Source organism: Eublepharis macularius, chromosome 4, assembly GCF_028583425.1.
Source record: "Eublepharis macularius isolate TG4126 chromosome 4, MPM_Emac_v1.0, whole genome shotgun sequence".
In the NCBI taxonomy this organism is placed as follows: Eukaryota; Metazoa; Chordata; class Lepidosauria; order Squamata; family Eublepharidae; genus Eublepharis; species Eublepharis macularius.
Window position 1 is genome coordinate 68,945,247 of NC_072793.1, and position 144,179 is coordinate 69,089,425.

Genomic DNA, 144,179 nt, shown 5'->3' on the forward strand with positions numbered 1-144,179 from the left:
GTAAGTCCATCTGGCCCTGGCGCCTTTCCTAGGTTTGCGGATTGTATTGCCTTACTTATTTCCTCATCAGTTACTTCACTGTTCAACTTATTTCTCCAAGCTTCCGAGATCTCTGGAAGTTTGGTTTTCTCCAAATATGATGCTATTGATTCTTTGGTTACTTCTTTTTTATTATACAGCTTAGCATAAAATTTATAAAAGGCTCTACTAATGGTAGTCTGCTCCAGGTACGTTTTATTTTCTTCACAGATTTTATTTATTATTTTCTTTTCCCTTTTCTTCTTCAATTGCCATGCCAAATATTTCCCAGGTTTATTAGCACCCTCAAAAGCTTTTTGATTCAGTCTTTTAAGGTTCCACTCCAATTCTTTATTACTCATTGCTGTTAACTGTTCTTGAAGAATTTTGATTTCCTGATGTATTTTCTTTTTCCCTGGTCTCTTTTTTAACTGTGCTTCTTTGGCCTTTATTTTCTCCTCAATCTCTTGTCTTTTCTCCTCTTTCTTTTTCCTTGCTCTGCCATTTAAGTCCATTAGTATGCCCCTTACAACCGCCTTGTACGCGTCCCAAACTTTACTGGTTGGTACTTCTTTATTCACGTTGTATTGTATAAAAAACTTTGTCTCTCTTCTCAATATTTCCATACTCTCACTTTCCTGTAACAAGTCCTCATTTATTCTCCAGGCTTTCCTTTTTCTCCTTTTTCCAAATTTCCACATAATTGGATTGTGATCTGAGCCTACCATCGGCATTATTTCTACCTCCTTAGTCCATAACGCTAAGTCCTTTGAGGCCCAGATCATATCAATTCTTGATAATGTAAGATGCCTTGCAGAATAAAAAGTAAACTGTTTGGTTTTAGGATATTCTCTCCTCCATACGTCTTCGAGAGTCTCTTGTTGAATCAACTCAAAAAAAAGCTTTGGCAATAGTCCTCTTTTCTTTTGTGCTGTTGTAGTCTTTTTGTCTAGTTCCAAATCTGTCACTCCATTGAAGTCTCCAGCAAGAATTATCTGGTCATATACAAGATCGTCTAAATGCTTCCTTAAATCCTCAAAGAAGCTTTCCTTTGCACCGTTAGGTGCATAAAGTCCGACTACCAACACTCTCTTTAAATTCCAATTACATTCCACTGCTACAAATCTAGCTTCAACATCTCTCATAACAAATTTTGGCTGCAGCTCCTCTTTTATGTACAACACCACTCCTCTTTTTTTCGTGTTTGAGGCCGCTACAAATTCTTTGCCCAATTTTCCAGATTTTAAATATTTTACATCCTGTTTTCTAATATGGGTCTCCTGCAAACAAACAATATCACATTTTTGTTTTAGTAGCCAATGAAAAATATTTTTCCTCTTATTCGGTGAGTTTAGTCCATTTACATTCCAAGATAATACTTTACACTCCATATTCATGGTTTTGTTGGTAAGTCTTTTTCATTGTCCTTGATAAATCTCTCCATCTCCCGCTCAGATCTGATGCGTTTTTTTGCCCCTCCAAACTCAAAGGACACTCCTTCCGGTAACTCCCATCTGTATCTAATATTCATGTCCTTCAAAGTCTGAATTAGCACTCTATATTTTTTCCTGTCCAGTAACACTGATCTGGGCAGTTCCTTCATTATGATAATCGTCTTGCCATCAATCTCCAATGGATCTTGAAATTGTTTTGTCACAATCCTCTCTTTCATGTTTCTAGTTGTAAACTGCACAATCACATCCCTTGGCAGTTTCCTCTGGGTTGCAATTCTCGAGTTCACACGGTACGCCACGTCTAGGATAGCCACAATTTCCTCCTCCTCCTTCCCCAGGTAATCAGCCAACACCTCAGTCATCTGTTCTTGCGCTGACTTCCCTTCCACCTCTGGCAGACCACGAAAACGAAGCTGCTTCTCCATGTGTTTAGTTTCTGCAACTGACATCCTCCCCTTCACCAGTCTCATCTCTGTTTGTTGCGTGTCTATTAAATTCTCCATCGCGTCTTCTACTGTTTTAACTCTCTGCTGCGTTCCTTGTAATTCAGTACTAATCGTTTCCACGCCTTTTTTCACTTCTGACAGCTCCGACTTTACTGTCTGTGTAACTTCTTTGACCTCTTTAATAAGCTCCAATTTCGTGTCCTTAAGTTCTTTCATCATGTCTATAAGTTTTTTGTCCAAATTTTCTATTGCCAATTGCCACTCTTTTTTCGACATCGTGGGGCTTGCTTTAGCTCGCTCCCACGAATCTGCTCTCTTCCTTAACTCCGTGGCGTATATTTAAACGTTTTCCTTTTTTTCAAATGTCCCAATCTTTGCCAAAATTAATTTTTTTGTATCCAAAATGTCGGGCGTCTTTTCTCTATGGTTTCTCTATGTTATTGTAATCCAAGATGGCCTACTTCCTCTTCCGCTGAAGCCGCGACCCTTCCCCTTTCAAAAATGGCGATTCCCTACTTCCTGTCCGTCGGCAAGGGCCGCTTCCCTCCAGCCACTCTATTGTTGTTACGCACTTCCTGTCTCCCGTCTTCCCACAGCAGGTCTCGCGATGGTGTCTTTTTCCCACAGCTCCAAAACCACAGGTATTCAAAACAATAGTTCGATTCTTGCAATAACTTCTTTAAATTTAGTCTCTTTTAAAATACAACTCCTGCCGAGTCTTCACCTCCTTTTCACTAGTCTGTTGCAGTTTAAAAATCTACTTTCTTTCCTCTCTGTTTTTATCAATCTGTCCCGTTTCAAGAGATAGCGATCTTTACCTTCTCTTCAACTTTCTCGGGTTGTAATCGCTGTTTCGATCTTAAATTCTCCTCTCGACTTCCCTCCCCGATCGAAGCTTGGGTATGTAGGTCTTATGCCAGCCGAATTGGCCCCAAAACTGCCGCAGAGATTATAGCCGACCCGTCGCAAGGTGGGACCTCAAGGATCGGGGGGGAGACTCCTTGAGTAGAGCCCCCCCTCGTCCGAGATCTAACTCACCCTAGGGTCTTGAGCGTTCTTTGCCTGCTCCCCGCCTGAGAGCAGTCGGCCGCGGGTTATTTTCACCCCTCCGGCCGGTTAAAACGGCAGTCCGGTCAGCTCCGCAAATGGAGCTGCGTTAGACCTCCATGAATCCCAAACCGGAAGTCTACCTATTAAATGACTTTCTGAAATGCATTTTTAGAAAAGAGCCTTTTGATAACTTAGGCTAACATTTTATGGCATAGTTTTAAATAATTTGAGGTACATCTCTCTTCTGGTTCTAATTCTTCCTTTTTTAGCCTGGGAATCAACTTTTATGTAAATAATTCATTGAAACTAAGATATCAAGGGGAAAGAAAACACCCATAACTTGATGTACTTTTCTCTGACCATCAAAGCCACTTAATGTCCTAACCTCTGGCATCTGAAAGAAGCCCATGGTGTGCAGAGTCCAATACCAACACAGCAGTGTTCCATTAATTCTTTAAGTTTTTATTTGGCTTTTCGATCAGAAATACGTGGTTCTTTTCATCTGAGCACACTGTAAACTACTTTATCACCATTATCCAGCCAGAGCTTGTAACTATGTAACAATTGAGCACACTAATCCTTACCAGCAGTTAAGAAAAAAGCAAAATTTAAAAACTGATAGGATATGGTATTTATGCCCCAAAGGTATTCAAAGAACGTTACATAAGCTTGTTGGTTCAATCTTTGCAATAGCTCTGAAAGGTTAGTGATATCTCTCTTCTGCATGATGAGGAAGAAAGGATGGTAAGCCTAAAACCACCTAATGAGATGATAGCAAAGATGAGCTGTTAACTTCCTGATTTGTACTTCCATCTTTTGCTTCTGGATGCCTCCTTGTCAATGGAGGTCCAGGTAATGGCAGTTGCCAGATCTGCATTCTTCTATCTTCATTAGGCCAGGCAACTTGCCCCTTACCTTTCAACCTGCCACCTAACAACAGTGATCCATGCAATGGACATCTCCAGGAGAGATTACTGTAACTCACTCCACACTGGGCTGCCCTTGTATCTGCTCCGGGAGTTATAACTGGTCCAGAATGTGGTGGCATGGGTCTTGACTGGAACTTCTTTCCAGTCACATATTACACCTGCGCCAGCTGCACTGGCTTCCAGTGATGTTCTGGGTCAGGTTCAAGGTTTTAGTACACTTTTAAGGCCCTTAGCAGGCAGGGACCGACATACCTACTGGAACACCTCTCGCCCTATATTCCCTGGAGGCCAGTTCGATCAGCAGACAAACAATTACTGGTGATCCCTGGCGCCAAGGTGGTTCACCTTGCCTCAACCAGGGCCAGGGGCTTTTTCATTCCTGGAACCTACCTGGTGGAACTCTGTCTGTGGAAGCCCGGTCTCAAAAAGATCTATTATTTCACCAGGCCTGTAAGACGGAGATGATCCGCCAGGCTTATGGGGGTTGAGGCAGATGAACCACCCAACTAGTCCCTCTCAGTGAGGGGGAATATATGCCGAACCCTCCACCGATTACATTTTAACCATTCTTCCCTGTGGGCTCACGGTGTTTGAGATGTAGGGTGCAATATGAGTTGCCTTTTATGTCTCTTGTGAGAAGATAGGAGCCCCAATTCATCTGGGCCAGAATCCATAGTGTTTCCAACTGTGGCCAACAGGAGGTGCCTTCACCCAAAGGTGAGGTAGGGTAGGTAGGTAGCCATGTTGGTATGCAGTAGAACAGTAGGATGTGAGTCCACTGGCACCTTAGAGAACAAGATTGTCAGGGTATAAGCTTTTGAGAGTCGAAGCTCCCTTGAAGATGGACAAGCTCATATCCTGAATATCTTGTTGATCTCTAAGGTGTCAGTGAACTCCATTTCTGCTGTACCGCTCACCAGGTTATTCTCATCTACTCTCAGCAGTATAGTAATTCTGCTCATCGAAGTTTCACCTAATTATCACGGCTGCTTGTCCATAGATATCCTGCATTAATGAGACGAATGCGCCTGCTTTCTCCAGTAGCCATTGACCTGTGGCTGGGTGTCCATTCTATTACTTATGCGTGGAATGAAATATTATTTCCTCTTTTCTGTTGTAGTCCTACTCATCTTTGGGGTCTTAGTAGACGTCCCCTCCTTCCAGCAGGGAGCTCTTGTAGAAGTCTGGGCAGCTACCGACTGAGGTCATTAACTGTCACCCGCGCTTCAATAACTTTTGCTGTGCGATTTTGTCTTGAAAAGTCCTATGGTCGTACCTTTAAGATCAACTCATTCACAGTTTGCCAGCGTTCGTCTTTAGAAGGCCGGGGACACACGGGGCGAAAGGTGGGAAGCTGCGTTGCCGGCGCCGCTCTCCAGGGTCTCCGAGCTAAACGCCAAGGCTTTGCTCTTTCACCATTCCCCTCTAGGGGGCGCCGGAGAGCACAGCTTCCCCTCAAGGTGGACGGACCCGTCTCACGTGCCGTGTCCACGCCGCTCGGCGCTTCCTCTCCCGGCGGGAGGGGCGGGGCTAGCCCTCTTCTCGTCCGGCAGGAGGAGGTCACGTGGCGGGGCCTCAGGCCCCTCCTCCCTGCCGCAGGAGCAGGGCGGCGGGGCCGTGTTTGGCGCGGGGGCTTGTGGGTAATCCGACTCCAGCGAGAAGGGAGGCGAAGGTGGCGGAGGCGACACCGCCGCCCACCCTGTCCAGGAGCCCGGCCGGGGCTCAGCTCAGCCACCGCCAGACATGGAGTCGCGGCGGAGCCGGCGGTCAGTCGCCGCGCCTGTCCCTTGGCGGTGATCCGCCGTGGCCTGCCCGGCCGCCCCTCCCCTCCTCCGCCCGCGGGGCCTTCGCGGCCCTCCTTCCACCCGCCCGGCGGCGGACATCGGGAAATGGTCGGGCTGTAGCGGAACATCAAGCGGAGGTGAGTGACGGGGGAGCTGGGCTGGAAACCCCGCCTGGATGGCTTGGAGGCTAGGGCGGGGCAGGAGCAGGCCGCGCGTCCCGGGGGGGGGGGGGGGGAGCCGTCCTCGTCCTCTGGGCTGGGGGCGATGAGACGTCGCCCTCCCCCATCGCGGGCAGCCAGCCGGCCTCCGCTCGTCCGTGCCCCGGAGGGCGGCCTAGGGGAGGGGAAGGTGTTTTCCTGCTCCTGCTCGCGTCTCCCTCTCTCGCTTGGCATCCGCTTCCTTTCTTTCCTTTGACCGCCGCCCAGAGTCCGCCTTGCATTTCTCTTTCAAAACTGGGGACGTCGCCTTCTCTCCCCGCCCGCTGCTCCTTGAGACGTTCTTCCCCAGGCATCAGCTGTAACCCCCGCACCTACCGCCCTGCCAGGCCAGGGCCCCATCCTGCAGGGGCGCTTCCTGCCCTGGCTGCCTTTCTCTGTCTCCTCGTGTGTAGCTAAGAACGGGAGGAGGCGCCTCCTGCTCCTGGAAATGGCCCTGGATGAAGGCACCTCTGGGTTGCTCTTCGCGCGGCCCCCTTCTCTTTCTCTCTTCGCAGGACTTGGGATTAATCTTTCAGTGATTGACGTCAGTGCTTTGTTCCTTCCACTTTCCTGAGTCTGTGTAATAGATCTACATATGTAATTAAAGCAGCTCTTGAGATTGATAAGAAAAGCTATAGGGAGGCCTAGTCGAAATTTGTCCTATCTGGTCTTTGTGTTTTGGTGTGCCTTGGAAAAGGGCATTGTGGCAGAGGGTGAAGTAAGTGGCGTCTTCCTGGCATGTGAGGTTGGATCCTGTGACTCCCTTTTAAAATATATAAGCTTTTTTCCTGGTTGGCATTTTAAAACCTGTTATAGAACAGAAGATGCTTAAGATCCTCTGATCATGATTTGGTATTTAATAGGTGTAGTAATCTCCCGTGTGCCCTCATACAAAATTTGAATGTGAAGTGTACTCCAAGTAAAACAAAAAGGATTCTGTTGAATAGCTATGTTCACTTAGTTGCAGAACTCAGAACTGGTTTGTGCAATATGCCTGTATGCATGAGATGCCTCAACTGTCCTTAGGTTCCACGTGACTTGCGTAATGATGGACCTTTTCCTCAAGCTATGTGATCACTGGAATTGATGCTAGTATGGTTCACATGTTGCTTGCCTATACTTGTGTAAACAGGTAGAGACTGATAATGTTTTGTTGCATCTGAAAATAAATTTGGTCCTGAGAAATTAAGATGAGGTCTACATTGGTAAAGGAATGGGTTTTCTGTTTCATGGGACTCTTTAGGTAGGAATAAACTGTGAATGACTCAAAATGGCTTAAATGACAATAGACTTGGTTCAGTGGAAGACATTTTAAATACAAATATAACACTTCTAGATCAATAAGATGAATTATGGTTTTTTCCTGATTTTTTTTTAAAGATTAGAATTTTATGCAATTGTTCTGGCATGTGTTCAGAGGGGTTTATAATAGGGAAAGGAAATATATAAAATCAATAAAATAATTTGAAAATGTCCTAGTTTTTCAAAATGGTCACTCTAAGGAGACCCAATAAAATAGGAAGGTTTTACAGCCTATGTGGAGTGCAAATAAAGGAAAACAGTTAGAGAGAGGTCATTTCTTGACTTTGGACCCGTGACAGTAAAGGCCCTGGATCTAGCAGCTGGTTATATTTCAGAAATGAATGGTGGCTTGCATCTCCTGATATTTAACAGAAATCAGTCTGCAGTATTTTGCATCTACCTCTGAATTGTTTTCAAGGGTAGCATTACAACAGTTAAGCTTGGAAATTACAGAAGTATGGATCAATGTGGCAAGGTCTTTACCTCCCAAAAGAGGCAGTCTGTGCAGAAGATGTAATCGACAGCCATGCTGCATACCACAGCAACCTGCTTATCAAAACAAAGCTGTTCCAGCATGATGCCAAAGTAGTGAGCCTGTGACTGTTGAGTAACACCCCATCAGCTGACATTTTTAACTCATCCAAGACTCAAGGATTTCCTACCAGGATCATCTTTGTTTTCTCTGGGTGTAGTTTGTCAGCTCAGAATGCTGGGTAAAAGATGTAAATGGTACTTCCTAAATGCTCAGACACTCCTAAATGCCAAAGGACTCAGCGTGCTTCTCCTAGCACTGTGATTTGAAGTGAGAGTTTCAGGCTAACCTATGATTTGAAGTGTTTTTGTTTCATGCATACCTTTTCCTTTCATTTCTGTGTTTTTTATCATCATCAGTATTTTATATGAGGCTGACAAATCAACTGGAACAGTTGAGATTAAGCTAGTTGACTCCATCAAAAACAATACTAACTAGGTAGCTTAAATCTTGAAACACTGTTTTAACTAGTCATGGCTAGTTCCAATTTTGTTGAACTTAAGTTCTGAAAGATCATAGGATAGCTATTGTAAACTGATAGTCACATGGTTTAGTTTAGAGTAAACAGAGCAGTACTCTGTCATCTTCCAGAACTGAAGTTCAGGCAAGATTGGAACAGAAGTTACAAGCTTATACACAGAGTTGTAGCTTTATTCTCATTCTCAGTTATCTACTAACTATACTCCCTTTCCAGCCTTCCTTTTCTATTATTGAAATTTCAGTTTAGTAATTGTAATGCAGTTCCTGTCAGGAATTTATTATTGAATAGCTTGTAGGATAATGATTGGAAGGACTGCTTATTGTATTGCTTTTGTCTTCAGTTTTCCACTTTAGTGACAGAAATTTGAACACAACTAAATGCCATTGTGAGTACTATCTCCGGTTGCCAGTGAGAGGAACAGTAAACTGCAAGCTCAATGTCAGCTTCCTACATTACTATCAGTGGTGAGATCTATGGTGATCTGTGCAGACATTTTGAACTTGCAGCTTCAGAGAGAAGCATGCTGATTAAAAGTTGCACTCAGCGCTGGCATTTTTTTAAAAAAAATCATGATGATATTTGTTTCTGCACATTGTTTCAGAAATTTTAATGTGAATATAAAAGCTGTATATAGAGCTACTTTTATACGAGTTGGCTCATCTACCACAGTGCTATTTATACCGGCAGCTTCTTTCCAAAATCTCAAATCTTTTACCTGATATCTTTAAACAGATGCGTACCTATCTGCAAGATCCAGTGTGAGCTTTTCTGCCGCAAGGTGAGCCCTGCTTCTTATCATCAGCTCCTCTTCTGATATACTTGACTCCAATATATCTTTCCCTCACACATACCTGCCATGCACTCTTGCCACACACACTCACCAAATGCTTTGGGTAGGCTTAGGCATTTAAAAAAATTTAAAAAATTTTCAAGAACTCTGGCAAGTTTTTCACTGTTTTAATTTTTTGCTTGAAACATTGCTTTGGATGGGTGGAGTGGTTTGGTGATTGCCACAAGGGCCAGACAGTTATTACTGTTGAAAACAGGATGAACTGGTTGTTCCTGAACTTAAGAAGGTTGTAAATCTGGCCAAAAAAAAGATGAGTAAAGCATGCTTATTAATGAAGATACATGGAGTTCTACACACAACCTTGGTAGAGATATTGTAGATTAGATCTGGCTTATTATTCATGTAAAGTGTCATCTTTATCATAAAGCTGTTGCTTGTCCTGCAAATATTTCACTTTTTCAGGCTAGCTTTTATCAGACAGTGTATTGAACTGGAAATCCAGCAATCTATTCTTTTGAGCTTTTGTAGTTCAGTTACATTTCCTGTTTGTCTAAAATATTTCCTTTTTCTTAGTGAAGACCAGCACAATAACAAGGGATCGTGCTTATTTCACTGTGCCATTCAGTGAAAAAGTAACTCTCTTCTTCTTGTGACTGATACCATCAGGGAGCTTTTGAAATCATTCTTTGTGCGTTCAAAAGTTCCTCAGTACTTTGAAAGATCTGAATCTTTTTGTAGGCTATTGAAATTTGCTAGTTCACCTGTTGGATCACTCTGTCTGGTGATAGATTCCCTCACACAGAGTGTGCATAAGAATGTGCTAGAGCTAGTGAAAGAATGGGCTGTACCAGGGGGAAAGATTTCAACCTTGAGGCAGCTAGTAATGTTGGTCCAATTGAAACAGAACTTGGAAGGAGTGCAATCTCTTTGGAGCTTCTTATTTTTGTCTTCTGTCATAATGCTTTCTATGGACTTAACATAAATGTGTATCAGTATGGAAGATTTAGATAAGAATTATAAAGAAACTATCTGGTCAGGCTTGGATGTTAACTGCGGTAACTCCTTGGACTACGCATAGATCCTGATTGTAATGATTTAAATATATTGGACTGGCATTATAAATCAGTTCTATAAAGATTTTGTGTGCCTGCTCCCCCCCCCCCCCGTGGCTGATCAACAGACACAGTTTGAGAGTTCCACGCTTAACAATTCCTGATATGCAAGTGGGTTCAATTCTGATCCAAACCATTTGGCCAGTGGAGTTGTAGGGCAAAACATACCCTGGGGCAAAACTGACATCTTTGCCTCAAAACAGTGGCTTAATGGCTTGTCTGGAGGTAGAACACTAACTTGAGAAAGGTCTGATATGACTATCTGGGATGGACTATAGGTAAAAATATTGCTTGATGACCTGTGGTAAGCACTGGTTGGGGAGGCTAGCAGATGTGCTGGATAGCTTTGATTAGGTAAGTGGGAGAGGGAAGGTAGAGGAAGGCATTGATGAGATCAGGCAGGGAGTTTTCTCAGGAAGCCTTGTTATCTCTGCTGCTCTCCAGTGCATAGAGGGCCATCAGTCAGTCATTCCCCACCTTATGATTCATAACTTAGTAACTTTCCAGTCTCTAGTCCAGCTGGCATCCTTTCTGCCTGGGGCCAGGCAGTGTCTAGGACTTATTGCAAGCAGTTTATGATATTCCATATCTATAAACTGCCCTTTTAGCATGGGGAGGTGGTCTGACTACTAACATTTGTTCTATTGAGCTTGCTTCAGTTTGGTTCTGCTAAGATTCTCTGGTTTGACATTGGTTTGGGTGGGATTCTCTAGTTGATGTTGCTTCCTTTGCTTCCTTTTGGTTCTGGTGGAATTCTCTTGCTTTTGGTTTTATACTACATACATTAAGATTTAATCTAAATCAGAGAAATTAATGTCGTAACTGTTTTCTCCAGTGACTTGAACTGCTGGTTCTGTTCTGCTTGTCTCTTGTTTGATGTTGGTTTGTTTCTTTGATTTAGTTTGGTTCTGTTGGGCCTTGTTGGTTTAGCTTGATTTGGGACTGGCTTTTGGCTGGCAGTTTTCCTGTGTGTTTGGTTAATGTTTCTTCCTGTCAGATAGGAAATGCTAGAACTTCCCAATTCCTAAATATAAAAGAGAAGATTTTTGCTGAGTTTTGAGCAGTATTGCAGGCAGTGTGGATTCAATAATTTCCCAATATTTACCTACTTTCTAAATAAAAATTCATAATAACTTGTTGCTACACAACTGAACCTTTCTATAATTTTAGAATATCCTACACGCTTCTTAAATGTTAATGTTTTTACTGTTTTATAAAGTTATATGTAGTGCATTGTTTAGTCATAGGTGACTTATAGTGGAATCCTATTCAGAGTTACTCCATTCTAAGCCCATTGATTTAACTCTCCGCTGTTAATACTCTAACCACAAATAAGATCTTTCTTTTAATCTGCAGCCATGACAGGTTTTGGCAAACAGATGTTAGGTGGAATCCATACTAAAATGTGCCTCTTCTTTCTAGTGTTCATTTTTAGGCTTCCCTTCCCTATCCCACAGTTTTAACTAGATACAAGGAATGGTATAATTACTGAAGAGATAAGTGTTGGAGCCGGCAATTTGCTGGCACAAGGATTGGGAATCTTTGCTCAACTCTGTCGGATCCTCCCCACTTTCTCTTCCGCCCAGAAGCCATTTCTGACCCCAAGAAAAGTAATTCCTGAGATTGTGGGACCCTGAGGAGGAATAGCCACACAGTTTGCTGTGCTGTAGTGAGCAGGTGTGAAATCATTCTCTATTTAAAGTTCTACCATCTTTATAAAACAAGTGTCTGATATAGTTGATTGTCTGGTTGTGTATTATTCGCAGTAATATATTCAAAGAAGGGAAGCCATTTTTCGATAAAGTTCATTGTCCTAGGATAGATTTCAGCTTGGACAAGACCTGTGATTTTTTTCTGTGTAGTGTTTCCATATCTTAAAATGCCAGTTAGACAATGTAGGTGTTTGTGTTTTCCATTTTGAGGCTATTGTTGTTTTGGCAGCCACGTAAGAAGGTTTACTTACTACATTTATACCCTAACTGTTTCCATAATGTGGACCCAAAGCAACTTACACCATTCTCGTTTGTTTTATCTTCACAACAATCCTGTGAGGTAGATAATACTCTGTGTGTGTGTGTGTGTGTGTGTGTGTGTGTGTGTGTGTGTACGTGCATATGTAACTGGCCCAAGGTCATCCAGTAACTTTACAGCAGAGTGGGGATTTGAACCTGGATCTCCCATATTTGTAGTCTGAAATTCTAACGTCAGCACCATATTGACTGTCAAGGACTGTCAAGCACCTAGAAGACCACCAAACATATACCTGACTTTCAAAAGGAAAAATATTTTTGTTCTATTCTTTGATTTTCTAATTATAGATGTACCTGAGTTCTCAGAAACATAGCAAATAAGGTTAAAGAATACAGAGTGGCAAGGAATTAATAAGATGTGTGTTCCAAAGCGGTTTGTGGCTGGAATGGTAGGTCTGTTTAAGTTAATGACCACTGAGGTGTGTGGGGGCGGGGGGGAAGGTTTCGCAAGATCATTCCACATAAACCCTGAATGCTCCACAGGCCACTTTAGGATCTGGCTCGGTAGGTGGGTGACAGTGGGTGGGGTCTCCCAAAATTTAATCAGAAGGTTTTTTTATTAAAATTTCAATTATAGAAAATGTATCTAAAATAACTTAATTTTAAAATGGAGTTTAAAATATAATACAGATCATAAAACTTGTGCTTACAATCGGTTAATCATGAACATCTATCAACTGCATGGAGTTGAAGCCTGCTTTGTCTGACTTCTGAGGTTAAGCACAGTAAATGACAAAATTCATACTGTATTATTATGGGGTTTCTATTGGGATCAAGGTCCAGAGCGTGACAGTATAGAAGCCAAGAAATTTTATCCCGTATCTCCCATATCCACTGATATTATATTCCTGTTTTGTGCCCTCCTGAGCTGTACGTTATACTTTTTTCAAAGTATGAACGTGCATGACTTCACTAAGCAACATACATTTCCATATTAAGCAGCAACATTGTTTTGCATAGCAACTACCATTCTTTGATTCAGGAATGCTCTTGTTGCTAACACCCCAATCCAAGGAATGGTTTATAAGAAGTCCCATTTTGTTTGAAAGTGCCCCTTTGAGCAGAATGTGACTTGCTACTTGTTAAATTTGCATATAAGGATATTTATGCTGGAAAACATTCAGATTGCAGCCTTAGCTCCTAAATGAATTATATGCATGCATATTATATATAGCCATGTGAAATCCATTTGGGCTGCATAATCACAAGTTTTGAACTAAACAGTCTTAAGTTGCATACAAGTTTTATATTTCCGTACTAAGCAGAAGAGCAAGATTGCAGGGAAATCTAGTTGGTCTCTAAGGTGCTGCTGTACCTGAATCTTGCTCTATAACAGACCAACGTGGCTACCCACCTGAAACTATCTCAAGTCGAGTTACACACTTCTAAGTTAAGTGAAGTAAATGGGTTTAGGAGGTGTTGCTAAGATCCTGCTTAATATGGCACTATAAGTCAACTAAATTGCAAACCAGTGAGCTACCTTATAGTATTGGATGTACATTTAAAAAAATTGCATTTCAAAATGGGGAAACTGGATTAAACTGTTTTTTCACTTGTTGCAGCACTCTTACTTGGGAATGCTCTACTACCTTTGCTTCATTCACCAACGTCTGCCTTCTATGAGTTCGTTGTTGTTGTTGTGTGTGTGTGTTGTTGTGCTTGATGCTGTTTTTGGTTAAGTGCAAGCCCCAGAGCCTCGTTTGTTTCCTATCACCCTCCCCCTGGAAAAAAAAAAGTGTGTGTTTGTGCTTTTGCGGTCAATGCACACGCAACAGACAAAAACAAAAAAAACCCTAAATAGATCAGTTCTAAGTCAGAACCGGCTGACCCAGAACAAACTAATAATGAAATGGGATTATTCCAGAGCTCTGGAATTGAAACTGAAATGAAAACTTTCTTGATGGTTGCTCTGGTGTGATTGGCATTGGCTCCTCCCTCCAGAAAAAAATCTGAGAGTAGCTAGGGGCACCTTCAGGGGATCCCTTGACCGAGTCTACTAGAAACTGGCAAGGTGGTAGTGGTCTTTAATGGCTAGGCAGCAGCTCCACAGCCACTCCAGCTCCCTGGTAAGATTCTCACATAAAGTATAATGGACCTGGTAAATTTTGAAATCTCGTGCCCCCAAATCCTGGATCCAAATATCAGACTTGTATGGGAATACAAATATAGGGAAATATTTATGGTCAGATCCAAAAGAAAACAATTTTTAGTGCATATACCTGCTGGATCTATTTTTTTGTACTGAACAAAAATATTTTATAAATTGCCCTGACCTAGATAGCCTAGGAGAGTCTGATCTCATCAGATCTCAGAAGCTAAGCAGAGTCAGCCTTGGTCAGTAATTGGATGGGAGACCTCCAACAAAAACCAGGGTTGCAGAGGCAGGCAACAGCAAACCATTTTTGTTAGTCTCTTGCCATGAAAACCCCACCAGGGGTTGCCAAAAGTCAACTGTGACTTCAGGGCAGAATTTCATTCATTTTGTAAAGTCATTTGCCTCAGTTTTTGATGCTAAGCTGAAAAGCTTCAAAAAGGGTCTTTGAAAATAATAACAAATGACTAATGCAACTATGTTTGTGGGGACTAACTAGTAAACCCCTTTGTGGTTTAGTGATATTTGTGAATACTTGTAAGACTGAACTATGAATACAGCCTTGCGTTTTATTAAAATTCCTCAAAATGCTTTCTAGTGGTACTGCTAAAAATTTTTTCTTTTTGAGCTTTAATGATCATTATTGCTTCATTAAAAATGAGTTAGTTTTGAGCAGTGACTGAGCACCTTACATGTGAATTTGTTGAAAGCAGTAGTTCTTTACATTTATTTGAAACAATAAACTGTGTGGTAGTGGACTTGGGGAGTAACAATTTAACAAATGATTAAGCCCCTACTCCACCGCTGACAGGCATTTAGTGTTGACAGTGTTGGGGGTAAAATTATGTACAGAGATGTACAGTCACATGCCTGTAGAGTAGACTGTTAATTTTGATGTCTCCATAATAGTGTATTTATATAGTTTGTAGTCATTTTAGTCATTTGTTAAAAGCTGTGAAATATTTAAAAAACCCACCAAAATTCTTGAAACCATACTTTGAACATTAATACTGTTTTTCAGGGCAGTGAGAGATTCAGAGCAGAATGAAAGGTATATGACACAATTGAAACTAGATAAACCTTAAGCTGTGGCTGTAATCAGTTGCAGTATACATTTTGTGGGTTACTTAAGTATAATCTGCACCACTACTAAATATTCTCTTGCTGCCACTTTAAACGTTGGAGCTGAAGTGGGAGAGTATTTTAGATGCAGAAACCGTATAGATTTAAGACAACCCTGTGCCAGTATCATGCCTAGTTATGATGCAGACAAGACCTATACTACAGTTTTCCACATTTGCAGTGTATGTTGATGGATACAATATGGATAGCAAAAACTTGCTGTGCATCAGAGTCCAGCAAATGAATGACCCAACTAATACATTTCTGTAGATAAGCTGTTCTCCCTCTGAGGTGGAGAACATCTTGGGTGATTCCCACCATCCAATCAGGGAGGCAGAACTCAGTTATTTCTTCCTCTTCCTGTTGGTGTGTGGCTCACCCCTCCTCTCAGTTCTTTCCTGCCTCCAGGGAGAGCAGAAGCCTGCCGCTTGCTTGCTGATCCTTCTTTCACTTTCATTTTCTCTTCAACCCTATTTCTGCTTCTACTTCTACCTTATCTCTCTCCCCTCTTTTATCTGCCTTGCTTTATCTTTCAGAGCAAGCTTGGTCACCAATCGGAGATTGATTCCGATGTGAGCTTCATGGGGGAAGACGGAGAGGAAACTGGCCTCCCTGCGAATGCCGCAGCCATGGTCAATTCGCAATTAACCGGTGCAGTCCTGCCTTCATGGCTGGAGCCTGCTCACGGCACCAATACGGCTCTGGAGCCGTGGATTCCAACCAAAAAGCCCAGACGACAGGCAACGGAGGCGCAATTGTCAGCGCAGCTCTGCTCCCAGGCTGAGCACAGCCCTTTGCAGCACTCATCTCAAACAGCGGGAAAGAGCGGCGGAAAACGCGCCAAAACGCAAGCAGAAAACAAAGACACACTGGCCAGCCTCCCGCTGGGAGAAGGCATTTCAGAGTCCACAAGTGCAACCCAGCGCCCGCAGAGTGCCGCAACGGAGATGGGTAACGTACAGCGCGATGTCAGGACTTCCCCCTCTGCTGAGCTCCTCGCCCTCATCCAGCAGACTATGAGGGATGAGTTTGCAAGACTTTTCCAGCTACCTTCCAGGGCCAGCAGTGAACTGTCTTCCCTCCCTCCCCTGTCTGGGGCAGCTCAGGGGAAAAGCCTAGAAAGTCTTCCTCCTGGCCCACTAAGGCTGCCAAAAAGGCCACCCTGAGTAATCAGGCCATCACGGGGTCTCAGTGGGGAAAAGGGTTTTCCTCCGACAGTGATAACCGGGAGGAGGGCGAATTCCTGTCAGAGGAGGAAGAGGAGACTATTGCCACTCCAGAACAGCCTGACAGGCTATTTAAGATGGAGGATTACCAGTACCTCCTTTCCAAGTCTTTAGCAGCTTTGGACTTTGTGGGGGGGGGGCGGGGGCGGAGGAAGATGAGAATCCTAAAGCAGGCAAGACTAGGCCCAAAGGGTGTAGTGAGTTCTTTCCCAGGGCTAACACAGCCAAGAAAGTACTCCTATTTCCTGAATATTTTGCAAGGCAAATGAAAGATGAATGGGAAATGCCTGCTGCCAACAAACAGTGCTCTAATGCAGCCAAAAAGTTATATGCCTTACCCTTATGCAAATGAGTTATTGCAGGTTCCGAGGATAGACGCACCAGTTGCAGCTCTACAGTCATCAGGCCTTCTCTCCGAAGATGGTCAAGGTTCTGTCAAGGACAGCCTAGATAGAAAAGTGGAAATTTCTCTCAGAAGGGCACATGAGGCAGTGGCCATCAAGGCTTCAACCACATCATCCATTGTGTCAAGGGCATCAGTCATTTGGGTGCGCAAATTGATGCAACTAATTCCCAGCAGTAATAGTTGCTTACTGGAGGGAGCAAACAGAATTCTCAAGGCAAGCACCTCTGCAGCAGACGCAACTTTGAATGCCATATCCTTTTCCTCACGATCCCTGGCGTTGGCTGCGTTGGCCAGAAAACTCCTCTGGCTTCGGGCCTGGCAAGCTGACGTTCGCTCAAAGTTCCTCCTTGTAGCATACCCCCTTCAAGGCAACAAACTCTTCGGGGACTGCCTATACAAGATTCTTGTGGAAACAAAGGACAAGAAAAAAGTGCTTCCCAGGACCCTGCACAGAACTGACAGATGCCTGTTCGGCACACAGTCCTTTAGAAACTACCATACCTTGGCTAGGCCAAGACAGGATTCAAAACGTCCGTCCTGGAACAATCCCAAACAGAGCTCAAGAAGGTGTGGTTTCTTTCTTCCCCAGGAGAAAATACAGAAGACCAAAAATCTAATCGGCTCGGTCCTCCAGAGCAGGTCCTTACCCCGATGACACTATCCAAACTCATGGGCACATTAACAGCAAACTGTGAGGCCATTTATTGGGGACGACTGCAGTCTCGGGCTCTGATGTTGCTACTATGTCCTTATCAATTTCTCATCATGACAAAGTCGCATATGGCGATAGACATACCATGGAAGGTCAAAGAAAGCCTCCCGTGGTGGACAAAAGACCAAAACCTGAGACAAGGAAAGAGCTTCCCCAAGTAACGGATGCAAGTCTCACGGGATGGGGAGCATCCTTGGAAGGAATCCCGACATAAGGGCAGTGGTGTCCAGAGGAGTCATGGCTCCACATCAACATACTAGAATTGAGAGCCATCAGGCTATCCCTAATCAGATTCTCCGACATGACTGTGGGCCGAGACATCCTGATCCGCACCAACAATATGGCAGCGAAATTTTACATCAGTCGACAAGGGGGGACCCGCTCCTCAGCACTCCTCAAGGAGGCAACCAAGATCCTGGTTGGGGCAGAATCCCACCTGAAGTCGATTCAGGCAGAGCACATAAGGGGGCTGGACAACATCCAAGCAGATTGGCTGAGCAGACAAACTATTCAGCCAGGGCAGTGGACCCTCAAGAGAGAAACCTTTCAGGCAATAACGATTCATTTCGGAATGCCCATAATGGACTTGTTTGCATCTCATCTGAACCACCAACTGCTGCGATTCACGTCTAGATTTCAACACCCGCGCACAGAGAACATAGACGCACTCACCTCTCAATGGCCTCAGGGATTACTGTATGCCTTCCCGCCAATACTCATCCTTCCAAAGCTCCTGCAGAAGATACAGGAACAGGGAGCTTAAGTCATAGTTATAGCTCCTTGGTGGCTAAGACGCGTAGGCGCCCCCTCTACCACTTCAGACGCCCCCAGACCTGCTGCATCAGGGTCCCATCTGGCACCCCCATCCAGATCGATTGTGTCTGACTGCCTGGAAATTGAGAGGGGCTCCTTAACTAGCCTAGGCTTCCAACTGAAAATAGTCAGTATGATACTGGCCTCAAGAAAGGGTTCGACAATAAGAATATATAACACCACTTGGAAGGCCTTCAATAGATGGGCTAGGAGGAAGAAGGTAGACCCTCTACACCCATCGCTCAGTGAGGTGTTGACGTTCTTACAAGATAGCCTGGACTGAGGCTTAAAGCCGGCCACTATTAAGAGGCAGATCTCAGCCCTGGACTTGATCTTGCTGCTTACGGAGGGACTAAAGCTGTCTAACCAACCTCATGTTCAGCACTTTGTTAAAGGGGCGGCAACCTTGCTAAGCCTGCCGATGGTCCATCGATTTCCAACTTGGAGACTCAACGTTCTCCAAGCTCTGACCAAACTACCATTCAAGCCACTGAAGGAAATCCCACTGAAGTGGCTGAGATTAAAGACTATTTTCCTAGTTGCTATCACTTCCGCTAGGAGAATATCGGAACTCAGCGCTCTATCACTGAAACCTCACTTGTGCATATTCCACAAAGACAAGGTGATCCTGCGCGTGGACCCTACTTTTATCCCAAAGACAAGTTCCATCTTTCACAGAAGTCAAGAGATTAATTTACCTTCCTTCTGCCCATCGCCAAGACACCCCAAGGAGAAGGAATGGCACTGTCTGGACGTAAGGAGGGCCCTCAGAACTTTCCTTAATAGGACAGAGAACATCAGAAGGTCAGATTCCATCTTCATCAACATCAGCCCTCCTAATGTCGGGAGAAAAATGTCTTTAGTGGCCATAGGATGGTGTATCAGGTCATGCATTGCAGAGGCATACAGAGTATCAAACAGAGAGATTCCAGAAGGCATTACAGCTCACTCTGTAAGGAGCGCAGCTACAAACATGGCATTGAGCAACCAAGCATTGGTAGAAGAAGTGTGCAAGGCTGCCACATGGTCATCAGTTTCAACATTTTTAAAGCACTATAGGCTAAATACATACGACTTGGTGGATGCCGCCTTTGGGAGAAGGCTTCAACATGTGATCCAGAATGAAGACCACTCCCCACCCAAGGGAAACTGACTGTTTTGGGAGCACCCAAGATGTCCTCCGCCTCAGGGAGAACGGACCATTGGACACTTACTGTGAAGGGTCCTTTTCCTCTGATAAACGGGACATCTTGCCCTCCCAGGGTCTTCGTCTGCTGGTCTCCTTGCTTCTCCCTCAAGTTCTAGGCTTCCTTTTGATATCTTCCTTCCTCTTGCATTTCAAAGTTAAAAAGTTAAAGTTAAATTCTTCATGTTGAGTTACTACTTCGTGGAGTCATCCGAACTGAGAGGAGGGGTGACCCACACACCAACAGGAAGAGGAAGAAATAATTTGAGTTCTTGCCTCCCTGATTGGATGGTGGGAATCACCCAAGATGTCCTCCGTTCCTCAGAGGAGAAGGATCCTTCACAGTAAGTGTCCAATGGTCCATTCTCCCCTCCTCTGCTACTTGTGATAGCAAACTCTTAATAATAGGTTGTAGAAACTGAGTGTGCTATAACCCTATAAAATGTATGGGTTTTTGTTGACCTTAATGAGAATCAGGTTGCGACTTGTACCTCGATGAAGTCCTGGAAAGCACTGATCTGTGAACTCCGTTTTGAAACTGATAGAAAATTGATTTACATGTTCAGCATTCCTTACCGCTACACCACTGTAATTTGTTAGCTTTGGCAAATAATGATTTTCCTTTGCAACAACTGTTTCCAGCTTTTCATTTCAAATAGTAATTCCTTCAAAATAGTATAAAACTATTTATGATGATAAAAGATAAGCAGAAAGTTGATTTTTAAAGAAGAATGTGCCATCCAATTGCAACTGACTCATGGCAATCCCACAGTGCATTCCAGGCAAGAGACAAGCAGAATTAGTTTGTCATTGCCTCCCTCTGTGTAGCAACCCTAGCTTTTCTTGGAGGTCTCCCATCCAAGTACTAAAAGTGACCAACCGTGCTTAGCTTTCAGGTTCTGATGCGCTCAGGCTAAACTGGGCTATTAAAGAGGCATATAATAATCTTTATGAAAGCAGGTATACGTAGTTCCTTTCAGAAACAAGTAAGAATTGGATGTAGTTCATGCAAAAATTTCACTTGGGTCTTTCTGCTGTAGCACAGTGCTTAAGTGGTTTGGCTATGAATTAGCACTCTACTAGTTCAAATCCCATTACTGCCATGAGCTCAGTAGGTAGCCTTGGGTAAGCCACCCCTCTCCGCTCCAGCTCCCCAGCTGCATTGTGGGGATAATAATAGCTCTAACTTTTTCACCACTCTGGGTGAGGCACTAATCTGTCTAGAAGAGGGGTATATCAGCGTTGTTGTTGTTGTTGTTATCTCATTATGCAAATATGTTTTTCCATGGCTTTTCAGCAGCAAAGCTTCAGTTTTTTCTTATCCAAACGGTTGTTGACATTCATGTTTGTGGCATGGCACTACTTCAGCATTTACGTAGTAAGTATTTGTGTATGCTTTGCTAAATGCACCACACAGTCAGTTATTATATCTGATGTCACTTTGGTCAATAGGCGGCCTTTGAGGGTGTCCACAGGTGTCTAATATAGTTCTGGTAGCTGAGTATGTCAGAGCTAGTTATTTATAGTTGCATTGGAGAGTATTTATCATTCATAATCAAATACTGGCAAGCAGGACTCAAGTTGCATCATGTCTAGTTCATTGGCACTGAATGTGGTGAGCCATTTGTGCTTTTGTTTCTGAAAGCATTTTTAAAATTACCCAGCCAAAAGTCCTTAAATCATTGAGATGATGATTTCCTTTCAATTGTGGAAGAAATTGAATGTTTAAATGTTTATATTCAGCTTCTGGCATGGTACATGGCAGTCAGTTGTGCATTTGTTTGATTTGAGTATCTCCAAAAGGTTGCAACAGTGCTGTGGCAAAGAGAGTTACAGCATACAAAACTCTTTTAATTTGTGTTGTGAGAGTGAGTAGGGGGAAATATAAGAGCATATCAAAGACTGGGAATGGAGTTTGTTCTTGGTGCTCTTAACCCTACGAAAAATCAGGGTGTTTATGTCCCTCCCAGTTTGTGCTATATGAAGATAAAAGGGCCTGTGTGTTTATGTGATGCATATATAATGGAAAGAAAATACTAAGCATTTCAGGATTCATAATATATTTTCTCTAATTGCTGAATGTGTTACGTTATGCTTGGTAAAGCCTGTCTTTTGAATCAGGGTGGATTTTGATTTAAATCACGATTTAAATCACGATTTAAATCACTAGTCATTAAGGCTTGATTTAAATCATAGTTTTCTACATAAAGACTAATTCTTGCTGGTATAACTTTAATATGCAAGTAGATGCCTGCCTTACCGATAGGTAAAGGAACTTCATTAAAGTATTCCCAAACTGGGTCTCTTTTACGGCCTGCTGCCATTATAGGTTTTTTCCTCCAAGGAAAGAATGTGATAAACCTCAGGTCATACACACAAAAGATCCAAAGACTTGTGCAATATTGTGCTCAAAAAGTTTCACTTTCATTTTGTACTGCTTGCCCCTCCCTCCTCACACTTAGTTTCTTCTTGTGCAGATCTATTCCACTCCAAACAATCAGAAAAATATTGTTTCTATTCACTGAACTTCTTGAAACTTAGCACTGGAGGGGTTGATTCTGTCTTCATAGGTTTGTAGAACAATAGGATTAAGGTCTTTTTCTCAACTCTGTTCATGTTATAACATTTTTGCTGTGAAGAAGAGGCATGTGATCTCTGCTGAGCTGACACAAATTCAGTTTTGAGAACTGCAAAACCAAGCATCTGTGATAATATCTTGTAGGCAGAGAAACTGCCCAATAATCTTACAAAAACCTCTGGAAGAGCATGACATTGTGAATGGATTAATGGAATTTATTTACCAAAAAAATTAAACATATACAGCCTTATTTTACATAATTAAAAACTAATCTTTATTTCATGATGGAATAATCTTTGGATGGTAATATATTATGGTAATATATTTTCCTCAAAAAGCATTTTATTTTAAAAAATCTGATTTAAATCAAAAAAATCCGATTTAAATAAAAAAATCCAATTTTTTTTGATTTTTTTAAAAAAATCATTGGTTTTTATCCACCCTGTTTTGAATATATAACTGCTTTTCACATGAGTAAGCCCAAAAAACTTCAATATAGAAGTACCAAAGTTGCTGTGTAAGTATAGTTCTTGGATTACAGAGGTCAATTTTCTAACTTTATTTTGTTAATAAACAATATTATCTTCAGAATTTTGACTGCTTTTTTATTGATAATATGAGCAAAGCTGATAAAATGTTTAGCTATGATGGGCTATTATCTTAATCACATAAGTAAGGTAATAGCTGCTTGTTCCTCTGATAGGATGGTGGCCAGAGCACCATTATTTTTTTTAACTGGAATTGACAATCAGACTGCTGGCTACACCTAATTTTGTTACTCTTGATTGATGAAGGGACCTTCGCAAATATATTTTTGCTGTCTTTTAAAAAGCCTGATAGACATCACCTGCCTAGTATTTTAGAGTTATTTTTGTCTCTGTGTAAGTCTCTTGAAAATGTAAGTTATGTATTTACATACAGTATGGAAACAGCTGTTAGGTTTAAGTATGTATAATCATTCTTCTACATGCATTTTGAAGATAAATTTAATATTGATAGCAAAGTTAATACTGTCTGAGCTCCCTGTCTCCTCCTGCTCTGAGAGATGAGAAGAGCAAACGCTTTTCAGTTGTGGCCCTTTGATTATGAAATACCTTCCCCTCTTATGCTTTCCTAGTGCTGAGCATATTAAGCTTTGGAGCTAGGCTATATGTCCCCTGCCCCTCATTTGAAGATGTTATTATCTGCTTTATATGCAGAAGGACCAAGGTTCAATCCTCACCATCTCTAGCTAAAGGGATCATTCAGTAGGTGACGTTATGACCTCAGCCCAAGACCCTGCTGCCTGTCAGAGTAGATGATACTGACCTCAGTAGACCAATGGTTTGACTCAGTTTGTGGCAGTTTCATGTGTTTACATTAAGAAATTATCTATTTAACATTAACCAGTGTTAAATCTTTATTATTACTACTTGAAAAAATAATCTTTCTAGATTTCAAGAGATTTTTAAAAAGTGTTTAATTTTAAACACCATTGGATACATAATTCTTAGTGAGGGAAGGACTGTTGCCATTTTGAAAAACCCGAGTAAGGCTTCATTTTTCAAAACAATCTCTTCTAAGTTCACATGATTAATGTGGGGGAAGAATAAATTTAATGTGAGATTTAATTCTTAAAAGTGTGATCTCACATGATTGTCAATTATAATTCTATTTCCAAGCATATTTGACTGCCTAAAGACAAGCTTAGGGTTTGAAAGGTGCCACACACCTTGGTTTTTAAAAATAATTACACATTAGAAGTTGGTTTTGTCATGAACCAAATTCTAATTTTGTGAATAACCATTGCCAGTTAGTCTTAATGCTTAAGTAACATGCTTAAATGTTACTAAGACTGCTAAGTTAATTTTTTGTCTTTTAGGTGTGTTTTAGGTAAAAATGTATTTGATATGAACACTAAAGGTCAATTTTGGAATGAATGAATATTCTCCTATGTATACCCCTGTTATGGGTATACATAGTGACATGTGGGGGGTTCTTGGGTGATTTATTGGAAATCCTGAATTCTGTCAGGGAATTTGTCATTTTGGTGGCAGTTAGTGATTTTGCTCAAGGCTGTATTTTCAATCAGATTTCCTGAATTAACATCTTGAATAAGACACAGTTGAGAATTGAGGATTGGAGAGCTTTTTATAACTTAGAAAAAAGATCTGCCTGCAGCAGGGAGAAACTTTACTCACTAATAAGTCATTTGTCATGTGTATTTTGTGTTGCCAGTTACAACTAATCAAAATACTTGTTCTCTCTACAAAGTTCAAGAGCGAGTGGTTGCCTTGTATTTGGACCTTACACTTTAGAGAACACATCTGTCTGTGACTAGCGCTGAGGCATGACCCACTACCCCAAGACAGCTCACTACCATGATGCCCACCAGAAAGAGCCCCACTCACTCAGTGCCCAATCCAGCAGCCTCACCTGGTTGCCCTGTGGAGTGCAGTCAGTGATGAGAGGAGCTGGCAAGCAACCAGCCACAGCAATACCCAGCAGCACAGCCTGGCCCAGGATGCTGAGCTATTATGTCTTGTGAGGGTGTCTCAGGCTGGTAGGCAGCAGTGGCACCAAGCCAGGAGCAGGAGCTCCTGCAGGTGGCCTGTTTAACTGCTGACAGGCTGCCCTAGCAACCATACCCCCAGGCTGACCATAAGGACCCCATCCAGGTGGGAGGAATCCCAGAGAGGCAGTGGTTGAAGTGCAGCAGAGCCATTCTGCTGCCTTTGGTCCAGGTTGTTTTGCTTTACCTGGGGTGTGAGAGCATGAAAAGGGACGGGGCTAGACCCACAGGAGGGCTCCAGTACCTGCCAGGGTGGAGAAGGGAGGACTATCTCTGCTACCCAAAGAGCTGCCTCGAGAGTGGAGATTGAGCTACTGATGAAGGAACCTAGCCACTCTCTTCCCCATCTGAGGCCAGGGGAGCTTCCTTTCACCTAAGGCACCTCAGTGGAGGGTTAGGAGGCAGCACCCTCGAGGGAGGAGTCTCACACTATCTCTGTGTAAGGCATGAAATTTTATGGAAATTCCAGATGTCATCCTCTTTGTGATTATTAGGGACTGGCAGTTTGTTTGTTTGTTTGTTTGTTTGTTTGTTTGTTTGTTTGTTTGTTTGTTTGTTTGACAAAATTTGTACTCAACTTTTCTGTCCTCATAAGGGTTACCAAGGCCGCTGAAAATTTAAACCATATAATAGATCATATAATAAAAACTGTTAAAACTAACAAAAAATAAAACAGTATAATAAAACCAGAGCTCCAATACCTACAAATTCATAAAAGCAACAATTAAAACATTGGGTTGGAAGCAGGGATCACTGAGAGAACATCAAAAAAAACAAAAAAGTCTTCACATGCTGGGGGCATATGAGTCTTCCTGGGGGGAGAGTTCTATAGTTTTGAAGCCATGACAAAGAAGGCCCTTTCCTGGAGTGGCACTTGCCTACTCTCAGAAGGTGCAGGACACTCAAAGCAGAGCCTTGGAAGGTGAGTGGTCAGGTAGGTTCATAAGGGAGTCAGTGGTCCCTCAGATATGTTGGTCTGAAACCATATAGAATTTCAAAAGTTAGCACTAGCATCTCGAAATGTACCCAGAAACAGATTGAGAGCCAGTGTAGATGGGCCAAGACAGGAATGATAAGGTCCCTAGATCAGGGCATGTACCACAGTGGCCAGATCTTTTCTGCTCAGTTTGCTAATCAGTCGAAGCTGGTGAAAAGGCACTCCTGGCCACAACTGTTTCCTGCTTATCCAGCAGTAGGCCTGTGTCCAAGAACATTCCCAAATGACAAACCTGTTCCTTCAGCCACATCCAGATCCTGGGTCAGACCTTCTGTTCACCAGTAGCACCTCCATGTTGTTGGGATTAAGTTTTAGTTTATTAGCCTGCATCCACTCCAAAACTGCCCCCAGGCACCAGTTCAAAGTTTCTGCAGCCTCCTTAGGACCAGCCAGAAGCATGAGATAGAGCTGAGTGTCATCATATTGGTGACAACTCAGCCCAGATCTCCTGTTGTTCTTGCCCAACAGTTTCATGTAGATGTTAAAGAGTATATGGGACAAGATGGAACCTTGTGGGACCTCACAGGCCAAAGATCAAGGGGCTGAACAGCAGTGTCCCAGTGCCACCTTCTGAAACCTCCCCTCCAGGTAGGACCATAAACACTGCAAAATGGTGTCTTCCAATTCCAGGCTGGGGAGGTGGTCCAGAAGGATACCATAATTGATGGTATTGAAAGCTGCTGAGCGATCCAGGAGAATCAACAGTTCATTCCCTCCATCTCCCGGAGCAGGTCATCCACTCGGGCAACCAAGGCTGTTTCAGTCCCATAACCAGGCCTAACCAGGGCACAACTGTTGTTTGCTTAGCAACAGCCACTGGGGGCATTAGAGTCTTAAAACTATGAGTGTTCTATTTATCTTTTGGGGTTTTTTAACCCACCTCGGGGGGGTTTCAGATTTTTCTGAAAACCTGGGGTGTTTGTAGGAAGATCTGTCTTGCCTGTTCACTGCTCCAGTCTCCTGATTTAAGTATCCTCAGGTTGGGTTGAGTTGAGAATTAGGGATGATGATGATGATTGATGATGATGAACACTTAGTGCATGGTATACACCAAGTCTCATTTAATATTTAGCTTGGGTGCTTTCTTCACCTTAAGGAAAATCTTGTCCTTTGTCAATTTATGGCTTCTGTTTAGAGCAATAGCTCAAATAAACAGTTACGTTAGGTTTCAGTTGGCCCATTCTATGAAGGGTAATATTCCAAGTTCTTAAGGCTCAGATCAGCAAGCAAAGGCGTTTTGAGACAGTTTTTGCTATTAATTTGGGGATGTTTACTGAAATATGTATTTAGAGTAGAAATGTCATTTTTAGGGGACCTATAAACAGCAAAGCTGAGAGCATGCTACGAAGGATGGACACCAAGGAAGCTGTGTTGGGGACAAAAAGAAAGAAAAATGAGGTAGATCAAAAGTAATGACAGTTGTTGAATATGAGCATGTGGGTTCATAGGTTGAATAGTGGGAGGTAATTGAAATGTGATCATTGGTACCAAGAAAAGGCAACATTTAATGTTTTTAATTATCAATCCTTCTTAGTTATATTTTCCATCAACGTATTCAAAATTTGCAGGTAACATGTATGTTTACAGTACCTGCATAAGTACTTATTAGTGTTGTAAATGTAGTCCAGATTTTGATATACAGGCACCAGTGTTTTAAAGAAGGCTCAGTAGAGAATATTTAAAGGGAAAGTGGGATTCTTAAGATGTTTTACATACTAGGGGAAAAACCTTTTTTAGCTTACCTTCATGGTATCTCCTTTTACGTAATCAAATTGTTTTTGTTCATAGCAACATGAACCGTGAAGACCGGAATGCGCTGCGTATTAAAGAAAGAGAGAGGCGTAATCAAGAAATTCAACAGGGTGAAGAAGCCTTTCCACCTAACTCTCCTCTCTTTGCTGAACCATATAAAGTTGTAAGTGCATGAGGTTTTTCAAATGCGCTTTATGTCAGATTCTAAAAAAGATGGTTTAAGGTTGTTTTTTTTTAATCTGACTTTAGTGATTAGCACTTAAGAAAATTTTCTGAACATTTTTTGAGAAATGTTTTACATAAGCCTTGCAAACCTTTATATTAACAGTCCTCTTGCAACTCGGTGTTCATAAGAGGGTTGAGAGTGAGAGGGGTTAAGATTTTGTGCTCTTGGTGAACATTAAGTCAGAAATATTATTATATGGTTTGAAGTGTTTTCAGTGTAATCTTTCAGTGAAAGATTTGCTAGAATTTTATGACTGTTCTGGGATTAATACAGGTTTTGGATTCATCAAATCAACACTCTTTTTAAAAAGAAAATATTGAAGTTCTAATTTCTGTAAGTAGCACCCTAACATCCATATTATCTGCATGTGAAATCACTTAGCTGCTAAACAGTATATATGCAAATGTTAGTATAAAACAGTAACTCTTAATAGAATTACATATTTGCAGAGATGATCGTTACACTGTAATTTTGCTTTGTTGCTATAAAGTGAGTCAATATATAAACATTTCCAAGTTTGTGGAGATTGTATTCCACAAACTTGATATTTGGGTTTGGGCTCGATATTTTAGTGTCTGGTCCCTTCTTGTTTTTAATAATAATTATTATACTTACATACCACTCTTGTAGACAAATTAGTGCCCCACTCAAGGCTCAGTGTGATTGAGAATGCGTTCCTGCATTGTTCATATAGTTAAATACCTTCTAATTGTTATAGTCATATGTAAAACTGAAACCAGGTATAATCAGTCAGGGAGAGACTCAGTTACAGAATATGGTTGATTTGAAAAACTTGGACTTTTCTTGCTCATTAAGCTGCTGTAGGTGTATCCCTGAATACGTCTCTTTTGGGTATCACATTGATTATGCAGTTTTAAGATTATGCAGTTTGGAAACACTTTGCCTGTTTTTCACTAAAGACATATTTTGAATACCATAGAATCAGAGAATTAACTTGGGTTTATTGGTCTGTTTTATATCTCAGTCCTACCTCGCTGACACCATAGGTACTCCCCTTACCTTGGATAATCCCCCACCTTTTGTATGTGCTTCATGGTACAGTAATTGGACAAGTAATAAAAGCAAATTCTTCTAAACTTCCTTTTCTACAAAGCAATATTGTAGTCAATTGCTTGTCAAGGCATAAAACAGTTATATTGGGTCATGCAATAATAGCCATGCGGGCAAGTTATGTATGAGGTACTGACTGAATATTTTGGTGTGGATTAATAAACTTTTTGCATTTATTAGCCACACAGCTAAAACACATCCTTACATAGTTTCATTTACATTGTACAAGAGATACAACCCACCTGCGTCATTCTCTAATTTCATTCAGTTTGTCAGCTCTTGTACTGTGGCAATCTGGTGGGGCCTAGAGCCCCATATGACCAGCTAGAGGTGCACTGTGAAGAAAACAAAATAAGATCTTCCATTGTTATTTCTGTCTTGTATCTCTGCCCTTCCCAGCTTTGGTGAGGTGGGGAAAAGAGAGTGAGAAAAGGGAAAGAGTGCACTAAGGTGACTTCCCATCTTGTAGCCTTCCTCTTCACGCCCCCACCCCCACCCCTCTTAACAAGTCTGTGTCAGATATTTGCAACAATTGTCTTAATATTTAACCAAACTCAGCTGGCAGATGTTGCCTGTTGAGGTCCCAAACAATTTTGAGTCTTCTTTCTTTTTTTTTCTCTTTGATGAGACACGATGTTATTTCCAGTAAACAGTCACTGGAAAGAATAATTCATGAATTTTATTTGCTTTGCTTAGCCTTTTAAAAGTAATCAAAGGAGATGAAGAGGAATGCAGAGGGTTTTTTGTTATTTCAACTCCATTTTCAGCAAGCTTGCAGAGTTAACGCAGTATATAAGATGGAAAGTGGTATATAAAGTGTAGTGTAAGGCTAAGAGCAGTAAAGCCAAAATTACTCACAAACAGCCAAATTAGTCAAGACTATGTATGTATAACAATTTCTTGGAATTTTAATAGTTTTTGAAAAAATAAACTCTTTTTCAGTATTCAGAAAACCTAGTATGTGACGAATTGCTATGTTTCTGTTCTTTAAAGGATGATTAAGATTTTTAGGTTTAATTTGATTTTAGACCTTTATTAATTTAAGTCTTGAGTTGTTCTTAAGTTTATTGAAAGACAGAAGTTCTCCAGTTGTTGCTTGTGATATACAAAACTTTGTCTGCTGAGAGAAAAAAATATTTTGGCTGACAGCAATCTTTTCATTTTAATCCCAGGACTCTGATAATCTAAGTTAATAAAACATGACTTAAAGATCTTGAAATAGGAATCGTGGGTGTCTCTGGATATGCACTACTATTTCTGTTCCATTTCATCCTAATTTGCATCCAAGGAGCACAGAGCTGTTTATATGATTTGTGGAAAACTTCCCTGTCCCACAGGGCAGTTTTCTTGTAGGGTGAAGAGTCAAAATTGGAAGTGAATCCTCACTTCTAGAGTAGCATGCCACCACTAGCTTCTTTGACAAACCTCAGTTTGAAACCAAGAGGCAAGCCCCAAGTCCTACTGGGTATTAAGTAAAACAGAAGTCAGCCCTTCAAACAAACCAAGGTGCTGGATTCAGATTAAAGCATTAGGAACCCAGATAACGCCACAAGAATATAATCAATAAAGTTTATTAAAAGAAGTGCAAGAGAATACAATTATAGAAGTGTGCAAAACAGGAGGAAAAATGAGCTAAATAACTATCCTAATAACACTAAGGCTTTCAGTCCTAAACCAGATGTTACCTTTGAGCTAGAGCACAAAAGTCCAGGCAAAACTTTAGGATCCAAGATCCAGAGAACAAAGACAAGATGGTGTATGACAACAGCACCCACCTGCATCCATCTCCAACAAGAATATCATCCAGGAAGGATTTTGCCATGAATGAAGAACATGAGTCCTAGCAAGGATATAACTAGAATGAGGGTTCGAGCTTTAAGGCTACCTGCCCACAGTGTGGCCTGTCCTGCTTGATCAGTCAGTGAATTATAATAATAATAACATAACAATAACATTCGATTTATATACCGCCCTTCAGGACAACTTAATGCCCACTCAGAGCGGTTTACAAAGTGTTATTATTACCCCACAACAATCACCCTGTGAGGTGGGTGGGGCTAAGAGAGCTCAAGAGAACTGTGACTCGCCCAAGGTCACCCAGCTGGCTTTGTGGAGGAGTGGGGAATCAAACCCGGCTCTCCAGATTAGAGTCCCGTGCTCTTAACCACTACACCAAACTGGCTCTCCTCTTACTCCCCTCCTGGAGTGCTATGCATTAATGAGATGGAATGCAGGTGCAAACATTCCTTTTCATGTTTTATCCTTGAAGCTCTCTAATATGCACCTATGGCTGGTTCCATCTCAATCTCTTATCTGTCTGGGAACTTGCAGTGTCATCCTGACTGCACTTTCTCAGAGAAAAGGCTTCCTTTGCTTTTAACTAGCTTTTAAGTAGGCCAGAAAACCTGAACCAATGTTTGAATAGACTAAGAAACAGACTAGGCGTAGTCAGTTTCTTGACATGATGATCCACCTTCCCCCAGTTTAGCCTTCTATTGTGACTGGCTCAAGTCAGTATGCTTCAAGGCTTAGTGGGGATCTGGAATCTGGTATCCTTAGCCCCTATTACTATCATTTATCCTAATGATTGCTAACATGGTAGCCAGGGGCACCATGATGTTGCTGATACATTTCTTACCAGCCTTCTACAACTCTTCTAAAGCAAAGAACCAACCTCAGCTTTCCTTTATCTCACTGGAGCAGGAGGTGCTTCAGCAGGAATCATCTTTGTGTCTACAAGGATTACCCATTTGGAAACAACTCCCTCCATCATAGGAAAACCCTTGGCTTGGATCACCTCAGTATTTTGTGATTAGCCTCAGCCATGTGGCAGCCATTTTGTGGTAATATGCACTACATATTTCCAAATTCCAGAGTGCCTCCTGGTTAAACAAAGTAGGGGACTCCTGATCTGTCCACTGTGCTGCTCTGAGTTACTGTTGACTCTCTACTCAGTCAGTCAACATAAGTATATCCAGGCAGAGTGACCTGCAAAGTGGCGGATTACCACTTGACCTTTCTATTCAATAAAGAGAGAGATGCCAATTTGATGTTTTTTTAAAATAGAAAATTGGTCTTTACATATCTATTACTGAAATGATGAATATGATAACCAGTTTTTTGATTCCTTAATATAAAATGCTGTTATGTAGATATACCCACTGCTTGTAACTTTTAAAATTCTGACATTAGAGAAGATTATACTTTATCTAGTTTTGAGCATGTTAAGAGAATGTAGTCCTTAAGAGTATTATAATGTACAATTTAATAAAAAAGCAACCCGTTATTGCTAGAATAAAACACTGTCTTACCTTTTTCATCATAAGCATGATACAGAATATTCTGTATTATAGTAATATGTCAAAAATAATTAATCATGTACACTCAAGAAATCCATGCTTTCATTATTACAGAAGATCCACACATTGAAGTATTATTAATGTTAGTTTCAGCTGGACACTGACACAGTCCATGTAGCTAAAATTTATACTGTTAGAAGACAACCTTTCTTACATACCCATGGTAATGCTGATTGTCACTTTGGGTTCAGGAAGGAATTTTCCTCCAGGCCAAATTAGGCAGGTAATCTGAGGTTTTATGCTCTTGGTATAGAGCACTGGAGGATCAGCTGTGAATTTCCTGCATTGTTCAGGGGGTTGGACTAGATGACCCTTGAAGTTTATTCCAGCTCTATGTTTCTAAGCCATAGTAGTTTAACATTAAAGGGAAAATGGATCCGTTTCTTTTTCATAAAATATGATGCATAGAAAAGGCAGATAAAATCTGTTGTGACAGGTCTTTTATAAGAGACCCAGAAGATTTGTTGACAACCCAGCAATTAATTTATAACTCATTTTTAGTCTTTGGCACAAGTTAATCAGTGAAACTGTACAGCTTTCTTTTCTTGTAATCATTTGAATGGTGAAATCAGTTTGAATGAAACCACTGATTAGCCTTTATAGATCTCAGTTGTGGCAGGATGCAGAGGTTGCTGAGTCAATTTAGGTAAAGAACAACCAGTTGGTTAGAAAAAACATTATCATGTAAATAATTAGTATTCAGAAGTTCGTCTGTCTTAAAAGTTGAAATTGTATAATGACTTGCAGGTATGTTGTAATGTATTTTAATGTACCTTTGCATCATGTTTCTTACTACTTGTGCAGACCAGCAAAGAAGACAAATTGTCTAGCCGTATCCAAAGCATGCTTGGAAACTATGATGAAATGAAGGATCTTATAGGTGACCGGTCTCCCCAGAAGCTTGTTGTAATTCCCAAACCAACCATACCATCAGCACCAGATGAAAAATCAACCCAAAATTTCTTTGGTGAACAGAGACATAGTACTGGTTCTCATCAGAGCAGTAAATGGACGCCTGTAGGTCCAGCACCTAGCACTTCTTCCCAGTCACAGAAGCGGTCTTCAGGTTTACAGAGTGGACATGGTGGCCAGCGCAATAGTGGCAATAGCACTAGCAGTAGTGGACAGAGACATGATCGTGATTCATATGGCAGTAGTGGGAGCAGCAGTAGCCGAAAAAAAACCCAGCATGGATCAGAACACTCAAAGTCTCGTTCTTCCAGCCCTGGAAAACCGTCTACTGTTTCTTCTGTGAACCCTAGCCATTCCAGATCTCATGGAAATGATCACCACAGCAAGGAACATCAGCGTTCAAAATCTCCACGAGACCCAGATGCCAATTGGGACTCACCTTCCCGTGTACCTTCGTTTTCTAGTGGTCAGCATTCTAGCCAGTCTTTTCCGCCTTCACTCATGTCTAAGTCTAACACAATGTTGCAGAAGCCCACAGCCTATGTAAGGCCCATGGATGGTCAGGAGTCCATGGAACCAAAGCTTTCTTCTGAACACTACAGTAGCCAGACTCACAGCAACAATATGAATGAACTGAAACCTAGTAGCAAAGCACATCTAACGAAGCTGAAAATTCCCTCTCAGCCACTTGATGTAAGTTGTATTTTTAAAATAGTTACAGACCGTACTCAGTATATTGTGAAACTTAACTTTTATAGGGTGGATGGGTTCTGCTGAAATCTCCTTTCATAGTAAGGAAGCATCTATTTTATGGAATAAACACTTCAGTGTTTTTTTAACCTTTTCCCCTGTGTCCTGTTTTTGGAATTATGATCTCGAAGTCTGCTGTGATTAGTATAATTTTAACACCACATCTTATCTAAGTGCTGAGCAGGTCTCACAAGCCCTCACTTGCACAAAAATTACATATGCCTCCTCAGGGGTTTTTTTCTGGGAAAAGAGGTGGCGGAACTCTCAAGAGGGAAATGAGGAAGAAATACACAGGATTCTTTGAAATATTACTATTTTCCACACACTATTGCCCAATATTTTCAAGAGGTGCCGGAACTCCGTTCCACCGTGTTCCCACTGAAAAAAAGCCCTGCGCCTCCTAGACACAAATAATATGCTAATTAAAAAGAAAAACTCTGTACAGCTTCCTGCACTGAGTGAAAGTTTAGGTTGACTGATTGCACAGAAGGCAAATGAATGTGTTTTGTTCCAATGTCAAGCCTGAAACATGGTATTCACATTGGCAAGTTGAATGAAATAACTATGTAGATCTACACTTTCTTTTGGCCCTTGGCTTAGAAAGCAAAAACAGAATGGCTGTGAAACCAGCGGCCATGAAAGCAAGCAACAAGCCAAGCCAAAGCCTTTTCTCTGGGGGACTATTGCTAGAAGAGTGGATCTGAAAAGTTCCTGTGCGGTAGTTCTCAATGGCTGTTTGGATCCTAACTTAAGTTTCTCTGTGTTTCTAAGAAAGCAATCCAAATAGGTCTACTTAGAATACTACTCAGGTCAATTTAGTGGGACTTACTCCCAGGAAAGTGTTCTTAAGATTCCACGATAAGTGTGCTCCTTGTGTCTTAATGCTGTGCCTTTTTAGCACTAGCTTTAGATGGAAAATCCTGAATTTGAACCTCAAACCAGTGTGGCAGTGCAAATAAACGAGTTAATTCTGAACCTTGATTTTATAGGCATCAGCATCTGGTGACATGAGCAGTGTGGATGAAATTCTAAAAGTAAGTTGTATTTCTTTTCTGTCTTCTGGTAACTCCTTAGTAAATACGCAAAGTGGTGGTGGTATAGTTTATTTGAAATAATTTAATTGCACTGTCAAATTATTAACATTTCATAGATATTTAAGAATATCATTTCAGAGTTTTACATATATTAACAATTTGATGGCTTTTAGTTCTTTAGTTTTCCTTTGAATTATATTTAAGGGGTTTATAGTTTCCCCTGCATAGAACTCAGTATGTTGATAATTAATTTTAATCAACTAACAGTGATGTTGAGTGAGGTCATAGACAGCTTTCTTAACGAGTATATTAAAATATGAAGTCTGCCTGTTCTATTTGCTTTAATATATATATAACGATTTTGGGCTTTGTGTGTTTATAGGAGATGACCCATATTTGGCCACCTCCACTGACAGCTATTCACACGCCTTGCAAAACTGAACCTTCAAAATTTCCATTCCCAACAAAGGTCAGTAGATAGCACATATAATATCATGATAGCTGTAGCTGAACGTTTAATGATTCTACAATTTGAAAAACATGCTATTGTATACCACAGCTTTCGTACTATAATTTATTACAGCATTGTACTATTTTTGTTTGTGTTGGCATTAGCTTTTGTTGTGCTTTTAAATGCTCTTCTGGCTTTCTTTTTTCTTAGTCCTGTTTACCTCCATAATGAATTCTTATCCTGCTCCTTGATCGCTAGTCAGTCTAGAAAAAAATTGCTGTTAGAAAAATGTGGAATCATTTATTGCATTCAGAGCATTAGGTCATAAATTGTACCAATTTTCTTCCTGTTAGGAAGTGCCAGCTATGCTGTTTCTGTGCTTAGTACTTTGTATTCTCTTAAACATCTTAAAATCTTGTGCAGCCAGTCCAGCAATGAATGATCAAGAGTTGCTTTATAAGATTTATAAGCAGTTATTTAGAGTGAGCAGGTGGCTGAATTGATTCTTATATTTTCCCTGCGGTATATTCTGCCTTCAGCTTAGCACAGGGGTAGCTTACTGGATTTTCTTTGTAGACCTGCAATATACAGACGTTTAAAATTGCTGGTGGTGTAGCATATCTGTAATGTGCACACACTTTTAAAAACAGTTTTGGTTAGGGCAATTTTGGTTTCATTTTCTTTCAGTTAAATTCTCATATCATACTGGATGCTTCTTTCATTTAATAGTGATCATGTTGGGTGGAAAAGCAGTAATGTTGACGGTTCAACCATTTTGTTTTTTTCAGAAAGTTCTGATGACTTATTGAGAGGGTACAGGATATTAATTTTGATAGGAACATCCAAATTAGTATCACAGGTTACATCTGAATGATGATTTCTGCTTTGAAAAGGAAGGGTTTTTTTTGCCAATTTCCTCTCTTCTTGCTGACACCTCCAGACGTGCCCCATGCTGTTTCTGGGTGGCTTCTGCCCTACAGGAGCAGCATTTTAGGGAGCTCAGTGGACTGCAGTAGGAGAAAGGAGGCAGGGAAGTTTCATACTGCTAATGGCAGTGCCTTCTGTTCACGGAAACAATCGTCCAGATCAAACTCAATGTTCTAACTTACCTCCGAGAGAATAAGCAGTAGCTTTTCTTGGTCCTTTTAATATATTTATATATTTTATATTATATTTTATGAATATATTATATATGTTGTCTATTTGTCCCATTTCTTGCTCCTGACCCCCAACTCAATTGTTTGAGTGTTAATAAAGCTACATAAAGTGCGAGTGACAGTGAGTTTCACAAAGTAATCATACATGGTCTGCAGTGGCTCAGTTTTATTAACTTATTGTTTTATTGTTCGTTTTAACCCCATCATGATAAGTGTGCGGAAAAGTTCTGTGTTCATAGTTCCATATTATTATGCATGTGACTAATGTTGGCTCAAACTTTTGGCTAGTTCAGGCATGTCAGTGGTTGCTAACCTGTGGCAAGTAAGAATCGCCTCCAGGCTGAGAAGCATTTATAGTTTGGGTGGATATTGTGTGCACTCATATACCACATCAAGGTTCATGTCCTACAAATGGCAAATGCACGAAAAGGCAGTGCAGGCTTTTGTGGGCTAGTAGCTTTCTGGACATAATTGCAAAGCTACTCTGCTTGGTTCATATTGTTTACAATAAATGGAATTCCCTACATACTACTGTGTGTTGGACTGTTTATGGTTTTCATTCTGTCACAGTAAATTTTTGCTCTCAACACTATCTCTTTTTTCAGTTTTTGACAATGTCCATTTTTCATGAGGTAACTAACATATGCAACCATATTTAATCATATATGAATGTGTGTTGAATTCTTTAGGAAACCCAGTTCTGTATGCCTCTTGATGTGAAGTGATTGGCATTGATGTATTTCTGATATGTGTACAGCTTCCTAGTTACATGGTTCATGAGGTAGCTAATAATATAACAGTTTTAAAATTATTTGGAAGAAGGAAAGTGAAATGTGACCAAGACCATAAAAAATAAAGTTTGCAGGATCCTCTTGATTTTGGAACAGGTTTAGATAGGCTTGGTTAAAATAGTAGAAGGCAGTCACTGCAGTCCTTGCACATTTCCAGCTATGAGTTTCAATAAAAGAAATAATCAGAGGCAAACATGACTAAAATTTTACGTCTCTCAGTACTTTCTTACCTTTAAAAGATAAGTAACTTTTGGTGTTCTTCCAGGAAACTCAGCAGTCTAATTTTGGCACTGGAGAACAAAGTAAGGATTAAAATTCTTTACTTATATTATTTTAATAATCTTTTACTGTTCTAAGATTTAGATTCAAAATGTATTATATGGGTCTTTAATCCATCTTGAATAAATGTTCACTAGTGATATTCTTTCAGTATGCTGCTGGGATCGTTGGCCAGTTAAAAACCCCAATCTGTGTGTCTTGTTTTGGGGGCGGGGGGAGGACTTTTAATGAAAACTGCTAAGGAATGGCTTATTTGAGGGTAATTCTTAAACTGCCTATTGGTTGCTTTCTTTATATTTTTGTTGCTTCTAGAAATTTATATTAGGTCTTTAGAGCACATTGAAAATAAAGTTATATCTGTAAGTAAGACATATAAACAACAAAACAGCTTCAGTAGTTATATCCTATTTATCTTTCCCTTTTGGGGACATCATTCAAGGCAGGAGCTGCCTTGATCAGAAACTTCTGCATGTCTGTGCCAACTCTCATTCTTATCTGTCCTCAAAATACTTCCAGTCTTTATGTAAAGGCTGTTCTTGGTTCTTTAGAACTGCATTATTCTCCCAAAAGAATAATAAACACCAGAAGCACACTCACTGTGCATAAAACTGACTACACCATTTAATTTATAGCATCAGATTATGCCTTCTTTAACTCAGATAATTAATCTGATTAAGTAGTAAAAGCAGAAGAGGCTGTTTTTAGACTGGAGCAGTTCAGATGATGTGAAGCCAACTGCCATGCCTTGGTTTGGCAATAAGAAATGTCCCTGCAGGCTAGCACACTCGCTCCACTGTACAGCTTAAGTTCTTAACCATAGTTTGCGATGATGCCCCCTATTATAGTTTGCATCCAAACCAGTGATAGAAATTGTAATAGGGTTTCAGTCCCTGGTTTGGAGGCAGATGTAATTACTCTAAGCCTAATGTGCCCAGTTTTGGTGTTTAGCAAACCATAGTTATCTCATACCAAAGAAATGAAGAGCACATGAGTCTGAGGAACAGAATGAGAACATGAGGCCATAGTGATTGACCTTTAGTTTGATGACATATGAACTGAACCATTGTCAGATAGCTTATTCGGAATGCATAATGAAGGAAGTTAAAGAAGCAAACTAAACCCTTTGGAGAATATTGGTGGTGTTATATGTTTACAATGCATTTATTTGCAAAATCACATAAACATGATTCTCACAGCCAAGAGCACAGGTTGTTGGAAAATATAAAAAAGAATATATGACTTTGCTGATTTTTATTTGCTCAGTCGCAGGTTGTTCCAGTGAGTGTGTGAGTGCGTGCGAGAGAGAGAGAGAGAGAGAGAGAGAGAGAGAGAGAGAGAGAGAGAGAGAGAGAGAGAAGTTTTGCTAGAAAGCTGTATTTGGGGGAAAAAGTCACTGGACAAAAAACTTTAATACTTACAGTTCTCAGTAAGAGCCATACCATAACAAATATGAGGTGCTCTTTTTGTGCATCCACTTAAGGCATAGTGTCTAGTGTGCTGCTAACAACAGGTCCCTCCCCCCAGCTCCACTGTGTTGGCATGGTCTGACTCTGATGCCCACATCTACATAGAGCCTTTTGAGAATAGTAATCCAGTTGCTGATAGCAAATAAATAGTCACGGTGCCTAGTGAATTCCTAGCATTTTCCAGTTTCTTCATAACTTGTCAGACTCACAGTGCTTAATCCTACCCAGTGCATCTTTTTATCAGCACAAAAAGTGTTGATATAGTCCAGCTGAGTTATAAGTGGAATTCAAAATAAGTCTTGGTGAATCTACTACTGATTTTTTAAAAAAAATTCTAAAGCACCTGATGTAAAATCATTAATGTTATACTCTGGGCAGATTGCAAGGATGAGACATGTTTGTAGGGCCGCATGTTATTTTTGTCTTGGAGAACAACTGTCTCCTTGGTTAGCTACTGAGCTGAGGTGATAATGAAGCTGCTATGAAGTTAATAATACTACTGGATAAATGCAGTAAATAAGATAAGAAGTGTGTTATCTAAAACAGCGCCTAGCTTCTCTTAAGTGTAGAATTCATCTGTGCTTTTAAAATAAACAAGACATCACCATTACATCAATTTGCAAGCTATGAATTATGTAGGTTATTTTGGTCTTTCACCATTAGCTCTTCTATTCATGTTAAAGAAACCTGATTATCCATATCCTAGTTATTAAAGAAAAAAAAACCTGTAGTAGTAAGTCTAGTGCATGCTTAACTGATGAGCCAACAATGCTGAATTATACTTCTTGAGGTGTTGGAAAAGGCTACTGCATCAAGGCTCAGGTGCATTGACAGGACTGTGCTAGAGAACACCTGTTTGCACTGTGTCTGACAATGTAATCTCTATCCAAGCCACTATTTTCTCTAGATCATTTTTATTAGTCCATATTCTGTATAATTAGGCTTCAACTGTCATTTTTTTACCTTCAGAAAGATACAATCCTTCTTCAAAAACATCTAATAGCCATCAGTCTAAATCGTAAGTGTCCCTTATAAAGGAATTTCAGTTTCTTTTGCAGAGTTTACAAAAATAATGTGAAAATGTTTATGATGAGGGAAATGGTCATCCTTACATCACATCCCTTAGTTTTTCATCCCCTCCCCTCATTGCATGCTTATGGTGAAAGTGGGGAGCTGTAATTCACATTAATAACTGAGCCTGGAATCAAGGACTGTTATTGCTGCGTTAATTAATGTGCAAGTCTGAGATGGTAAATTGAACAGTCTTTTAAGCTGATGTTCAAACACAACTGCTATTCTGGGTTTTCCATTACCTATTGATTGATGGCTTTTTTCCTCTGTTTGGGGCCTACTATTTTCATTGGAGGTTTCTATACCATCCCTGATATGTGACACACTCCAGCTGGGCTGTTAAAGGTCTCAGAGTGTCCAGAGCCCAGTTAGATGAACATTTCTCTGATGGTGTATTGTCGAAGGCTTTCACGGCCAGAGAACGATGGTTGTTGTGGGTTTTCCGGGCTGTATTGCCGTGGTCTTGGCACTGTAGTTCCTGACGTTTCGCCAGCAGCTGTGGCTGGCATCTTCAGAGGTGTAGCACCAAAAGACAGAGATCTCTCAGTGTCACAGTGTCACGCTGAGAGATCTCTGTCTTTTGGTGCTACACCTCTGAAGATGCCAGCCACAGCTGCTGGCGAAACGTCAGGAACTACAGTGCCAAGACCACGGCAATACAGCCCGGAAAACCCACAACAACCATCGTTTCTCTGATGCTTTCATCCTTTAATATAGTACTAGAGGATATTGAGGTTGAGGTGAAGACATGTTTAAATTTTAAATTCCTTTTGTGGGAAAGATTGGCTGAGTGTATTAGATAGTCATACTCAAAGCCTGACCTAGCTCAAAAACTACTTGTTGGGTTGAAAAATTTTAACTCTATTTCTGTTTTTCCCTCTTACAGATGTGAATCAAACCAGACAGAGTAAGATGCTATGTTTGTTACAGTGATGTCACATGTGGCTTCGAAATGCTTTACATTCTGTTTGGATGTATTTGTTAAATTAAAGGATTTATCTGTTGTTGGGCAGCAACATAGTAAAGCATGAAAGAATTTGAGTATCAATATCCTTTAAGTTCTGTTTTAACATATTTCAGTACAGCTTCTTAAACAAATAATGAACCTAATAATTTGCTGTCATTAATTAGTGTCTGTTGCTTGGTTCAGAGATGCTTGGGGATACATGGCTTGTGCGTATGTACCTCCCTCTCATGGGATAATAATAGTTGACAAATCATGATTTGTTTTTGCCTTATAAACCAGGATTCCAAACTGTGGTAGCCCCCTATACACAACCTCTCAGCACATACAATCTAGTCATAGAGAACAAGCATGCAGGTCGCATTCTAGCGTCCAAGGGGAGTGTGGTAATTTGACGTTGTTCTGTTGGTTTTAATTATGATCTATAAGATGTTGCTGTTAATTATGATTTATAATATGCCTTGATCCAAGAGGGAAAGTGGATGTAAATATCAAATACTTAAATACATCCACAGATTGGGGCCACATTGACAGAAAGTAGATTTTCCCGCAAACTTGGGGGGAATCCCCCAGGTTTACAGAAAAATCTGAAAAATGGAGAGATGTGTGTTAAATCCTCCTAAACAAAGGAATGTTGCCTGCATGTGTGCAGACATTTCTTTTGGAGCAGTAAGGGGGATCTGCTGTGGCAGGCAGGCAGGCAGTGGCAGCAGGATGGGCTGGTTAGTGAGTAGCCATTGTTGAGAGGGGTGGGAGAAGAAGCTGCAGCCGCCGCCACCACGTTAACTGAGCATTTGGGAGAGGAGCTGATGTTGACCCCGCCACCATTGCTGGGCGTGGTGTGGCTTTTGTGCTATTCAGGCAATGAAGCTGCTGGTGGGTGAGGAGTTGCTGCCAGCTGTACTACAGCTCCTGGCCTATTCAGGCATCAACGCTGTGGGCAGGCAAGGAGTTGGTAGTGGTGGTGCTGCTGCTGCTGCTGCTGCGGCAGCAAAACTGCAAGTAGGGGAATGGTTGCATGAGAGAGGGTAAGAGAGACAGAGAAGCAGTGGTGGGGAGAGGGAAGGAAGCAAAGACTGGGAGAATGGGATTTCCCCCTCCCTGCAAGTTCTTTGTGGGTCCTCACTTGTAAATTCTAATAATTAACACAGCCAAACCTGAGGATACTTAAATGTGGAGACTGGACAGTGAACAGACAAGATGGATCTTTCAACAAACCTGGAAAACACCTCAGATTTGCAGAAAAATCTGAAATCAGGAAAAAAATACACTGAGAGATTAGAAAAAATCAAAATGATTAAAGGACCACCAGTAGCTCTAAGAAATGGATGCCCTCAGTGGCCATTTCTAGACAATCACAACTGTTTTGCCAGCATTCCAGTTTTGGTTTTTGTCAGTAAAAGGCAAAGTGCGGGGCAGGTCTCTTTCCAGGGCTGTTCTAGCCTTTGAGGGAGGATTTGACAGCAGCCGTTGGGCAACTTGCTACCCAATTGACTTTCATGACTTACCTTGACTGCTTGCTACTGTTCAGCAGCAGTCACCACACAAAAGCCAGTGTTGTGTAGTGATTAGAGTTTCTCACTAAGACCTGGGAGACCCAGATTTGAATCCCCACTGTGCTGTAGAAACTCAATAGGTGACTTTGAGCCTGACCTACCTCACAGGGATGGTGTGAGGATAAAATAGAGGCATGGAGAATGATGTAAGATGCCCTGGGTTCCTATTGTGTGGAAAGGCAGGTTGTAAATGAAGTAAATAAATAAGAAAAATAGCGGAAGTAGGGGGCAGTTAAAACATAGTTTGGTTGGTGGTTTGGTGTGAAGGAGAGAAGGAAGCAGAGAAAGGTGAGCATAAGGGAGTTACTAGGAGGAGGGAAAGAGGAAATAGTGTGGAGAAGAAAGTGAAGCATCCCTCGCAAATCTTTGCAGGTCCCTCTCCCTCAATACAAATGGGCCCAACTCAAGTGGCACCGTGTAACTGAGCCATAGTTTTTCTGGGGAGGGATTTTCATGGGGAGGGGAAAGAAGGGAAACTGAAGATGGGGGCAGGTAAAGGTGGATTGGCTGGTGGGTGGAAAGGAGAGAAGGAAGCAGGGAAAGGGGAGAGGCACTTGTGGTAGCTATATTATCATGGTGCAGGTGGGATCTCTAGCCTTGGTAATGTGAATTGAATTCTGCTTAATGCTCCCACCACGTCTAGTTAATACCATGCTGCTGCTTTATCCACTTCCAAGGTGAAAACGTGCTGGTGCAGTTGCACCATCCAGAGTGTCTACACTAATAAAATCATTGCTATGGCTTCCTGCACCAGTGCATCAGTGGCTCATGGTGTTAAATGATACAATTGTGCTTGCATCTACTTCTGTGTATATTTTGCCTTGAAGATCAAAACTAACGTTGCACTAAATGTCTTGCGGTGCAATCCTAAGCATAGCTACTCTTTTATATCCATGGGGCTTAGACAGATGTAATGTCCTGGTTTCTCTTGTAATGATGTAAACTTCAGAACTTACCATGTGCTTTCCTAAACGTCATATGAACAAACAGAGGAAAATTTCTGATATTGCCATACAGTGAATTGATTTCTTAGTATGTTATATTAGTAAATAGTAGCAAATTTTAAAAATATTTTCTACTTTTTCTTCTTACCTAGTGTGCTGATAAATGACTTAACAGTCACCAGTAGTGAAGACAGTGATGGTGAGCAGGTATGTGCTGAAAGTATTTTGGGGAGCATAGTAAAAATAGGTAGGGTTATTTTAAGGGCATAAGAGACAAAATCATATTGTTTGTGAAGTTTTGTAAATTGACAAACAAGGCTTGTCAAAAGAAATGTGAAGGGGTAGTATTGTCACTAAGCTGTGAATTGATCTCCTATTGATGACTATTTATTCTCGCTTTTAAACATTACCAAATTAAGTAATGTATCTTCACTTGCATAGATAAGGTGCATTCTTATTAATGACACTTTATGTGGGTTATAATAATTGCATCTATTCATTTACTCTTAGACAGCATTTTATAGATACTGGCGCAAGGTAGCTGAGATGCTGATTCTGTAGTTCCGCCATCTTTTTATGCACAATATAATGCTTTAATTACAGGATTCTGATAAGACGGTGCCAAGAGGTACACCTGGAAGGTAGGCATCCATTACTGATATAGCATTATTGACTTTTTTTATTTATTTATATTTATATATTGGATTTATATCCCACCCTTCCCACAAGCGGACTCAGGGGTGGGTCACAACATCATATTGACAGCAATTACAGCAATATATAAATACCATAAAATACTATAAAAAACCATATAAAGCAGTAAAATACAATAAAATAGACCTCCAAGATGTGACAGAGTGGTAAGTTCAATACATATCATCATGAGTAGGCATAACAGTTCTCAGTTAGGCTTTGAAAGCAGAGCAGACTAAGCAAGGGACCAGCAGGGTAGTTCGTCAGCTCCTCAACCATTCTCATAGGCCTGGCGGAACAGCTCTGCTTTACAGGTCCAGCAGGGCCTGGATCTCAACTGGGAGAGCATTCCACCAGGCCGGAGCCAGAGCAGAGAAGGCTGTGGCCCTGGTCAAGGCCATGCAATCATCCTTGGGGCCAGGGACCACCAGCAAATGTCTGTCTGCAGAGCATAATGCCCTCCAGGGAACATGCAGGGAGAGACAGTCCTGTAGATATGCAGGTCCCAGTCCACTGAGGGCCTTGAAGGTTAACACCAACACCTTGAATTTGACTCGGAATTCAACTGGAAGCTAGTGCAGCTGGCGCAATACAGGTCGAATATATGTCCGAAACGGGGTTTCCCGTAAGGATATGCGCTACTGCATTCTGGATCAGTTGCAGTTTTCAAGTCAGCTTCAAGGGTAGCCCTGCATAAAGTGAGCTATAGTAGTCTGGAGGTGACCATTGCATGGATCACTGTAGCTAGGTTATGGGCAGCGAGGTAGGGAGCAAGCTGCGTGACCTGCCGGAGATAGAAAAACACAGATCTAGCAACTGACAAGACCTGGGCCTCCATTGATAAGGAGGCACCCAAAGTCACACCCAGACTCCTCATCATCAGCAGAGGTGTCAAAGGTGCTCTGCTAAGACTGGGAACCGGATTCCCATACCCAACAAACCCTTGATTCAGATACAGGACATCCATCTTCATAGGATTCAGCTTCAGTCGACCCTGCTTCATCCACACAGTCGCAGCATTCAAAGCCCTGGCCAGAATTTCCAGGATGGCATCCAGCCATCAACAGATACAACTGGGTGTCATCAGCATGCTGATGACAACCCAGTCCAAAGCTTCAGGCCGGCTGGGCAAAGGGGCACATATTGATGTTAAATAACATTGAAGAGACAATCACCCCTGGAGGAACACCGCATACTAGCAGGTATCTAGCTCCCCAATATCAGCTCCCCAAGTGCCACCCTCTGTCCCCAACTGTGGAGAAAAGAGACCAGCCTCTGCATCAGCAAGGCAATGGGTCAAAAGGTCATAATTGACCATATCAACCATCATTGACCATATTGAACACTGCTGTCAGATCCAGTAGCACCAGCAGCACCAACCTGCCTTGATCCAGATGCCTGTGAAGGTCATCTGTGAGGGCAACCAGCCAGGGCAGAAGCCAGACTGAAATGGATCCAGGACATATTAGTCATCTAGAAATACCTACAGCTGCTCCGCCATCGCATGCCTAATCACCTTACCCAGGAACGGGATTCATTACCAGGTTGTAACTGGATGGATCAATGGGGTCTAAAGATGGTTTTTTTTTTTCAGAAGAGGCATCACACTGCCTCTTTCAGTGCTCCTGGAAACTTGCCTGAGCTTAAGGAAAAATTAATAATCTCAGTCAATGGGACCTGAAGTTTGACACAGCTGGACTTAACCCACCACGAGGGACAAGGATACAGGGGACAAGTGGTAGGCCTCACAGCAGCTAGGGTTCTGTAAACTTCATCCTGGGAGAAGTGACTGAAGTGATCTAAAACCGAACCAGGAGATGGCAAGGGGTCTCCAGTTCACACACTGTATCAACTGTGTCCAGCAAGTCCTGGCAGAGGGACAAGATTTTACCTGCAAAAAAGCTCCCACAAGCCTCACAGCTGAGTCCCAAATTAACAATTTGTCGTTTTCCCTGTGACAGGGAGATTAAAGACCTAATTATCCTAAATAATTGTACCAAGTAGGAACTTGCAGATGCAATGGAAGGGACATAAAACTTTTTAGTCATTTTCACTGCCATCTCATAGGCTTTCATAAATGTCATATAATTATAAATAAAAAAAATTCTGGAAAAAAATAAATGTCCTATAAGATGTTCTTGCCCCTTCTTCACAAGCATGCCATCATACTCGCTCTAGCCAACTCCATTCCTGTTTTATCCATTGTAGCTCCTCAGTATACAAAGGGGCTAGTCTGGTACAGGGGTGGAGAGGGTGACAGGGAACGACTTCATCAGTGGCCTCAGAGAGGCAGGCATGCCAGTCCTCTACCAGCGTATCCAACAAGTCACCAGGGGGCATCTAATTCTGCAGAGCATTCCATAATCCAGTCGGATCTATAAGTCTCCATGGACAAGCATAAATAGGCTCATTGCCTATGCGGGGAAGGGGGCGGGGCTAGACAAAGTTGTCTGACCATGGCACCACTTCATGCATTAAGGTCCGCATGAATCCCCATCACAAAGATCAGATCTAGCATGTAGCCTGCCTGATGCATGGGAGCTGCTACAAATTGGGAGAGTCCCAGTGCTGCCATAGAAGACACTAGGTCCGCAGCCTATGAGGAGGTGGCGTCATCAGCATAAACACTGAAATCTCCCAAACTAAAAGCTGCCTAGTGCACCAGCCAGCCATCACCGCCAGTAGGCTCAACAGGGTAGCTGCTGGTGCACTAGGCGGCTGGTACACCAGACTGTCTATATCTATCTCATGGTCATATCTTGAGTTGAGAGTAGGGTGTATAAGGTTCCCTCTTCTAAGTTTATCCTTTCAAGACCTCTGTGAGGTAGCTTAGGGTAAGAGAGAGAAACTGGCCAGGTTACCCAGTGAGACTCATGGATGAGCAGGAATTTAAGCTTTGGTCTCATTAGTGAAACTCAGGCATTTTAGTTATAGCACATTTACTATGGTATTGAACTGCCTGTGAAGTCATCTCTGGGATTTTAGTGTTTTGTTTAAAAGTAGTAGTAATTAGGATTTCAAGTATAGTTGAATTGTCATGTCATGTGTCTTCAACTCGTTGGGGGAATCATTAAGAATTTTTCTTACTAGATATAATTTACTTGTCAAAGTTATGGGTTTTTTTTAAGGCAATGTAATTTTGTGTTCTGTTACTGCTCGCAGTAATTCTGAACCATCTCAGCATACAAGTGAAGGAGCAGATAATTCCAGGGATGACTCGAGCAGCCATAGCGGATCTGAGAGCAGTTCTGGTTCGGACTCTGAAAGCGAAAGCAGCTCTAGTGACAGCGAGGCCAATGAGCCATCCCAAAGTGCAACTCCAGAGGTAGGATTTTTTTTTTGCTTTCAAATGATAAATGAGGTATTTTGAGTGGGTAGCAATGTTGTCTGCAGTAAAATAGCAGAATTGGCACCTTAGAGAGACCAACAAGGTTTTCAGGGTATGAACTTTCAAGAGTCAGAGTTACCTTCTTTAAATACATAAAGGAAGTTGTTCTGATTCTTGAAAGCTCATACCATGAAAACTTTGTGGGTCTCTAAGGTGCCACTGGACTAAAATCCTGCTGAGGTATGCTTACGATATTAGTAATTTTCAAGACATTAAAATTATAGCGGCAACTCAAGAGTGGGTGTTATTTATGAATTTCCTGTCTTTCACTCAAAATTCAGTCTTCTGTCATGCATCTCATACTCTTTCCAAGGGACTCAACCTTCACGAGCAGCTTATCAGGGATTATGTGGAGGTGTGGGAAGGAGGGCTTCAGGAAAACCCATTCTACAGACAGAGCTTCTGCCCATGCCTTTTAAGACTGCCAGGCAAATTGCTACTAATTTGTTTGCTGAAGGGGAGAAGCAGTTGCTCCCGAATCTGTAAAATGTGGCAAATGACGACTTCTGCGGCTCCCTGCCCAGGAAAACACAGCACAAGGTTATGGCTGGCATGAGAGGGAGTGTGTGGCCGCCTCAACACTGCTGTATCTACCACTACCTGAGTTGGCAAGGCTATAGTAAAAAATAGTGATTTGTTGTTCTGGTGCAGTTTAATAGTCATGCAGGTAATCTTGTCTTTCAAATGTCCCCCTTTCTTTAGCCTGAACCACCTCCAGCTAATAGGTGGCAGCTTGACAACTGGCTGAACAAAGTGAATCCACATAAAGTATCACCGGCTTCTTCTGTGGACAGTAACATCCCATCAACACAAAGCTACAAAAAAGAGGGCAGAGATCAGAGTTCAGGGAGTGGATATGCAGATCAAGGTGGATCTAAAGATTCAATTTCTTCTACTCCTGGGAGAGATTCCAAAGCTACCCAGAAAGGATCAGAGAGCAATCGTGGCAGACAGAAATCACCTGCTCAGAGTGAAAGTATCCAAAGGAGGACTGTAGGTAAAAAACAGCCCAAAAAAGCAGACAAGCCATCTGTGGAAGAGCCCCCCAGAGGAGGGCTGAAAATAGAAAGTGAAACCCCTTTGGACATGGCAACAAATATACCTTCTAACAGACACAAGGCGGCCACTAAAGGCTCCAGAAAGCCCAATATAAAGAAGGAACCCAAATCTTCTCCGCGGCCTACAACAGAGAAGAAGAAATGCAAGGTTGCAGGCAAATCCTCCCAGAAATCAAAGGAATTCATAGAAACTAGTACCTCATCTTCTGATTCTGATGAAAATGAGAGCCTGCCTCCTTCATCACAAACTCCCAAATACTCTGAGAGCAATAGGACTCCTGTTAAGCCCTCCATGGAGGAGGATGACAACTTTTTAAGACAAAGAATGTTCTCTCCTATGGAAGAGAAGGAACTCCTTTCCCCACTTAGTGATCCTGATGAAAGATATCCTCTTATTGTGAAGATTGACTTGAACCTCTTAACCAGAATACCAGGGAAGCCTTACAAAGACACAGACCCATCAAAAGTTGAGAGGAAGAATGTGTCTGAGAAGCATCCAAGGGAGCCTCAGAAAACATCCTCTGACAAAATTTCCACCAAGGGCAAGAGGAAGCATAAGGTATGACAGATCAGTTTTCACTATGATATTCTAGTCTTCTACTCTTAATGAAAGTGATCTTATACCTGGTAGCCTCTCTGGGCAACAGAAAGCTGATCAGCTTTGCTGAGGGTCAGGAGTGGATTGGGGAGTCTTAATTTTGGCAAGGCACACCTGTAGTTGTTTTGAGAAAATGTAACTTCAATTCCATGATTGTGAGAATAAAATTAAAACAAAGTAGTGTGTCATGAAGTGATGGTAAGTTCATATTACCATAGTACTGCCAAGGGAAGCAGTTACATTCTTAATGATAAATTTTGCCACTGATAGTGTAGTCTAATCAAAATGTATGCTGGTGTTTGCTTGATCATATGTCTTAACTTGATGGATATCTGCTAGGTGGTAGTTATGCTAATGAAGTCTAATGGACTTAGAAAATCTTAAAAGATGACAAGCAAAATTCCTCTCGAAACATTCTGAGAGGATTTAATTTTTAGGACATCTATGTTGGCGGGAAGATAGGCTTCTGTGATTGTATTAGACCGTTACATAGTAGACTTCTGCAACTTTATCACATCAAGAGGCCCTGATAATAGGGATTAAAATGTTTGTTTTGTTTAAAGTAGTTACTCATCTAATTGCAAAGGGAGCCTGACAATACAATCTTGTGCAGAATTGCTCTAGTGTAAGCCTATTGTTATATCCTAAGATATATTTATAAATTATGGTGTGTAATGACCTGTATATTAATCCTTATATCAAATTGAGACATATTTAGTGATTTTTTTTTCATTTGAAAAGATAGTGTTAAGAAACAAAAAGCTTTATTATGATAGTGACAGTGTTGGTACTATACAGTTACCTGTGTAGCTGTTTGCATATATTTCAATTTTGCCTCATGGTAGTTGATTACAGCTAAGATAGCTTATTCCTTGAAGACCCTGAGAGGTGCTTTCTCTTCCAGTATTGTTTACAAGTACATGTGATCCTTAGAATTAAAAGCAGGACAGAATTTTAGCTCTGTTAACATAGTGCTGCCAAGTGTCAAAACTCTGATTCAGTACTTGTATATGAATCCTTATGTTGAACTTTTAGTGATTTTTCCCTTGAAAGGACACCGTTAAGAAATTTGGTAACTATGATCATCAATATAGGAAATACTAGGACCACCTACTCTCATATTGTTCAGCCCATCAGATAAGATCTGCCTCACAAGCTCTATTCTCTAGGCCTTCAGAAGTGAGGCGGATAGCAACTCAAGGCCAGGCTTTTTCAGAAGTGGCCCCTCTTACTTACGGAATGGCCTTCCGCTTGAGGCTTACCTGGTGCCTGTGTTTCTTTATGTGTCAGGTCAAAAAGGTTCTGTTCATGCAGGCTTTTAATTAAGGGGTTAATCTTTTAACGCTATTTTAGTATGGAAACTGTTATTTCAAACTGTCAGTGATTTGTTTTTATGGTGCATGTTGTTATGCTGGGCTGGGTTTTTAATTGCTGGATTTTAATTAATACCTTTTAATATTTTGTTTTTATTTTATTTTGTAAGCTGACTCAGGCAGGTTCCTAGAGAAGTGGCATAAACATTTTCTAAATAAATAAATATGTAGCATTTCTGTAGCCTTGTAGGGTATTCCAAGTGCTCCATGTATGTTAGCAGTCCTTCCTTACAGCAAGCCCTCAGCCATATTATTATCCCCAGGAATATGAGGCCAAGCTTACCAGGTGCCCTAAAACTTCTCCTTGCTAAATTGAGACTTCTAGTCTTTATACTGCCAGTCCTGTTTTCTGATCTGATTTTATAGTATGTTTGTACCTCATTAATGAATGCAGAATAATGTTGCATTTCCCTGTTTTTATGATTGAGAAATTTAATACATGCTATGAAGAAAAGTATAAAAAACAGATGTTATTGATGTATTTTAAAAGCTTTCCAGTACAATGCAGTGCAGAGTTATTCCAGTAAATTTATTTCAGCGAGTGTAGACTGGAATCACTCTGCATAGGATTGCTCTGCTTTTTTATTTTTTTAGCTTAGCAAACCGGAATAAATTTTCTTTTGCATTAGTGGGCATAGCTAATGGAGACTTTTGCGTTGGCAATGGCAGACCCATTTCTGTTTTGACAACCTGTAGGGGGAATAAATTAACCTTAAACACATTGGCATTCATGAACTATTTAAGTTATACCTCAGTACTTTTTGTCTTGCTTAAGAAAGACATCTACATATTAGTGTCAATAAATTCTACTGACAGTAACTACTTTGTAACATTTTGGTGGAGTTTATTACTTGTTGCCTGATTTTTATGTTGTAAATGGCTTCTTAAATCGTTGTAGTAGTCTATAAAACATCAATGAAATTATTTATTGTGAGAGGATCATAGATACATCTTGTGATTATTTTATTTTAGAATGCAGAAGAAAATCGAACCATTGAAAGCAAGAAAACGAAACTGGATGAAAAACCTTCATCTGTTCACAAGACTTCAAGTAATAGAGAGTGAGTGCCAACAGAATATTGATATGACAATTTAAAAGTACCAAATTTAGGGCTACTGTTTAAAGGGATATATTAATAACAACAACAACAACAACAACTGCACCTCTATACCGCTTTTCCAGACAGATTAGTGCCTCACCCAGAGCGGTGAACAAGTTAATGTTGTTATTATCCCCACAATACAGCTGTGGAGCTGGGGTTGAGAGGAGTGGCTTACCAAAGACCACCTGCTGAGCTCATGGCAATAGTGAGATTCAAACCAGTAAAGTGTTGATTTGCAGCCGAACCACTTAACCACTGTGCTACAGCACACCTCCCCAATCAGTTTTCCTTTTAAACCCTAAACAATTTAAATAGCAGTTTTGGAAATCTATGGGGAATCATTTATAAGAACAGTTCTCCAAAATAGAAAGCAGAGGTGCACCTCTGAACATGGCCTATATCTTTTGGTTCATTGATGATGTCGTTCAGCTAACGCAAGTTTGTCTGTTTTTCTCACTTATTTCCTTACTTAAAACATACACATTTTTATGCGCTTGCCCTTATTAGTGAAGGATCAGGGGCTTCATAATAAAGTTAGCATTGTCTAGAAATGTTTCAGAGTTAAGGGGTGTATGCACTCAGACATAACGTGTGTGCATGTGTGCTCATGCATGCATGTGCACACATGTACATATATGTATACATATATACATATATATGCGCACATAAGCTTGTTATATACAGAAATAAGAAAAGAGATGTAACAATGTATGGAGTATAATTGTTTGGACATGAAACTGAGGCATGCCATACTTTTTACTATATCTTGATTGAAGCTTGAGAGGGATGCTTGGGGTAAAGCTGAATCTTGCCTCTGAGCCATGAATAGCCTCTTTCTGCCATCAGGGAAAACATTCTGCTGGCAATAAATAATCCAAAGGCATCTGAAAGATGCTTCAGTGAGCAAAGTGTTTACTAAATGCAAGTAGATGGAATCTACATTTTGGCCCCTTTGCATTACCAGTGTGTAACAGGTTCTTTTAGAGCCATCTCCCTTTTGTTCAATCTGTGTGCCTTTTTGGTTAACTTTGCAACAGCTATTTGAGCTGAAAACCATTGTCTGCTTTTCAAATTGAAATTTCATAGTATGGTAAAACAAATTGTTGGTGAAGAAAGAAATGGGGGGGGGGGAATCTCTTATATAAGACTTGTGACTTTTTTGCAGATCATCAAAGCAGAGCTCTGTTAAAGAAAAGGATCATCTCCCATCTCCTTGCACCACCCCAGCCATCCAAAAAGATTCCAAGCAAGAGCACGTCTCTCGAAAAAGAACCATCAGTCAGTCTTCTTCCTTGAAATCAAGCAGTAATAATAATAAGGAAAGCAGCAGTAGTAAAAGTAGCTCATCAAAACAAAAGAAGACTGAAGGGAAGGCTTCTAGTAATCCCAAGGAAGCAAAAGTAAGAACTTTGTGTCTGTTCTTCTCAAGTCCTTTATGGGAAATGATCTGATTTCGCCCCTGTAATTTAGCTGAGTCAGGCGGGGGGGGGGGGGGAGGAGTATATCTGCTCCTAAGGTACTTGTTGGCAGAACCTCTGTGAATATGAGCATGCCTTTCAAGTAGGTAGAGTTGAGGTTTGGGCACTAGTAGCTTTCTAACGGACAACTGTTGCTCTAGATAGCAAATAGTGTGGCAGCATTTTGTTGACAGAAAAATAAAAGTGGTACCAGAATTTGTAATTAAAAGCACTTGTGCATGAGACAAAGCTGCAAAGCATTGTAAGAACTCGGGCAGTGGAAAATCTTAGGAAGTAATCAAGTAGCTAAATATTTAAGCAGGGAATGCAATCATAGCATCTCAAAATTTTCCTCAGAGTTGCAGCCGGTCAGAGGCATAGAGTGTTGGAATACCTGCTGAGTCACCCAGGTGTTGGTGGGGGCTGTGTGCTATAGAGGTGTGCAGACCACATCCAATGATTGATCCAAGTTTCAGGGAAACAAAAAAAAAATTCAGTATCCCTGAAATCTGGGTAAGATTCTCTAATCCAGTTGGATTTATCTGGCCTTTATTCTCTATGGGGAAAACTATCCGGGTGGCTGCGGGAAGGGTATTTTTTGAAGCAAACTCCACCAAATTTCCAGGGAACCTACTCCTTCCTGTCCACTAAAGACCCTCTGCGCAAGTTTCACAAAGATTGAACCCCGGAGTCCAGTTCTATGGGCCCCTGAACAGAGCGCCTCCAGCCACTCTCTGTTGTTTCCTGTGGTGGAAAAATTTGCAAGCTGGCTCTCAGGCAGAAGTAGCAAGGCAGTCACTGGCCAGTCTCAAATGCAATCTGAACCCAGAGAAAACCCAACAGAACCAAACTGAAGGGAATAGAATGCCTAGAACAAAAGTGAATCAGGAGAAACAACGTTAAACCACAGAATCATGTCAAAACAGAGAATTCTACCAAAACCAAACTGAAGCAAGTGACACTGTTGCAAGCCCAACAGAACCACTGTCATTCATAGAAGTCAGCAAGATCCCAGGGACAATGTGTGAACACCACAGAACAGAACCAGCTACCCACACCATCAACTACTGCAGCAGAACCAGGCAATGGCAAGCAAGCACAGTTGTAGTGACTTAATATAATGGATCTCTCTCCCAAAGAACGCCTCAGAAAGTGAGAGGGAGGGGTAATTTTGGGAAACTCAAGTTCTCTCTCTCTTGTTCTTGCACTTTGTTCTGCAGTTTACATTGCCACTCTCACAGGCTCAGAGAGCCTTGAGATGGAGCTGCAGGTTGCAGCAGCCTTCATTATTGGCTATCCTGTTCCCTCCCACCTGTGCAATGAAGAAAGTTAACATTACATACAAGAACAACACAACAGAATTCTCTAGGTTTATTTTGGATGTTTCTGCAGGTTTGCCTCTGCTTGTTTGTGGCACATACATGATGTGTCAAGTTTTGTACTTTGCCTAACATCTTTCTCTGAATTTTTCTGTTCCAGTGGCAAGAGAGCACCATTTCAGTCTCTCTATTCTCTGACTGAAAATGGAGTCTGGTCTGAGGCATAGCTGCTTTTAATCTCTTTTGCAGAATTTGAAAAAGGCTCTCTCCTGTCAGAGAATCCTGATTGGCCAGACAACCAAGCTCTCTCTCCCCATTGGCCACTCCCTTCCCTCCCTCCCTCCCGCCTCACTTCCCCCTCCCCTGCTGGGAAAAGGCCAAGAAAAAAAAGTAACTTAAAGAAGCAGCTAATATTTCCCAGATTTAACTAAATTAATTCAGTTAATCCAGCCCATCTTGATCGGGCCTCCTGGATCTTATCCAGGATTCTCTAATTTGATTTGGCATAGCCGGATCTTGCTAGACCGACATAAATCCTGCAATATAGCCAGATCATAACCCTTAGTGTGCTGTACTGCAAAAGTTGATGGGCCACTTATGGCCCTTGGGAAGTATGCTGTGCCCCGCCTGCATTAAATTAGTTGGATGTGTTTCAGTACTGAAACCTTATACACTAGTGAAAAGTGAAGTGGAACACAGCTTACTTCCACAACTCCTAAAATTCTTTTGTTTGCAGTACCTTTAGACATACCTCAGTACTTGGTGGGGGAGACTCCTAAAGTTAAATAACAGGCATTATATTGCCTTAAAATGGGAACAGAGAACATATGCATAACTTGAAGACAGAAGTTCTATTCATTTTTACATTTGAACCAGGGGAGCAGTTTGCACATTGCACCTCTGTGTTACTATGGAGCATTTTTCACCCAGTCTTTCAAGCAGAGAAAGCATCAAATATGGGAAGGTTGAAAGGAGGACGAAGGAGCAGCAGTGACTAGGGAGACCTGCACAGAAGTCAGCCATACAAAAATTTTGGTCTGCAGTTTGTAGATTTTATAGCTTTAGCCATCCTGGGACTTGGAAAAAATGACTGCATTGTTTAAAAAAAACAACCCTGAGTTGGTATACTGTATTATTACACAGTGGCAACATTCATTTTGAGCTCAGGCATCTGGCTATAACTTGATCTTGCTTGCATGGTTCTGCTGTGCTGCAGCATAGGCTGGAACAGGACCAGTGATGGCGATCTGATAAAGCTGTGTAGTTACAAATAAGGAAAGATGCCCAAAAAGTTACAAATGAATGATTTTTGCTGCGAGCAAATCATATTAACGGTTAAACAGCTTGCGTTATAGTGTGGATTGGTTGGGCATACATGTGAATTACATTTAATCAACTTACAGCCGGCAAGTGAAGCATGAGCAGTGAGCATTTGTTTTACAAAAGCAGTGTGTTAACTAACAGTGGTATGTCTTTTTCTTTCAAGGAGAAGGTTTTAAATAACTCTTCAAACTGCTCTTCTGCCTCCACTGCGACTACAGATAGCTCAAAATCCCGGAGGGCAAAACTAGTGTTTGATGACAGGTGAGAACAAGAATAAAAGTTAGGCAGTTCACCTATATGTTTGAAAGAGCATATGATTAATATTTATAATCATATCTGTGTGGAGTCTTTCTACCCTTCTACCTGAGCGTTCTTCTGCCAGAGGGAGCTACGCAGCTGCCAGGGAAAAAGTAGCATGGGCATTGTGTTTGATCCATTTTTATAGATTGATTGTTTTGTGGCGATCTTCTGAGAATCTAGTAGTCTTTTCTGGGCCAGGCTGGCCTTTCCAAAATTACCCAATTTCTTCTATTAGAGGAGGGACATTGGCCATAAACTGCTAACACAGAAGCATGGAGGCTGGTGTCACATGCTGCTGTTTTGAAGACAACAGTGCATGCTCTTCATTTTTGAGAGCATTGTAATTTACTCCAAGCACATTCACTGATAAAATTGCAGATAGCAAAGCGAGTGTATTTGGAGCCTTGTTCTGTTTCCCTAATACATACAAGTATGAAGGCATGGAGGACCCTAGTGTTAGGGTCCCAAGACCATCAAAAGAGCAGTTTTCATCCCTATTCTCCACTATTCTGTGAGTGAAGTGAGCCAAGACATCAACTGCCCATGAGGGTATCGCTCAGCTGGGTGCCCTGACCTATGTAAGGACAGGAGGGGGATTGCGGCAGGGTTTGTCTGAATGCTGTCTAAGAGCTGCCAGATTTCTTAGTGTCAGGACAGCATTGCACAAGCCAGGGGTTTTAGCAAGAGTTTCCCCCGCTCTGTTTAGCAACAAGTTAAATAATATCTCACCTGGATTTCACTTGGTTTCATACAAGTTTGTTTCATCTCCGTCATATGTGAGAACTGCTATCTCTTTGTAAGAACTGCTGATTTTATCAGTCTCATGGGTTTCATTTTGTGTTTCAGGACTTATTCAGCAGATCATTACTTACAAGAAGCAAAGAAGTTAAAACATAATGCTGATGCATTGGTAAGGGCAGAAACAAAAAATTAAGCCATAGTCTTTAATATTAGTATAATTCCTTTAAGGTATTTCCCTGATCCTGTTATAATCTTCCCTTTTTATTCTTGATATTCAAAGATTGGTGTTCTTCAGTCTGACAGGTTTGAGAAAGCTGTGTACTACCTTGATGCTGTAGTGTCATTCATTGAATGTGGGAATGCATTGGAGAAGAATGCTCAGGAATCAAAGTCCCCATTCCCTATGTATTCTGAAACTGTGGAGTTGATCAAGTAAGTGATAAAGAAAAAGTCAGAACATAGTCTAAGAATTCATGTTGTCTTTTTTAGATGTTTGTGTTTTTTATGTGTGAACTTAAAATCGTTATCCTCCTTGCTATTTAATGAGGTTTTTTCAAGATTAGATTTCCTCAGTAGTCTTGAAAAACAACATTATGTGTCCTTGTGTACTTCATACTTTGAAATTAATCATAAGACTTTTGGAGCGATGAATACAACACATACCTAAAATAATTTTTGATAAAAGTACCTAACAAAAAGAGGACGTTTTGGTATATTGTTTTCTGGTTGCAGGTACACTATGAAACTGAAGAATTACTCAGCACCAGATGCTACTGCCGCTGACAAAAGGCTAGCAGTGCTGTGGTATGTATGTGTTGCATTTAATTAGGAAGCATGCCTATATTGTTGTGAGTCCTATAAATAAGAACCAAGACTCTTGACATTTCACATACACGTTTAAAATGTTTTTAATGGCTTTTTTGAATAATATAGTTTTTAACTGTAAGCCATCTCTAGCAGGACTCTGAAGAGATAGCATTGAAATACACTAAATAGTATGAAATAAATAAATATGAAATATCCTTATATGAAGTCACACTATTGGTCTGTCTACCGTAGTGCTATCTAGTCCATCTTGTAGCAGCACTTCCAAGTTTCAGACAGAGGTTAGCACTGCTTCTTGAGATCCCTTAACTTGAATCTTCTGCATGGCAAGTGCATGCTTTTTTGCTGTATATCAATATAGCTAATTCTCAACATGACCAAATCTGTGGATACTTAAATCCAGAATTTGGTTTTGCGTACGCTATGTGGAGAATGGTAGTGTATAAATGAAGGAAATAAAAAATAAAACAGAAGGCAAATAAAAGGAGAGAAGGAAGCAGAGAAAGGTGAGGATATGCGAGTTGCTAGGAGGAGGAAAAGGGGAAATAGTGTGAGGAAGAAAATACAGGAGAAAGTGAAGCAACAACCCACCCACCCACCCCCAGTCCTTGCAGGTTTCCCTCAGTATAAATGGGCCCTGCTTAGATTGCATTGCACAACTGGGCCATAGTTTTCCTGGAGAGAGGGTGCTGGGAGAGGGAAGGAAGGGAAGCTGAAGACAGGGTGGGGAGCAGGTAAAGGAAAGTTGGCTGGTAGGTGGAAAGAAAAGGAAGCGGGAAAAGGGGACAGGAAAGGGAAGCAGGAAAAGAGGAGAGGGAAGGGAAAGAGGAAACGGTGGGGGAGAGGGAAATGCCTACCACAAGTCCTTGTGGGTCCCCTGCTTGTAACACCTAATATTTAAAATGAATAACTTTCCCCCCATATAGACACATGACTAAAGCTAATTCTTCAAAGTCACTATTAGAAATGTGAAACTCTGGTGGTTATCATTCTCTGAAAACAAAATGAAGATATTAAATGGTCTTTATTTTTGATAACTGATTTTAACAAGAAGTTAAATCAGAAATGTTCTAGTGTCAGTTTAAGACTGGAGGAGTAGTTCATATTTTGAGAATACACAGATGTTATTACTTAAGCCATTACTGGTACAGATTCTGAAATAATAGTGCTTTTTTCTTTTACTAGTCTTAGATGTCAGTCCTTGTTATATTTAAGACTTTTCAAGCTGAAGAAGGAAAGTGCATTGAAGTATTCCAAGACACTAACTGAACACCTAAAGGTAAAATGTCCTCAATTTGTGCTTTATTTCAGTGAAGTTAATTTCCAGAGTGACTGCAAATGACTGTAATTTAATCTTTGTCAGATTGGGAAATTAAACATTACAGATACGACCCCACCCTCCCACCCCCTGCTTTGACTTAAACAACTTAAGTGGCACTAGAGATAAAATATTTTATTTAACATAGGTGGGGAAGGTCAGGTGAAATCAGGGTTGAAAATTTCTGACATAACCCTTAAGGTAAAATCAGAACATGCACAGACCTAAGGTTTAATGTTTTAGTTTCTTAAGATCTTCATAGTGACTCAGTGGAGAAATTCTCCTCTCGCTAGAAAATCTATCCCCTTGCTTTGGCCCAAATGGGAGTCTGCGCCTACTTCCCAAACTTCCTTGCCAACTTTCCCCCAGTTCTCCTGTCTGTGTTAAACTGCTGTCAGCCAGGGCTGAATCTCCCAACTGTCAGTACTCAACTCCTCTCAGCTAGGACTGAAATCAGACACTCTTCTCCACAGCACCCAGTTTAGAAGTCTTTCTCCGTTCAGTTAATGCTACCCAATCAGATTCCTTGGATTAGCCTGCCACTCAAGGCTTTCTGTTTCTGTGAAGAATTAACACTTCACAGTCTTTCAGCTGTTCATGCAGCATTTCTAAGTTTTTAAAAAGTGCAGACCGACATAACAGGTAATAATTCAAGAATTTGGCAATTCCAGATGGGTAGTTACGTTAGTTTGTAGCAGCAAAATAAAACAGGAAGTCCACTGGCATCTTTAAAAAAACCCACAATTTATTTCAGCCATAAATTTTAATGAGGCAGAGCTAAATTTATCAGCTTTGGTAGTTTCTATAATTATCTTTTGTATCTGTTTATTTTTTATTTTTTTCCCCAATGATTGCTTACTTCTCCCAATCAATAACATTTTTGCAGGATTCCTGGCAGTTAATGTAGTTGCTTCTTCACATCTAGCATTGTTTCTCCTAAAACTTCAGACTTGCTGTTTCCTAATGAAGACTTTTAAATGACTAGTGATGGTTTTATCTTTAAAATCGAAGTACTGAACTGTCTTGTATGCCCTTAATGGAAGAGAAAGATGATAATACAACTAAACATTCTTGGTAGTGGTTCACAGTGATAAAGAAAGTCCCATGCCACATCTTCCTCAGACCACCAGTATGTTACTTGGCCTCAGTGCCCCATCCACTTTTTTACAATATGCTAGCAATAATATATACTCCTCATTGGCTTTGATGGTTAGAAATCCTAAATTTCATATTGATAGTATATGAAGAGACTTCTCAGTAGGGAAAAGTGTCATGTTTCTAACTTAAAGTTCAGGCAATGTTTAATAAATGTATCACTTGTTAAAAATTTGTTTTGAAAATGAAAGGGTAGGTATGACTGTCAAGTACCAATGATTTCCAGTGAAGCATTTTATTCTCAAGAATTAATGCTTACTGGCCATTGCAGAAATTGAATGCACTGTGGGAAATTGCTGTCTTTGTATTAGGGATGTGGACGTGGAAATCTCAGATACATTCTTCTTAGATTCTGTGTCAGTTTAAGTAATTTTCATTATGTTCATCTCTTAGATAGACATAAGACTTTCTATGAGTGAGATTTTTAAATCTAATGCTTTTAGTTGTTGAAGATGCCATGGTCCAGGTATACTGGACTAAGGTTGCAGTCGTTATTTTTCAACACACACATTGAATGACCATTGAACCATTTTTATTTTCAGAGTTGAAATTAACTGTAAATACACATTTCTGATGGTAAACTATAATTTTTAAATGTTATGTCCATAATCTTACTCTAAAACCTTTCACTTGAAAGCGGTTCTGTACAGATGTGGTCGTTGGGTATTTTAGAAGAATGAATAGAGATAGCTTTTATGTCTGGTTTTATTTCTAGTAATGTAACATTTTTGCATGCCTTTTGTAGATGTACTGCTGCAGCTCTGGGGATAAAATGCCGCGTTGTTGTGAATAAGAGCTGTGACTCTCTACAAATTACTGAAAAGCCCCACTGTGTGCAAGAAGGTAGAGCTACAGTACACTAGACTGGCGGCAATAGCAGGAAAGAGAATTAATACTATCCTAACATTAACCAGTATTTAGGCACACTTTCTTTGTTTTTATGTAGCTCCTAGATCTTGTTGCAAGTTATTACAGCAACATTCTCAATAATTGTTTTAGTCTTGTCCTGCTCCGTGACTTTTTCCCTTTTAATGACATTTGTGATGTCATAATTTTTTCCAGGTTTCATCAACAATTCAACAGTCTATTGAAAACTTGTAATTTCTTTTTTCTTTAACAGAATTCCTATAATAATTCTCAAGCTCCATCACCTGGTATGGGAAGGTAAGCATTTATTTAACATAGAATAATATTTTTTTTTATGTGACCATTAATTTTAAAAAATAAGAGATCTGTATAACTCTATTTGAAGCACCAGAAAAGCTGTGGCTTATGCAGTCTTCATCTTCTGTAAGTGTTTATGTATTGCAGTAGTCATATATGAACCGGTTTGTGATTTTCTAAACATTATTAATTCCATCCCCTTTAAAGAGTAAGTTTGATAGAGATTCTGTACTGGAGCATGCAGATTTCTCCTTCCTACTTCAAGCTCCTATGTTGCCTGTCCATGTTGTTCTTGTGGGTCTCCTGTTCCCCCAGGAGCAGCATTTTGGGCAGCTTAGTAGGCTGCACTGAGAGGGTGGAAGGTGAGAAAGTTCCATCCCATCAGCAGAGCTCCACTGACACACTTAACCATGCAGCTGGGGATACACAGTGGAGAATCTTGCTGCTTGATTTCTTGCGTGCATCCAGCACATGATGGGTGCTGCCACTTTAATTGATCAAATAGTCCCTGCATAGCCTATGTCGCTAAGTTAATGTGGGTCATAGCTCACAAAATGTGTACTTGTGTTTTTACTTACTAGCAAACCAGGCAGTATGCCATCTCCAGTGTCTCCAAAGTTGTCTCCAGGGAATTCAGGGAGCTACTCTTCAGGGTCAACCAACCCTACAGGAAGTACTTCTTCAGTGACTATTCCACAGAGGATCCACCAGATGGCAGCCAGCTATGTCCAGGTTACTTCTAATTTTTTGTATGCCACTGAAATTTGGGACCAAGCAGATCAGCTTGCCAGAGAGCAAAAAGGTAAGACTTTACAGCATTATTTTTTTCAGTACACTGGATTGTGTCACATGTGAGACTGAGATATTTCAGTATATCATCACATTTTCCCTTATTCCATTTTCAAGCAGTACAGTGTTTTGGATCCTGCAAACAGGAAGTGCTACCAGTTCAAGATCTTACCCATCCTCCCCTCCCCTCTAGAGCCGTTCCCAGTCCTGAGAAGGTGCATTCTCAGGGTTGGGGGACTTGCATGTATACCTGTTGGGACAGGGAAGAAAATAAGATTACCTTTTTTGCCTTTTGTGTGAGTGGACCTATGCTCATGGAAGAGGAAAAAAGAGTGATTTTGCTCCTTTCCATCTGACTACTGCAGCCACCCAGTCAGTGCAGTTATTGGTACACAGTAGTCCCTCAACCCCAGGAATAAACTTTCCCAGCAGCAAAACTGATCCAGGGAAGAGGGGAGGGTGAGGAAGATCCTGTAATCCTTGCCCCAGCCCTATTTCTATACATTTTGTTATATCTATCAGCTGCATCCTCTGATTTCAAGACCCATCACACATATCTATCAGCTGCATCACACCTTTCCCACATACAATTGTTACAAATAACAGTTAATTTTCTCAGTCCCAAAGCATTTTAGGAACTAGTGCATAAGGGCAAACTTACACACAGGTTAGACATTTTTACGTTCTTAAATCTCTTTTGGAAATTGCAGTCTTAAAGGCCGAAGCCTATTCTACAATATGAGTCTGAACAAACTTTTCTGGCCACTCATATAAAAACTACCAGGTTCCCTGAGTAACTTTGGAGCAAAGTTTCTACAGTTATTCAAGCACCTGTTACACTTGGGTTTGTTGTGTTTGCATACTGAAATATTTTTATTAGCTAGAAAAATCATTTTAATGTAGCATATAGTATTAAGAGTTGCTTCTCTCCATCCCCCAGCCTTGAAAAGGAATTATTGGCTTTCTTCATGTGACCTAGCAACTACAGGTTAAACAAAATCTTCCCCAAACAACTTGCTTACCTGAATAATGAAACTCAATATGTTTAACAATATATTGCTTGAGGATATTCAGAATTTAGGAGATGAGCCTTTAAGTGGTGAATTTCTGTATCTTCAGAAAGTGTTCTCAGTCTGTTGATGTGGTGACGTTTTTCAGCCTCTTTGGGTCGGTTTAACACAAGATTCGAATTGCAATCAGAAAAGAAGTTCATGTGAATTCCTCATCAGTTTCCGGAGACGTTTGGAAACGTGTGTCTCATTCCTGTTCCTTGTTTTCTGTAGAATTCTTCGCAGAGCTGGATAAAGTGATGGGCCCTTTGATCTTCAATGCAAGCGTCATGACAGACCTAGTGCGTTACACCAGGCAGGGACTACATTGGTTGCGTTCAGATGCCAAGTGATAACTGGACTGAGGGAATCCTAAGCGTAAAAGACACTTTTCTTGCTGCCTCTGATTTTTTTTTTCAACACTGTGTCATAAAAATAAGGAAGACTGCCATAATGCATTGCTTAGTGGAAAAAAAGATTAAGGAATGCTTTCATGTGTCTCCCAGCCTCATGTGCGTGAGAACTCCAAACCATCATGTCAATGAACTTTTTTCATTTGTCCCCTTTTTAAGATATTTAAAAATATTTTAAACTCTGCAACGTTTTAATATAATATGGATTCATTGAGCTGCAATTGGATTGAAATTCTAGTGATTATGCCTAACAAATCTCTTTTAAACTTATTTATTTTAATTTGTTTTTTAAAAGCTCTGTTTTGGGGCTGTTAAGGGTTAGCTGTGTTTTCCTATAAATTTACCCTATCAAGTACTTAGTGGAGATTAAATGTAGACACTTTATTTAAGTATTTTGTGAACTTTATTATTCTGTAATGTCTTGTGGTGGTAGAGCTTGTAAAAGAAAATAAGGGTTGATAGATTCTAAAGAATAGGGATGAATTTTTTTGAATATCTGACTCAACCCCTAAATGACATCCACAGTTTTACTATTGTGCTAAGTATTAAGTTCCAAGGATATTCTTCTACACATTAAGCCATCTCATTGAAGTGAAATATAAAACTATGTGGAAAATTTGTTTCAAAACTGATGTCTTAACACTAACTTTCACAAAACATTACAGGAAGTTGCATTTAATGCAGTATCAAAGTTATATGGGTCACAATGAGCTTCAGTCCAAGTGTGGACTAGAAGATGTTTCAGATGGACAATCTTATACTATGTGCAGCATCTTTATTTCCTTGCTTGTTGTTGTTAGACACTGAAGCCACTAACTTTAATGCTTACATGGAACTGATGCTTATCTCATTTTCAGCGCTTAACCTGAAAACATGAACAGATCTGTAACTTCTCTTGAACATGAGTACACAATGGGCAACATGGGGAGTAAGCTTATGATTACAGGGACATTGTAAACTCTTCTTTCTGGTTCATTTTAAAATATTGCTTTTTACTCCCATTGTTTTTAATGTTATATGTTTGTGATGAGACTAGACTATTAATGTTAAAGGAAATAACTGTGATCAGCAAGAATCGTTCATGGAATTCTAAGTGACTGCTTTAAGGTTTCTAACCAAAGTACCTTTCCTTAGAAGGTGCTTGTCTGAGTAAAAAACAGATGTATTGCTTACTGTCCCTATCATGTCTGGTGTGCCTTATGCCTTTTTAGATGAAGATTTTGAGTACTGTTTACAAGAGGTTTTACATGTAGGACCCAGTATACTGTGTCCAGTTGGTCTCCTGCAGTACTTTGGTAAAATTCCACTTCCTTTTCCCTAATACTAGTCGCTGCCATTTGTTGACAGTACACCTTGGTTGTCTTTTAGAGTCAAACTCTGAACCCCTTAAGTGTGGGATTGTGGAATGCTGCTTTACCTGCCCTTGTCCCTGAACCCTGTCCCATATGTGAACGTGCATGTTCAAGAAAATGATTGCACTAAATTTATGTCTAGCTGTGTAGCTGTGTGCCAAAATGATGGCAACCTTTGAAAGAAGGAATAGAATTCTACGTTAATTAGTACTGCAGTGTATCCTTAGGATGTTGAGAAGCTTCATTACTTATAGTAACTTCAGTAAACATAGGGCCTTGTATTCTTACACATTCTTTACTTCCAAGGATGCACAAATTCATACCCCCAAACTTGGAATAGATACATTTGAAATCAGCACCCTTTGGGTCTGTGTTCATAACTATTAATACTGTTTACTATTGCATTCTGCCCATAAGTATGCATTGAACGAGTGGAGAAAAAATAATCATATCTATTCTGACTGCATGCATACAAAAGAGGAAGAGGAGCATAGCTCAGTGGTAGAACACATGCTTTGCATGCAGAAAGTTCCAAGTTCAATCTATCGCATCTCTAGTTAAATCATCTCTAGTAGCTTATTTTGGGGAAGATCTTTTTTTTTTTTTTTTTTACTAGAGAGCTGCTGCCATTCAGAGTAGACAATTCTCTGTTAAATGGACTAATGGTCTGACTTGATATAAGGCAGCTTCATATTGCACATTGCATCATAAATTAAAAGCGTGTCCACTCTATAAACATTTGCTCTGTGCAGTGTAAGGCTTGGTTAAACAATGAGAGGAGGGGCCGTGGCTTGGTGGTAAAATATCTGCTTTGCATGCAGAAGGTCCCAGCTTCAGTCTCAGATCTATCCAGTTATAAAAGGATTGGAAAGTAGGTGATGTGAAAGACCTCAAACCCTGGAGAGTCACTGCCAGTCAGAGTGGACTATACTGACCTTAATGGACCATTGGTCTGACTCAGTATAAGGCAGCTTCACATGCTCAGTGATGAGTTTATCTAAATACCTATATTTAAATTGCTGTGTTTCTTTCAGTGTGGCTTGTTATGACCAGTGTGTGCACACAGGCTACCACATAAACTTTAGATTGCTCCCCTGGCACACAGTTCATTGCATTCACAGGTTGGGAGAGTTCTAGACGTTGTAATTTAAAGCAGTTTTAAATCATTGTCATGTACCTTAACTTCAAGAGGTACAGCTCATATTCTAGCTCAGATCCATTAGGTAGTGACCTTTTTCTTAAATGTTCAGAAGTGCCTGGCACACTGTCATGCGGATGCCTCTATACTGTTAAGAGCTGGATTATAAACTTTATGGCTGTGTAGTGCTGCAGTGATCTGCAGAGTGGTTTGGCTTGCTTTTATATTCAGTGGCTATTTCTGTCACTGTGAATGTCTGTTCCCCCACCTTTGTTTCAAAAGAATCTTACTTTAAAACTAAGGTACATGGTATCACGTTAGAATTTAAAGGGGGGAAAGCTTCTCCAAATGAATTTTGAACATGGCTGTATTTCATAAGAAATTTAGAAATGCCACTCAACTTGAATTGTGGACCTGAGATAGCGGACACTTATCTGTGTGCTCTAAATAAATGAGCAGTACTCTTCCTTCCCAGAGTGTCTAACCAGTAATTTTATAGTGAACAGATATCGAAAGGCCATCTAATGTTGTACTCTGAATTCCTTTTTCTTTGAAGTACATGAATATTTTGCCAAAGTTTTAATGCATCAATGAATATATGTCATAAGCTTCTACTTTTCTTTCCAAACCTAAGTCTGCAGTGCTGATAATGCACTTACCTGGAAATAAGCCCCATCGAACATAATGGGACTTGCTTCCAAGTAGACATGCATAGAATTGTGCTTCAAATCTGCCCTTAAAATAAACAAGCGTATGCATATCACTTGAGCACTGTCATAATTTGTGCTATGGTCTTCATTTTGAAAATGTTGCATTATTAAATATAAGGGGTTAATGACTGTGTGTTACACATATCAGTGTTTGTAGTTCATCCCAGTGATGAGCCTTTAAAATGGCTTAATGGTCAGGCTAGGCTTGCTCAGGCTTTCGAATAATTTTGAATTTTACATCAGACTTGCCAGGTCATAGGAGAGCAATTCATGAACAGTGGTGTGAGATCCATCGGTGAAGCTTTGTGGACATTCCACCAGACTGCTGGCAGTGGGTGCAAAAGACAATGCCGCACAAGTAGCTACAGAAGTTTTATTTGTGGGTGGGGATGGATGGAGTAGAATTGACCCACGTCACCAACGGAAGTCCCTAGGAATTTTGGACTTGTAGACACTTGGCTACTTCTTTTTGTATCTTAAATGAACATTCAGGTTACCAGACCAAGATGACCCACATGTTCAGTGTGATTTAAATCTCTTGGCTGCAAAGCAGAGCTAACTGCTCTTGACCTTTGACAGTAGTATGCAATTTGTAATGTACATGTTTCTAATACATATATATATACATGCATATATAGATTAATGAATTCTGATCTGTCCAAAGTTTGTTATACTTGTGTTAGATTATAGTGCAGCTGACTATATTGATATATTTATTGACTGCTGAGCCATCCTCATTTTGGTGGTGGTGATAAATTTTTCATATTATGCAGGAGTGCTATGAGTTTACTATAGAGCAATGAGGCTTAAATGCTGTGATTTTATACAAAATTACCCCTGTAATATGTGTTATGATCAGCCACTGCATGTATAAAGTCTGTGGATATATGTGAATGCTTGCCTAATGCAAGTAAAACACAGCTTTCGGAAGATAACTGTTTAGTTTGCCAAGTTTGGCAGCTAAGGGGAAAGACTACCTTTTGGTGTATATACAGTTTTCCCTGCACTGTAAAATGGGCAGTATTTTTACTGAAGTGGTTTAGATGAACCTGAGCAAGTCAAGCTTGAATACATTTTATCTGTAGAGGAGTGGGCAGCATTCAAACCATATGGTAGAGTCCTAAATGTCAAATATTTCATAAATATTTGGGTCAAGGACTGAATTGGCTTTGAGTAGAATCAGTATTGTGGGAAATTGTGGTTTTTCAATAACCGTTAATGTTGGATATCTCTTTCAACAAAGTGTAGCCAAAGCTTTTATTAGTGAGCTCTCTTAATCAATTTGTCCTTTCCTGAGACAATTTCCAAGAGAGAGAAATACAGCTTAACAGTACCAAGTATTGTTTTGGGTGTTTGTCACTTTAATGTAGCAGTGATGGGCCACTGGAGGATTTTCACTGGTTTGAGATTATCCTGGAACATTCAGACATTAATACAGATGCCTCCCCCCATGATAGTTTTAGCTCTTGCCAGTTCATCTGAACTTAAAGAACTTGGCTGAAGGCATTTGAACCAGCTGCTGCAGCTCAGATAATGGGCAAAACTGATCTTAAATTGATTTCACTCCTCAATTCCTTTTGCAAATATATTGGCAAAACATTTGTACCTGGCAGTGTATCTGTGTGAACTGGTTCTGCCTGATTGGACTCAAAACATTCCCCTTTTGTTTGTAAATCACATCAGTATTGCAGCCACTGTTCAAGATGGTTGCATTAAAAAATCCCTAAGAACTTGGTTTCTTCAAGCACACTTGCTGACATTTGTATCTGGTTCCCCTTTTAAATGGTTTTAAGAAGTTTTGTATATGGAGGATAAAGTGCTTATATATTTATTAAAGATCCTTTATCTTATTTGAAATTATTTGGTAAAGAAGATTTTTTTGGAAGTAAACTTTAGAAGTGGGGTGGGTGGGAAGGAGGTTATTTTTAACTTGTAACTTATCAGTTAAAAACCCTTGTTGAGCATGCAGCTTGGTACTGATCATGACTAGCAGGATGGCTCACGGTCATATGCTTTGTATATGACATGTCCATGTCTTATATGTTTTGTAACTTACCAACATTTAGTCATCTGTTTTCAACCAAAACTAAACTTAAAAGAAAACTGTGATTTTTTTTTCTCCTCTGCAATACATTTGAAATTTCAAAAGGGTACTTTGGGGCTCCAAATTAGGATTTCTAAGTCAGTATGTGCATTTCACGTATGTTAATGGTGAGCAAAGTATTATATACTAACTAGATTTTTTTTCCACATCTGTATAGTATATTCTATGTATTTTGTGGTATTGAGATTATAGAAAGTTTAGTGTCTGAAATATGCGTTTAATGTGTATTTTTAAACAAATTTATGGTAATTAAATATTTGGAAAAAAGGGTATCACATTTCAATTTGTAAAGAACTTTTTAACTACTCTGTCATTAAAATGCTTTGTACAATGCAAAACTGTAACTGGAGAAACTAAGTTTAATAAATATCAAATAGATTTTCTGTATTAAACTTTTTAAGTGCAATGCTTGAATTAATATTTTATGAATAGGTTTTTTAATGGGAGAAATCTAATGAAATTAACACGCTCAGGGAAGAGCGAATGGTGTTCTGATACGCTCTATACATACACCAAGTGTTTGTGTTCTACATTATCCAGTTAAAGTTAATAATTATATCAAGCTGATTGCACACAATGAATGTCTGAAAGCCCATATATGATTCTACCTTTACTCATCTTCAGTCAGTGTTGTGTTGAGGTGCTGCTTACTGATACTATGGTAAATGCTTTCTCTGGCTCACTAGGAGTTAGCTAGTTGCTTGAGAATTACTGACTTCGTAAAGGATTAGAGAAGGTCTTAAAACCACTGTTGTTCCCTTAATTACCTCCAAAGGGTCAAGGTATATAGTCCAGCTTTACTCTGAGTGCTTTCAGTTTACCACGACAAGGTATAGCTTTTCCAGCTGGCTAATTATATATACAAGATAAATAGTTGTTTAAACATATCTTTAATGTCTTGATAAAAAAGTGAAATACAAAGTATAAAAACTAAGATCAATTTAAGCTACTTCAGATTGGCTAAAGGCTGTCAAAGGTATAGCCTAAAATAGCATGAGTTTCTGGCATCTGTCCAAATGGAAGCTTTAATTGAAAAACATTAAATATATGCAAATGGTTCAAGGGAGGTGCTAATAAATAAACAAAAAGGAACATTGTCAAAAGAAGCATCAGTATTTTCTTCTCCACTGTGAAGAATCACTCTTCTGATATTGTTACAGAACAGCGTTTACTCCTACAAAAGAGAGAAATAGTCACTTAACATTTTCTTGGGCATCTGCCCCTTACTTACAGCAAAATTGAACTCTGCCCTATGAAAGTGTAGGAGCCTTTCGCTAAAGAACTAATTGCTCTCTGTGGTAATCTGTTTTCAGGCGAAGGGGGATAAACCCACCATTGTTCCCTTGTTACAGAGTGATTTCTTGGATTACATTTTTACGTCTACAAATCTGAAATGAGTTTTTTCTTGAAAATTTTCAGAAAATTTTTAGCAGCTGGTCAGTAAAAGCCCTCTGCAATTAGTGTCCCAGCCTAATTGATTTTTCAGTCAGAAATATGACAGACTATTAGGAAAATGTAACATGAGCAAAGCCTTTCAGTTAACCCAACTGAAATAGAAAATATTCATAAAGAATACGCTTTGCATTTGATATGCCTGTAAGCCTGGTTTTTTTTTAATCATGTAAAACGAATCCGAGTCTCTCTGTTCAAGACGACTAGGTTAGCTTCCTTGCAGAAGATGTATCTGAGTGGAAGCCTTGGCTGTCCTGTTCTGTATGAAATAAAGGTGCTTTGTTTCAGAGGAGAATATTACCTGCATAGTCTGCTGAAGCATTCACTGTCATCCCTGCATGGTGCTCCAACTGGCCTTGTGACGCCTCTCCAGAAAGGTGTCATTCTCTTAAGCCTTGTCAGCTCAGAGCTTTGCCGATGCACTGCAGCACAGTGTGTCTAAAAAGTAAGTGCAATGTGGCCATTATATATAATATGGACCTGTTGAGATATTAATCCTTTCAAATTCCCTCAAGACTCCTACACTCAACAGTATTTTTATATGGAAAGCATTGGGGTGGATCCTAAACCTGTCCTCCCGCTCCACTGAGCAGTTTCCAGTGGAAATGGAGCACCCAGTGGAACAGCTACTGAAGTTGAAAGAAGACTCTTAATAATAACAACAATAACAGTTACTTATATACCACCCTTCTGGACTGATTAGTACCAGACTCAGAACAGCAAAGAAAGTCAGTTTTGTTATCTCCACAATCCAGCTGAGGAGCTGGGACTGAGGAGTGGCTTACCTAAAGCCACCTGTGGAGTTTGTGGCAGTAGAGGGAGTTGAACTAGCAGAGTGCTGATTCGCATCCCAGCCACTTAACCACTATGCCACATCAGCTCTCATCGGCCCATTGTTTCCTATTTCAGTACAATTTCTTTAAGCCAGTTACCCTATCAAATTACTACCCACAAGGGATGAGTTAGTTTCACTCCAGCTGTAGACAAGAGTGCTTACCTCCTCCCCCCTTGCCAGTCATTCATATGGTAGAAAGTGAAGCATGGGGTTGCCAATAAAGTAAGATCAAACACCCCTCCCCTCCTGAAACAGTGATCCAGCCTACTACAACAGATTCTGCAAAATAGTGCAGTCCATTTGTAGAAATGCGTTGCAAATATAAAAGTGCCCTTTTGCACATACGTATTTTGCTGATTATGAATAAATAAACAGTTGTGCTAGGGCTGCCATCTTACTTCTCTGGTATCTTAAGTCTCTCTGCAGTAACTGGAAGAGTATCAAAGCATTGTTCAGAACTATTGATACGCAACAAGTCATGCAAATAACACTCAAACCATCGTTTTGCTAATGTGATTCAAATGTAGCAGCCAGTTCTTTTTCCTACTCTTACCTGAGTCAGCAGAATTGAACATGCTAAGATGACTGCTGCAATTTTCAAGTACTGCATCATCTTTGGTTAGCTTTCCACTGGTCAATGTGGTTCCCAGAAGTTACTGAAATTCCTGAACATACTTGTCCAGCAGTTGTGCTTGGCTTTTATAGATTCAAAGCTTCTTCGTTGCATCAGCTGTCAACTTATTAAGGAGCCAAAGTTCATTGTAGGAAAAAAAAGGTTTAATCATTTATCTTCTCAAGTGGTGGTCCAAGGTCTGTCCGCTAGACTATATTTACTTTTCCAACACTTGTACTTTGCCTGTTCAGTGCATTGAACATGCCAACTGTTCCTTTTTTAAGACTTCATTTCACAATGTACCTGAAAAGAGGCAAACCGTCAGAGCAGAATAGAAGTGAAGTTTCCTAGAGTTCAATGGAAAATAACTGCCAGTCGTAGACTCATGATAAAGGAGAAGTGTTGATTATGATCTGGTATCATCCACTGAATGATTGGTTACTTTTACAGTCATGCATGAAATGTATTTTCTGCCACCAACCCCTTCCCCAGACTCTCAGAATTGGTATAGTCCAGGCTGTTTCCTCCATAAGCTTTTGTGAGTGATAGATCCACCTTTTGTTTTCTTATCATATGAAGGAGTGCACACTGAACAACTTCTGCAATAAGTAGCTGTAACAACAATTGAAAGTAATTTTTCAGCAGAAAAAAAACCCTGAAACAATCCCAAATTACTCAATATATTTCACAGTACCTATTCAGAAAATATGCCATGTTGATTTAATCCAGCACTGTGTACACTGTTTAATCTTTTCTGATTCTGTGTAGGTAATGTGAGTTGTTCTAAGTATAGTTACTAATTAAATCTCTTGGAAGCTAATCGTGGCTTGTTTCAAAGTAAGTACTCTAATCGCGAGATTCTCTTACTTTCACCAGCCACGAATTTCAGGCCTTTCACAAACCCACCCACCCATTCAGCTGTTAATGAGAGGCAGAGCTGGATGTCATCTGTGTTTTGCTGACATCTGACTCCAAATCCATGGATACTCTCCACTGGTTTCATGGAGATGTTAAATGTTATGGGGGACTAGGGAACCCCTGTGGAACCCAAACGCAAAAATGCAACAGACCTAGGTAGCAGTCCCCCACTTCTGGAACCAGCCAGTCAAAGAAAAGAGAAATCACCACTGCATGATGCCCCCCACTACCAAGCCACTTACCCTCCTCAAAATGATAACAGGGTTGATGATACCATAAACTACTAAGATGTCCAGCAGAATCAACAGGAATGCACTCTTCAGTTCACTTTCCCATTGAGGATTGCCAGGGTGACCTGGCCGATTTCCATCACAAACTCAGGCCTTTGTCAAGACTGAAATGGGTCTACATAATCCATCTCTTCCAAGACTTCTAAAAGTTGCATAGCCCCATCTGTTTGGGCACCTTACCTAAGAATGGAGTGTTGGCCATTGGACAGTAATTTTTTGGGTCATTTGGATCTAGGGATGCCTTATTTGGAAGGGGTCTCATGATTTCTGAACTATGCCAGCCCACAGAGGGGCATTTATTTCTCCTTGTATTCAACTGAACAACCCAGTCCAGCTAGTTATTATCAACCACTAATGACAAGGCATTAATCCAGATGTAAGGAACTACTTGCTTCTAAGCTCCTTGTCCACTGCAGCAAGCCTCACCAGCCGAAAGTCACATAACTAGGAGCAGACTATTCTCCAATAACATATTAAAGTGGAACTGAAGCAACTGTAATTGTTGCAGATGTAAGGAATTTCTCAAAACACATTGGAAAAGAATCACAGGGAGCCTGTACAGTTTCCAGATTTACATCCTTGAGCCTGAGACCCCTCACAGTACGGTAAAGCTTTGCTGGATGGCATTGTGTGAACACAATGTTAGAGAAGTAAGTCCTCAACGTTTTGACTTGAGATCTTCAGGGTGGGGAATACACTCTGGCTTGGATCCACCCTAATGTTTCTATAAATGGCAGCACTTCTCCCTCTGCATCATGACTTCCATATCTCCCCCCTCCCACTGCAGCTCCAAATGCTCCTCAAAATGCTGCTACTAGGAGCAGCATTTCCGGAGACATTCTGGGCAGCAGCAGAAGGGGAGAGGTAAGAAAGTGATCCATCCACACAAACATTCTGGAGGATGCAAACCTTGAAATCCAGTGATTCTGGAAACAATTGCAAAAAATAATATGAACTCATACATTCAGAATTGTGCTATTTATAGAATAAAACAAACATGGCCATGTAAATTAGTTCTCATCAGTCTTGCTGGATTTCTTTTCCCTTTGTTTCTGCAACCAGTATTACTGCCCTGCTGCACTAAGTGGCATACTTAGAAGATCTAATTGTTACAAAAATAATATGAAGCCCATCAAAGAATTCCCTCCCTTTGCCTAACCTGGATGGCAATTGAAATTAATTAACGGGTCCTTTTTGCCTGCTCAACAATGAGCAAAATCAGCTGCAGAGTCCACAATTTAGAACTAGCAAAAAATATTAACTATTCAAACCCTTTAACAAAGGGAAAGATGAAGGGCTTTGAACTTCTCAGATGTAGCATTCAGATCCCTCACCGAAATAAAAGTTTCACAGCCCCCCCCCCCCATTCTAGGTTCCAGTGGAGTAATCTAGGCACTCACTGAATGTGAGCCAGAGTTTCCCTTCCTCCCATAAATGCAGGGACATGCAGGGAGGAGAGGGGCCCGTGTTCAGTTCAGGCAAGATTTTGCAAACCTTTTCAAACTTCCTGACAGGGCGGTCCCTCAGTGGGACAGGCTTCATCAGGAGGTAGTGAGCTCTCCTTCTTTGGGCGCTTTTAAGCACAGGCTAGATAGTAATCTGACAGCAATGGTGATTCTGTGAACCTAGGCAGACCATGAGAGGGAGGGTAGGAAGGGTTGCATCAGTGCTTAGTTCTCGTGACCTCTTCCTATGAATAGTAGATATACCAGTTTTGCATGGCTGCTAATCACTCCTGCCACAACACTATGTGTATTCACAGAAGTGAACCAATGTAAACCTTCTTTAGCTTCCCACATTATATAAACTTACAGTTTAACCATAAAGCCATAACAGCAAAGTAATAGTCTGGTTGTAAGGAGTGATTCCAAAGGCTTCAGTAAAACATGGAAAGATGGGGGTTATCCAACACAGAAACTGTTTCTGCTTCTGTCCTCAAGCCCCAAGGCATGCTGATGTCTCTATAGAGTCATGAGTTCACCAAATGTACAAATTTATAGGGCAGAAATACAAATGTTAGTGGGATTTTTAAAATGATTGGAATACACTCTAAAACAAACCAAGCCCCCTTCAGCCTTTCCATTGGACACTGTACAATTCTTTTACCCTAATATACTCTTAATATAAACTCATTACTACAGGCATTGCCTGGCAGTGGTGACATCTCTAATTTTATTTTTTAAATGTTTTTGGATTCTTTAATATTGTGTCACATATTCAGGGCCATTATTCTGATGCTATTCCCATTAGTTTCAATGGGAATGCCTTTTCTGCCTGTGTCTTTTGTGTGTGTGTGCCTCCCACACAAATTGTGAGGGATTATACCTTTCAAGCAAGGGAATCTCTCTTCCAGTTTTCAGATCATTAGGGGGGAAATCCCATTTTAAAAACAATTAAAATTTTCACCTGTTGACCAGGCTGGGAATGATTAAAATGCTTTGCAGTATTTTCCATACTGCAGCTTTGGTCTGCAGCCTTTTCCCTCACCTACAGGGCATCTTAAATCGCAGCATATTCACTGTAATTGTTCCACACTGCAGCTTTTAATGTGGAACTACCTCATATGTGTGGCCTACCTTCCTTTACAGACTGTTCGGTTTGCAGCACACACACCCCTTCTTTCGCACTAACACTGTTGCAATGGAGCAATGGCGCAATCTATCAAAAAAACCCTCCATTTGTGCATGTGCTGTATCACTGTGCCACTGTGCCCAAAGCCCACTAGTGAATCATCATTGCATATATGTCTGGCTTTGATTGGTTAACTGCTTTCCTATTTTAGACAGGTTGTTTTGATTGGCTGTGCTGTCCTTTCCCTTTTTAAATTACGGATAATAGCTAAAGAATTCAGCATATTTATAATTATGGCCAATTGCAGGGCTAGGGGTGTTGCTTTGAAAGTTGATTGTTGAGGGTAGGGGTGTGTGCTGATAAAATTTTGTTATAATTTTGGATCTGAGCTTTTGGAGAGGTAGATTTTTTACCATGATTTCTTATTTCTGGGTAGGACATTACCAGTTCAACATTTGAATCGGTTTAGTTTTTTGGTTCCAGAGTTCAGGACAGTTGTTTTCAATGGGGAATGTATAAGAGGTTCTGGGAGAGCTGTTTTTAAAGATAATGGCACCAAATATGCCCAGGATACAGTCTACCCTCTAAAGACTCCAAATGTTTCAAGCATATTGAACAAAGGGGTTCAGTTTTACAGACCTCCAAAGTAGATGCTTCTCTGTGTGGCCACTCTTCTCTCTACTGTTTCCTAAAATGGTGGTAAAGCCTATCAGGACAACACTGGCCATTAACAGCAATTTTTTAAAAAAACTGTGTTCATTTCATGTGAGGCTGCTGTAGCACAGTGGTTAAGTGGTTTGGCTGCAAATCAGCACTCTACTGGTTTGAATCCCACTATAGCCATGAGCTCAGTACGTAGGTAAGCCATTCCTCTCAACCCCAGCTACCCAGCTGTATTGTGGGGATAATAATAACACTAATTTGTTCACCGCTTTGGGTGAGGCACTATTCTGTCTAGAAGAGTGGTATATAAGAGCTGTTGTTGTTATTTTCCTCCTATTCTTACAGTGACTGATGAGAATTTTCTTGTCCTTTTCCACAGGACAATTTTCTTGTCCTTTTCCACTCTGTGCTTGCCATCCTTCGTTGTTGTGGTGGTCTGTTGTTTGATTTCACAAATTGAGGAAGACTTCCTTTGCATACCTTCTTCCCAATCCTATTAGTCTGCCATTATTCCCTATGAGGGACTTTTTCATGGGGGAGAGTTGCTGTTTTTCAACCAAATTTCACCAACATTGCAGAGAAGCAAGTGCTGCCTGTCCCCTAAAGAATACCCGAGTTTCAAGTGAATTTGGCCAAGGAGTCAAAACTTACAGGCCCCTGAATGAGGTGTGCCAGACATCTTACTTGCAGGGGAAACAAGGGCCCCACACCCACAAAGGACGTAGGGGAGGAGAAGGAGAAAGGCAGAAGGTGAACCATATCTCTGCTGGGTCCCTGCACCTGGCTTGCACTGGCCAGAAGCTGCCTTCCTCAGGCCCCTGCCTAGAAAGTAATTAGAATCTAAGAAAAACAAAATGTCTGCTGCATGCTCCTGTGCTCCCCTGTCATGCCATAAAATGACATTTTCAGCATGATGGGAGAGCTATGGGTAGCGCTGAAGCCCCGTTAATTAAAAATCTCCTTCAAATGGGTGGTTTTTAATGAATTCAGTGCGATCTGCAGCTCCCCCATCGTGCTGAAAATGATGTCATTTTCTGGTGTGATTAGAGTGTGTCAGGTGAGTGCCCTGCTGTCCCCCACCACCTCAATCCCTGCACCCCTATTTTGGCCAACAGGGGACCTGGCAACCCTAGATAGGAGAATCAACCAAGTTCAAACTAAAATATTGTGCAATAGACGTGCTACGTGAATGAGTTTGAAAGCAGCTCCGGAACACTAATAAAGGGCTGGATCCCATGGTGGACTTCCACTAACAAGTGTGTGTGGCTTTTGCTGATTTCTCGCCTCCCACTGCATACCACAGTCTCATATTGTTCGTGGAGAGTAGGTCCTCCTGTGTCCTCCAGGGGCAGTATTTTGGGACACATTCTGCACTTCAGTGGGAGAGATGAGGCAATTTCTGCTGACAGAAATACTTTCCATCAGCAGAAATTATTGTTGGATCCAAGCCAAAGTCTGTACTTGTAGTGATTAATACATATACTTAAAGCAAATAAAGTATAGAACAGTTATTTTTTAAAATACACACTAAGTTTGGAACAGAATGTATGGATTTCTGTGTAAAATTGCATAAATGTTCCTTGTACACAATACAAAGTTCAATGAACAGACAGGACAAAGGCTTCACAATTTTGATTAGTGATTACAGCAAATTACTTTAAGAACATCTTGAGACCCTGAAATAGAAATCACACCCTTAGTCCAATATGAAGGAACGATTGTTCAGCTACTGCTCCCATGTCTCAAGTAAAAAGAATATATGGAAAAGAGAACATCAGCATCAAGTGCTGATAGTTCAGGAAGTGAATGCAGAGACAAATTTTCAAAGTGAAGTAAAAGCCTGAGGTAATCTGTAAAATGTGGGTTCTGCTGTCATTTTTAATTACTTTGGGGCCAACAAAATGTGTACCTGGCTCTGCACTTATTGTGTTGCATTGTTATTCCTCATGGGCAAGGCTTAGTAGGGAGCAGGAAATGAAGTAGAAGAGGAGTAACTTTCTATTTATGCAGTGGCATTATGGATTTTAGAGTAGCTACATTTAAAATGTATTTATTTGGTTCCAATAAAATATTTTAAAAATGTTTCAAACGTCTTCTTAACATGCTATCTTGAAATCAGAGGTCACAAATTACCTGATGTTTAATGCTACCAAGTAAGCACACCATTTAGATTAAGATCATGCCATGTAGTAGGTTTATGACTGAGATCCTTCCAAGGTCTGTTTTCTTGCCATGTCTGTCCCTGTTCAGTTGGGGTCATACAGACCCCACCTGAACCATACTGTCTACATGACGTTTATAGCCTGTTTTCTCATTGCACCTCACCTCTGCCCCCTCTGTGGAGACAGCATTATTTTATGTTGACCTACTTCCTCTACTCAGTTTTTACTTTTTCACTTGAGCCCCTTTTCTAAAGTTGATCTAACTTCTGTGTTCCCCTCTAGCCAGGTTTCCATAAGCTGTACTGTGGGTGAGCACATATAGCTCCTCATAGGAAATTGTGCATCTAGCCCATTTTTGTACGCATGAATTTATGGATAAAGTTGGAAGGATATTTTTTTAAAAAAAATTAGTAGCACTGCTTCATTTCTTCTATTATTTCCCCAAATCATCCTCCTTTCTCATACCGGAGTCCTGAGTCCTAGTGGGGCAGGAAAAAAGTGTTGTACCAGACCTGGGAGGACTGATGAAGTAGCTATCCTGACAGGCTCTGTGGGACAGAAAAAAGTGCAGGACTCAAAGAACCACCCCCACCCCCCTGTTCTCTAGGCACTGTTAGTTGAATAATTACGTAACGTCTCCTGTCTCCTAATCTGTCCTGTTCCTTCTAAAATCAGCTATCTGCTAGGTGTGGGGAATTGAGGTATGTGTGTTAATTCCTGTTTCCCAGAAGAAACAATTCCCAACCACTACTGCATGCCTTGTGGTACCATGCCTATACCCTTAAAATCTTATTAGTCTTTAAGGTGCTACTGGACCCAGATCTTGCTGTTCTACTGCAGTGCAGACCAATACAGCTACCCACTTGAAACTACCTTGTGGTACCAGTGGCTTCAGATTGTTCTCACAATCAAAACTCATCCCCACCATGGGGGTCTACTCCACTTTGGGGTGTTGTTAATTCCAATTCACTAGTAGATCTAGTGTACCTGCCTGTGACACTGGTATAGGAAGTGCTACATAGCATAGCAATCAACTGATAGAAGACAGAGTTTGCATCTGAATGGGTTCTTTTGCTTCTTCTTCAAGACAGCATGGTACACACACGGTTTTCCTTTCTTTTACACTACAGTTTAGGCATTTATAGATTTTTCATGAGCACCTGATTCTGACATGAATTCTAAAGGGTGCTTCTGTGATAGTTGCCAGGTACACCATGTACATTTCAGTGTCAGAATGGCTCCGCATAATCGGATCCTTTGGGTCAGAGAGATTTAGCACCGGAGTTTTGCATACTGGTATAATTCTGAGTATGTTAGTATGGACAATTAAACTAGTTCCATCATAGAAGATCTGATGCAACAGTGTGAAGACAAGATTGGGGAAGTCCAGGTTAAAATCCCCTCTTGGCTATCAAGTTTGCTTAATTGCCTTGGACAGACTGCCCCTTTTCATACAGGATTGCTGGGAGCTGAAACTCTGCTCTAAGCTCTTTGGAAGAAGGAGTAGCATACAAAGGGAACATATTCTTCCACCAATCCCAGTAAGATTACACATGACCACTCCTGTTATGCAAATAAAAAGGGACTCAGACTTTGCTCCCACATGCAGCAAGATCTCAGAAGTGCTCATGTGTAGTCTTATTTAGACATGACTCTTCTTGCCATTTATTTGTTCAGATTTAAGAGGTTTCTAAGGAATCCAACCTTTAAGTTTTCACTCATGCAACTAAGAGGAGTCATTATCTTTTTTTTTTTTACTTTTTACCATTATGCCGCTGTTGGTTCAGGAAGGGGCTGAAATAGATGCCTTTATAAAACTGTTAAAAATTACATTTATGCCTCGTTTGCTTGTAAAAATGGGGAAAAAGCATAAATGTACTTTTCAACTCAAGCTAACTGCTAATCTGTCCAGTTTAGCTGCAAAATCCATGTAGACCAACCAAAATAACCCAAAACACTGTGTAAACTTTCAGTTTCTCTAAGGCTCTTCATCAGGCCAGATGAAAAAAAGGGGGTGGGATAGATGCTTTTGGCCATCATCTTAAGGCCTTTTGTAAGCATACTACAGGAAACACTGAGCAGTTTACAAAGATATAATGATGCTAAGCACAGCTAATGTTAAACTTATCCCCTTGGGCTTCTGGGAAGAAGCAGCAAAAACCTGAAAGCATCCAATTGAAAATATAGAAATGAGTAGCTGATCAAATGGCTTTAATTCGAACAGAACATACATGTGCTGCCTTAAAAGGCTGAAACCAAAGAAAAAGTGTGGTAGCCATTACAGTAACATTGCTGGAGGTTAACCTTAATCAATCAAAGGAAGCAAAATTGAATGATCTTGTTTAATGGGACATTCCTTACTTTACAACTAGTAACTCCATCTTGAAAGGGGTGTTACATTGCTCAGGTTTTATCTAAGCTAAGATAGAGTGATAGAGAAGCATTCATTCTGTAGAAAACTTGTATTGGCAACACCAGTGATTTGAGGTGCTGTGGGAACCTGGCAGATGAACTGCTAGGATTGTCAGCTCTGGTTTGGAAAATACCTAGATATTTTGGGGGGTGGAGTTTGGGGAGAGGCTGGAGCTTAGCAGGTTATAATGCCATAGAGTCCACCCTTCAAAGCAGCCATTTTCTCCAGGGGAACTGATATCTGTCATCCAGAGACCAGTTGTAATTCTGGGAGATCTCTAGGTCCCACCTAGAGGCTGGAAACCTTATGAACTGCAAAGTTCTTTTATGTTGAAACTCCTGAATAGAATCGCTGATTCCAAATCCATAAGTCTCAGTAGTGCTGCCTCCATATAACAATCCCTGATAATAATCCCTTCCTACACAAGGACTAAAATAACGCCCAACGTTATGGAGTTGCTTATACATAGGGATTTTCTCCACATGGAAAGCAAGAAGCCCCTGAATTAAAGGGAACCACCCACATGACAATGTTCTCCTTTCCTTTTACTCCCTTAGAAGCCCATTGATTCATAAATCTTGAGCAGCAGAAAATACTTATTCCTTATCTTTTTTGGATGTAAGGGCTAAAAGGACAGATATATCTTGCAATTGCTAAGGTATATTTAGGATCCTTCGCTAAGCAAAAGAGTCAGGATTTCTGGAGTGTAAGGGGATGGTTGGTTAATTAAAGGCTTAATATAACAATCCCATATATTTTAAAAAAACCTACATCAAGCAGGGCATGAAAGGATTTATCAATCCTATTAAGGCCACAAGGGCAAATACTGTTGGAACAGGGCCTGTTCAAAAATCTCCCCTGTAAAAACATTGAGTATAATATTAAATCTTGTAAACAAGAAAGCTCTGCAGTATCATGGGATGGTAAGATTGTACATATGGGGGATACTGATCTTGAGAAAGGCAGACAAAAGGATACGGATGAATAAACTCTGCAGGATCTCAAAATCAAGGTGTTATGGTCGATTTCTAGGACACCGTTTTTAATCAGAGAAAATGCTTTGGATTTGCCCATCTCAAAAATATTATCAATTGACATTCCAATTATCATCAGTTTCGCATCCAGGGCTTTCATCCAAGTCGATTTGTGGGTATCCCGATTTAGTGTGTCTAACAAACCATCTTCAGCATAGAGCAGTTTTACTCTCAGTTTAAAGTCATATAGCCATGTTCTTGTTTCCAGGGACAGCTGTCCTAATTTTGCCTGCAATACAATGTTAGACACACAACAGGGGATATTCAATATTTTCCTAAGAAATTGTGCTAAGGGTTGGTTGATATTATCAGAGATAGCTTTAAGCCATACAGAATAATAGGGGCCACTTTCCGATTAAAAGCTTGCACTGCTCCAGGAATATCCATCCCTCCCCTATTGTGGAAAACCTATTTATAGCATTTGTACATAGTTTAACTTTCTTAAGATCTGTTCTAAACTGGGGAGTCCAGGAGGGATCTACTGAAAACAGAATCCTTAAATAGGAAAAGATCTTGACTTGCTCAATATCGGACCCATTGATTGACCATTGAGATGGGTTCTTTTTATTGGTGAAAACTAAGATATTAGATCTTGAGTAGTTGATGACCAAGTTTTCTTGAGAGGAATAGCTGGAAAAAGATTGCAGGACCCTTTGCAGCCCGACCCTAGTTAGAGACAGGATCATGGCATCACCTGCATAAAGCAGAAAAGGTACACCACTCTCAGTTAATTTTTGAGGCTAGCAGCAGTCATAAAAATTGATTCTGCATCTTTTAAGTATAAGTTGAACAAAAAAGGCACTAGCAAACATCCCTGATGTACCTCCTTTTCGAAATTAAATGGATTTGTTAAGTTTCCTTCGTACCCACATTGTACTTGGGCAGTCAAACCCTCATATAATTGCTGAATAAATTCTACAAGTCTTTTATCCATATTAGTTTGATTGAATTTGTTCCACAATCTGGGATGATTTATAGCATTGAAGTCCCCCTTAAGTTCAATAAAAGCTGCGTATAATCGCCCTCCCTTAAAAGATGAATAATTCTCAGCCAAGTGATAAAGAACTAGGCAATGGTCATATGTTGAAGAACCCCACCTAAATCCTATCTGTTCATGCCCCACTAAGGTTTCTTATTTCATTCAATCCAAAAGCTTCTTCAATACGTAAGCAGAATATAGCTTTCCTGGAGAAGAAAGAAGGCTGGTTGGTCAAAAATAGGATGGATCATGTCTTGAACCCTTATAAAATATTGGGATAATAATGGAATGTTTCCACAAGTCAGGTATTTGTCCTCTGATGTTAATTTGAGTAAAAACGGGGGCAAAAACTGTGGCTCGCCTCTGTGGAATAAACTTAAATAGCTCTTTAGGAATTAGATCAGAGTCTGGTGCTTTTCCTAGTTTTAATCCTTTGATGATAAGGCAAGTGACCTCCTTGGTTGATACCTTGAGCCAGGGTGTTATCGCATTAAGAGAAATAATAGGAGATATAGTAGGTGCATTAGTATCAGAGAATATTCCCTTAAAATAATTTTTCCATGTCAGAGGGGCTATACAGCATGGGATTTTAGAGACTAGATTTAGAATCAAACATTCATTGGTTGGAAGGGACTTCCAGGGTCATCTAGTCCAACCCCCTGCACAATACAGGAAATTCACGACTACCTCCCCAACCCCACACCTCTAGCGACCCCTGCTCCATGCCCAGAAGATAGCAAAACACTATCAGGATTCCTAGCCAAACTGACCTGGGAAAATTGCTTCCTGACCCCAAAGAGGTGATTGGCATTACCCTGGGCATATAAGAAGGGGCCATGCAAAGTAAGCACTGATGTAACCCTTCCTGCCCTCCCTCTCGTGATCTACCTAGGTTAACAGAATCAGCATTGCTGTCAGATGGCCATCTAGCCTCTGTTTTAAAAGCTCCAAAGAAGGAGAGCCCACCACCTCTCGAGGAAGCCTGTTCCACTGAGTGACTGCTCTGTCAGGAAGTTCTTCCTAATGTTTAGCCAAAAACTCTTTTTATTTAATTTCAACCCATAGGTTCTGGTTCAACCTTCTGGGGCAACGGAAAACTACTCCTCACCATCTTCTATGTGACAGCCCTTCAAGTACCTGAAGATGGTTATCATATCACCTATCAGTCATTTCCTCTCCAAGCTAAACATACCAAGCTCCTTCAACCTTTCCTCATAGGACTTGGTCTCCAGACCCCTCACCATCTTTGTTGCCATCCTCTGTCTATATCCTTCTTAAATTGTGTTGCCCAAAACTGAACACAATACTCTATGTGAGATCTAATACTATCACTTTGCATGATCTGGATGCTATGCTTCTGTTGATACAGCCCAAAATTGCATTTGCCTTTTTAGCTACCACATCACCCTGCTGATTTGTGTTCAGAGTATGGTCTACTAAGACCTCTAGATCCTTTTTGTACATACAACTGCCAAGACAAGTCTCCCCCATCCTATAATTATGTATTTGATGTTTCCTACCTAAATGCAGAACTTCACATTTAACTCTATTGAAATTGATTTTATTTGTTTTAGCCCAGTTTTCCAGCCTGTCAAGATCATCCTGTATTCTGTAGCCATTCAATGGGATAAAAGTTTCTCTGAATCACAAATTTAGCCAGCTGTAAACCACTTCTTTTTATTACAGCAACCTTGAATTTTCTATAATGCCTAACAGAGCTAAGAAATTAATCATTATCTGGGCCTAATAATTTGAAGAAGAGAGTATAATCATCATTTCCAATCCTTGCATTAAAATCACCCAATAATATTAGAGGGGTCCCTGGAAAATGGACCTGCAAGTCATCAGCAGTTTCCCCCAGATGATCCATGAGTGGACAGGGCTGTCTGGGGTGGGGGTGGGGAATAGAAGGACAATGTCCCACCAAAACAGCCATTTTCTACAGAGAAACTGATCTCTGTAGTCTGGAGATCAATAGTAATTCTGGATGATCTCCAGGCCCCACCAGGAGGCTGGTATCCTTATGGGTTAGATGTGGGTGATGTAAAGGAGATGCAAAGGAAATTACTAGATTTCATGGTGACACCCAGCAGTCCTATGGATAGGAATAAAAAGAGTTCCATCCCCAAAGAGAAAAGACTAAAGATTGGCCAACTAGTCAATCAGATAAGAGAAGGAAAGGAAGTTTTTATGCATATCAAGATGGCTTTGAACCTACACCAGTGAAATGGAGAGTTGATATGGGTGAGTTCACACACTTTATGGAAAAGTTTGACAGGATGAAAGACATTATCTGGAAATCTTTCCACCATTTACCTGGTTAGAAAAACATAGATAATGCAGAAGATAGCTTGTAGATCAGTGCTGAAGCAGTAGCATAAAGGAAATCCTGCAAACAAGCAGTTTGAGAATATTTTGGGATTAGAAATATGGAGCGAGTCGTTAGCTGACCAAATTTTAGCTAAGTTTACAAGTGTGAACCTTGTGTTTGGTTTTCTCATGAAGGTCATTTGAGGCAAAGGCTCTCAGAAACTGCTAGGGTATTGGTGCTTGTCATAACAGCCACAGGCCCAAGGTTATACTGCACAAAAGGGAATATAAAACACAGCTAAAATGAGCCAGAATGTTAGTTGTTTATTCACTTAAAGCAGTGAAGACACTTTAGCATACTTGGCAAAGCCTTTGTTTAAAATTACAGTGAACATGGTGATAAGAGGAGTATCACTTGTTGTCAACATAGCTCCAAAGCAGCCAGTACGTGTGTGTGTGTGTGCATGCATGCATACATGTGTCTGCATGTGTGTAGGCCCTGATCTGTGGATACTTAAATCTGGAAACCTGAGCCATGAACGGAGAAGACAGATCTTCCCACACACCTGAAAAATGCCGCAGGTTTGCAAAAAAGTCTGAAATCTAAAAATAATACATTGGAGGGATTTAAAAAAACCAAAAATTATAATAGGGGCGCCTGTAGCTTTAACTAGAGGCCCTCAGTGGCTATTGCTATAACAGTTTAGTCAGTATTCCATGTCTCTGTCAGGAAAAGGCAGGGAAAGGGGGCAAAGCCCTTTCCAGAGCTGTTTTGGACTTTGAGAGAGGACTCATAGGGGCCACGCCCAGAAGCAACCATCAGGCAATACCACGTGACTTGCATGACTTACCCAGGCTCAGTTGCTTGCTACTGTTCACCAGGACCCTCTCACACACCACCAAAAGCCAGTGTATTGTAGAGGTTAGAGTTTCAGAGTAGGATCTGGGAGACTCAGGTTCAAATCACCACTCTGCTGTGGAAGCTCACTGGGTAACTTGGATCCAGTCACACTCTCTCAGCCTAACCTACCTCACAGGATTGTTGTGAGAATGAAATGGAGGAGAGGAGAATGATGTAAGCTGTTTTGTATCCCCATTGGGAATAAAGGAGGGGTATAAATGAAGTAAATTAATAAATATAGATGACGATTGGGGCAGATAAAAGGGAAGTTTTTAGTGGGTTTGAAGGAAAGAAGGATGTAGGGAAAGGTGAGTATATGGAAACTGCTAGGAGGAGGGAAAGAGGAACTAGTGTCAGGAAGGGGATACAGGGAAAGTGAAGTACTCCACAGAAGTCCTCGCAGGTTCTCCATCATGCAACTGGGCCTAGTTCAGCTGGCACCATGCAACTTAGCCACCAGGGAGAGGCTGCAGGTGTGGGGCAGGGGGGCGGGAATGTGAAGATGGAGGGGGCAGACAAAGGTGGTTGGGAAGGAGAAAAGGAAGCAGGAAAAGGGTGAGCGAAGGGAAAAGAAGGAAGGCCAGGGAAGGGAAAGAGGACATAGTGGGGGGGGGGTAAATGAGATGCCCCCTTGCAAGTCCTTGCGGGTCTCCCATTTGTGTGTGTATATGAATTACATTATCTCGATAAGTTACACATACCAATTCAGTCTCTAAAAGAAACACATCAGATTGTGATTATAACACACAAAACCCATGAGCCAGATGATATGTCCCTACCTAGGGCTTTTTTCAGCTAGAACGCCATGGAATGGCATTTCAGCACCTCTTGAGAATACCCACATGTCTGGTGGCCCGGCCCTGCCCCCCTCTGAGATCAGTTCCCCTGGAGGAAGAGGTGAAGGATTTTGAATTTTGACAGGTATTCTCATTCAATATCCTCCATGTCAACTTGGTCTAACCTTGGCTTAACTAAATGAGAGCAGTCTTGAACACAGCTTGCTGTTGTATGTGCACTCCTCTTACTTGTCCCACCACTTCACTCATTCTCTCACATGCAGAAGTTTATTCAGTATCTCCTGATTTGACCAAACTCCAGTTTACCATGATGTGTGAATTCAGATTGCTGGGTTAATTGGAGTTTGTTTACTTCTCTGAAGCTAAGCTTCTAGAATCCTGGTTTATGGGACGTAAATTCAAGCAAAGGTAATTTTAGTCAATGGGTAACAGGAACAGTTGTCTAGGGCCCCATGCAGGAAGGGGCCCCAGCCACCCGTTGTTGCCACCAAAAAGGGGGGGGGGAGAAGAAGAGCAGGTTCCTGCCCCCACTTGCACGTGAACCATCTGGCTTCCAGTAGCAGTGGTTCCCACTCACATCAATGGGGCAAAGGGCACCCTGGCAAGAAAATTTCAGCTCAATGAAAGAGAAGCCATTCAAGCCTTCAGAGAACATCTAAAACTCAGAGAAGAGATGCCCAAGGAACTCGCTTGGATTCGGCACACTCTCAACACAATAGCTATTTCCTCCAGCGAGTGTGAAAGGGGATTTTCCCAGATGAACCTGATTGTCACTCCAGAAAGGTCCTCCTTGTCAGTCAAAACCATAACATCTTTATTGTTTATAAGAATTGTTGGACCTCCCTTGACAGTATTTGATCCAACAAAGTATGTTAAAACATAGTTGCTTCAAGGTTATCATTCAGTGGTAGACACCAAAAGCAAGACCTGAAAAAGAACTTAGGAAGTTGGTGACATGTCTAAAGTTTGGAAACTGCTTTAAAGTTGATGTAAGTCCACAGCATGTGAAAATAATATTATTTCAAAGAATCCCATGTGTTTCTCCCTCATTTCCCTCTTGAGAGTTCTACCACCTCTTTTCCCAGAAAAAAAGCCCTGCTTTGCCACATATGAAGCTTGAAAGGCGAGGGAGGGATCTTGAAATTGTCCTGCAAAAGAAAAAGTGCAATACTTTGTCAATATATAAGGGTTGAATTGTGGAATGGTCTTATTTTCAGGGGAGAGCATATGTAAGGATGAATAATGTACACTGCAGCATATAAGATGGGCAGCACATGGCCTACAAAAAGGGAACAAGAATAGGAGCTTCAACAAAAAATCTGGAAAAAGTGTTTTGTAGATTTACCTGAGCAGCAAATCCCAAGAAAGCCTGTCTCAAGACACAGGTGCATTTTTAAAAATCAAAATATTTCTTTTTGGAAATCTAAAAACATCTGGCCCTGTAACTACCACTAGATAAGAGAATGTTTAGGATCCACCTATCTCCTCTTTATGCCTCTTTATGGGAAGGCCTGGCTATAAGTGTGATAAGCAGATAACATATTAAATAAAAAGAGCTTGTCCACACTTAGTCTAGTGGCTAGCCTGTTTAAGCTAGTCACCTCTTTTCAGATTGAACCCTGGTGTGACTAGACCCAAATCTTGCTCATCTACTACAGACCAACATGGTTATCCACCAGAAACACAGAACTAGTGTGGTATGGAGGTTAAACTGTCATTCTAGGGTTTGGGTGGCTTGGGTTCAAATCCCTCTCTGAATGATACAACCTTGGAAGGTCAAATTCTTAGCCTAACCTACCTCACAAGGTTGTTTTGTGACAAAATGGGTAAGGGGGACAATGTATACTACTGAAGCTCCTTATGGAGAACACAGTAAAAAATGTACTAGCTGAATGGTAAAGATGCTGGTGAGAGTAGAGAGGGTTATGCTAATCCTCATAAATTATGCCTAAACCACTATTACCACAGCCCCATTCCAGATAGCACCCCAGATCCCCAAACCCCTATGAGCTGAGAAAGTATTTTATCAGACAGTTTTGAGCAATGAGAAGTGAGGTAGCACTTACTCGGAAGCTCATCCTTGAAAAGAGACTTCTGCACCCCATGCAACAGCTGTGTAATTAATGTGCCGCAAAGCAATAGTTAGGGAAAAGACTTGTTCTATGCTCTTTGATTCCAGTAGAGTGTATGAAGGTTAATTTCTTAAACATACAGAAGCAAAGAGCACAGAACATACTAACTTAATCACCCTTAAAATAAACAACCAACAAAGCTCAAGTAAATAGAGTGAGGCCATTTTCCTTGCCAAACTTAAACTAGACTAACATAATGAACTGTTCCAGTTTCTGCAGCCAACTAGCTGCAAGCCAATGTAATCACCATGAAGTCTAAAGATACTCAATGCCAAAATGTTAGGTTTGGAGCTATGCGTATTAAAAGTCTTCTAATAATAGTTAACACTCAGACCCAGATGATTAGCATTTCAGTTGACCAGCTACAAATGGTTATTTGTTATATTACTATTATAAATTGTAATAAAGCCTGGGTTGATAGTATATTATTGTGAAAAGGATTAAAATTTTAATTGCTCTCAGAGCTCATAGACACAACCTGCAAGTTTAACTGAATATCAATCTTTAAAATAACCAAAATGTTATTAACTACTCATCTTGGTATAAATATTTTCAAATTTATTCCCACTAGTATTTTCCATTGTGCAATATTTCTTGCCACATGATCATTCCTAAGCATTTCTTGTGTGTGGATTATGTGCCTTTGTTTCTTACTTGTGGCAACTCCCTATGAATTACACATTCCTTACTCTTGCTTATGTGTTGTTCCCTCCAATAACTGTGAATAGAAAAGCATGCACAATGTTCATTTCGGAGTCTGTTGTCACCTTCCAAAGAACTGCAAGCCAATGTAGGCACCAGGTAACAGAAATCCATGATCAGATCTCCCATTATGTTGTAAGAAGCTACATGGAGGAAGGTCAGTAGGATGAGGGCTGTAACACTGGGGTGAAGGGGTTTTGCACCCCCATTCCATTTTCTAGACTTATATTACTCCCAAAGATGTTTGTCCACATAGGTATCATTCGGTGCCTCTCACTACAACTCTCTTTACCTATGGCACAGCCACCTATGGTGCATGGCAAGTCAGGAAAGCAGAAAAATCCTGCTGGGCACATAAATCTTCAAGCAAACGTAAAGAAACTCTAGCTTGGGTCCCATGTACTGAAAATGCATTTTACTCCATACCTGTGTGATTATCTTGAATATCATGAAGACAAAAGTGTTTTAGTTAAAAGACATTTGCTGGATGGGGCACCAAGAAACACAGACACGTGAGTTTATCAAGGTCAGCACTTCCACTGGGACTGGCAGTGGTTTTGGAAATGAACCTGGGACCTTCTGCATGGACTGCTGGTGCTCTACCCCTGAGCAAGAGCCCGTCCGCAACGTCGGTGGGGTGAGGAGACTGCAGCCTGGACGTGGCTTGGCAACTATGCCTAGCAGTTCTCAGGATGGCTTCATAACTGATTACGGCTGCCGTGCTCGGCACACTTTCTTGGGAGGTTTGTTTTCGAGTAACGTTAAACGGCTCGCACGGCTGCACATCAACTGGTTTCAAAATCCTTCCCTCTCTTCCAGAAACCGTTTTGTGAAAAGAGTGAGAATTGTCAACACCTTCAGGAAACTACAACTCCCAGGATTCTGTGGGGGAGATCTAGATTTACAGGATTATAGTAGCTAATCTAGTGTAGCATTCCCTGGTGGGAGGTAATTTAGGGACAAGTTTTGGGCAAAATGCAACATATAACAAAGGCTCCTTTGCGCAAGTTAACAAGCTCTGAAGAGCGACTGTCACGTCACACCGTGTACAGTCCTTTTTCTGGAATTGCCCCAGCAGTAAAGAACATGAGCGCTTTCCCTCAGCACAAGCCGTTCGCTGCGAGCCTTGCCGAAAGGGCGCCCTTTGTAGGCCGTGAGTGGCCAAGAACGACGCTTCTGTTGTGGCCTTACGAGTCGAGCCTCAACAAAAGTTCTTCAGGGTCTCCATGACGCTGGCGCCTCGCGGCATCACTGGTACCACGACCGCTCACTTCTGCAGGGAGCGGCAACAAAAAAATAACGGAGAACAGGTAATTTCGGGGCATTGTTACACGGGCTAGAATGTGTGGGACTGCAAGTAGTGCTGCAAGTCGCTTTCCTCAAAGGGACTTACAGCCTACTCAGCCAAAGAAATAAAAATCTGCACAGTAAAGGGCATCAACATCCAGTGGACTGAGGGTCTGAAGTCCCAAGCTCACCGCTAATAATTTCTCCTCAAGCCCATTCGTTTCAGAGGAGAATAGCTGTGATTAGTTTCTAAAATCCCTCCCGCACATCCAAATTGCACCATCCTTTCACATAATCTCTCAAAATCTCTGCACAGCATCCCTGCCATCTGGAGGAGAATAGTAGCACCTTTAAGACTAACCAACTTTACTGTAGCATAAGCATGCCACCATTTCACTCCCCAAATGCTTCCACATTAGCTGCTCTCCCCCTTCCCTGCTATCAGCCTCATCATCGTTATCCAAGTGTGTTTTCAAATGGAAGTTTTGTTCCACTCTTCCCCCCCCCCCCCGCCCCCAGCAAATTTTGAGGTTACTTCTAGAGTACATCATCATCACGTATTCCCTCCCTTCAAGGTTTTCTCCACTTTCTTGCCTTTCTCCCCAAGCCTGCTTTCTCTGAAAGGTTGTACTCAAAGAGGGCTTGTGGACAGTGTGGATGGGATGGTACAGTACATATTGCTGCGCTTGCCCACCCAAATCCAGCACATCTTTCATTTCCCATATGCCCTCAGTTCCACCGCCCCTTCCATTGGCAGTCTTTTTGCCTTTTTCATCAACAGCAGTAGGTATAGCACTATACTGCTATCACAAGATCCCTACTACGTTTTTAATAGTGCCAACAAAAAGTGCTCAGTTGGTAGTGGGGACTGGCGGAAAGAACAGTGAATTCCCCTTACCTGCCCCAAATGTGAAGAGCCCATTGCAAATGCCTCTGCATTCACAGCAACAACGAGAGCTCAACCGTGAATCATCCCTCTTGCACTGCTTCCTCAGCCAAAGGGCACCCTGCTGCTTTCTCTCTTGCTCTCTCTCTCACACCTGCTTCCTTGGCTACTAAAGGAAAAAAAATTCTTGGGGAGAGAGGCTAATCTTAAAATATGCTGGAGCAGCCATTGTAGGTCAGTATACAAAAATTCAGGAGAGGGTAAAGCACAGTACCATAATTCTGTTCTTTTCCTGTCTATAATACTGTGAATGTAGAAATGTTTCTCTATTCATTTCTTATGTATGAAGAGGCTTTCCCTTAAACTCTAGCTGTAACATAAATTAAGATCTACATGGGCAAGAATGTATACTCTGTATTTGGCAGACTGTCATGCAGTAGCATTCTTCTATGGCAAAACAGCATAATGTGCTATTCTTTAAGGGCTTGTATGAAAGCAGTCTTAGTGTCACATCTGACAATGGGCATTAAAATTTATGTGAAATAGCTATCTTCTCAGCTGGCTTTCCATGATTACTTTGAACCTTCTCAGCAATAGAGTGTTCCTGTTATTTCAGCTGCTGTATTAAAGAAAATTTTGTTCATAGTCTGCTACACAGCATCATCAAGCCATAAGCTTTTGATGGAACATCTTTCCTGTGGCCATGGCACTCCAGGTATCAAATGATTTAGTGTTTTATATTCTATGCACGCAGGTAAAAAAAAGTACAAGAAAACAGTTAGGACCATCGCTATCTCTTACCACCAAGCACATGTGTACAGATTTCATAGAACTGTGCTTTAGAACAGAACTACAAAATTTACAGTTAGAAGACAATTCCTCTGCAATAGCCAGCAGCACAGAAGAAAAACAAGCTAAGCAGTATTTGCTTTATATTTATTTTCAACAAGTGTTTAGGTTTATGAATACAGATGGCATTTCAGTTCAGCAACAACAGGAACATTAAAATGCTTTAAGCTAGCTGATTACACACCTTTTTATTGACATATATAATCATTACTGTTAACATAGACCATTACTTCATACCCATTTCAATTTAGTTAAATGATGTTTCCTGTTCATAAGCCAATCAGAATAGAAGACAGCAAGCATTTAAAAACTGCAGAATGCCAAATCTGATATAGTTTATAAAACCAGTCTGATATAAGCTCATAACTGGCATTTCCCCATTCAATCTCTGGAGTGCAGGAACACTTCTTTATGGAATATCTGTGTGAGGATACTTATGTGTCAAAATTAATGCAAGAAACCTGCATGAAATCGTATCTGTGCTACATATAGAAAACCACAGCTAATTACTGCTTCCCTTTTAGGTTGCTACATGAATGAATGGATGCAGTGACTTATATGCAGTGTTTCATAATGTGTGCAGTCCACATAGCAACTTACTTCCCACAAATGCATAACTTTAGACATACAACCAGGAATTTTTCTATATGATATTCTTTTGTAAGAGCCTTCAGAGACAGATAAAAGGTTATCCCATTGCTTAAAAACCTTTACATCTGGTAGTCATCATAATAAAGGACAGGAGTTGTCTCAGACAACCAGTTTCAACCACTAAAAGTACATATAAAAATGAAGTGATTGATAAGTCAGCAATAGTAAAACCTTCTGTGCCTAGACACTTGTTATAAAATGTTTTCTTTTAAAATATTTTTAACATAGGAAAGACTAAACAAGAACTACACAAAAGATTGCATGAAAGGACAGGTATTTATTTCTCCTGTTCTCTACCTAGAGAAGTAGCACATCTTAAACCAAAGCATTTCACAATTCATGGAATATTTTTTTGTTTGGAAAGAAACAAGAAGTCTCCTTATACCCAACTTCACATTTAGTCTCCTGTAAATCAGAAGGGGCCAACAAAAATAAATACAGTCAAGGAAATACCTGCCACAATATTCCATGCTAAGTCTTCATAAGGATAAAATCAGGATTGGTTTTACCGACAAGTGCATTTGGTAGCTATCATGTTTTCATATTCTTTGTAGGCGATTGATCTGTCACTCTCTAGCTTCAAGACACTCAGTGGGCTGTATTCAGCAGGAATGCAGGAGGGCCTGGGAACAGAAGAATCCAGCTTTTCATAGATGATGTTCTGGACCATCGTGTGGACAGGGGAGCCATAGCGATGCCCGACCACTCTTGGACATTCACCCTTGCAATAGCGAGGATTGTATCTATGTGGTGCAATTATCCATTGGTCCCATTTCAGCTGGCTGAACTTCAACCAGTAGTTTTGAAGTTCACACTCATTTTGGGGAAAGAGAAACTGTTGGTAGAAGTGACTTAAATTATAGAGTGGAACAGGTGTGCGCTCCACTTTCCCCTCATCATCTCTTCGATGCCGAGATGCTCTTTCAGTCTGTGCGGCTACTGTCCCTGTTTCGTAACTGTGGCCTGTGAAAGGAGTGTTTTTCAACCCAGACCATACAGGATTCAAATCCCTCCTGTGGTAAGCTTGCTCACTGGTGTCATTGAGATACAGAAGAAGAGAAGGTGTTTCCAAATTCCATTTAGACTCAAGGGGCTTGTTATCTTTCAGGCAAGTGAAATTCACAGCCACATGAATGCTTCTCTTGTTTGAGGCCATCAGAGGCTGGAGAAAAGTGGTCACATCAATCTCAACCCACCTCCTTCTGAGTTCAACAGTCATTGTATGTGGAACACTGGAACACACGTCATTGGAGGAATCGTGTTCTTTGATAACTAGATTGCATGTGCATATAATAGCTGATGATTTAGAAACTGACTTATTCAATGAGTAAAGCAAGACTGACTTGAATAAGCGCTCTAAAGCAGTTACACAATCTAAGTTGAAAAGTAAATCCACTGAGCGAAGGTCTCCTGAAAAAAAGAAAAAACTCCTAAGGATTAAAGGAACGTAACAAGTCAATTTGCATTAACTTCAGTAGAAAAGACAAAAAATGAAATCATTTTGAGTCAGTGGCTGTTTGAGGAGTTAGGATATAGAAGGGTCTTTTTAGAGAAAGGCAAAAAAGTTATTCTTGACTCCTGAGGAAGAGCTAAGTTTTTTAAACACAAGTGAAAAAACGAGTCCCCAGTACTACAGGGTTTTTCATCTTTGTTTTGTTTTGTGGTGCTGGCCTCAAGGAGTCTTCTAATTTCAGTGGCAAACAGAAACACAAACACACATTCTCTTCCTTGATGTTGTAGAGCCTCCAAGTGTGCCAGTATTAAATTGTGCACACAAAAATAGCATTTAAAGATCGAAAGAGACCTTTGAAATACTATGGATGTAAACACATACACAACTTAGCTGACTATACCAGGCTAGGATTCTGATATTAGTCATTTAGTTGAGCCTGACTAGATGCAGAATAGGGTCCTAAATAGCTTCACAATAAGGCACTTTCATGGTTGGCTTTTGAAACTAGGTGTAGCAACTAGGTATTTTGAACAAATGAAACTGCCTTATTCTGAGTCAGTCCATTGGCCTGTCAAAGTCAGTACTGTCACTCTGACTGGCTGCAGCAATCTAGGGTCTCGGGGAGCAATCTTTCAGATCTACTACTACCTGATCCTTGCAACTGGAAATGCCAGGACTGAGTCAAGAACTTTCTGTATACAAAGCAGATGCTGTACCACTGAGCTACAGTCCCTCCCAGCTGTGATCAGCAAGATCCAATCCCCTCTCACTTGTGAAGGTTGCAAGGTTGACTTGCAGAAGTTATTGCTCACTTATCATACCTCACAAGGTTGTTAGACAAGGAAAACTCTAGTTGCTATTGCATGTAAGCAATTTGGTTTTTACTTGCTCAGTACTGAGTGTGTAAGAGCCTCTTCCTACAGTAGCATAAGGACTTACTGTGTTTTTGTTTATGCACTGTAATATAAAGCATTTGCTACTGATTGTACACCAAAATGTATTGCAGGGAGCTATTCTAGACAATTATTAACCGCATCACAACAGCAGAATGTATATATTTACATTGAGGGGAAAACAGCAGTGTTAGCCCTGTATATCATCTTCCTAAGAGTAAACAAACCTCTTAACTGTTTTTGAATTGGTGCCCCCCCTTTCTTCAATTTACACTTCTCACAATTATGCAATGTTGTTTTAAATCTAATCAGATTTAAAGAATACATTTAGCTTAGTTATATCATTGCAGTTAGAGTTCTACCTCATTTGCCGCTGAAACACCAGCAGTACTATGTGCCATGAGGCCCAGAACCCACAACCATGACATACTTTTATAGCTCTTCCTGTTGCCTTTTCAAAACAAACCTTTGTATGGCACAAGTAGGAGGGGAAGGGAGCTGGCCCAACGTAACGCAGCATCCTTCATGACAGAAGAGAATTTTATGCTTAGTTCTCATCATATAAGGAGTTTTGAGCAAGTCAAGACAAATTTTTAAGTTAAGGGATAGAAATGAGGCAAAAAACCAGGAATTCCATTGGCAGGTTCTTTGCAAAGCAAATAAGCTACAGTTCACATGAGCTTGCTTTGACACAAAGCTGAGGATATAAAAATAATTGCTTAATTCCAAACATGGTTGTAAAAACCCCACCTAAGACCCCAATTCTTAACATATTACATCCTACCAAAGGTAGGAGTTTTCTGAGTAGGCATACTGGAAAGTGTAGCTTTGATGGTCATCACTTAGCAGCTAGCAAGACTGGGGCAGTCTCAACACACCAACAACACTTAACAGAGTAGAGTCATCTCAGCCTGAGTCACTGTTTTGATGGCTCTCCCCACTTGGAGCAGTTTTAGAAACCACCTGCAAGCTCCCAGTGCTCACATGCAGTTTTGATAGAGTAAGTTAGTTACAGGTATTCGGCATAAGGACATGGAATGAACACATCGTGGTAGCCTCAGACAATGTTAGCTGTGTAAATATGGATACCTTGAAGGGTCACGTACTCTTGGTGTGTATTTGAAATAATCTTCTAATTATCTACAGAAGGACAGACGTATACTCACTTGAGATGGCCTAGTAACCTTTCTAAAGTATGATCTACTGTGCATATGTGCTTAGTAACCTTTCTGAAGCTTACTAGGTTCATATGCTAGGCATCACTTTTTATGCTCTTGATCAGGACATGGAATGAACACATCGTGGTAGCCTCAGACAATGTTAGCTGTGTAAATATGGATACCTTGAAGGGTCACGTACTCTTGGTGTGTATTTGAAATAATCTTCTAATTATCTACAGAAGGACAGACGTATACTCACTTGAGATGGCCTAGTAACCTTTCTAAAGTATGATCTACTGTGCATATGTGCTTAGTAACCTTTCTGAAGCTTACTAGGTTCATATGCTAGGCATCACTTTTTATGCTCTTGATCAGAACATGAGATCCATTTATAATAATTCCACTGGTTCTGAGACCAAGCATGCAGATGAGAGAATAAATCTTCCCCATACCTAGAAAGTTGGGGGAGGGGGGAGAGTTAACCCCAAAATGAAACCATCTCCACTTACCTCTCACTTGGCCTTCCGTGGGGTGCTTGCACTCAGCACGTGGTGTGAAGAGCCGAACTGTGTTATAGAGATGACTTTTGTTAGCCTTTGGGATCCCTTCTTTAGTAGCAAACATTTTATATAGCCTTTTCATGTAGCTCAGAGCTCTGGAGTCAGGTCGTGGTCTCGAGGCACCATCATTCCCTTCTTGATGACTGTGGCCAGTCAGCACTTTGAAAAGAGGAGGTAGCACAGCATTGCCATTTTCTACATCTGGGGAAAACAACAACATTGGAAGTGGCCCAGAGGCTTCCCCTTCTGGTACCAGTGATGGCCGAGAGCTCCTTTCATCACTGGAACTGGGGCAACACAGGACACCAGAAAAAAACAGTCCAATACAACAACAGGTAAATATCCCCGAAAGAGTCTTCATGATGGGGATTAGTCAGGACAAAAACACCACTACCCCCATGACAGGCTGTGTTCTAAAAAAAGGAAGGGCTGCCTTCAGGTTTCTTAAATAAATTCCAAGTATCATTGAAAGCCCGTTCCCCTCTAATTGAACATTGAAGAAAAGCCAATCACCTGATGAGGTGATCCACAATGCAATCCTAAGCAATGTTACACCTTTCTAAGCCAATTGAAGTCAATGGGCTTAGAAGGGTGTAACTCTGCTTAGGATGGCACTGCCAGTTTGCTGCTCAGCTTCAGATTCTGCTTCCTGCTAGCGTGTTTGCTAAGTAAGATCTCTACTCTCACCTGGCAAATGCAGTGACCAGTTGGCTAAGTTAGGCCTTGTTTCAGGAAAACACATGTACTGAACTTTACTACATAAGTAGTAACATTTATTTTAATCGTCTGTGTTAGAATCACACACCTACATTTGGTTGTGTGGTCCAACAATAATAAAATAGGAAATCATGAGGTTATCATGTCCAAGGAATGAGGCCTTTCTGGGGACTGTTGATTTCATTTTGAGCAAATAAAAGAGCCCAGGGAATTTAGTTCTTCTATTTTTTTCCATATAATGTTAGAGAATGATGAATAATTTATTTCCTTTGTTTTTAATGACATTCCATCGCAACCTGGAATTGGAACACAGTTTGTGTTTTAAGCAGGTGCATTTAAATAGTGGCAAATGCCAAGAACATAGGAAAAGAGATTAGTGGCTAACAAGGGTGCTGGACTAGGATCTGGGAGATTCAGGTTTGAATCCCCACATAGCCAAGGAGATTCACGGGGTAACCTTGGACCAGTTACACACTCTCAGCCTAACCTACCTCACAGGGTTGCTGTGATGATAAGGAAGAGCAGTTGATGGTTTTAAGGTCCCTGGTTGAGAAAAAAGTGAGGTATACATATTTAAATAAGAGATCTTTTCTTGGACAGGATTAAAAATACATAATGATAATTGTTGTAATGATATGGGATGGGGGGCAGTAAAATAAGGAGGAGTCGGGGTTGTATAGTCATCCCGTACTTTAGCCTAATAATGCAGCTGCAGGTTTTCAGTCCTCCGGAGCTGCAACAGAGAATTTTCATGCTGCTGCTTTAACTGGAGTGGTTGAAGAACTTAATTTAGAATTTCCAGTGTGCTGAGAGATGGTCCCATACTATAGTACTGAAATAAGATGGATACTAAAGAGAGGGAGTAATTTAAAACTGCTGATAGTGTAATGTAAGAATCCCCAAGCACTAATGTATATTATTTTTCTTTCCGATGGCAGCCCCTCATGTTCATAGGTTGTTGCTTTTATGGACACTGTCCCTTGGGGGTTCTTTGTGAAAGCGTATTAAAGTAATATTAAAGTTAAAAATGCTACCCTTAGCAATGAGTTTTCAGTATGACAAATTGGTTTCCTTACCGCCTAATCTTACATACATTTATATAGAAATGAGTCCCAGTATGTTCAAGGGAGATTTCTCATAGATATGTGTGCAAAGGATTGTGGCAGTACAATATTCTCTTTTTGTCTATTTACACAAAAGTAATACCCCCTTTCATCCATAAAAGCATTCATAGGATCACAATCTTACAACTGAAATCCTAAACAGAATTACTCTAGTCTGAGCCCAATGGGCTTAGACTGGCGTAACTGTTTAGGATTTCACTGTTAAAGTCCTGACATTGTAGACCTACAGAGTTCTTGTGTAACATGGGCTGGTCTGAATTTCAAAGTGCTCATTTGCTGTGCTTATTTATATAGGCTACTGTTGAGGAACTTTCTTTTAGAATTAACTAGTCACTACTAAAGACAGACCCACTGACTTCAACTATACTATTTGTAGTATCTATGCAGCATCCATTCCTTAATCTTCATCAGTGATCAAGAACTGTGATCTAATTCACTCTAGGCTTCTAAGACCTGGTTTTGAAATCATGTTGTTGAGGCAAAAGAACTTATCTGTGCAATTTTGCAAAGGCACCTTGTCTCATTTAAATTCAGTTGCTACCTGTGCAATGTGGTTCCACATGCTAAATCAAAATGTTATTATTATGTTAAAGACCTCTGGTGTGCCAACTGAGCATATGCAGCTGTTTTGCATGGCCAGCATCCCAGTTTCAATTAGGCACTTGGTCCATGTAAAGTGGTACAGGCAAGATCTTTTGCCTTGCCAGCATCGCATCTAAAGTATGTCATTTAGGGCAAGGCAAAGAGAATTCAAAGTGGAAGAACTAAGGCGTTCTCCTGCACAAATGGATGGAACCAGAGACACTACAAGCGTGGTTTACTCCAGTCTAAGCCCATTGATTGTGCTATAAGCATTTCTACAGTTAGATTGATTGCTTAAGCATCATGTCTATGGCCTATTTGGACACCACAATACCCCAGAGTCTTTCAGAATTGTAGTAATTCCAGATGGTTAAGTATATATCATGATTTAATCTTGCATCATCAACAGCAATGTAAAACACTAAAGGAGCAATCCTAGACAGATTTACTCAGAAGTAAGTCCCATGTTATTCAATACAATTTATTCCCTAAAGTGTCCTTTAGGATTGCAGCTCAAAGCACTTGGCACCCTGCCACTGTAAAATTGTTCTTACGTTGTTGTTACCTGTCTTAGGTTGTGAGATACTCAAGAGAAACTGGGCATGTAAATAATTTAAAGAAAGAAACAAAGTAAGATTCTCTTTCTGTGTTTGTTGTTGCAAGAAGCTCATTTGAGAAGGAAAATGGTGAGTCCCAACTAAATGGTTAACTTATCATGACTTGGAATTTTCTCAAGGTCAAGTTAAAATTAAACCAAGAGAGGATTTAGCAGCAGAAGGGCATGCATGCCAGTGGTTTCCCTATATGCAAATCTCAGAGAGATTTAAACTAGATGAGAGTCAATATGACTTTGAGCAATTTAAAACTGAATTTGAAATTTCACTCTCTACAAATGATGAAAATGTTATTTCTAAAATGTATAAACTTTTGCTGAGGTTTAAGACAGAAGAAGAGCAAATAAAAGAATGTATGATTAAATGGGCAAATAATTGTGGACGTGACATATTAATGGAGCAATGGGAAAATATGTGGACAAGGGGGTTGAAATTTACATTAAGCTCTAGTATCAAAGAAAATTTCTACAAGATGATATATCGTTGGTGTATGACTCCTGAAAAACTGGCTAGAATGTATGATTCAAATGTATGTTGGAAATGTGCTAAACAAGAAGGGACATTTTATCATATGTGGTGGACATGTAAGAAAGCAAAGAGTTTTTGGTTGCAGATACAGTCATTGATTCAGAAGATTTTGAAGATTAAAATCCAGTTGAAACCAGAGACTTTTTTGTTGGGAATAATGGACAACCAGTTGGAAAGAAGCTTTGGAACTTTGTTTTTATATTTGATTATGGCAGCAACAGTACTCTATGCACAAAAGCAGAAAACTCCAATATTGCCTACAGTGGAGGAATGGCGGATAAAAGTTTTGGAGTTTGCATCAATGGCAAAACTTACTTCACTGATTAGGGAAAAGACAGTTACATTTTTGACTGAATGGAAACCATTTATAGACTTTTACATGAGATGGATTATAAGGACTTGATGACATCTGAATTTATGGATTAAGAATAATGAACAATAGAAAAAAGAGGGCTCTTATGTTTAACTTAGAATAAGTGAGACTTTGAATATGATCCATATTTGTGGCAGAGAAAATCAGAACTCAATCTGTAGTTTAGTTTTAGGGGGCTTTTCTCTCTCTTTTTTATTTTTTCACTTGTTTATGTATTGTTAGTGTGTCTTCTTTTTAGAATGTTGTTTTTTATCTTCTATGTTTGTTGTCTATAGCTTTCATGTTATTGTTTATAGTCTAAATTTAAAAAATTCCATGTTAAAAAAAAAGGAAAGAAACAAAGTAAGATTCTTGTAAATACAGACCTCATTTGTTAGGAATCCCTGGTGTGACAGGAAGCTGTACCTTACTCGAATGTTTACAAGTCCTACTCCTGTTTAACTCAGTGGTAGTAGAAAATGCCATCAAGTCATAGCTGACTTATGGCAACCTGTGCTAGGGTTTTCAAGGCAAGAGACTAACAGGTGGTTTGCCATTGCCTGCCTTAGCATCCCTGGTCTTCTTTGGAGGTCTTCCATTAGGGCTGCCAGACCCTAATGGAAGACCTCCATTTTGGCGCAGATTGGGCCTGTTTTGACGCGGATTGGGTCCGTTGTGGGCCCCTAGGGAGCGCGGGAGCATTCCTGCGCTCTGCAGGGGCCCACAATGGGCCCGATCCGCACCAAAATGGGCCCGATCCGCATCCATTTTGGCGCGGATCGGGCCCGTTTTGGGCTGCTGCGAAGTGCAGGAGCGTTCCTGCACTCTGCAGCAGCCCCCAACAGCGCAAGCCAGGGGGCTGCATGATGATGTCACTTAAAGTGACGTCATCACTCTTGGAGGAGCACCCCCCCCGGTAACAGCCAGGCCCCAATCTCCCGCTGGGAGATTGAGGGGGCCTGGCAACCCTATCTTCCATCCAATTACTAACCAAGGCCGACCTGCATAGCTTCCGAGATCTGACAAGATCAAGCTTGTCAGAGCATTCAGCCCTTTAGTTGGTGGCAATTATCTAGTTTCAGCGGTAAAGCTGGAGCAACTAATCTAGTTTATCCCACCCAACATAAATATATAATGGGATATCACACATGCATCCATCCCTAAATGCAATCTTGTTATTCACTCTCTGTGTGGAGTCTGTGGACTCCTTATGTTGGTGTTTTTTTTATGGGGTTGACATGTGCCCTCTGTTTTTGGTGTATGTGGTGTTTGGGTCTAATGTCCTTAACTTGAAACATTTGAAGAAAACAAGTGTTTGGTGTAGTGAGAGTCAGTTTGATATAGTGGTTAAGAGCCGCAGGACTCTAATCTGGAGAACTGGATTTGATTTCCCATTCCTCCACTTGAAGACTGCTGGGTAACCTTGGGATAGTCACAGCTCTTCCAGAACTATCTCTATCTCACCCACCTCAAAGGGTGATTGTTGTGGGGATAATAATACTTTGTAAATTGCTCTGAGTGGGTTGTCCTGAAGGGTGGCAGATAAATTGAATGTTGTTGTTGTTGTTGTTGTTATGTTTACATCTGATAGCGTGAATTGTTTACGGCTATGTGTGTAGTGTGGGAAAATGCTGCTTGGTTATTGTTGGTCAGGTTGTCGGCATTTGTGAGCATGGCTATGGGCTGTATACTATATTTACTCAGAAGTACGTGCTGTTGTGTTCAATGGTACTTCTGCACAGGAAAGTGTGCCCAGGAGCGCACTGTAAGAATGCCGTACTGTATCTCTTCTTTGTGCACTTGCACAGACGTTCTCAACCAGGCAATTCATTGTAAGGAGTATGGATGTAATGTAAGTGACTGTATCGATACTTTTATTTATATTTATTTATACTCTGCCTCTCTCCCCAAAGGATCACATCCTTCTCCTCCATTTTATCCTCACAACAACCCTGTTTGTGGTGCCGCTGCAACACAGTAGCCATCAATATGCCGATGACACCTAACTCTACACTTTATCCAAATTGCCTGGCGATGCTACAGCGTCCCTGAACCATGCCTGTCTGTTGTACTTGAATGGCTAAGAGTAACAAACAGAAACAGAATCCTGACAAGACAGAGGTAATGTTAATTGGACAGGCCGAGGCCCTAGAGGACATAGAGCTCCTGACTTTCAATGGATCTAATTATTTATCTCTCACTGACTTGGTAAACAGCTACGGGTTGTTCTGGATCTAGCTGTACTGCTGGAGAAGCACACTGATGCAGCTGCAAAAAGGACATTCTACCAACTCCACTTAGCTTGAAAAACTTAGCCACATGGATCCATGCTATGGTTACCTTGGAGCTAGACTACTGTAAACCACTGTACATGGTCTGCTCTTAAAGACCACATACAAACGACAGTTGATACAGAATGCCTTGGCCAGGCTGCTATCTGGCACCAAAAGGCATCTGTATATCACTCCCTTTCTGCAGATACTCCATTGGTTACTGATCGGTTTCTGGGTTCAATTTAAGGGCTATCTAAAGTGCCCTTAAAGACATTGGACCCTCCTGCCTGCAGGACCACCTCTCTTGCTATGTTTTGCTGTGACAGCTTTGCTCATTAGAGCAAAGTCTTCAACAGCCATCCATTCGCAGGTATTCTCTGTGATGGCTACCACATTGTGATGGAAGGCTGTCTACCATCTTGTTTTAAATGTGTTGTTTTTAATGAATATGCATTTTGTATTGTATTTTAATTGTATTTTTAATATGTTGGTATCCGCCCTGAGCCCGCTTGCGGGGAGGGCGGAATACAAATTTGAAATAAATTAAATAAATAAATAAAATTATGAAACAGTCTGCCTGAGCCTATTAGGAAAGTCCCCAAGCTTATATTGTTTATGAAAATGTGCAAAACAGAGTTGTTCGGGAAGGAATTCTTGTGGAGAAGCAGAGCTGTGATGTAATGGATTAGTTTGGGAGGTGACCTCTATGAAGGTTACTGAGTTTTTTCTTCTAGTTTATCAGTTCCAGCCACACTGCATTATGTTGTTTTACAAGGAATCTTTTGTGTTTGATTCAAATATTGTTATCATTCAAATTTTATGTTTTGTAATCAAGTTATTGATTGACTGGATAGTTTATTTGTACTTGTAATATGTCTTGAGTCCCAGTGAGAAAGGCAGACTATAAATAAAAATAAATAAAATAATAAATTGACTTTGGATTGGGTTAAAACATTTCCTTCTAAATGCCTTGTTTGTTTGTTTATTTATTTATTTATTTATTCACTTTATAGTCTCATATAGCTGATCTGCTGCATTGTAAATTATTTGAGTATAGTGTGATTCTATCAGTATCCTTATACCAATATAGCATTTATTATTGTAGGGATGAGAGATATCATGTATCAGGTTAATAAAAGCCCTTTGTATTTACACAGTACATTTCAAATGTACTGTATGTGCACGTCATTATCTCAGTAATTACTTGGATAGTGTGCAATTCAGACACTGTGCAAAATTCTGTCATATAGAAGGAAGATATAAATTATTTTCTTTCCAAGTTCTGTGTAGTTGTACACAAGTCCCCATAGGTTAACTGCAATGTGGTCAGTCCTTACCATGAGAACTCTCACTTGTTAATGCCACCATGTGGAGCAGCTGTTCTATGAAAACCTTTCAAGCGAGAAAGAAGAGTGGACCCTGTATTGTGGTGTCTCCTTTGGCAATCATCTCAGTGACATATGCACAATTCTAGCAGTGCCTGTGAGTTATTTCCAACACACACTTTCTGCCAATCCTTGCCCTTTAGGGGAGTGTTAACAGAACAGCTGCATAAGACTGCTGACAGAAATGAGCTATAATTTAGAAGCCTTTCATGTGGTAGCTGCGAGATTTAAAAAGTGGTGGTTTGCAAAGACAAGCACATCAGAATGATGGTCCACCATATATATCCATATGTTATATATGCTACCGAAGGCTGTAGACAGTGGTATGGTTGCCACTTGTTTCTGTTTCAAGGAACTTCTTTCTGTTTAGTATTAACAGAAATACTTATGGAAACTTATTGTTTCCATAATATTAATAGAACTCATGGAAAAGAGATTGTAACTGTAAAAACAACTTTAACACATTATAGGGATGACATATTCTGCTAATGTACTGTTAATTTTTTTATGTTATTGTCTTACAATGTATTGTTTATTTTAGAGCTCTGCAGGTAAACCCTAGACCTTGGCAACAGTGCACCAGCAGTGCAAAGTTTAAAACTTGCTGCCCATGCTCAACTGTTACAAATGTTGCCACTAGGGGGCGCTCCAATAACTTCAAGACATTTCAAAATCCAAATATGTTGTGTTATGGAAGAAGCCTTTCCTATGCTATATAAATATCTAGATCTTAGGCATTTGTGGCAGAAGGTTCAAATTCTTTAATCCAGGTAGGGTCCATAGCAGGGATATTACATTTTCTTGAATTCAGACTTGCTGAGGGCATTTCCAGCCAATTTTTAAAAGCTCCAGTATTTTGTATGTGTGAATGTGTCAGGACTGGGAGGTCAACTTTATTTATTTATTTATTTTCCATTTTTATTCTACTCTCCCCGCACAGGCAGGCTCAGGGCAGATTATACTCTTGCAGTGGGGGGGGGGTGGTGGATAGCTTTGCTGTGGGGCTCCTGTTCACTGGTTTAAACATTACAGTGTATGAAAAATCCAGCAGAGACTTTAAAAAACCCTAACGGTAAGAAGAAAATGAGTAAATGGCAAGATACTACTTTGGTGATGGGTTAAGAGAGGACAGTTGTACTGGGTTGGATCCCACGATGGGTCAGTGGAAGGTGTTGTCATAGATCTTTCCTACACCCTCCCCCACCCACCCCCGCCCACCCGCAGCAGCCCTTTCCAACTCTGGGATGTTTATTCCCAGGGTCATCATGGGCCCTGTATGGTCTAATAGCCTCATAGGTCAGTAGGCAAGAGAGAAACTCTACCCATTTGTGCATACTCCCCTGGAATGCTGCTTTTCCACAGCTTTTTTCCTCACTGTGAAAGCAAGGAAAGCAACAGCTTAAATGGTTCTAGATAGAAAATGTGCCCATGGCCAAAATTCAGCATACTTTCAAGCAGCCACAGAAGACATATCAACAGCTTCATCCTGCTTTATTGGAAGACCCAACTCTAAGACATAGGCCTCAAACCATTTTATCCAGTTGTCGCCAAGACATAACTTAGCTGAATTAGTGACAAAGGGCTTGAAAGAACTATCTAGTTTGCTCCTTCATTATCCAGGGTACTGATAATGTAGAATGGAATTTATTCCTCTTAGAGAATAGATCCTGTATTTAGGCTTCAATTATGTGACAATCTCCCTTGAGATATTAATTACCATAGAAGGCTTCTGATTTGTATCTGTATAATCTACAGTTAATGCCCCTCTCACCTTTCACTCCTTTAATGCTGATCTTAAAGAAACAAAAAAATAATTGTACCTGTAAAACCCCAGATTGCTTTTCAGTCCTCTCCTGAGCAGAGCGCACACATTATCTCTAATCAAAAATATAGGTATTCAAATCAGCCCACTGTATTCAGTCACAGCCTGTGGAATGTAGTCCTCAAGATCTCAGTTTGACATGATAATTTTAAGAATGCGTAAAGCCTTCAGATGTTGAAAATATCAAATTAGGGAAAGCTTTCCAGCTTTCCTTTTGCTTCAGTAGGATAATATCTAAAATAATATCCTTTGTTTATCAGTAGTACTTAATTAGAAATGTTTCATGTACTGTTATAAAATATCCAGCTTTCTTCTCTAGCTGCTTCTAGGAAGGGGGGCATGTTCACCAATGGCTTAATTAATGTACAAAATATGAGTCCTGGCACACTGTCGGTGGTGTTAATTACAAAGCCATTCAGGATTAATTCAGCAAGTCTACAGCTTGCTGAAATGCAATAATTTTTGTTTTTGCATTTTTTCCAATGAGTTCAGTTAGGAAATAAAGGAGAAGCTCTCACTTCTGCTTTTAAAGGTTTACGTATTGGACTCTGCCCACACAATAGCCCACTGTGATCAATTTTGCAGACAAAATTTCCCAGATCTGTTCTGAGTTAGATGCTGGCGTGGATGCATGTTCAGATGATGTATCTTTGGGATCTGCTTGTTCGATTTACATGGATACCTTTCAGCTTGTGGAGTCCAAGTAAGTGGACAAGATCCTTGCAGGGGTGAGACTTACCACCTGTTCTCTCGACGCTTGCCCTTCCTGGCTGATAAAAGCTGCCCGAGGGGCCTAGTGGATGAGGTAAGGGAGTGGTAAACACTTCCTGTTTACCTGTTTTGAAAAAGCCCTCCCTGAGCCCCACTTTGTTGTAGAACTTCCGGCCAGTCTCCAATCTTCCATTCTTGGGCATGGTGCTAGAGCAGGTGGTTGCTTCCCAGCTCCAGGGCTCTTGGAAGAGACTGGTTTTCTGGACCCATTTCAATCTGACTTCAGGTCCAGCAAAAACTGCTTTAGTGTCCTAGGTTGATGTCCTCCACTGAGAACTAGCCAGAGGTTTGTGACCCTGCTAGTCCTGTTGGATCTCTCAGTGGATGTCAGTGCTATGAACCATAGTATCCTAGGGGGCTGTCTCCGGGCGCTGGATCCGAGGCACCGTGTTATGGTCATTCAAGCCCTGTCTGGGAGGTTGATCTTAGAAGGTTGTGCTGGGGCATTCCTGCTCTGCTGCTTGACTATTGGCCTGTGTGGTTCCATATCTGGGTGAAGCCACTGAAGAAGTCATCAGGAGGTTTGGGCTCAGTTGTCACCAATATGCAAATGATACCCAGCTCAATCTTTCTTTTCCACCTAGTTACAAGGATGCTGTTGATCTTCTGAACCAGTGCTTGGAGTCAGTAATGGGCATGAAACTGAATCCTGACAAAACAGACATTCTTTGAGGGCCAAACTAGAAGTGATGAATTACACTTGAATGGCAAGTGAACAGACTCGCATGTTCACTTGCACTCCACTTGCACTCCACTCTAGCTTGGCCCTGAGTTAGTAGAAAGGCAGACCAGGAACTTGAGATCTCTCCTGTCTTGGATGAGTTATACTTCTCTTGAAAAGCCAGATATGCAGCTTGGGAGTACTGTTCAATGCAACAGACACCTTGGAAAACCAAGTGCTAGTGGTGGCTTGAAGTGCTTTTGCCCGAACTTTGGCTGGTGCATCAGCCGCACCTCTTCCAGGCTCAGTCAGGTCTAGCCACAGTGATCCATGCCTTAGTTACTGTCCGGGGCCAACTCTGCATTGTAACTCGGACTCCCCCAACCAGTCCTCGGCTGCTGCCAGCACCGCCACTGCAACTGACCTGGGAGCCTGATGACCAACACCTGGGGCAGGAGAAAGCAGCCAGAGACTGCAAAGAGCTGTGCCCCGACTCCAGCCTATGGAGCTACTGGAGAGGAAGGTGGTGGGAGCAGTGGTGGGTAGCCCACCAGGACATCATGCTGCAATCTGCAGCAGGCTGGAGGTTCCCAGCTGTCCAACATGATGATACGCTGCAGAAGCAGAGCCATCCGGCTGCAGCAACAATGGCCCCAGTCAAGGGGTTGAGGCCCATCCAGCGGCTGAGCCAAGGCCCACAGACAGCTGGAAGGCAATAGAGGCTTCATGCCCCAAACAAGCTGCTGCTCCTGGAAACCTGGGCCCAGGCCAGGTTGAGGAGCCAGTATAGGGGGCAGGGTACCGAGTGGCCCAGAAGCAAGAGAGAGGCAAAGTTTTCTTGCTGCCCGTGGCCCAGGTGCTGAGCCTTACCCTAGGGGTGGGCTCTTGGGATAGGGGGAGGGAGTGAATGAGAGGGAAGGTATTTAGAAGGGCAGGAGCCTCCAGCCAGGGAGGCGGATGGGAGGACTGGCCCTGCTGTAAGGGCAGTTTCCTAGGTGGAGATAGAGTTTAGAGGCTCACCATCCTGCTTTCTCCCCCACTGCATCTGAGGCCACTAAAGGGGGAGCCCTTGGAGGGAATTTGTGGCCAGGGCTGACCAGGCGGCCTTAGACAGGAGCCTTTTCCCCCCAGGGAGTGGTGCTAGACAGAGGTGACGCAATGGCAGACCAATGGGAAGCAGATGTGGCTGACAGTAGTTCACAGTTTCATAGAGATTGGACTATTGTAATGCATTGAACTTGGGGCTACCCTTGAAGAGTATTTGAAAGCTGCAGCTTGTGAAGAATGCAATAGGTAGACTGCTGGTTGGGGCCAGCTATTGGAAGCATGTGACACCTCTCCCCTCAGTATTACAGCAATCACACTGCTCCTGAGCACAATTCAAGGTGTTGTTTTGGGGCTTTAAAGCCCTATATGGCTTGGGACTGGAGTATCTAAAGGATCTCTCCTTCAGGGCTGGATTGACGGGGGGGCAGGGGGGTAGTCTGCCCCCGGCACCACCAAAGAGAGGGCGCCGGGCATGGCTGCCAGCTGCCAAGAGTGCACTGGAGCTGGTGGCGGCAGCACGGTCGGCTGAGTGGAGGGCTGGGAGGCCACCCACCTGCCCCGCCAACGGGGCGGCTGGCTGGCTGCATGTGTAGGACAGAGATTGCGCAGCAAGCCAGCTGCCCCATAAGCGGGGCAGGCGAACGGCACGGGCAGCCTCCCTGCCCTCCACTCAGCCGCCCATGCTGCTGCCGCCAGCTCCGCGGTGCACCGGGGCGGTTGGCTTGCTGCGCAGGTGGCACGCCTCTGGGCCCTGCGTGATGATGTCACAGAAGTGATGTCATCACACAGTGCTGGGAGCACACGCGTGCTGTGTACATGCACAGAGCAAAAACTGGACTGGGGTTGCCCTGGGTGCTGGCAACCCTAGATCTGGCCCTGCTCTCCCTTATGTTTCAGCCCAAGAATTAAGATTGCAGGGAGAGGCCCTCCTGACTGTCCTTAAAGAAGATCACCTGGTGGGTACACAAGAGAGGGCCTTTTCATTGGCAGTTACATGATTATGGAACAGCATTCCTGGGGAGGTGTGTCCAGCCCCCTCACTGACAATCTTCAGGAGGCTGCTGAAGATGTTTTTATTTAGGACTGCTTTTAATTAACTTTGTTTCTTTGTATACTGGCAGTTTTAAACTATGCGTTTACATTGTTTTTATTCATTTTATGATTGTTATTTGCTTATATTTTAAACCATCTTGAGTTCCTGCAAGGCAGAAGGTTGGCTAATAAATGTTTTAAAGAATGAATGAATGAATGCTTAAGACCAGCAGCAACTGTCAGAGCAAAAATGCAATCGTGATCAGAGTTACACCCATTGATACAGATTCCCATTTTGCTTAGGGTTGCTCTGAAGCTTTTGATACCAAACAGTTCTATCTGCTCTGCCTCTTGAAAGTTGATATAGCTACCCTTTCATGGTAGTGCTGGCTTCCTAGGTTTGATGTCTGTAATCAGTGTAAGGCCAAAGGAGCTTCATGACAATGAATTGAATTCACCAGGGTGTTTTTTTGGACAGGAGGATTTCCATCTGCAGAATACATCTTTCTTGTCTTTCCCTCTGCCTCTTTGGCCCAAAATGTCTCCCTAAAACAAGGAGCATTTGGGGCTGCAGCAGGAGGGGGAAAGTGAAATCTGTGCTCCAGAAGAAATCCTGAGATTTTGGGACCCTCTTCTGTATATTTGCCCCCCCCCCAGCTCCCTTCAAGCACCCTGGCTCATCCAGTGTTGGGGTGGTGGCCATGCATGTGTGCTCATTTGTGAGAGTGAGAATAAACTCCCTTCTCTCCTGTAACTCCAGCTTTCCCTCTGTCCAGGCTAGCCTTTGATGCATAGGTGAGCACTAAGAGCAGTCCATTAGCACCATGGCTCTTTAAAAGTAAAAGCGTAAATTAATTAATGTAAATCTCTCTCACCCACATTTGTGAAGGATTATGGGGACATTGTAGGAGCAACTTTTCATGTTTTTACTCTGCTGCATGCCTTGATAGATAATCTGAACAAGGCAATAATTTACGTCTTTTTTACAGCACATGAAGAATCCTGAGTATGATCTGCGCATAAACGGAAGCAGGATGTTGCAACAGGTTAGAAAGAGGGCAGGCCAGGCTGCCATAAAGACACTTGTGGTGTCTTTCCACTCCTGTCAGGTGCTGAGTCACTGAAGGTAGTTATTTACTGTGCTCCCCAGGCAAGAAGTGCAAAGCGTTGATAGGACGTGCTGCCAGCAGCCCGTTTGCTGCAGTACTAGCTGGTTCAGAGAGAATGCTTGATCTTTATCACAAAGACATTCCTCTCTAGGTCATATACAATATGTGGGCAAGCCTACTGCAAGCAGATGGGCAGAAAGCGACAAACTCTATGGGAATGTAGTAGATCCTGAGAACATTTGGCACTAGTTACCATTTTTAGGATGTAGCCTTTGAATTATGCAACAAAGAGAATTACGGCCAGTTTAGACCTCAGGCTGACGAGGCTAAGAGCATGAGAGGACTTTGCATGGGCTCAAGCTCTCATTGAAACTACGCCGTTACCCCTGCAAAAAGCAGCTATGTGCGCTTAACTGGTACACCAGACACTTGTGCTAACCTAGCCGGCATAGCTGTTTTGCACAGGTTGTGCCACGATTTAAACACTCTCTTTGCCTCACCAGCTTCACATTTAAACCAGCCCCTGCACTGTCATAGGCAGATGCATTCAGTGGGAGTCTGTTCAGGAGAGTGAAAATCCTAAAAAAAACTTAGGAAAGATGACAATGTTTCTGACATTGAAACAAATACCTACACTCCGTAAGCTCAGGATTTCCACAGGGTGGTGTTTTTGCAAGTGTTTGTGTTGCATTATTAATCATAGATAAGTATCCTCTGCTCAGCTTAGCAACACTATATTTTTCCTATGGACCAAGTACTTATGTTTTAATATTTTATGGTAAGCTAATACCCTGATCTGAAACACTTTGTTGCGGTAGTTATCAAACTTTATGAAATGGCATCGATCCCTTCTGTCTTTCAGTGGCACCAACAACCTACAAAATTCATTAGATATTTCCTCCCAGCTCCTATCTTGACTTCTACTTATCCTTTCTCTCAATGTGGGTTGCTCCAGTCAAAGAAGGACCCATATTTCCATCTCTCTCATTTACTGGAACCAGTGGTGTCAATACCCATTTTTTGGGAAACAACGTACAGGAAATTCCTCCAAATCTGCTGCTTTCCCACTGTTCCCTTTATGGTTGGGCATATTCATCTGCATTAAAAGTGCTGCTTATTTGGAACAAAGTCACAGTGATTCCAACAGAATTTCTTCTACATGACGTGCTTCCCATTTTGGGCTGTAATGAGAATGCTGTCAGTAATGTTAAAAAATGCAAGTTGGAAAAGCAGCAATAGAGTAATCATTTTATTAGGAGTAAATAAAATGGCACAAAGCAATGAACAAGATGTCAAGTTCTCCTAAATATTCAGTATAAAATACAAGACTCCCCCCCCCCCCCAATTATGTGAGTCTGGATGAGAGGAAGAAGATGATTTTTCGAATGATAATGGAAAAGAACCATGGTTGGTTACCTGATAAACAAGCACTGGGTGTTCTACACATATTTTCCAGAGCAACTGCTTAGGAATGATCATGTACCTGCACTGTGTATTTAAGGATCAGGAGACAACAGCATCAGTGCTTGTTTTATATTGAAAATATATCTCATCATAAAATACATGGACTAGGAGATAGAAATGCAGTATATAGTGCCATCCTAAAGAGAATTACACCCTTCTAAGCATAGAAGGGTAGAACTCCATTTAGGATGGCACTGTTAGTCTTTAGAATGGCAATGTTAGTCTTTGATCTGAGCATTCAGTTGGTAGATGCAATAGTTCTGTGTTTAGTGAGATGGTTTAATGCCTTACAAAAACTGGTTAACAAGTTAGCAAGTTGTGGTTTGGCAGTCTTGCTTAGTCAGAACATGTGTTTTGGACCTTCATGTGTCATGTTTTTAGTGGAAATTACTTACTTCATTCCCTTTAGCAGTATCTGTTTCCCAGGTTCCTTTTAGAGTACCTATTAAAGATTTTCTTTGCCCATTGAATAAATATCTTCTGCCTCTTACAATTTTACTAATCTAGTAAATATGAACATGATTTCAGGGTCCTTTCCCAGAATTTTTCTCATATTTTAAAATGTCAGATTTAGCAGTTTCTTGTTAATAAATTTAACCATGTTTTGTGAATTTTTTTAAAAAAAAATCCCCAAGGAAACATATTTGCAGTAAAGCAGGTCTCTCTCAATAATCCCCACAAATTATTTCCATAAGTAAAACCGTATTGGGGAAATATTTTTAAGAGACAAAAGACCCAATTTAGGTCAAACCCATGGTCCATCAGGCTCAGTTTTGTCTTTTTTTGCTGGCTGGCAATGGTTTTCCAACATCTCTTGCATCAGCATTGCAATTCCTTTAAGAGGCTTATGCTATAATGAATTTGAAACTTTTTAGCTATGAAGCATGTGTCCTGTCACTGAGCTACAGCCTCTGGCAGTCGTTATTTGTGAGTTAGACGTGGATATCTTAAGTCATTCTTTGCATGCAGCTGTCAGATACATAACTAGATAGGAGTAGAAATCCTTCCTTCATGTGTATAATTTGCCAGGGTACTTCTATGAACAAAAACAGTAATTAAGAAAGCCGCCATGAGCTGCCTGTTGTCTTTCGAAAAGTGTAAGCTTTGCCTATATGTTCTAAAATAAAAATGCTTTGAAGCAGCACAGAACAGAACCGCAATACCATTTTTTCTAAATTTTGATAATGCCTTTCAGGTAGAAAAGGGATAAATGACAAAGAATTGTTTTCTTTGAAGGACAAATTCATGTGAGGTGATACGGACAGGTCTCTTACTCTGCTAACATAGTTTTTGCCGTGAATATGGGATTGCTCTGTGGGCTGTTTCTTTACATCAAAAACAACTGAGCCTTGAGTTGACTGAAATGAGTGGAATAAATCCTCCTGTTATTCTTCTGTCCAGTGCTGGCTGCTGCTTTTCTCTCCTTTTGCATGAGGAGATCTGGGTCAGCCTGAAATGCTTTTACTCTGAAGCTTTAGTTTCAGGTTCATTATTCTAACCCCACCTACTCTCCAATGATTGGATGAGGGATTCTTCCAATTACCTTTATGATCTAAAAGTAGCTAGGGGAACCAAAGAAAACTGAAAGAGTTGAGCCTGATTCGCTCAGAGGCTAAAGAAATTGCACTCGTGTGTGTGAGTGAGAGGGAGAGGATAAAGGAATTACAACTGCATCTTGCTATGTGCTGTCACTAAAAGAAACAATGTTGTTAAAAACAAACAAACCAAGATCTTTTGACAGCTGCTCTGAGAAGCACAGTTAAGCGGAGGCAACATCAAATGTTGATAATCAGGTAATTATAACTGTTCCCCCTTCCCACAAAGGCTTTGTTATGCTGTTGAAGTTCTAGAAACTGTTGATAAATCCCCAGGGAGGAGAAGGCTGACATATGGTATATATATTACAAAGATCAGCTCTAGTTCCTGCGAATATGAAGGTATCTCTGGAGGCAATGTATCTTCAGCGAAGGTGAATGGAGATTAAAGACTGCTGGTGGGAGAACAGGAATGGCCTTCTGGTTTATTGCACAGTTTAAAAGTTCAGTGATGCTTTACAGTAGTATTTTAAAACATTTAATCTGTTTATCAAAAAAAATAGTGGTGGGATATTGTTCCTAAATCAGTCCCCCGCTCCAGAAAAACAGGAGCAAAAAAGAATGAAAAATGCATCTGAATCCTATGTTTTTTTTCCATTTCTTTTGTTTCATTTCTTGTGTTTGAGCTGTAAATGACTTTGCTTTATGTTATTGAATAAGAAATTAAAGTATGTAAAAACATACTGTTTGTTAAAAGCATGACAGCCTTGTAAAATTGTGTCTTTTATATTATACCAGTATTTTATTCATTTAGAATGTGCTAAAGTCAATATTGTAAGTTGGAATTAATTTCCTCTGTAGAAGTTTCATATATCTCTGTAAGATTTGCTTGGGAATAAGCATTTTCAGAGCTGTGAGCATTAGAGATCCTACATATCTCCAATATACCACATCTGGAAGGCATATGGGCCTTTTACAAGGGCAGCAGTTCTCTTTATATTGCAGCAGCCCCATGTGAGGACCCACTAATGGGATTCTCAGTTACTCTTCTGAAGCAGTACTTCCTGCCCAGAAGGTAAGCAGAGTTGTATAAAAACTGCACAAACTGTTTTGGACAAAATATTTCAGGGGAAAACACAAGTCTAGATAATGTTTTTCCATAAATTTGAAAATATGTTCATTTCATGGTACTTTGCATTTAATCAGGAACTTGTGGCACAAGTAACGGTATATGGGATAATTGCCAGTATCCTTAAAACTAGTAAGATAAATATAGGAAGTGATGTACTGAAAGTTCTGAAGGCTGAGGCCCCATGTCAGGGATTATGTTTCTGAATCTGTGAGAGGATTCTCTGCATGGCTTGGTCCCATGTATTATTGTGGTTGCTGGTTTTGAATATCTCATAACAATTGTAGTAGTGTTATCAACACACACATTGTCATTCTTATTTGAAGTAAAGACATTTCTGCCACTGGTATGCATACATCGTACATAGGCCTATTAATTGTTCAAAAGAATAGGCTCTCTGTGAGTAGTGATAATTTAGCCAGAATTACATGATCTCCTGAACAATAATACTATATGAAACAGTGCATATATGGCACATATGCATGTGTGGTGGCCCAGCTGCTGTTATCAACTGGTCTTTTTGCTCTGTAGCATGGGGTTAGACAGGTTGCCAGCCAGCAGCATCAGTATCTTCCTATGCTTATGACTGCCCCAAACCCTTTGCATTGCCATTCAGTCCTGCTCTTTGTTGAGGCTTTTCTCCAGTGCAAATGCAATGATGCTGATGGCTTAGCTGCTCTTAGAGCAGTGGGTTGATCCTTTTCTAGTATGAGAATCTTGTGTATCTGTGCTATAGCGAAGCCCAAGACAGTTTTTGTGCACATGAAAAGTGATTGCAAACAAGAAGACTCTGATCTGGGTCATATTCTTCCTGTATAGAGGAGGGTCATTTGTGATCCCAGCAGTTCTTTAGTTCAAGCTTTCAAACACTACGGATTCAGTAAACATTTTTAATAATGGAATGGTGGGGGAGGAATTTGAACTGGTGTGTCTAAGCTATGTAAACCCATTTCCACTTTTCATAAGCAGAAAAATTTTCATGAAATTGTTCATTATAGCCATTATCTTTAAGAGCTTTATATTGCAATCCCAAGCAAAGTCATGCCCTTGCAAGGGTTTAGGATTTTACCGATAGAGGCTAAAATGTTGGGAGCCTCATTTCAAGGTCAATGAAGCAGACAGGCTTGATCTAGTGTGCATGTCAAGAAACAAACAAGTACACACCACACCACCTAATGGCGCCTCTCCCTTCCTTCAAAACCCCATGTTGATTTCAGTGCCAGGATACCACGGCCAGGTTCTGTGCAGTGATGAGAGCCTCCACTTTTCTGATAGAAGGTGTTTCCTTTGTCAGTGCTGTTCACTCCCCTTTCATCACCATTTGTGCAGGCTGGGAAACCAGAGAATGTGAATTCAAAAGTCCTGGCCAATGTGGGTCACTGCTGTGTGGAAGATGAATATCCACCATATTATGGGTGGGTTTCAAGCGCCTGCAGAAGTCACTGAAAGATGACCTTTGGCTTCAGTTCAGAGGTCTCTGAAAGGCTTCTAAAGAATAAATTCTGTGGCATGTTAATGTATTCTTTGTATATATGTAAAAGTAAATAATCAAGAGCTTTATAACTGCCTCAAACATCTGGAGAAAAGCTGGATTGTCCAAAGCATGGTGACCACACAGGATGAAACTGTTATTCTCTGTCAATCTTAATTGTAAACCTTTCACTGACTTTAACAGGATTCTTTCCACAAGGATTTTGTAATTTTTAAGGGGCTCTTCTCTTAGTACAAATGAATTCTTAGTACAAATGAGTCTGGGCCGCTCTTGTAGGGAAGATCACTTAGAAGCCAAAAGGAACCTTTTCGTGATTTCTGCATGCCTGAAGCCCACCCACAGTGTGGTGCGGCCTTCATCCTCTGCAGCTTCTGCATTGGTCAGGACCTTTAAGTTGACCTTCTCTGGTTTCCTGTGCCTAAATAGTGATGAAAAGGGAAAGAACAGTGCTGACAAATGAAACAGCTATCTATCCACTGGGAAGATTTCCTTTGCAAGGCCCATTGAAATAAGTAGAAGCAGTGCAAGGGTACAGTCTGGGCAGGGCAAGAGGCTTTCCTGGTAGATTGTGCCATTACAGAAGAATGACTCATTGTTTGCTCTGAGCTGAAGTTCACATATTTTATAAAAGGGATAGAGGTATGGTCGGAGGGAGGAGTACACTCTGAATTTGTATAGGCCAACTTAAAATTCTGCGATAGCTGTGCTCAGTCTACATAGATACAGGTCAGTGGTCTCCAATCTTTTCTCTAATGACAGTTACTTCTGAGTAATGAAAATTATCCCTAGTGCCCCCCCCCCCAGGATGTTACCAAGGTTTGTTCTGTCCTAGAAACAGAAGGTGAAATAGAAAGATACCAGGAATTAAGCAACAGACTAAAGCAACACAGATAAAAATCCTGTGAAATAAAAGATTTTTTTAAAAGCCTAGAACAGGTCTTCTCACAGTCTTTTCTGGGGTCTTACAGGGGATGATCCAGCTATTCTGCTGCAACCACTGAGCTACTGATGGCCACAAGTCACTTAATGGGGACTCCTCACATAGACCATGTAAATTAGATCTTAAAAATTGCATATGCACACACACAGCCAATTTCTTATACTATAAAAACATAACATGTTTTGAACACTATAAAAATATAGTTAATTGTAGGCTTGAAGCTAAGTAGAGCATGACTTTACTACCTCAACTTTTCTCTGCAGCCTCCTGAAAAGCTATTCCTAAGAGTCAAGGGATCCTTAGGAATAGCATAAAATGTGGTACAAGGGGAAAGGTGAATTGGTGCAGATCACCCTTATACCCATATGAGCAGAAGTGCCCTTCTGCTTTGCGCCAGGGGACTGCACTTACACGATCAAGTGAATTTGCAGAGTGACTTTCTTTTCTACTTGTTTTGGGTGGGGTGAGGAGCAAGAGAAATGAAGGCATGGCAGAAGATTTTTTTCCCTCTGTCAATTAAATGAAATAATTATGAACTTAACATGATAAAAAAAATTGCACTTAGAATTTTCAAACAGCAAAACAAAAATAGTGGCATTAAATGAACCATCCCCTGTAATTTTCTTAAGCCAAGTTTTTGAAGAAAGGCTTTTTTTCACATAATGCTGTGAAAATATTGAGCCAGCATGAGAACCTCAGGCAGAATCTATGTACATTTTTAGTGCCATGATTGCTCCAACATTGCTTTGTCATCTGAATAGCCTGGGGGATTCCAAGACCGGCTTCTGGACTGGCTGACCCACTGCCAGCTGCCTGCTCCCTTTCTCTAGCACTCCCTAGGAGTGTGGCTGACTAGAATTCTTTCCACATAATGACAGTGTTTCAGGGCACCTATGCAAAGGGTAGTTATGAACTAGACCTGAAATTACGCAGTTTCTAAATCTGAGGCAACTTTTAAATCTGAGTCTGAGGTTTGAAGATAAACAAGCCTAAATGATGAAGGTAAACATAGGATAGCCATTTCATTTACTTTATCCTGATGTTGATTATCAACACCCCCTGTCAAACTGTATAATATTAGAAAAGCAGATGCTGTTGATGCTGTTAATCACAAGCAGATGCCTTTGAAAACACAAGATTTTATTAGTGTTTTGCTACTGGGAGCCTTTTTGATTTTCTTGGTCAGGCTCTTGTCGGTAGAAAGCAGTGGTGGCTGTGGCTTTTCCTAGCTCTCCCTTCCTCACAGCAATCATTTTTGACCCCTGGGAAAGTTTATTTCTGGGGTTGGGGGACTTGTTTGGAGTAATAACCACATGGGTTGGGAAGCTGCTTTGGGAAGTGGAAAGCAGGCAGAATTGTTGCCTCTTGCATGAGTAGATCTCCACTGACAGAAGAGGCAGAAGCAAGTGGTTTTACCTACTTCCCCCTCTCTGCTGCAGCCTCCTGACCTGCATTGCTGTGGGTTCTGCAGCTCCAGGAATAAACTTTCCCAGAGTCAGAAATGGCTGCTGTGGGGAGGGTAGAGCTGGGAAGATCATGGATCCTTGTGTGGACCTTGAAAGGACCTGTTCTTCTGAAAGGATTCACAACATATAGCAGATGTATATCTATTATATTTTTCATCAGTTGAAACTTTCCTAGTATTCTAAAATAGCCTGTACATGTGCAGTTTAGAAGATGTTGAACTGTTGGGTAAGGCCATGGGAAACTCAACTAGATGCATGTGAATGAAATGAATGGAGAAGCCTTTACATATGCAGGAGCTTTATGTTGTAATGCTACATTGACAGTGGGTTGTTTTAGATAGTCTATAAGGAAGGTCCCTTCCAATTCTTGGAGTCTGGGTGTGTCTTGGAACTCCTGTGTATGCATTAATCTGTCGGAGTGTGTGGATTTGGGGGGGGGGGTGTTATGCTGAAAGAGTGCAGACTGGGACATCTGGTTTGTTCCTCTGATACCTGGGCCAAGACTTGGGCATTCAAATGTCCTGTTTAGTAGAGTCATGTTTTTGTTTCCTGGAATTCCATGTTTCTGTTGTGCTGTCCACCAAGCAACACACTCTTCCCATACAAACAAGAATTAAACATTCAGTGTTGCCTTGTGCATTCAGAACAAACTATGATGCAGGGCAACAAATCTGTTGCTAAACTTAACTAATCAGCTTTTCAAATTGCAGGCTGTTCAAGGAAAGATAAATGTTCCATGCCAGTTTTTGGTCTAACAGAGAGCTGATGCTAACCATAGTCCTCAGTAGTAGTCACACCACCATCAGCCATATGAAGCTATAAGAGAGATGAAAAGACTGTACCACATGCCAAGAAAGAATTCCAAACACTAACATCTCATCTTTCAACAGGAATGTTTGTTTTGCTGAATCTAAAAGGAGCTCATCTCAACCTTCTGGTACGCTTGCAGGAGGTGCATATTTTACATTACTGCAGGATTAATACATTTAAGGGCTCTTACAAGTAAAAGAGAACTCATGCTATTCATATTCTGGTTTAATCCACATATGGTGACAAATATTTAATTTGCACCTGTCTATTCTCCACTTATCCCCTTTCTCTTTCACACACTGCATCAGGAGAAGGCCCTTTCATATACAAGATGCTTGATTCATTGTAGGTTGCAATTTACAAACAATTCTGTTTTATATACAGTGGATCCACTTTAGTTATCCACTTGCATATGGCATGCCACTTTGATTGCCTTATCACCAGGTGAGAACTGTTGTGTGTGTTTCTACTCAGATCCTAGTGAGATGAGTCTGGACTTGTGTCTGTGTTATGTTTTTCAAGACATGGGTGAGAGGTGTGTCTGGAATTTTGTTTGGTGAATATTGGCTGCTGGTGTGTCTTTATTCCACTATCTTCTAGGTTTGGGGGGGATTTTTTTGCCTGCTGGTGGGAGTGCTTGAGGCAGAATGGAGTGAGAGATTCATAGTGTGTGGGTTGGGGGAGATAATGGTCGTGAGAGAAGAGCTGTCCAGATAAGAGGAAGGGACAACAGACCTGCATGCTGTTGCCTTTTCTGGCCCTTCTTCCAACCAAGGTGATGTTGGTGACCATATCAACAACCTGTCAGGCAAAAAAATCCTGCATTTAAATACTAGATGAGTCACAGGAAAAACAGTACTAAACAGTACCTACTAAAATGATATACCCCTGGAGCCAGATGGATCCAAATAGCTTTTTGATAGAACTGTTGATATGGTTGGTGCCCCTATCAATGCCCTGGCTGACCTCTGGAAGGAGGAAACGATCTGGATGATTGGAATGATCACTCCTAGGTGCCCCCTCTCAGGTGTTAGAACCCAGGTAGCGCTTGCTTCACTGAGTGTCTGCAGGTGATGAAAAAGCAATGGAGACAGGATTCTGGCATTTTAAAAAGGGGTTCAATGTAATATGGAAATCTTGCATACTAAAAAATACTGTTTCCCCTCTCTGTGGTCTGTGCTATTTATGTACACCTTACAATAATCCCTCATCTTTGTTTTGTAGACAAGGTGGATATTCTTGTGGATGGAGCACAGGCACCTTGTTGGAAATTAACAGCCACTACATAGACCTGAGACCAGTCTATGATACAGGCCAATGGTAGCAGGACAGTGCCACCATCCCATATGCCTCTGATTGTGACTTCTATATAGAACTTTTGGGATGGATATATTCAGGGTAGCCAAGCCATTGTGGCTTTGGGTCTTTTTTCTTGTCAATTCCTTCAGGTGTTTTGATCTGTTTTTGCATATGCAAATGTCTGTTCTGTGTCTGAAGCCTCTTAGAATTTTGTTTGCAGAGTTGCTATTCAGTGTTACATACTAAATTCTTCAAAGCAAAAATGTGACATCAAAAGCTAGTAAAACCTTTATTGGGATGAACCAAGGCTCACAAAGAAGTGTCTGAGCTTTTGAATTGCTCAGAACTCTTCGCAAGGCTGAAAATGAAAAAGGATGTTAAGGGAGTGAGTGATATTATTTCCTTCCTGTTGGGCGCCCAAAGTGGCTTTCTATATCTTTTCCCCCCTCCCCCTCTTAATCCTCTAATAACAATATTGTGAGGGTAGAGTAGGCCAAGAGACTATGATGGGCCGTAGGTCACCTGTCAGGCTTCCATGGTTGAGCAAAGAATTTGAACCCAGTCACCCCATATCCTAGTCTAACACTCTAACTACAACACTCTAACTACTACACCACACTAGCCCTCTGACTGAAGACCCAGTGCCAACCTTTTTCAGTTTATAAAGACTCTTGAGGCCCATTATTGAACTGTTGAAGTTTTGTGGATAGATCAATACTCTACTGGTGATAGATCAAGATGGATAGCCATGTTAGTCTGTCTGTAGCAGCGGAAACGAGTAAGAGTCCAGTAGCACCTATTAGACTAACAAAATTAGTGGTAGGGTATGAGCTTTTGAGAGAGCCACAGCTCACTTCTCTTGTTCTTTTCTAGTGGTGATGGAACTTTAGGGAACAATCTGCTAGTAGTCCTGTGTTAGAGTGGGTAGTAGAATGCATGTCAGACTCTCCATTAAATGTGTTTAGAGACAAGAATGGATAGAAATCTGATTTAAACAGCAGTGTGAAAAATCACAAGCCAAGGCTGGACTTGAGCAGCCTTAGAATAGATAGGAATCTGACCATAGTTAAGGCTGGATTATCTGTCCTTTGGCCCAAAAGAGATTATCTGCTTGGCATCACTGTCTTTCTCCCACCTTTTGGGGGGAGGGGCGTTAAATAAATCTCACTTGTGCTTTACACATGCAAAACTTTTACATTTCAGCCTGTAACCTATAAATCCTTCTCTGGCACCCGAAACTTGGCCCAGACACAATAGAAACTTAGCCCTGGCCTTTTCACTAACTTTTGTTTACTTGGCCTGAATTTTAGCTTGTAATGAGTTTCAGATTTCAAGACATAAAGAAACAGGTATAGACACTCTAATTCTACTTCCTGCCTTGTCTTGGGGAACTAAATAAAATGTTTGTTTCTATTTTCAGCTACCAGTAGCCTCCAGGTAGTAAAATTACAGACAAAACCATGGCTGTGAAGTGAAAACTCAATGAATACACATTAAGAACACTCAAATTATCAAAAGTATAGTTATAATGTGTATATACAAAATAATCCAAGTGCTAAAGTAATCAAGATGTATTACAACAGCCATCCCAGTAAATACATCACAAAAGTGCTCACTGGCACAAAACAGTAAAGAAGGGGTGCACATTAAAACTATATTTTTGATAATTTGAGTGTTCTTAATGTCTATTCATTGAGTTTTCACTTCACAGCCCTGGTTTTGTCTGTCATTTTGCTTGTGCTTGCACCGAGGTGGTCCCTATTTTTGCTTTCAGCCTCCAGGTAGTGGCTGGAGATCTCCTGGAATTACAACTGGTCTCCAGGCCACAGAGATCAGTTCACCTGGAGAAAATGGCTACTTTGGCAGGGGTGGGGGGGACTCTATGGAATTATGCCATGCCAAGGTTCTTTCTCTCCCCAAACCCCACTTTCTCCAGGTTTCTCCAGGTTTCACCCCCCAGATCTCCAGGAATTTCCCAACTTGGAGCTGGCCCTAGCTACCAGTTTAAATCCAGTTTTTGCTGCTTTTATCTGAGTCGTACTTGGCTCTGCCATTAAGTGTGTAATTTTCACATGTGCCATCCAAGGTAAAGATTAGTATTCCTAATTACCTTGGAGAATAATAGGACTGAAACATCCATCTTTCTTAAAGAGTCTTTAGAGGAACAGAAAATCAGAAGGCTGCTTTGTTTCACACTTTCCCTGTATGAGTGTTTGTAGACTTTACTTGATAAAAAATGCCCATCAAATTTCAACTGTTGTAATGGATTTGACACTTTGCATGCTGGATACACTAGTACCCAACCCAAGAGAGGCGTTCCCGAACAGACAATAGAAACTGCAAAGGCTGTAAAAGCTAGGGGACCAAATAAATCAGTCAACTAATCCGTTTGGCCAAAAGTTATACCTGTGTAATTATCAATATAACAACTTTCAATATTGGACGCATATAAGACGCAAATCTAAATATTATTGTATCAATTGCAGGTGGAGTGCAGAAGGGGGCGTCCCCTGAGGAAGTGGATTGCATGAAACAAGCCGATATTTAGTCGGCTGCTTGTAGGACGGGGGGGGGGCCTTTGGGGTCCTTTTCTCATCTTCTGCACTCCACCTGCAATTGATACGATGATATTTAGATTTGCAACTTATATGGGACCACCTACCTTCTCTCCTTGATTTTCCCAATGGATTGGATCCCTCACCTGTCCCGCATTTTTTTCATCTGTCTTCACTGCGGAGGTCTCCAGTGTTTGGCAATATTGAGAAATATTTCACATTTAGATTTGGATTTACAAGAGACTGATTCATACCACTGAGAGACTTGGATAAGGGAATGCGGTCTAATATGAATGTACCTCATACTGTATGAGACAATCAATTTATATATGTTTTTAAAGAGTATATTGATTATATTGAAAGTTGTTATATTAATAATTACATGGATACACTAGTACAACAACTTTAATGCACTTCTGTATTTGGAACAAAGTTATTGCTTGGGGAATTTAGACAAGTTGCAGGTTTATATTACAGTTGTAAATAGTTAAGAAACACTTCCCCTTCAGTTAAGCATATTGAAATATTGCTTTGTGATTCAAGATTATTGTTCCATACAGTTTAGAAAGTATTGATGTACTTTTCTCATGGACGCTACAGAGTCTTTGGATAAGAACCATATCAAGTACAGAGCCAGACATTACAAGACATACCAAATGGTGGCAACTCACTGTCTCTTAACATCTAGTCCTGTTCAAATAGGTGAATAACGCTGATTAATGCTTATCATTACTGGAAAATGTTCTCCTCAATGTAATCAAATATTTTGGAGGGATACAATACATCCCTTCCTCCTAAATAGCAATTCCTTGCCATTTTAAGTGCATTGTGGAATGTGATGATGCAATCACTGGTATAGTTGGTCACCGTCTTGCTTTTTACCTGTGCTATGTTGTGAACTTTTAAACATTGTTCTATTTATGTTTCTTTAGTTTTAATACCTTCAGTAGTTGTGTTTTTCCTGTCATGAAATCCAAGCAGTGAGTATCTATCCAGTGGTAATTTTAAAAAAATGGCATGGAGCTATAATCCTATCTATCAATGTCAGTCTACACACAGTGATACCATTTTTGTCATCTTTTTATTTTATGTAACATTCTCCTTCCTTGTTCTAGAGCGCACACTCAGCTTGGTTTAGCGATTAGAAGTGGGGCTATCCTACTCCAAACTTAGGCCAGCTTTTCCCTCTTTCAGTTTCTTAGGTACGGGTCTTGTCTGCACGTATGTCCATTCTAACACAGTCAGACCCCATTGTTCAGGAGTAAGTAGTCTTCGAGTCAATCAATGCTACTCATGCCTTTCATCATTGCTGAGCTTTTTCCTAAGTACATCCAGGATTAGGGTTGTGTTGTGTTGTAATAGCTGTAGTTTGTTTTGTTGTTGATGTTTAGAAGTTTGTCCCATTAAGAGACTGTCTGTTGCTGGGCAGACTGGAGCCCTTGAGACTAAAAGAAAAATGGGGAGAGGGAGAAGGAAAGAAAGATGGAGGAGAACGTAGAGCAGGAGTTGTAAGAAGAACAGAAGAACAAAACCTTGTGTTAAGAATCCTGCCTTGAGTCCTTGCCTGCATCAAACTACACAAGTTGCCAACTGCCTGGGGAAAATATTTCAATCCTTTTAATAGAGGTTTAATGGGATGTTTACCTCATGAAAAGCTTCAGCTGCCCATTTCCACACTTTAAGCCTCTGATAAAGCAACAGGAGATTTTTCTCCAGGCCTGTTGCAATCCTAAAGTGGACTGGAAAGTTTAAAATGGCTCAGGAGCATACCTAGTCAGTGAGGGCAGGACACAAGGTTCACCTGTCAACAGCAAACTTCTCCCCTTAATTTTCTCTGTCCTTAACCCCTATCTCCCTGCAGGAGGCATGGTACGTCCCAAGAATTCTGGCATCCTCTGTGGTCCCTCTTTATCCTTTATGGACACTTGAATACTTACCTTATGGCATTTCAAACTGCTTGGTGTGATGATGATACTTCTGAAAGTGATGTCATCGTGTCCGCTAGGAGTGCATGTGCATGAGAACATCACCGCTGGTAAGGGCCAGGTCTCCCCATCAGGAGGATAAGGGGTAAGGGGACCTGGCAACCCTATGGCAGCCCTACAACTAGGCAATGAGTTTGTCCTAACATGGCCTGTGCGAGTCTACACAGTAGGCTTCCGATATTCTCTTTAGAGAAGAAAAAGTGTTTCTCTGATGCGTTTCTTCACTTGTTGTTGTGTGTGACACTAATTTTGTATGCCATTAAAGGTATTTGAATTGAATTGACACTAATTTTTGCAATGTAGAAAACTGCCTGTTAGGAGAGCTTTTCATGGAGATGCAATGAACTATTGGACAAGGTTAGCAAATGAAGCAACTGTGACTATATGTGAACTTGACTCTATTTTCTTCCTTGATTCACAGTAGCTCCCAAAACAGGGCATTCTATGTGTTTGTTTTGAGTCCAGTTTGACCAATTGCCTTTAGACCCAGTATCTGTTGTTCCATGCACAGCATCCTGCCCTGTGTCTTTTTTTGGTGTTAATCTTATGCTATGTACTTTAAAATTTGAAATGAAATATAAGGAACCAACTATGCTACATCCTTACATTTTTTACACGTGATACATAATTTTTATAAGTTGGCAACTCAGTGTAGCTTATATTTCCAGCCAAGGTCAGTGATTTTTCATTATTTATAACTTTACTGCTTTCTGTGTGGATATCAGGTTTCTTCTTAGCTTGTGCATGCCTGTATGCAGATTGAATAAACATGCCTTTTAAGCAATGATAAGAGGTACCCATTAGCAAAAGGGAAATGTTATGTTTTGGGGTGATTTGCAAACAGTTACAATGGTACAATGTTTTCTCTGGAACTATTCTAGTACATGTCAGTCAGCTGTCATGCTAGAGCCCTTTTTGTGTCACCTAAATACAGTAAGAACTGAATTCTGCATACACTGTATGACAGCTCATTCTAAATTTCCCTTTTTAAAAAATGCTGCAACAGTGCACAAGTTTAGAATAAATAACTATTAAAACTAGAGTGTTGGAGGAAGATCTGGGAGACCTATGTTCAGCCGTCACTCTGCCATTGAAACTCACAGGGGAACCATGGGCCAGTCACACACTCTCAGCATTACCTGTTTCGCAGCGTTGTTGGTGAGGATAAAATGGAGAAAGTAAAAAAGTTGTAAGCTAGCTTGGGTCCCCACTGAAGAGAAAAGCGGAGTGTAAAGGAAGTCAGTCAGTTAGTCAGTCAATCAATCAAGGGGACTAAATTTCATATAGAAGAAATTGCAAAATAAGCAAAATTTTAAAAGGCAGAGGAATGGGACAGGCACACTTTGACTATGCATTGGGTTGCGCCCACTGTCATTCCCCACCTAAAGTAATGCATAACAGCATATGAAAATACCCCAGGAGTCATGCAGTGATCCATGATTTACTTGCAGACCTCTGAAATACAGGGTGTCTTCATATAAACAAACTGAAAGGTATTGTCGAAGGCTTTCACGGCCGGAGAATGATGGCTGTTGTGGGTTTTCCGGGCTGTATTGCCGTGGTCTTGGCATTGTAGTTCCTGACGTTTCGCCAGCAGCTGTGGCTGGCATCTTCAGAGGTGTAGCACCAAAAGACAGAGATCTCTCAGTGTCACAGTGTGGAAAAGGTGTACATCTTTTGGTGCTACACCTCTGAAGATGCCAGCCACAGCTGCAGGAGAAACGTCAGGAACTACAATGCCAAGACCACGGCAATACAGCCCGGAAAACCCACAACAGCCAAACTGAAAGGTAGATTGAATAGATTTTTCTTTGCATATGGAGAGGAAGAATAAATAACTAGCATTGAGTCCATTCATGATATTTATATATTAGTAAGATAGGAACATATAGAGCCCCGTGGTGCAGAGTGGTAAGCTGCAGTACTGCAGCCCAAGCTCTGCTCACAACCTGAGTTCGATCCTGGCAGAAGCCAGGTTCAGGTAGCTGGCTCAAGGTTGACTCAGCCTTCCATCCTTCTGAGGTCGGTAAAAAGAATACCCAGTTTCCTGGGGGTAAAGTGTAGATGACTGAGGAAGGCAATGCCAAACCACCCCGTAAAAAGTCTGCCAAGAAAACGTCGTGATGAGACATCCCCCCATGGGTCAGTAATGACTCGGTGCTTGCACAGGGGACTACCTTTACCTTTAAGATAGGAACCTAGACCAAGAAACAGGAACCATGCAAGGGAGGGCAGGACTTCTGTATCTTTCATAACTGTGTAGGGGAAGATACTTTGTCTGGGCCAGTTTTTCTCACCTGTGCATGAGAAACCACTTCTTTGCATGAAGTCATCCTAGAAATTAATTTGCTTCCTGAATTCAGAGAAGTGGCATAGATCCCCAGCTGTTATAAAATGCTCTTGGTACAGTAGTCCAGGAGGAGCTGAGTGTCTGAATGGACAAACGGCTCTAATGGGCAAATGATCCAAAGTTCATATATGGGGCTAAGAAGTCATGAGCAATCATAGCTTGGGAGCTCTCCAAAATAAAAGTCTTCTGCTTTCTTGCACTTGTGGGCTATATTATTTATTTAGGCAGCCTGTAATAAAGACATCATTGTTTCAGAGTGCTGGCAGAGAAAGCAGAGAGCCAAGTCTTGCCTTGCCTCTGCCACGTAACAATATCAGCACACCAGCAGAAGGCCTCCCCTCTTCCATTTCTTTTATTTATTTATTTGCTCTTGTCCATAAAAAGGAGAGTGTTTAGCTAATGGCCGAAGCACCTGGAATCCCTACTATGGCCTTAACTTAATAAAACAAAAACAGAAAAAGCCAGGATCTTTGCTGATGGAAGGAGAATGACAGCTTTTATTCAATGCACTTGACATATTTAACATGGATTGTGGATGCTAGCTATAGAGTATTATTTTCAGAAGAAGGTTGTAAATGGAGAAAATAAAGAGGACAGAATCCAGGGTACTGGTAGTATTGCATGTCTCTCCAGAGAAACTATTTGATCCATGCTTCTTATTAGGAGAATTTTATAGTGGCGAAATCATGTGTAAAGAGACCAGTTTCTTTGGTGGGCTTTATGAAAGATAGGGAATATTCCATAATTTCTGGAACATTTTAAATTGCTGTCTCATTCCTTTCTCCATCCTGTTAGAAAATCCCATTAGAAAATAAGTGAAGAATTCAATAGAAGGTTCTTGGTGTGTATCACTGCCATTCTGATAACAGAATAGAATATAAAAGGCTTAAAGAGAATGGGAAATATTGTTAGAGACTTAATAGGCAATTAAAGTTCATGAGAACATGCTGAAACTGAAAGCTGTTCAAATGAGCACCAGCGTAGAGTAGTGGTTAAAAATGATGGACTAAAGTGATGGATCTCAGCCTAATTTTAGAGTTGTATGTCATGAAGTAAAACAAAGCGTAATCCAATGGGTGGAAATTTTTTACATTGAAAAAGATCTTGGTATTTGTATTTGATGTATTTTTCTTCCTTTTAAAATTGTGCTGTCCTAAGATTACATTCATAGGTGCTTGTAATGATTCCAAGAAATGGGTGCATGTGTCTTTAAATGCTTGGTTTGAGCTAGGTGAAGAGTGGGGGTGAAAGAGAGGAATGAGTGAGTGATATGATTGGTTAATGACTGAGAGTGGGGGCAGAGTGAATGCAGTTTGAGACTGACAGTAGAGGGAGAAAAGTTTCAGTCAGAAGAAAGCAGGCTAGCTGTGTGCTGCCTAAATATGTTGAAGTGTTTATGAGAGAAATATAACCTGTGTGGAACCTGAACTGAGCATGTTTGTGAAAGGACACTCAGTCAGGGAAAGGGAGGCCAGCTGTGTGCTGCCTGAGCAGGTTTAATATTTCTGTGAATAAGAGTCAGAGAGACTAGCTGTGTGCTGCCTGAGGAGTTTTAAGCATTTCTGTGAGACAAATATTGAGTTAGAGAAAGAGGCTAACTGTGTGTGAAGCCTTGGAAGAGATCTGTGTGAACAAGAGTAAATGAAGTAACTTTAAGAACCGAGAACTACTTTTACGAAACCAATACGCTTCTTAACTAAATAAAAGTTTATTTTGTTTTATTATATCCCAGTGTAGATGTCATTGCTATATTCCATTCCTATCCTCAGGGCCACATAGAACCTTGAAGGAGCCTGACGCTTTGGGAACGTTACCAAAGGGAAAATTTAAATAAAATATCTTGGAATAAAATATTCCTGGTGGCAGCAGACTACCCAGAGGGTTAAGGGATAGATTAAAAGAAAAATCTACCCCAAGGAAAATAAAGATCATAACAGTGCTATATAGCAAGTTTTGCATAAGAAAAAGGACAAAATTCAGAAAAGATCCAGGACCGAGTAATCATTTTGAAAACGTCTTCTTCTCTATTCCTCTCTAACATAAGGTTTCTGGGAGTGGTGCGGTAGGGATCTACCCCTTCAAGTTCCAGGGCTTCTGCCAGCTCTGGGGCCAAGCTATTATTTATTATTGGTACCTTTCCTGCTGCATGCTCAGGTAAGGTTTCTGGGAGTGGTGCGGTAGGGATCTACCCCTTCAAGTTCCAGGGCTGCTGCCAGCTCTGGGGCCAAGCTATTATTTATTATTGGTACCTTTCCTGCTGCATGCTCAGGTAAGGTTTCTGGGAGTGGTGCGGTAGGGATCTACCCCTTCAAGTTCCAGGGCTGCTGCCAGCTCTGGGGCCAAGCTATTATTTATTATTGGTACCTTTCCTGGTGCCTGCTCAGGTCAGATTTCTGGGAGTGGTGCAGTAGGGATCTTGACCAAACTAGGATGATGGCTGGAGGAGAGCCTGCTGGCCCCCTCGAACAGCCAACCACGAACATGTTCGTGAACAGGGCCATGTCCGTGGTTGTTCGTGAGTCCCTGTTTGTGGATGGCAACGAACAACTAACATCATGTTCGGGTTTTTTTCTGTTCATGCCCATCTCTACTCTTGAGCCAAGACTGCAGTGGTATGGTCCTCATGACCCACTCTAGTCAACATTCTGACTGCAGCATTCTGCTCCAACAGAAGTTTCCAAATGATGTTCAAGAGCAGCCCACATAGTCTGCATTACAGTGATTTTTTTCTGCCCAGTCAAAGCTGGTAAAATGCACTCCTGGCCATAGCTGCCACCTACGTATCCAGCAGTAGGGCTGGGTCCAAGAGCACCTACAGACTATGGGCCTGCTCCTTCAAGGGGAGCACTGCTTAATCCAGAACAGGCAACACCTTAAATTCTGAGTAAGACCTTCCTCTCACCAGTAGCACCTTGGTCTTGTCAGGATTAAGCTTCTGTTTATTGGCTTGTATTTACTCCAAAACTGTCTCCAGGCACCAGTTTACGATTTCTGCAGCCTTGCTGGGATCAGCTAGAAGCTTGAGACAGAGCTGTCATCTGCATATTGGAGACAGCCAAGACCAAATCTCCGGATGACCTCACCCAAAGGTTTCATGTAGATATTCATAGTGGATAAGATGGAACATTGTGGGATATCACAGGCCAAATGCCAATGGGTTCAGCAGCATTCCCCCAGCATCACCTTCTGTTCTGACCCCCCCCCCCCCCGCCCAGGTAGGACCAGAACCACGCAGAACAATACCTCCCAATCCTAGCCTGGAAAGGTGGTCCAGAAGGACACCATGATTGAGGGTTTTGAAAGCCACTGAGAGGTTCTGGAGAATCAACAGAGTCAAACTCCCTCTGTCCATCTGCTGGAGGAAGTCATTCAGTAGGGTGACAAAGGTTGTTTCAGTCCCATAACCAGACCTAAAACCAGTCTGGAAAGGATCTAAACAATTTGCTTTATCTAGGAAAGCATGAAGTTGTCCATCTATCACCCATTTAATCACCAGGCTCAAGAATGGAACATTTGAGACTGGTCAACAGTTACATCCTGCATCCAGGGTAAGCTTCATTAGATACACCACAGCCTGTTTCAAGATGCCACCTCCCTCAAGGAGGCATTTAAATATCTCTTGGACCCAGTCAGCCAACTACCCCCTTTCAAATTTAAGTAGCTCAGAAGCACAAGCGTCATATAAGCAGATGATAAGTCTCAAACCTCCAAAGGTCCTGCCCACTTTCTAGACTGAATAAAACTGAAATGTATCCCAAGCAACTGGAGAGGTCAGCACACTGGCACCATCTGACTCTGTCACTGCTAATGTAGCATCCAAGTTGGAATGCATGCAAGAGATTTTTTTCTGCAGGGTGCTGAGCAAAATGGTCACAGAGGGCCACTAAGCAGGCCAGATGGCAACAGGCCTCGAACCACCATGCAGAATTAGTGGTGGCAGGAAAACAGGGCTGCACTTACCTTTGACTGTTGTCCATTAAGTGGTCTTCTGTGCAGACACACATTTGGGCTGCACATGTGCAGTCCCAATGTGGGACTGCTCAGAAGCCACAAAGATGAATGTGTTGTTTCTTTACGGCCGTCACTGCCATGGGATACCTTTTAAAATGAACTTTGCTGGTATCTTGTTGGATTAATTCCAAGTCTTCCTCTTCTCTTGGTCTAGCTGTCTCCCTTGCCTTTCATCTTCTGCAGCCTCTCAATAAACCAAGGGGCTACCTGGTCTCTAAGGGCATCTGGAAGTGACAGTGTCAACTACTTGGGTCATTTCCTCATGCAAACTCTTGGAATCCCTGGAGTCTGAATCCAAGCAAATAGTGATCTGCCTATGACAAAGAATCGGATATCAAATATTCCATGACAAAGAAACCACCAATATATACACCATCTGTGGCTTGGCTGTTACTTTATTAATGAAAATTATATATAAGTTATATTAATTAAGTTATATTGTATGTTAATATAAATATATTAATAAGTTATACTAAATGTTAAAGATGCAAAGATGGTTTTCAGGTTATGATTTTTTTAATTTTAAAAAAATGATCATTTTTTTTAACATGAACTTTAAGGCCCATGTTAAGTTAATTGTCTTGGAATGTATGCTTATGTAGATCATGTTATTTTCACAATCAAAGAGGGTTTGTTTTAGTGTACATATAAATTACCCACCCTTAGAGGAGCCCACTGAACTTGGTTGCCAGGCAAGCATGCCTTCTAATTGAAAGGAGATCAGCCCTCATCCAAGGACAGGTAATTTTGCCTTCAGAAGTACTTGAATTGTTTACTCAATCATACGCAAAACAGAAACATAGCAGATTCACCTCTCCCCAGCAGAGTTATACAAGGACTCACTGTGCAGCCTCCTGTAGGGGTGGTCCTTTGGACCTATAAGCAGGGGTCATTTCATAGAAAAAGAGCTGCAGGTACTCATTAGCATAACTCATTAGCATGTGCCATGCCCCCTGACATCACCAGAAGTGTGTCATTGGCATAACTGATTTGCATATGCCACACCCCCTGACCTTACCTATCCTGGCTGTTTTGGACCCAATCCTGGCCAATCAGGGCCGAAATTGGACTAAAATGGCAAAAAGGGGCTGAAAATGGCTGAAAAGTGGCCCAAAATCACTGCCAGCACCAGGGTTTCTGGCACCTGCGGCACTCCCCTCCCCCCGCATGCGCGCACAGTGCGCGCACGCCACGGACTGTGTGATGACATCATCGCACAGCGCAAGCCGGGGGCATTCGCCGGCGGATGGCTGGGGTGGCAGGCGGAGGCTGCTCTGTGCGCTGCATGCTGCCCCAGCAGCGGCTCGTGGCTGCTGCACCCGGCTGGGTCGTGCGGCGGTGGCAGCAGCAGCATGGGGCTGGCTGGGTGCAGCAGCTGCGGGCCAGCCACGCCAGCTCCGCGATGCATGCCTCCGCCCCTGACACCCCCTCCGGCGCCTCTCCAGTGCCCTCGCGCCTGAGGCCACTGCCTACCTGGCCTCTATGGGCGCACCGGCCCTGCCCAAAATGGTCAGAATTGGGCCGCTGCTGAGCGGGAGAGTGATCCACAATCCATAAGAGGCCCAATCCTGACCATTTTGGGACCAAATCCTGGCTGTTTTAGGCCCAATCCTGGCCATTTTGGGCCCAATCCAGGCCAAAGCAGGCCCAAAACGGCTAAAAACCAGGTGGGTGGGGCCACCTGACGTGACCTCTTTGGAGAACTACCGGAACTGCGTTCCTGCGCATTCCCCCTCAAAATGAGCCCTGCCTGTAAGTATCTTCAGTGATTTAATTTTATGACTTTATTTCCCTGATGCCCTACTCTTCCTCCAGTGTTCTAAGAAGGGTTTACATATGGTTTTCTAGTAGACTTTTATCTGGGCAAGTAGAGACAAAATCTACTTGCCATCAGCTATAGAAAATGCTCATTATTCATTCTCCTGTATCTTGGCTCACAGTCTAAGAGATGCTGTTAACTAGTGTAGTTTGTACCATAGATTAAAGGGTTTGTGGGCAGAAGCTTCTTAATTTGCTTACAAACCTAAATACTCCAGCACAAATTATGTCATCCTGTCTAGTTACATATACGAAATGAATGCAGAAGAAGTACATTATTTAAATAGTTCAGTCTCATTCAGAGGCTGCACAATAGCAGAGCTGCTAGCGAACCAGAAAAAAAAATGAGCCCTCTAATCAGCCAAATTGTGGTGCACCATTTCACATGGTGCTGCAGCATAAGAAACTGCGGAGTGTATGTGTTGTGTTTCTTCCATAGTTGGGCTGAGACATGCAGGGTGGATGGCTGCAGAGCAGCATGGCACTTTTGCTACTGTAGCAGCAGCTACAGTGCTCTCCATTTTCCTTTGCCTTAGTTGGCCCCAACCACAGTGGTGAACAAAGCTTTTGCTACTGACTGTGTTCTTGCTGGAGTCATTAAGGCTCCACCCACTAAGCTGCTCTTGGCTCCGATCCGTGGCCCTACTAAAGTACTGCAATTAATTGATTTAGTTGAAAATAAATTTGTGGGGAAAGTCCCCCTGGCCATCACGTTAATCTGTTTTTCTAACAGGATCTAGAAAAACTCTCAATCTCTTAACTGACCCTCAGGAAAGGGGAGAATGATTATTGGCTCCATCCCAATGTTGATTTGCTCTGATTTCTCTGCTTTTTAAACTAAAACTATTGATTTGTTGCTCTAACCTGGAAATCCTAACATCTCAGATTTTTTGCTACCTTTGTCTCCCTTCCTCTAGCAGTCATGGTAAAAATGTCACAATCTAGTTAAAACCTCTTGTGCAAACCAGCTCCCATGTATGGAGCACCATTCAGGGTGGAGTTCTGTACCTGCAAAAAGGATGTGGGTAGAAGTAAAATTAACACCCCTCATTTAGGTAGGTGACCTTTGCTGAACTGCACTGATGCTCAACCAGCTGAACAGAAACTTGGTCCCACCCGAAGTATTGTGGAACCAGTCCAAGGTTGCACTTCCTTCTTTCTTTACATTTAGTTATTAGAACTGTGCACATTGGCCATCTGTTTTGACAGGAAGATCCTCATGCAGAGATACATGCACATAGTCTGCAGCTATGTACAAAGATTGGAACCGTCATTTAAAAAGACTTTAAGGTTTACTCCAAGGAGGTTCCATGACAGTATATTCCATTTAGGAAGGAGAGAAGCACATAATGGATTGTATTGTATAGTACATAGATGAACGTTTGGTGACCGTCATAAATCTATCACTAACTCCAAGCACCTTCCCCTGGCCACTTGAAGAAGCAATTATCCATCCAGTACTTTAAAAAACCATCCCTACAGAAAAATGTTGTGGCCAATTATTGTCTAGACCAGGGCTTTTTTTCAGGGGGAACGCGGGGGAACGGAGTTCCGGAACCTCTTGAAAATGGTCACATGGCTGGTGGCCCCACCCCCTGATCTCCAGACAGAGGAGAGTTTAGATTGCCCTCGAGGGCAATCTAAACTCCCCTCTGTTTGGAGATCAGGGGGCAGGGCCACCAGCCATGTAACCATTTTCTCTGAGGGCAACCCACTGAGTTCCACCACCTCTTTTCCCAGAAAAAAGCCCCGGTCTAGACTATAACCTACGCTTTCTGGATAAAGTTGAGAGAGCAATAGCTGACCTATTACTCTCTTGGAGTCTTCTCATCTGGACCTTTTTTAGTATGACTTCAGGCTGGGCTATGGGACAGAGACAGCTCTGGTGGTTTTGGTTGATGACCTCCATCTGAGCATAGACAAAAGCCTTGTCTCTTTGTTGCTCCTACTGGACTTATCTGCAGCCTTTGATATAGTAACCCATGCCATCTTGTTGTGGAATTTGGAGACAGATGTAGGTATCAAGGGTTATGCTCTGAACTGGCAGCAGCCACTAAGGGTATCTGGTTAAAGCTACAGGCACTCTTTTTATCATTTTGGGATTTTTAAAAAAGATGCCAATGACATTTTTTTAGAGTTCAGATTTTTCTGCAAATCTAGGGCATTTTTCAGGTGTGTAGGAAGATTTGTCTTGTCTGTTCATGGCTCCAATCTCTAGATTTAAGTATCCACAGATAAGGGCCACTTGACTATTAATATATAAGATGATGGTTCAGGAAGATGTTTTAATAAAGGGAAAGGGACCATGGACTGTATTCTATGTATGGTATATAGTATCCATTGCTGTATATATTTTCTTATTATGTAGTTTCTTCATCATTTAAGATGCCATGTTAACACTTATGATCTGTTTCAGCTTTGTTCCAAATTTTGACTTGGTTTTAATTTCCACAGTCCCAATCCTATTACATTGCTTATTGGATGTCCCTTCCTATCAATTGCATTGATTTACACTGTGTAATCTTCCTTGAGTCTCAGGGAGAAAGGCAGCCGATAAATAATGTAATATTCTGCATGTATGTGGAATTTATGTACTAGAAAAACTTCTGCAAGTTCTGTCTCTGTTCTTTTCTGTGCAGCTGGGACCTATGAGCTGTGCAGCTGGGAAATATAACAGTTAATCATTGGCTAATAAGATGAAGAAATACCTGTGGCTTCCATTCATTTTCTTTGGCTGGGATCCAAATCACTGTTCATGGTGTCCTCTGCTACCCATTTTGTTAATGCTGAACTGAAGAGAAACTGTGTTCCAAAAGTAATAAGTAATAAATTTCTGACTTGTTGGATGGAAATGGCAAATTCTAACAGAAATTAACACAACACTTTCAAAATGGTCCTAAGATGTGTATAGGGTTTGCCTCAAGGATTCCAGTTAATACCAAGAAATTCAATTGATGTATATATGTGATGATACCCTATCTCCAGATCTAGAAACTACAGATTTCTTTTTATTTTTATAATTAAGGGATCGGTGACCACTTATTCTTCTAGTCCTCAGTGAGGGCAATCCTGGACTCAAGGTGCTACATGGCATTCACTTGGCCCCTTATAAGAGGATTATTGGCTTGGATGAAACCACACAGTAGGCTTGATGAAAACAAATAAGAAACAAGTTTATTTCAGTGGTACACATGGCTTGGTTGTTTCTTTGTTTTCCTTTTGTCCAGCCCTCTCAGTATTGCAATAAGGAAGTTACTTGAGGGTTATAAAGCAGGCTTCTTGTTTGACTGATTCAGACATAATATGGAACAGAAAGGCTTGTAACTGTTTTTGAGACGTTTATAACACAGATCAGATAGGCTTCCCCCCTCCCCTTTAACTGCTTTTTTCAAGAACAGGACCCAAATGCTACCTGTCTTCAAAATGTCTGCATTCCCTAGTGGACGCCCTGCCGAACAGCAGACAGGAGACTCTTCTCTCACCCACATCTAACAGATTGTGTGAGAATGATGGAGTTGCCATGAGCATCTTTTGCAAAGCAGAGAGTGAGGGATAGGCTTCCCATTTACCCAGAGGTGGTGAGCAGGCGCTTGCTCCCAGGCTTCATACTCTGCTAGGGCTTTTTGCTCCAAAAGGAGAAAAAAGCAGGGGCAGGAAGCAATTTCATGGCATCGCTTCCAGTTTGTACTGTGATCATGACATGCTAGGAATCTGGTTATCTCCATGGTAAAAATCATAGGGTTGCATCAATTCCTAGAGCATTGTAACATCACTTCTAAATATAAACTGGAAGTGGCGTTGCATGATGTTGCTCCCCACCGCTCAAATAGTCCCACTGATTGTGAGCACGTGGCTGGCAACCCTACGTGAGGAGCTTTAGGGCTTCAGCATAAGGGAAGATAAGTGGTCAGGAGTAGAAGCCTACCCTCTTCTCCAGATTTGCTGTCCTCCCAGCGGCTGGACCATGCTTCTAACCAAACTGATCTTTGGCTTACTGGGTTTCCTGTTATGGCAACGCAACCTCCCACCCTCAATCCCAGGCTCCTGCTGCTTGATGGAGAAGCAGAAGCAAAGGGGAGGGGGGGAAGAACCAGCATCAGGTGATGCTGTGATGTCACTTCCAGGTTTGTACCCAGAAATGATATAATAGCATTGAGTGATACTAGGAATTTCCCAAATCTCTATAGTAAAAACTTTGTCGATTGGGGGAATTCCTACTGTGTTGTCCGATGTAATGACATAACTTTCTGATACAAACCTGGAATTCATGTCTCAGAGCCATCGATGGCTGTTTCTGCAACCCTCCCCCCTTCCAATTCTCCTGGGGTGGTCAGCAAATGACTGGCAACCCTATCAGACCTCAACAGACCAATGGCTATAGTCTGAATGAGGCAGTTTCATGTGTTCTGCATGGTTGTCATAAAATTCTTTTGCAAAGTGAGGAGGCCCTGCCTCCTGTGGTGGCCATATAGTGGTGGCACTCATCACCTCAATACAAAAGTGCCCACAGATTAAAAAAGGTTTGGGTTCCCTGTGTCATATATAGGCATCTTTCCTTCCCCTCCTCGTGAAGCCTTCTGCATCTCCCAGTATTGTCAGTGGACCTCCAACATTGAGGCAAAGCTGGAGTCTGCGTTGTTTGTGTGTGTGAAGGTGGAGGGGGGTGGGGAATCAGTGAATATTGCTCTCCCTTCCTCTGCCAATGTTTTCCTGTCAGTGGAACTGTTTTCACACTAATAAATCTAAGCCCATCCATGCCCAGAGCACACCAAGAGAGGACTGATCTTTACGGTTATTTTCACTGATTCCACAGCTTAATGAAACGAATAAAGGTAATGTAGGTACCCTTGATTAATGCAGTTTATATCCTAATCTAAAAAATCTTCTTGGTTATATATTTTAACAAGCTTAAGTGCCTTGTTTTCATTAGCCCTCTCTCAGGGGTGATTTTTATTGAAAGCAAGGAGCTAGCAGTCACTCCTAGAGAAAATGTAAACGCATCCATTTTTCTGGAGTTTATTGTGAAATGAGAGGTGAGGGGGAAAGCCTTCACTTTATGGTAGTTTGTGAAAATCTTAATGATAGAGGAACTGGAAGATGCAGGCCCTTGTTTGCTGAGCTTCTCAAAAAGTAATGATAGAGAAGATTGTTAAGCGCTAGTTTTTTTTTCTGTTTCAAGACCTCACAAAAATATACATGGCTGCTGAGAAATTGCTATTCTGTCCTGACCAACATCACCATCTCCAGTTTTTTGGTTTTTTGGCTATCGCCAGATTGCAGTCTTAAAAAAGACCTCCCCCCCCACCCGCCCTTAGTGTGACCTATATATTGCTAACTTCCAGACTTCCTCAGAATATCCAAAAGGTTTTCGCTGCCACCAAAAGCTTTTACCTTAGATCTGTTCACTTTAACTGGTATTATAGAAAACAGGGCTGCCAGCCTCCAGGTGGAGCCTGGAGAGCTCCTGGAATGACAACTAATCTCCAGGTGACAGAGATAAGTTCAAATGAATTATTGCAGCCTGCATTAGGAGCCGTTTCCACACGGCTTACCTCTCTTCGTAATGTCCCGGTAGATCACGAAAAAAATGCGGAAGATCACGTTCCCTCGCGTGAGATTTGCGCGATGTCATATGACATCGCGCAAATCTCGCACAAGGAAACGCGATCTTCCGCATTTTTTGCGCGATCTACCAAGACATTACGAAGAGAGGTAAGCTGTGTGGAAACTGCCAGGGTGTTGCAGATGCAAGCATATGCAGGCAGGCAGTGCTTGATTCACAGTCAGCATCCTTAAAAGCAGAAGCTTTTTCTATGAATAGCCCAGCAATTCTGCCAGAAGGTGCCAAACTAGGTACAAATTCATATAGTCATGAGCTGGATTCTTTCTCCATGCGATCCTATCTTTTTGTGTTTATATGGAATGTGTATGCAGTAGTTGTCACCACTGCATTCTGTGAGCTCAATCCAGTCCTCCTCCTTGAGTAAAGCATTCTTGCATGGAATGATACCACAGGACTTGACAGTATTGTGTTTTTACCCCCTTTCATATGGCAAGTGCTGTTATGGAAGAATAGGATCAAGAGGAAAATTTCCACTGATGGAAGAAGCAAGGGGATTTTTGCTATGCCTCCCCTTCTGCTGCTAGGGTTGCCAGCTCCAAGTTGGGAAATTCCTGGAGATCTGGGGGGTGAAACCTGGAGAAACTTGGAGAAAGTGGGGTCTTGGGAGGGAAAGAACCTTGGCATGGCATAATTCCACAGGGTCCACCCCCCAAAGTAGCCATTTTCTCCAGGTGAACTGATCTCTGTGGCTTAGAGACCAGTTGTAATTCCAGGAGATTTCCAGCCACTACCTGGAGGCTGTGGAGAGGATGGCTGCCCCCGTAAAGTAGCAGCAGAACAAGGGGTAAAAACCCACGGGAGCGTGCAGCAATAATATAATAAAGAAAAACTATTCTAGAGACAGTATTCTCATACAGCGTTACAATTCATTACATTCGAATCAAATGATACATAATTTCTCTACAATGTTATTCAGAATACAGGATGCCCTAACCGAACGTAAAGTCCACAATGCAGAACACAGCCTTCCCTTGTATTTTCTTTGTAATAATAAACACCAACGTCCAGAACTATGGTATTTTCTTTGCAAAAATCAAGTAACACTGTTCCGAAGTTTTGTCTCCGTGAATTCTTCTTAGTATCAAAGGGTGAAGAAGACAATACACCTAAAGACCACGCCCAATCTGGGGCCAGCTGAAGACACAGATTTCGTCCCCTCACTTCATCAGGGGTGTGATTCTCCACTAGAATACAAAATCAAATCATACACATAACACATATGTTTTTCTTTTTTCTTTTTGCTTAAACTCGTGAGAAATAAATCTTAAACACTGACCTGTTATTTTCATATCAACATATATTCATTTCAAACCATGGACGGGGGCGGCGGTAATTCTCAAGCGTGCCACTCCCTCATTGTTACAGCAACTTTAAATAACTCTCTAATTAGCCACTTGCGACGCCTTAAAGGGACTGCTCCCCCTTCAAAAAATTCATACAATTAAAGCAAACAAATTAAAGAAAACAAGTTAAAGAAAGCTCGCTATTTAGTCCCAGAGGTTTATCAGTTTGCAAGTATTGAATCCAGTGGGCCTCCCTATGTAACAATGCAGTCTGATTCAAATTCTCTTTGTGTATGACCTCAAGCACGGCTACTCGGAATGAGTTCTCCCTGTGTTGTTGGTCCATAAAGTGTTGGATCATAGGTGCCTCGAGAATTCTGTTTCTAATTCGGGATATGTGTTCAAGAACCCGAGTTCTTCTTTTAAGGAGGTTTTAGCCTTTACAGCTGAGGAGCAACAGGAGATTCTTTCCGGAATGATGTCTATTATGAATGAGTCTAATAGCCCACCCCAAGATGAATGGGATACGCTTGCTTTTTTAAAATCTAAAAAGGTTAAATTTGACTTACATGCTTCTACTCTTTTTGATTATTACACGTCCCAACGCATCCCGCGAGGTTAAGGAATCCAAAAGCCTCCAGGGATGTTTGGTGACGATGAAACTTTTAAATCAGACTGGGCTTCCATTATAAATAAATGTAGTTTTGACCTCATGCTATTGATTATTAGACGCTGCAAAAAAGAAAGTAGCAACTTAGCTGAGGAGATTCAGAATATGAGTGAATCCCTTAAAACCCCCATGATTGCCTCTGACTTTGAAACGCGCTTACAGCAAATTGAAAAACAGGTACAGCAGTTTGAAGCACGCACTAAGGAGGTTAAGGTTAAAAAATTTAAACATGATAACCTGGATTATATCAACAACAGAGTTTATTTTTGGTGGGATCAATCCAGAATTAATAAAAGCAGCCAACGGAAGGTGTTGTGGGCCAATCCGGTCAGTACTTTTTCTGATTTAGAAACCTCAGGTGTTTCTGATAGTTCGGGGGATGAGGGCCCCAGTGGGAGAAATTTGAGAACTAGGACCATATATTCCAACCAAAGGCAACCTTTTTTAGAAAGAGGCAAAAGGAAACCTTTTCAAAGAACAAAGATGAAAACCTAGTGTTTAATTTATCCTCTCGCCCTTTAAGTCCCTTGGAATTATCCGTTCTCAACAAGGGGCTGGGCTTTGTTCCTACCTGCCCCCCCCCATAGGCCACTACAAACCCGGATAGATATTTTTAAATTGATCCGCCAAATTAAGTTAAAATTATTTTTCAAGTCCTTACCTGCTTCGGAACGAGCGGCAGATTTCCAACTACCTGAACGCCTGAGGGGCATTTCGTCTTTTTTGCCTTCTGTTACGGACCATCGGATAGACACGTTTGAATTTTTGGTTCTGAGAGAAATTGTTAAATTAGAAAATAAACCATATCATGTGTGGCAAAATCTGTCTGGTGATGAAAGACTGGCCCTGAAGACTTTGAAAGAGGATTCAAATTTAGTCATCAAGCCCGCTGATAAGGGTGGTGGGGTTGTGGTTATGAATAAGGATATGTATGTGAATGAGGTATACTGACAGTTGCAGGATACTACAAGCTATTTACAGATTCCATCGGACCCCACTGACCATATCAAGGGTCTCATTAAGGTGGTCCTGGATGAGGCTAGGGAGATGGGTGAAATTGGAAACACTCTATACTATGCTTTACAGGCAAAATCACCCAGAATACCCTTGTTCTATGTCTTACCAAAAATACATAAAAAGATCACCCCACCCCCACCCGGTAGACCTATCGTGTCCGGTTGTGGGTCTATTTTGGAACCATTAGCAATTCTTCTGGATTCTGTTCTCCAGCCAACTGTGAGGAATATAGAGCATTTATTACATGACACTAGAGATTTCATCAAACAGGTTGAGGGTGTGAAGTTGGAAACGGACACAGTGTTCTTAACAATGGATGTGAATTCTCTCTATACTATCATCCCCCACGAAGCAGCTAGGGAGGTCGTGGAGGACACTCTAAGGAATCAATCAGATGCTTCACTTCCATGTGCATTCCTATTACAACTCCTTGATTTGGTCTTGGAGAAGAATTATTTTCATTTTGAAGACCATTTCTTTTTTCAAAAGAAAGACGTTGCGATAGGATGCTCGGCAGCTCCGAGCATCGCCAACCTGTTCATGGCCCGTTGGGAAAAGCAATACATCATGATTGAATTTAATCCTTACAAAATGAGGGTCCGATTTTTCAGAAGATACATTGATGACCTTTACTTTTTGTTCCACGGGACCAATCAAGTGGAGGCCTTTTGCAGCTGGCTGAATAATAGAGATCTGAATGTCAGGTACACGTGGCGCTTTGATAAACAACAAATCAATTTTTTGGATGTGATCACCTATAGAGATTCCTCCAATACAGTGAAGATCAGAACGTACACTAAGGAAACTGACTGTAATTCATATTTAGAATATAGATGATTCCGCCCCCGACATCTGAAACAAAATATTCCTTATGGACAATTACTACGCATTAAGCGGAATTCCTCTGCAGCAAGGGACTTCACAAGAGACAGCAGGACGTTGTGCATGGATTTTGCCAACAGAAATTACCCACAAGGAGTTATCTTATCAGCTCTTGCCAGGGCACAAACTGTGGATCGTGATACATTATTTCAGATCAAAACCCGCCAACAGACCCAGAGGATTAAGTGGGCAGTGGATTACACCCCTCTAGCCAATCAGATTAAGAGAGTTATCGACTGACATTGGAATATCGTTGAGGATATTGAGGGATGTGAGCAGCGACCCCTTTGCGGGTTTCACAAATCCAAAAGCATCCGTGACAATTTGGTCCATGCTAAAATGGGTCCCTCCCAGGCGAAAT

General features: G+C 41.2%; 3 protein-coding genes across 4 annotated transcripts; 1 reads left to right on the forward strand and 2 right to left on the reverse strand.

Annotated features, from left to right (window-relative positions):
- The first annotated feature begins 5,548 nt into the window (after positions 1 to 5,548).
- Positions 5,549 to 69,738, forward strand: AFF4 (ALF transcription elongation factor 4). 2 transcript variants are annotated; one of them, XM_054978747.1, is made up of 23 exons: positions 5,704 to 5,818; positions 8,926 to 8,971; positions 27,597 to 27,723; positions 33,021 to 33,821; positions 34,868 to 34,912; positions 35,295 to 35,381; positions 37,577 to 37,613; positions 40,026 to 40,074; positions 41,014 to 41,034; positions 43,744 to 43,798; positions 44,195 to 44,232; positions 47,447 to 47,609; positions 48,375 to 49,289; positions 51,674 to 51,762; positions 52,970 to 53,204; positions 56,067 to 56,164; positions 57,050 to 57,113; positions 57,225 to 57,376; positions 57,677 to 57,748; positions 58,955 to 59,048; positions 61,363 to 61,406; positions 61,988 to 62,208; positions 63,479 to 69,738. In XM_054978747.1, the coding sequence occupies exons 3-23, from the start codon at positions 27,601 to 27,603 to the stop codon at positions 63,595 to 63,597; spliced, it is 3,522 nt and encodes a 1,173-aa protein (XP_054834722.1). In that variant the 5' UTR covers positions 5,704 to 5,818; positions 8,926 to 8,971; positions 27,597 to 27,600; the 3' UTR covers positions 63,598 to 69,738. The 2 variants fall into 2 exon arrangements, with proteins under 2 accessions (XP_054834721.1, XP_054834722.1); XM_054978746.1 differs by lacking the exon at positions 8,926 to 8,971 and having other exon boundaries at positions 5,549 to 5,818.
- A 94-nt stretch (positions 69,739 to 69,832) lies between these two features.
- Positions 69,833 to 71,930, reverse strand: LEAP2 (liver enriched antimicrobial peptide 2). Its single transcript, XM_054978748.1, has 3 exons — positions 71,802 to 71,930; positions 70,715 to 70,851; positions 69,833 to 70,135 (listed from the first exon to the last, which is right to left on the reverse strand). Exons 1-3 carry the CDS (start codon positions 71,859 to 71,861, stop codon positions 70,099 to 70,101), a joined length of 234 nt encoding a protein of 77 aa, XP_054834723.1. The 5' UTR covers positions 71,862 to 71,930; the 3' UTR covers positions 69,833 to 70,098.
- A 21,981-nt stretch (positions 71,931 to 93,911) lies between these two features.
- GDF9 (growth differentiation factor 9) lies at positions 93,912 to 97,833 on the reverse strand. Its single transcript, XM_054978711.1, has 2 exons — positions 97,422 to 97,833; positions 93,912 to 94,816 (listed from the first exon to the last, which is right to left on the reverse strand). Exons 1-2 carry the CDS (start codon positions 97,831 to 97,833, stop codon positions 93,912 to 93,914), a joined length of 1,317 nt encoding a protein of 438 aa, XP_054834686.1.
- Between the last annotated feature and the right edge of the window lie 46,346 nt (positions 97,834 to 144,179).

Coding starts and splice junctions, on each gene's coding strand:
- AFF4 (XM_054978746.1), top strand. CDS start 27,601: ATGAACCGTGAAGACCGGAATGCGCTGCGTATTAAAGAAAGAGAGAGG. Junction 35,382..37,576: donor AATTTCCATTCCCAACAAAG/GTCAGTAGATAG, acceptor GTGTTCTTCCAG/GAAACTCAGCAGTCTAATTT. Junction 53,205..56,066: donor GTAATCCCAAGGAAGCAAAA/GTAAGAACTTTG, acceptor TTTTCTTTCAAG/GAGAAGGTTTTAAATAACTC.
- LEAP2 (XM_054978748.1), bottom strand. CDS start 71,861: ATGATGCAGTACTTGAAAATTGCAGCAGTCATCTTAGCATGTTCAATT. Junction 70,852..71,801: donor GTTCAATTCTGCTGACTCAG/GTAAGAGTAGGA, acceptor CTTACTTTTTAG/ACACACTGTGCTGCAGTGCA. Junction 70,136..70,714: donor TGCTTCAGCAGACTATGCAG/GTAATATTCTCC, acceptor TCTCTTTTGTAG/GAGTAAACGCTGTTCTGTAA.
- GDF9 (XM_054978711.1), bottom strand. CDS start 97,833: ATGAAGACTCTTTCGGGGATATTTACCTGTTGTTGTATTGGACTGTTT. Junction 94,817..97,421: donor CACGGAAGGCCAAGTGAGAG/GTAAGTGGAGAT, acceptor TCTTTTTTTCAG/GAGACCTTCGCTCAGTGGAT.